The sequence below is a fragment of the Asterias rubens genome, chromosome 11, assembly GCF_902459465.1.
Source record: "Asterias rubens chromosome 11, eAstRub1.3, whole genome shotgun sequence".
Lineage (NCBI taxonomy): Eukaryota > Metazoa > Echinodermata > Asteroidea > Forcipulatida > Asteriidae > Asterias > Asterias rubens.
In genome coordinates this window covers 7,727,668-7,858,695 of record NC_047072.1, presented here as the reverse complement: position 1 = coordinate 7,858,695, position 131,028 = coordinate 7,727,668, and the positions used below count along the sequence as shown (strand labels likewise).

Genomic DNA, 131,028 nt, shown 5'->3' with positions numbered 1-131,028 from the left:
ATTGCGTTAAAAGGCAATTAGAAAGTAAAGTCATTACTCTTGCCTATTCCCTTGCATAAATGCCCTTTTTGGTAAAAGCATAATAATGTTGAACATATGAAAACTATCTGTAATTCATCAATTCCTGTCTCTTCCACTGGCTCTCTTTCGTGAAAGGCTACGCACAAATTAGCGCCAGTATATAGCTTGCACGCCATGTGTGATTAAACACTCCACACCATGTCATATCACACATTTTAACATCGCCATGTGATCTCCTCTCGACCAATCAGAATAGACAAACTGTCTCAGGTAATGGTAATTATTAATATTAATTTTTTTTAAACTTTCCAATATCTCTTTAAATTGTTCTGATAGCCGTGAATTGACAAATGTGTTTTGACAGAAATGATACCAATGCAGATTCCCTTTATTGTAAATTCCCTGTTGATTATTTTCAACTATACAGCAAATTTGTAACTCTAATGTCACCCGGCGTGCAAAATATTGACACACATCGACATTAAGTATGCATGTGACCTTTAAACAAGTATAAAAGCCTTTAAATATAAATGTGAGTGATGAGTTAAATCATATCTGAAAATCTATTCCAGTAAGGCTCTGGAAGCATGCACCACAGCAATGTGTGCATCACCAGGCGCCGATTCCCTTAAGGCATGCCATTGTGGTTCTGCTGTCTCTCGTTCCAATCACTCAAATGAAGCCAAGCCAATTAGCACATTGGCCATTCCCTACGAGAAGGCTGAGTGCCTTACTGTCATTTGACGAGTCGGCCATCTATTCCAGCATCCTCTACTGTTCTTTACTGACGGAGATAACTCTCCAGTCACGATCTTCTCCTCTACTTCTTGGTTCGTCTCACCACCCCCCTTCAAACATGTCGTCTCATTGTCGTCTTGTGAGTAATTTTGTTATTCTACGTTTACCCAGAGAGGTCAGGTCGCTATGCTGATCTGGAGCCAGACCCCGCAAGAAGACTCATTTTTGAAATTAAACAGATTTGTCTTCATTAGTGAATCCATGGAAACCGGCATATTCCCGTAACCAGTTGCTCTGCCAATGTGACATAAGACTGTTTGTCTGATGCTTGGCATATGTGATAATTCTTGAAATATATTACGGAGTTGTGCCTCTTATGCTACATTAACTGTTGTGCAAGGCCTCTTGCTGATCAAGCTACACGCTCCATCCATTTTGTGTGATACTCACTATGGATTGCCATACATAAATCTTTCAGCAGACTGTCCATGATGTTATTTTTTACACAACATGCTCAGTGTAACATGTACTTTACATGATTTCAACCCATTGCAGATTCATCAGGGGAGTGCCCCAGGATGACAACCCATAAAAATTCATCAAGGAGAAAGGGAAAAGGGTCCTTGGGTAAATAATTTTACTCAATTTTACCTTGGGGGTAATTGTTAAATGGATGCTAAACAATGCTAAATAATTGGGTCTCAGAATTCATCACTTCAATAACCTATCATTCTGAAAGTTTGTAAATACTCAGCGCCTTGAGTACATTGTTTGGTAGATACGTGCGCTATATTATTATTATTATTATTATTATTATTATTATTATTATTATTATTATTATTATTATTATTATTATTATTATTATTATTATTATTATTATTATCATTGGGTCTCAGAATTCATCACTTCAATAACCTATCATTCTGAAAGTTTGTAAATACTCAGCGCCTTGAGTACATTGTTTGGTAGATACGTGCGCTATATTATTATTATTATTATTATTATTATTATTATTATCATTGGGTCTCAGAATTCATCACTTCAATAACCTATCATTCTGAAAGTTTGTAAATACTCAGCGCCTTGAGTACATTGTTTGGTAGATACGTGCGCTATATTATTATTATTATTATTATTATTATTATTATTATCATTGTGTCTCAGAATTCATCACTTCAATAACCTATCATTCTGAAAGTTTGTAAATACTCAGCGCCTTGAGTACATTGTTTGGTAGATACGTGCGCTATATTATTATTATTATTATTATTAATTATTATATACAAGACTGATTTATTTCAATCTGATTGCCCACTGATAAAGTTCACTAGTATAAAAGGCTCATGTTTTACACTGGACTGTAGGCCTGAGGCCAGGGATTTTAGTGTTGGGCCAGTGAACTTAATATCAGTATGTTTTCTATCCCGTTTTTGTTTCTTAATGTTATCCTTGTTGTATTTTAATGTAACTGTGTTTACTGTATGTTGCCTGATACGTAACATATCTATAATAGAAAACTGTAGTCTCTACAGGAAGGGTTATTACATTAGATTTTTAAATTACCTAGTTTTCTTTCAATGATTTGAATGAAAGTGACAACACATAAGAAGTGGTTGGTTAAGACTAAGACAACCATTTGCATTTTGGTAAAGTAACAGTGTGTAACTCTGAGGGTGGGGGTGGAAGATAGGGGGCGAGGGGGTGATTAGAGAGTGCTCATCCCCAACCTCGTCCCCAGGGTGTGTCGAGCGGTTAGAAGGTTGACCACTCTCTCACCCTAGTATTGGATCATTTGCATCTATGCAAAACATTGTTGGTTGCCGGCGACTGGCTGTACTATTGTAAAGTCGTTGTCCAATCAGGGTCCAAGTAAGGAGTTTCCATCCCTGGGTTTACTATTGTAAACATGGTTGAAAATGAGTAAACCATGGGGACGAGGTTGGCTCATCCCCTCACTCAGAGCCCTTGACCCATGAGATTAAAATAAAGCAATAATAGTTATAGATAAATAAATAAGTAATATATTACCTTTCGTTCCCCCTCCCCAAATGAAAATGTTATGCTTGTTTTGCCAGTTTTATGAAACAAACAGAGCTCATATTCTAGTTTTTAAAACTGAAAAAGTGACATTATAACAAGCCTTTGTCTCAGGAATACCCCCCCCCCCTCCAATGAAAGACACTGTGATGAAGTCACATGTTTTCACAACCATACTTTTCTTCTGTGGTCATGACCACCACTCTCGCAGTAAGCCATGTTGACGAAGATGCAGCTTGACTTAATGGTACAGGTGATAGCAATAGTGTACCATGCCTGTACAAGCAAGCGTGCAGCACCGGTACCTGTACCTGTAGATATTTTCTTACACCATATATAATTTCCTCACAATATATCCAGCCCAGAATTATTTTCCTAAGCTTGCTGCAGGCATTTGGTTTCAATCGGACCGTGATGAACGTAAGGTTACGACTTGGTGAGCAGCCAGATTGGATCGATAAATGCCATGCATATACCCAGCTTTGAACCTTGTGTAAAGATGAAACATAATGTTGATGATGAGAGGAAATGGGTATGTATGGTGCAGCCGCTGTCATACTTGGAACCTATTACCAGGGTTATTGCAAAATCATAAACTGGCTTTGCATCCATTGAAGGAACTATAGATTTTCATAATGACTGTGGAAGACTTGAGTGACTTATATTGAAACCAAACATAGCATAATACTGGGTAATCAAAATAATTTTACGTATCAAATATTCAGGTGACACTTGTTGGGTGGGTTCCTAAATGGCTTTTGTGTCTTACGTTTTCTCAAGCCACATGTATTCCATCACCTAGGCCACGACTAGTTATCAGTGAAATATTTCCCTTAAATAATTTAACAAAATGCTCATTAAATATATCAGTTGCTACTCAAAACTCAACATCAGCGACTATTAGCACCTTCAGTGTTGACAAAATATTTCAGTCAAAATATTCTATTTTGCAAGGCAAAATCACAACCTTATGCCTGACCTGGGGACAACTGAGTTTACAAAGCTGTTAAAGGCAGTGGACACTATTGGTAATTACTCAAAATAATTATTAGCATAAAACCTTACTTGGTGACAAGGAATGGGGAGAGGTTGATGGTATAAAACATTGTGAGAAACGGCTCCCTCTGAAGTGATGTAGTTTTCGAGAAAGAAGTAATTTTCCACAAATTTGATTTTTAGACCTCAGATTTAGAACTTGAGGTCTCAAAACCAACCATCTAAACGCACACAACTTTGTGTGACAATGGTGTTTTTTTCTTTCATTATTATCTCGCAACTTCGATGACCGATTGAGCTCAAATTTTCACAGGTTTGTTATTTTATGCATGTGTTAAGATACACCAACTGTGAAGGCTAGTCTTTGACAATAACCAATAGTGTCCACCCCCTTTAATGCTAATCAGATAATATTGCTTAGAACAAAAACAACACTCAGCAGCAACAAACCAGTCTCAACCACTGTATATTTCTCTTTTTATTTAAATTTGTTTGGGCTGATTTCTGCAAAAACACTACTTGTCTTTGTTTAGACTCGAGCCTTTTTATGTATTTCAAATAATAATCTTGTTCTTGTCTTTTTGAAGTAAAAAGACAAGCAAAATAAACAGGCTGAAATCTCCTCCATCTTTATAGGCTCAATTTTTTTCCAGAGGACTATTATACCCATTTAATATTTTGTCTGGTTTTGTAATGTTCTCCTGAATAAGTGGTTATTGTTGCCTAGTATCTGCTCCTACCTGTTGTATTCATCCTAAATTGCAGGCCCTACAATACTTCTTTTAGAATTTTAGTACCTCTGTTCTTTATCCCTTTTTGGGGTCCCCAGAAGTCCTTCTGAACCAGTGATTATCCTTTGTTCAAAATTGTTTTTCTCCCCCAGTCACACACTGTTGGCAAGGTATTTAACCATTCTAGTGCTTTGAGGTGACTCTAAAGAGTTCCAGCCTGCTCAGCTTGAGCGAGGTTAATGATGCAGAAAGTGTCAGTCTCAACTAAAAAGTTCCCAATTGAGCTATCCATATCCCCATCGATGTATTATAACCCTCAAGCAAGGTGTTATACCCTCTAATCGGGGTAGTAAGTTTCAAATGACAACCACCCCCCCCCCCCATGCGCGTAAATGAAGCATAAACTGAGCAGCAGTGTGTGATGAGATATTACATTGTAGACACTTTGACATCCAGTGGGAAATAAAATAGTCGCTGGGCCAATACAGATTGCTTAAGCTGTAAACAACAACACCCCTATTTGGTTCACTTTTCAGAACTTTCACACTCGAAAATCCTGACGGAACTACAAGGTGTCTGTTTAAAATAGATTTTAAAGTGGAAAATCTGCTTTGAAACACAACCTTTGGTATTGTGCACTTTCACTTGCTACCTCCATGCTTAGAACAAGTGGTTGAATCTGATTTTATTCAGACTGTGAAGACCACGGTTGGGGGTTGGTCCACACACATGCACAACCAAGTCTTCCCTGGCTAACCCACTTCCAGCCCGCCCTTGAAAAAATGAGCCTCTGACAACCAGTATTAAAAACCAATGGTGAAAACTAGGGTAACATGTTAGGGTGGGGGGCTTCAACAAGTTATAGGGGTGTACTTCTGGTCATTCTTTAGTTTCTGTTTACATTTTTCTGAAACCTTGTTTTAATAAAAGTTGTCAACTAAACAGAACAGAAGGTCTTGCATGCCATAAAGTACTGGGGTCCACCGTGGTGCAGAACAAAGTCTAGGATCAACATATGCCCCTTGAAGAGTCAGGTCTGCATTCCTGTCAGTCTTGACTGATGCAGGATAAACAACTGACAGCAATTAGCATTTAACTGTCTCTAAATAATGGACCACAAGCCTCTGCCCTGGGGAAAGAATAACTGAGTTAACAGTTCTATTAAGTAAAGAGTAGCAGGTGGCAGGTTGCTATAAACATCTCAACACTGAAGACCTGTGTCCTCATACAGGTCATTCCCCTGACAATCTGGGTTCCTTTGATCATGTCTTGATGGTCCTTTCTCTATGATTTGATGTTCTTGTTTTCCCCTATATCACTAGTGGGCCAAATGAAGAACAACAATGAGTGTCTGTGAGTAACCCCAATAATTAAGGGTTATTCATACATTTTTTTCCCCAAAGTATAATTCAGCTTTGTGATTCACTCGTTTTCTTTTTGAAAGTGAAAGTAAGGTTACCAATGTTTGTTTGTTTGTTTGTTTGTTTTATTTCCATATGTACAACAACAAAATTACAGGAATACTGGTTACAAGTAAATAAATAAAGTTAAATAAAAACTAAGTAAGTACAAATGGGGATTGCAATTATTGTAGCTGGTCCCATGTCAAGTTTTGCAAAATATTATGATTATATTCAAATTTCTGCTGTATGGTCCCATATTATTTAAAATTTGGCAGCTTTGGATGATTTTGGATTCTGTGAAAAAGTTATACCAGCAGGGACACACGTGTCCCTGCTGGTATAACTTTTTCACAGCATCCAAAATCATCCAAAGCTGCCGTGTCCCTGCTGGTATAACTTTTTCACAGCATCCAAAATCATCCAAAGCTGCCAAATTTTAAATAATATGGGACCATACAGCAGAAAGATGAGGTTGGTGACTTGTAATTTTCCCCCACTTGCTTGAGGTCTCCTCAACCATTGGAAAATAACTGCCTCACAAGACGGAATTTGACCTTGAAGCACCTTGCAATTATATTAAAGGTTTGAATCACTTCTTACAAAACGTTCTCTGTCTTTCTTTTTCCTTTCTAAGTTCAGACATTTCAGCCAAGTTGTCTTTCAAATGTGGTGACAAAAATCTTGTCCCAAAATGTATTTTTGAAAATACATGCTTAACAAATTTTGTCTTACCCTGACACAAACTTTATCCTATTTAGAGAAGCCTGATCATTATGATTTCATCAAAGATGTTATTTTTTTATTTCTCAAATGAATCATCTTTAAAATGTACAACCCACTGCAAATTCAGTAAAAGCAATTGCAATAGGTCCGTGTCTAACTCTCTGAACATGTCCATTAGTTTGGTTTCGGAAATGTGCATGTAGGACAAGTCACTCAGTATGTGATTCACAGTTTTAAAAGCTTTTTTGTTTGTTAGTCCTATCAAAGTCTGAATACAATTATGATCATTGAAACATTTAAAACTCCCAGGAATCACTGTCAAGGAAAAAATAAGCAGAGTTCTGGAGAATATGCATAATGTATATAGCGTTAGCCTTTTCTGAGGAAAATCTTAGTGTTGGTTTAAATTGGACGAACACCAATCTTTGGGCTCTTCAAGTCTTAGGGGCATTCAAACTGGGACCTGATAAAGTGTGCAAGTTTGTTTTCTTCACGCGTTGAAGCAGTGCACGTGGGACTAAAGTGGTCTCAAAACGTTCAAATACGTGCAAGACTTGCACTGTCTATATTTGTCAGACACACACTCACTCTAACTCTCTCTCAACATAATGCAGATGGTTTTCATTGAAGGCATTTCTGATTGGTTGCAGGACCTTACAGGTTGAAATATATGAGGTTTGGGATCAGGTTGGCTCAGTGGTTTCTTTCCCTGCCTATCACCTCTATGGACCCCGGTTCGAATCCCACTTCGGACTGGAGCCTGTGAATTGGGGTTTCCCCATTTTGTGGTTTTGCTCCCACACATCTAAAACTGAATATAAAAATATCTGTACAACTTAGCAGTAATCTGAAACAAAATTGTATCAAATTACAAAACTTGTAATTACCATGTTATTGAATTGTTTGAAAAAGTTGTTTAAAGGGGAGGTACACATTTGGTAATTACTCAAAACAAATATTAACTTAGAAACTGACTTGGTAACGAGCATTGGAGAGCTGTTGATAGTATAAAACATTGTGAGAAACGGCTCCTTCTGAAGTAACGTAGTTTTTGAGAAAGAGGTAATTTCTCACTAAAATATTAAAAGACTTCTAGCTAGAAGTCTTTTATTCCTTTCTGAAAGCACACAAAATCGTCCAACAAGGGTGTTTTTTTCTTTCAACATTTTCTCGCAACTTCGATGACCAATTGAGCCCAAATTTTCACAGGCTTGTTATTTTATGCTTATGATGGGATACACCTGGTCTTTGACAATTACAATACATGTACAGTGCCTTTAAACAGAGATTGCCTTCAGACATCTTGATAATTTGTTTTAGTGTAAACTGAGAACAGTATTGCTGTAAAAAGAAGAAGAAAATTAATTAAGGTTCCCTGCCGAGTGCCCGATGCTTCATTTTGAAAGGGCAAGGTCACTAATACGTTTTCTCCTGTGGTAAATTGTACTTCCATCGGGAAGTTTCTGTTGGAACATTGAAGGGGCACCAAGGCAATGACCTGGGGCAGAAGATGCAAATACATTTGTTGGTTTTATTATAGATAAAGAGATTCCATGAAATTCACATATTTTGGAGATGTGCAACTTACAAAATAATTATTTCCTTTAATACTAAATCCAAACATTCTAATCACATTAAATTCTTCATTGGATCATTTATAAGAGACAATTACTGATTTTAGATGAAGAAACAATATGGCAATATTTAAACAATATAGGGTTAAACTATTTCCAAATCCCCTTAATAATTTACAAACAGTAGTGTGCCATTTTCCCATATGACTAACAAGTACTCAATATATTTGTTAAATCTCCAGTTTTTTTTTTTTCCCATCTTTTTTCGGGGATCCAATTGTCCACTCATGGGAACATACGATACACACCCAACCTCCTTCAGTAAATATCTCAAGCAGGCAAGGCATGTATAGGATGGCTTTTTTCACCAACCTTAGGCCAAGTAAAAAAGGAAACATGATTAGCGTCCCCGCCCGCTTTCTCTTTTTTAGAGGCCGCCTCCTTCTTAAGTTTTTGTTTTTTGTTTAAAGGATTTTTTGTAAACAAAAAAAAGGGATATACTGTACCGATATTAGCAACAACAAAAAAGTTTTGAAAAAAAGCCAAGCAGTTGGTCTTAAAAAATGTGTCGGGCAGCCATTTAAAAAAAAAGGGGGGGGGGAAGGAGAAGTAAAAAGGCCCTCATGTTTCATTCAGGTATTGTGTGTTTGAAGAGTAGAAAGAAACAATGGATATTTGAAATTTTAAAAAGAATGGCGGCCATCTTGAAAATAGAAATAAAATGTATAAAAGACCCCTCCTTATTACTTTTTTTTAGAAACCCAGACGCCAAACATGTTTCTTTTTTCACCAACCTAATCAATAATTCAAGGCCATCTGAGAAGAGAACGCGCAAGGAGGCGGGAAACCTAAGATGATAGTTGTCTGATAAATATTCTGGTCTCTGCTTATGGACCCCTTGAGCTATGGTTATGTGGGTGTTGGGTGTTTAAATTAAGCGCAGTAGACAACAGCCGAAGCTAATTGTCATAATTTACGGAGAAATTAAATTAGTGTGGTGTTACTTATCTTGTTAATTGGTTATGTTGAGCCGAGTTTGTTCAATTGAGATGAAGTGGAATGTCTGATGTAAAAGAGACTGAATTTGGATGGAATGAGATTTTTTTGGACATACTGATACTTTTTGTTATACTGTTTATAAATAAAAGTAAATAAAGGCTAAAATCTGAAGTTTGTCAATATAATATTACATAAAGCAGGTTATGGTATGTTGTTAGTTAGGCTCATTTGGTTTAAAATGGATCAAATCAGTGAGCATAGGTGCATTGCACATGCAATCATTGATGAAAAAGAATGATAGCCTTGCACACGTTCACATTTCATCAAGGATGGCACAGTTATTTCAGGCTCTAAATATATCTACGGTTTGACTCATTTTTGTGTTTGTGAATGTCTTCCTATATTTTATCTTTTTTTTCAGTATTATTCTTCTCTGTGAAGATTCTTCACAGAGAAGTATAATATTGATGACAATTCACAGTTTTAGGCTTAACAAAAAACAGTTTATGGTTTACATATTAATTTTTCCCAATACCTGTTAATGTGGTTTTTCTATCTTCTGGTAATGAAAAACTTAATGGACTTTCCATTTGATGCAAGGTTTTTGGTTACAGCAAAGACGTATTAAAGAAACAAAATTACTTTCTTCTTTAAAGTGACTTCCTGACAGATTGGATTCTAAGTATGTCTGTTGTAAACACTGAGCTATATGCCAGGCCAGCTAGAAGAGCCGGCTGCATCGAAATATCCAACCCAACAAATCATAGGCCAAGTTGATTTTTCGCTCTCAATCAAGTGTTTTGACAGTCAGAGAATCTTTCGTTTATTTTGCTTTGCCTCGGACAGCAAAATGCCGAAGCTATTTTTGGAATCGGGCATTATCTAAGGAGTTGAAAATGTGCAGTAGGGAGTTTCTGTTTAAAATTGCTGCCATTTCTTGAAAAATCATTTGTCGCTTTTTGTATTCCCAGTGAGACGTGTCAAGGGACTCGCAATGAGAATAGAGAGATTTTGTCGTCTCTCTACTACGTTTTTTTAATCACTCATCTAGCGACCAGCTCTAGTGCTCCACAGTAACGAGATTGAGTTTCAGCAAGGCGTGAGAAGCTCACGGATCTTAATTTGGGCGACATGGGAAAAAACATTTGTCCAATGATCCAGACTGACATGGGACTTCACTGAATTGAGCAGAATGCAATCTTAAATTTGCATTTGCAATTTTCACCAGCTGTATTTTATGTGACCTTGTCAGTGCCAGCTCCCTCATCTCATACAGTCAGCATCCTGTTGAAATTTCGCAAAAGAGGAGGATTCTGTTGGTTTGGATATTATATTGTTTGCTTTCTCGGGATTCATGATGGCGAGTTCGTCCGCTCGCACGTTTTCACGTCGACAGATCGGGGTGTCACGTCTAGCACCTGCTAATAGGATTATATCTGTTGAAGCGGGGTTGCGTTTTGCGCGAAGAGGATCGGACGATGAGTGCACCTTGTCAATTGGTAAGAAGGATGGGGAGGATCGGGGGGGGGGGGGGGATACCGTATACGCAACAGGAGTGATTGGCGATCAGTCTACACTCCACTTCTTTTTAGTACATGACCACGGATTTTCTTTAGTACCTTCTGCATTAGCATCTTCTGGTCGATGCTGTGCATGCAGTAGATTGGGGCAAGAACATCAACATATTGCAGACTTTGTTATTTTTTAGTTATTCTGCAAGGGGAGGTTAAAGCACTCAATTAAAGTAATGTTGTGTACTTGTGCTTTGGCATTATTTGTAGCAATTAGCTGTTATTGTAAACAATTCTTTTTGTAGCATAATAAGGCTTAACAGCGCCTCAAAGCATCGAAGACAGGTTTTTTTAAGTTTTGAAATGGCGGCCATGTATGTCACACCTTATAAAGATTTACAAGGTGTTTCGGCACATTCAGCAAATAATGTGTGTCTTAAAGGCAAACAATGTGTGTCTTAATGTGTGTAGCATAAGGCCTAACAGCGCCTTTTATGGGCGCCTCAAAGCATGTGTGAATGTTAAGATTATTTTTTTGAAGACAGGTTTTTTAAACTTTTGAAATGGCGGCCATGTATGTCACACCTTATAAAGATTTACAAGGTGTTTCGGCACATTCAGCAAATAATGTGTGTCTTAAAGGCAAATAATGTGTGTCTTAATGTGTGTAGCATAAGGCCTAACATGTGTGTCTTAAAGGCAGTAGACACTATTGGTAATTACTTAAAATAATTATTAGCATACAATCTTTCTTGATTACGAGTAATGTGGAGAGGTTGATGGTATAAAACATTGTGAGAAACGGTTCCCTCTGAAGTGCCAATTTGAGAAAGAAGTAATTTTCCACGAATTTGATTTCGAGACCTCAGATTTAGAACTTAAGGTCTTGAAATCAACCATTTAAACGCACACAACTTCGTGTGACAAGGGTGTTTTTTTCTTTCATTATTATCTCGCAAGTTCGATGACCGATTGAGCTCAAAATTTCAGAGGTATGTTATTTTATGCATATGTTGAGATACACCAACTGTGAAGGCTAGTCTTTGACAATTACCAATAGTGTCCACTGTCTTGAAAAACCCAGGACTTGATCCCACACTCAGATCAGAAACACCAGAGCTTGAGTCTGGTGCGCTAATTGTCTGTCAGTTATGAGAAAGAAAAACAAAAAAACTATTTTAAATTTCTTTTAAAACTATAAAAATCTATACAAATTAATTATGCCCTTATTTACAAACTTGTAGACTCATCTTGTAATTTTTTTACTTTGCAAAAACCCCATATTTTCTGACTTTTTTTAAATGTCAAAAAAGTACATTAAATTAAATTAAATTAAATTAAATGTTATTTATTTCATCGCCATTTACAAGTAAAAAGTTAAATTTATTTATTTAGCAAAATAACCCAAAATATTTTCTGACTTTTTTTAAAATGTAAGTAATGGGCATTAAATTAAATTAAATGTTATTTATTTCATCGCAATTTACAAGTTAAAAGTTAAATTTATTTTAAAAGTCTCAAATTAAATTAAATCAAATTAAATTTTAATTATTTCACCACAATTTACAAGTAAAAAGTTAAATTTATTTTCCAGGTGTGTGTACTAAAACATCATGTCCAATACTGACTAAAGGACAATTCAAAAACTTACAATAACTTACACCATTTTTATATTAAAACACTTAAAAAGTTCAACCAAAACCAAAAAATCTTTCCATTACTGATCAAACTGCGCAAAAAAACAGATTACCACATAAACAGGGATTTCAAAAGATGAATAGCACTGCAGTAAAAAGATAGTAGGAACCGATTTGTACAAAATCACATTTATGAGGAAAATTGTTGGATGTATAGGGCCTAAATGAGAGCAATAGATAAAAAATAAAAGTAAAAAATAGGGCTTTACAGTAAAAGGAAAGGATTTTGTAATGTAGTTACTAATTCACAGAAAAACCTCCATCTTTATTCACTTTAGTTTCATTTGTAACATGACAAACAAAATCATTATGTTCACAATTAACACCATCATCAATATATACACAATAAATTGATGATACAAACAAATGAAGTGTTCACTGCAGGCCCCCTTATGCTCTCCACAAACTAATAAACGCAAAGTTAAACCTTGACTTATTCTCAAGAATGTGCTCTTCCAAAATTCTTGCTTGCGTGTTAATTGTAATAAAGTAAATAATAATACCGTAATCACTTAAAATTCTCCACAAAACAATTGTATTGTAATATCACTTGAATGATTTTGCATAAAATTATTAATTTAAACAGTATTTTGTTTTGAAATTAATGACATAAAATTTGTAATTGACAAACACAACTTTTTTTAAAGGTTAAATGTTATGAACAGAGTTTTACAAATGGTGAAATCACAAAGTGATATTCCAAATAAGGGACCTTTAAATTAATTTACAATAATGATCATGAAACCCTTTGAACTTGTTATTTTTTGTTATGTCTCATTTTGAGATAATAATAACCAAACTAGGAAACAAAAGTTCTTAAATAGTATATAGTCATTGTAAGTTTCTTATATCATGATAATAAATGGTTGGAATAATAATAATAATAATAATAATGATAATAATAATAATAATAATAATAATAATAATATGTTTTTCCTTTGTTAACAACAAGTGTAGGAAAACTTTCCCAGGTTGATTTATAAAAAAATAAGTTGTTGGTTGGTTACATTTAAGCTCTTGAGGGCGCTATTTCAACACCCTAAAAATGATTGAGGTATGCATCCACAATATTGATCCCCCACACGTCGATCGCACACACACATGCAAGAAGCCATGGCCAGTAATAAATAACAGTGAGACAGGTTGATCAGTGTATGTTATCTAGAATTAGGGAGGCACTGGGCGTGAAGTGGTGTGATCATAAAGGAATTTAGAGGTATTTCTAGCGGAATTTGTACATCCAATATTACCAGGTAGTGGAGTTTTTTAGGAGGTAGCATTTTATTAGGTAAGTGTTGCTTATGACTTATGTACGATGAGTTTTTTTCCTTCTCAATTGCCGTAATGGTTTGATGATGGTTTGTTCCTTCCTCCATTGGTTTTGGGGACATGATCAGAGAGGACCGAGTTAGTTATCAAGTCAGTCAAACCATGGTCAAAGCCGAGACTGGATGAGTCAGGCTTGTGTTAGTCATAAGTCAATCAGCTCTCATTGTTCTGTGGTGAAACCAATAGGTTGTTCTGTCTGTGATGACTTAAAGAATAGAAGAAGTTGCAGTCATTGACAAATGAATTAAAACACCTGACTGCTCTGCTTGTGGAACCATGTAAAATGGAGAAGGTTTTAGAAAGATTGTCGTATCTGATTGCCAGTTTTTTACTCATTGTACCAAATAAATCTCACTTTAATATAATAATAATATAAATCAGATACTATTTTATTTGGATAACTTTCCCTATGGCGCCACCACTTTTTCACTCATTTTTACACACAGAAAGGGATATCTCATTGAGGTAAATTAGGTACTATATTATTTCATGTCGAATGAAAAAGTGGTGGCGCCATACGAACACGTTTCCTTTTATTTCACAATGAATGAAAAAGTGGCAGTTGGATACGGAAATTTTTCAGATTTGTTTGGTCGTCAGATTGGGACATTGACACAACAATTGAATTCTGTTGCCATTTTCTCCATTTATATTCTTTTAAATGAAAATACAACCATTAATTTGATAATATCGGAACTACATGATGTTGCGATAATATAAACCTCAGCTGCCGACGGCAGGAGGGTTACTACATAGCAACTATTGTTACCCTACACCAGTCCCTGCGTGTTAATATTTTTGAATGATCTGTAATCTATCGATCGAGATGCACTTTATATTTCATGGATGTTTTGTTTAATTGTGAAAAATCTGACAAATTTTGACCACAGTGGTGGAAATTTCAATGTGCGTACAGAAGGATTCTGTACCAGTAGGGTTTTTGTCATTGCACCAGAGATACCAACATACACGATTTGGGCGTAGCAAATACGATTTCGAGCCGTGACTACGACGCTATGATAATACTCAATAAAACACGCTAAACAAGCCTTCCAATATAATTTTATTAAATCCTACAATACATGCAAACAACGAATGAACTATTAAGTGGAAATAAAAATTAAGAAAAAAAATCACAATAATTGTAACAGAAGAGAAAAAACACTTTTAATTTTAGAACGCAGTGTTGAATAATAGCGGCGAATTCACTCGAACAATGTAAGTGTCTCGACGTAATGATTGATGCGTGCCCTCTCCCCCGCTGGCTGGCCGGATGAGTATTTTTACGCTAGTGCATTGCTGCAAGATCGTACCCATTGATCTCTGTTACACCATTGGGAATAGTGCACACATGCGTGGGGAATGAGGTTGTGTGTGAGCTAACGTGTCACATTAACCTCATTCCTCATGTATCCACTATTATTGTGCCCACGCTGTCTGTACATGTACTTCATCGAAGCTTGGCACAAAAAGTAAGAAATAATGGCGGCAAAAAAGGAGACCTTCTGAACAAAAATACCTTCAACTGAGTGGCCTGTGAGATCTAAGCTAGACAGTTTCCATGCTTTCTTACTAGTAATTGTAGCGCCGATGTCCAGACAATGCCTTTGTATTCATTTTAGCTTGTCATTTAATATTGAGTTTATATAGCGCTTTTTCACTCCCGAATGGGTGTCTCAAAGCGCTTCAAATTATTACTCTTGGTCACAGGGCCTTAATTCACTCCTTAAACCATCTCAGCTCCCTGGGGAGTATACAGCCTCGTGCAACAAATGCGCTACTCGGCTAAATCAATCACAAGAACCATCTCTGCCCTCACAGGTCCCCATTTACCCCTGGGTGGAGAGAAGCAATAATAGTTAAGTGTCTTGCTCAGGGACACAAGTGTCACGGCCGGGATTCGAACCCACACACTGCTGAACAGAATCAGCAGAGCTTGAATTCGGTGCTCTTAACCGCTCGGCCATGACACCCCATTTCACTAGTCCATCAGCTTTTCACTAGTTCGTATAATAAATAGGGATGCACTTTAGTCAGCCTGACCTCTTGGAGTGAGACACCCCATTTCACTAGTCCATCAGCTTTTCACTAGTTCGTATAATAAATAGGGATGCACTTTAGTCAGCCTGACCACTTGGAGTGAGTTGCGACTGGTGTTCTGGTGTTTTAACTGGCATTTGGCCAGCAGACCACTGTTTAGGGAGAATGCTGCATTATGACTCAATTTTGTTACATTGTTTTGTCAAATTTTCAAAAACGACTATTATTTAGTGTTACTTTCTGCTGTCATTAATGTCTGACATCACTGCTTTCAAAATCTGTCTGTCCCCTGATCTCCTCTTTGCCCCTTGACTTGTTGGACTAGTATTCATACACTCCCCAAAGTATTGTTGTAGACAGGTTTCAGACTGACTGTAAACATACAGGTTTTAGGCCTAAGGCAGTGCCCCCTTTCAATTTTGATCTTTATACATCGGGCAGGCACTTGTTTATTGAATGCTAATGGATATTTCATGTTTTAAAGTAAGAACAGGTCTAACGCAGTCTATCATTTAGTTTTGTGTCAACGGTGTACACTGGATACAATGTTGGCCAACATACACCAAATTTTTTTTTCAAGATGATTACTTTACAGTAAACTTCCATCGAACTAAGATTGTGATAATTACGATTTCCCGCGGAAAGCAGAGCAAAAAGCTACACAAAATGTCTCGGTTGCTACTCAAAAACCATAATTTGCTACAACGCATTAGCATTCAGTGTGTACAAAGTATGAATAGTCTAAATATTATTGCCACAATACAAAATTGCCTGATGAAATAACTCCTTGTAGTCTTTTAGGCAACAACTTTGCTGAGTCCCACCATGGTCCCACTGAGACAGGTCTCTTTAAGAGCAAGCCTTCTGTATTCCAATGAAAGAACCTTGTTGTACTTTCAATATCACAGTGGTAACATAATCTCCCTCAAGGCTCTCCCTTCTATTGTACCATCTTCTGGGTTGTCAACCTGTCTCACAATCACCCCCATTGTGAGGGTTACTCCTTAGGGATGAGCAAAATGGAACTTGTAGCTCAAAGGAGAGCGAGAGAGAGTGAGGAAAAAGATCTAACATTTCCTGGCATTTTTGTATTTTTTTTATTCCATGTGGACCGATTTGAGTTCATGTTTGTTGTCGTGGAGGTATATGAATCAGTCATTGTGTTTTCGTGGCCCTCTGACTGTGTTGAAAAAAGACGCAGTGTGATGACCTTTGTAATGTTTGCAATTTTGTGCCTGTGGGAAAGTGTTTGTTTGCTCTGGTTGATTTAATCTCTTAAACAAACAATGAAAGTTTCAACTGAATAGTTTGCACATACTAAATGAAATTAAGCAACAGCAAAAAGATACATTGTTTACTTATGATTGAAAATTCCAGAGTTTGTTTTCTTTAAGCTTGTAATTTCGCACTTCAGATATTGTAGAGTTGAACAAACCAAACAAAAAATCCATCTCAAGTAAGTTCTTGTGTATGACCAGTTGCTACTCCTATCTGTTTGGAGTTGATTTTGGAATTTGAGTGCTCAGTAAACATGGATTAAATTTTCCATTAAGTTTTAAAGGAACGTTAAAGAATTGGTAAGAAACAAAAATCGCGAAGATCACAGATTTACATAAAACTTACACGGTCTAATGATGATGATAGTAGAACACATCCCTTGAAATATTTCTGTCTAAAATGTCATATTTGATGAGGAATAAATAATATAATTTCGCATTCGGAGTTTATCGCTCAGTGAGCGTTTTATTCATTTTTGTTTTGGCATGGATGCAATGCAAAATGTTTTATCGGTTGTTCACTATTTTCTCGTGACCCAGATGGTCGATCGATCTCAAACTTCTACAGGTTTGTCAATTTATGTATATGGTGGATTACATAAAGTGCTTACACTGCCAGCAACTGTTTTGTTAGCAAAACCAATTCTGTAATATTCCTTTAAGTGTGTAAGTTAATGTAAGCCTACAGGTTGTACCTAATGTAACTTATTTAAAAAAACTAGGCCTACAGGTGATGTGAAAGTTTGTAGTACTTGGAATACATTTCTGTATGGTTCCAACTAACTTGTCAGTCCTTGCTCTCACACTTTTTGGGGAAAACTGTGTAAGCTTCTGAGAAAACAAACAACAATTTTTTCAAAATATGCATTGACGTCATCCAGCGGCGATCTTAGTGGAAAAACGGTGACGAAACAATCGAAACACACAGATTTGTACGTGCGCCGCACAGGATTGGCCATTGAACAACCCCCCTTTGACCTCTAGGTGAGGGCGCCCTACTGAAATGACGTCATGTGCATAAGTTCTATTGTTTTTCTCAAAAATAGTTGTACACCTTTACGTGTTTTACCAGTTTTGTGTTTCCAAGAACTAGGCGACTTAATAATTTATTAGTAGTGATCGGTGTACATTAAATCATGCTATAGGACTAATGCACAGCGTGTGTCACTGTAAGTACATTGATGGGTCTCACTATAATTGTGATGAAGATGTCAGTCACAGTTTTTGTCATATGCCATATGATATGGAGAACATTATTTCTTGAAGATGACTGTAATGTGTGCCTGATAGCAGATCAGAAACATGTACAGTAGGTTTCAAGACCACTCTCGACTTTCACAAAACAGATTCATTTGTTAAGATGAGTTGTCAATATTGCTATGGTGATCTGTATTGTGACATCACACTTTGCTAAGCGACTAAGAGAGTGTAAGATCAATCATTGTGACATTGATCCCTGGTGTAACATCATGGCAATTTTTTCCGTGGTGGTAAAAAGGCTTCTTTGTTGTGGAAACTTGATAATTTCTGTCTTTCTTCAGTTCTGTTTGTTCAGCCTGTTTGTCTAGGTATGTTCTTGTTCCTGTTCATGTTCTGTTTGTCTGTCCATCATTCAGGCATCTCATCAGAAGCCCAATCATCTAGAAGATACCTCCATAATTATTTTGGGTTCTGTCCTGTATATCGAAATAATGGTTAGGCCTACATCATGTACTTCGTACGAGTCATTGATGTGTTTGTAAAATCTACGTTTAGAAATTTTCATGAAGTAGGCCTAATAAACAGTTGTGAGTCTTCAACTGAGTTGAGATGAATTTAAATTGAACGTTTTAAGGGGAACATGTACTATGACCAAAGTATCGGGCTTGCTTTCTAAACCAATGTTTTTCATGTTTTGTGCTACCTATCTCCACTGTACATCCTGATAAGAAGAGCAAGTAATCTTGCTTCACGATCCTGCCAAGATCCCAATGATTGGCATTGGGATGGACCATGGGGGTAAGGTTGCCGTTGTGCCTTTTTGATTACTCTTTGACATTTCTGGAATAAAGTCTGAGATGTTTCATTAATTAACGGAGTGTGGCACTGATTCAATTTGATATGCGCACAGTGGGCTGTCCATAAAAAACAAGTATCAAGTGAATGGAATCTTCCCTTGGATGTCTTCTCTGCAGAAGGTCTGTGATTAACAGGCCAGTCTGTTGTGAGGCTCAATTGTCTCAGCCACCCTGGACTCAATAAAGCTTTTCAAAGGTCATTGGTCATCCAAGATGTTTTAATTTTGGTTATACTGTCAAAATATTATCTAAACCCCCCTTTTGTATAATAGAATGACATATACCCATATTACTGATGTGTTCCGGAGCTCTGTGAAAAAAATCACAGGCATATTACTCGGATGGGATTCAAGCCCACAACCTTTGCAATTCTAGAGCATTGTCTTACCAACCAGACCACGGAGATTGCGCAGTTAGAGGCAGTTAGATGTTTTAGTTCTTCAGAAGACTGTGTGTATGATTTGCAAAGTAATTTTGCGTCTTATTCCAATTTTCTGCATCCGAACGTCTCCTGTCACTTACATTAGTACACAGTAGCTTTGATTTACCCAGTTAGTTTCTCTTGTGTTCGCAGAGTAATTTTGTGTCTTATTCCAAATTTCTGCATCCGTAGTGTCTTGACACTTAAACTAGTACACAGTACATGTACATATGTAGCTTCGATTTACCCAGTCAGTTTCTCCTTTTTTTTTTTTTTAACAATCAATTCCATTCTTTAGATCCTAGACATTACTAAGTATTGTAACCTTGTAACAAACTCCACGCAAGGCCAGTAGTATTGTGCCAGCAAACTCACAATTGGGACCAGGCCTGAGATGCAGGTCTTGTCACAAGACCTGCATCTCAGGCATGCCCAATTGTGAGTTTGTGTTTTTCATTTGGAAAAAAAAAATCCTCATTGTGTGATATGTGAAAAAAATGTTGACAGTGAAATCTGATTAGTATCTTTCAAGAGAATCGAAGTACACTTACACAAATGAATTAGATCTTCTCTTGTGCTTGTCCAACTCATTTTGATTCTGGTCTTACAAATAAAAGTCTGGTCCATTAAAATATTTGGCCTACAATCCCTGCAGTCTTGTAGGCTTTCCCTGAATCCTGCCTTCTATAAGGAGCTATGTGTTGCAGAAAAAAACGTCATCTTGAATCAACCATGGTCGTCATACATTTGTGAAAATAGACCGATCCAGTAGGCTCCGCCCACGACGCACAGGTGAGCAAGAACACGTGAGGCTCTCCAATGCCTTTCTGCGCCGAGATACGCGCACGCATGTCGGACCTTAGTGTCGGACCTTCGTTGCGTTGTGATTGGCTAATACGCAATGGGGCGGAGCTTAATGGATCGGTCTACTATATTAATGCTACATAGTATCAAGCATTGTGATTGTTGACAGACAGAGTGTTTGTCCAACTCATTTTGATTCTAGTCTTGTAAAATAAATTCTGGTCCATTAAAAATGTCGACATTCTTGTAGGCTTTTCCCTGATTCCTGCCTCCTTTTAGGAGCTTCTGTTGCAGAAAAGGGGCTTCCTGAATCAACCATGTAGAATTGTGAAATTATAATAATGCGTCAAGCATTGCATTGTTGACAGAGCTATGGCTTGCCTTTATGGTCTTGCTAGGATTTCTAGCATAGATTCCCGGGGTCACTGTGGACCAATTTCTCCTGCCCTGCTGGGTAGGGAAATGCATCTTGGGCTTGTGGCACGGGAAATGCACGTACTTTGTCACAGTCGGTAGGAGTGGGGTATGGCCTTATGAGCTATGCAAGGAATCCCTACAATGTGAAGGAAATCTTACTTCAGATTTAAGTTAGTGAATGGAAACAAATTTTGGGTTATTTTATAGTAGGAATGTTTCATTAATGGAATGTATGAATTATCATGTCTGAAACAACCTGTACAATTAGGAATCATTTTACTCGACATAATGAGTATGCAAATTTAGGTGATGTTTTTCTTACTAAAAGTAATGTTGCAGTGAAGGGGAACTTGACATTGCAAAGCCCAATAAACAAAACAAAATTTATGTGAGGCCAAGAAAAGAGTGTGAGAAATTTAACACTCATGTATGTCATCGTCATAACCTATGGTGCTACTGTGCTTGTAATGCATAAACATAGTAAAATAAACACTGGGTATCACTTTACTAGGCACCCAATGCACTGCCCCCTATGACAAATGTCTTGCGTGTTTAGGAGACAAATTTTAGGTGGAAACCTTTTTTAAAAGTCGGTTTGACTTTTCCATAATTACTATTAGAATGCTTTGCCGATTTGCCAACTACAAGTCAGATTCAGATAAATTATTAACATAAAATATGCGATCATAGCTTACTCTACCTGTCACAAAGCTCTGTAAATTTCTTTTGTTCTGCACACGCTCCAGTCACAAAACTTTTCAATTTCAGAAGTAAAAATGCTACACACTGTTAGTGTTTTGCGTCATAATATAATGTGGTATATGCTCTGGTCATTGATTTGTATTATAATAAGAATTGTATTATAATAAGAATTTATTACAGCATCTATGACATTACATTGACCAATGTGTGGTTGAAAGCTAAGTGCAAATTTCTTGAAACTTTAATTAGTTTAAAAGTCAGAGCCATTTACAAACAAATTGATATGAAACTCATAAAAAGGCATTACCATTGAAGGGTTCGATACATCACTGGTTTCATCCATGGAGTACGCCGACAGTATTTAATGGTAATTGAGCCAAGTTTAATCACAAATTTGTGAGACATCGTATTTGGCCTAATGTGACAGTTGATAGCACGAGTGTCGCCCACAGGAAAAGCATAAGGAAGTAATATTCAGCAATACTACCTTGTACAGGATATTTGAATTTGCTAGGAAGGATGTAGTAAGGTTACATGTTCCTTGGTGTCAGTGAACACATTACTATTCCCTGTAGGTTGTACTGGTTTGTCTAGGTGTTTTATGGCAGAGTTTGAACTGGTGGCTATGGCTACGGCTGATGTTAAGGGTGTTGCTATCTTTCCTACGCATCAATGCATGTTTGATCAAGCCACAGCCATTATTTTGGTCACAGCCCATAACTAGCAAATCTTAAGAAGTGTTTGTTTGAAAAAGACACAGCTGGACTTGTTTGGTAATTGGCAAGAATACTAGCAATTATGTTTTTCCTACTTTTGTGTGATTTCCTGTTTTTCTTCACTTGGGGAAACAAAAATCAGAATTTGTTTTATTTTAAATTTAAATAAGGCCTGAAGAGTCATAGAGCCCACACTATGTGTCTATGTTTTTGTGTGTAATTGTAGGTCAGCCCTTGTACCTGATAAAATGTTCCTACTTTTGTCCAAGGCCCAAATAACTTGCCTGTTGATTCTGATCAGCAGAGTGTGGGTTCGAATCCCCAGCCGTGACACTTGTGTCCTTAAGCAAGACACTTAACCATTGTTTCGTCCTTCGGATGAGACGTAAAGCCTTTGGTCCCATGTGTTGTGTAACGCATGTAAAAGAACCCATTGCACTATGAAGGGGTTCGCCCCGGTGTTCCTGGCTGTGGCTGCTGTATGCGCCGTAGCACCTTGTAAACCCTTACAAGGTGCTAAATAATTGGGTCTCAGAATTCATCACTGCAATAACCTATCTTTCTGAAAGTTATATACTCGGCGCCTTGAGTACCTTGTTTGGTAGATACGTGCGCTATATAAGACTTCGATATTATTATTATTAGTATCAGCCTTATCTACAGAGGGTTGTTGCTTTTAAGCTAGAACTACATGTAGTCTCACAGACAGTTGAAAAATGAAGCAAATTTAATAAACTGAAATAAAATTGTACTCAAATGAATAATTCGAGAGAGATTAGGAACAGTAAAAATAAATTTCTGATTAAAATTGATTCATGGCACGAGCATTACGATAGAATTTAGTAATCTGTTCTAAATCATTGATGAAACTAAAATGTAGTTCTGTTTAGATTACATTGTGATTGAAGACTCGTCTAAGACTAGTCTTTCCTTGTCCCCAATCTTTGCATGACCATTGTTGCAAAAAGAAATGTCATTGGAGAGTCTCCTAAGCATCAATACCAATCACCCACAGCTAATCCCTAGCAATCAAAAGAAAGCAGCAGCAGCCATTTCAACATGTGCAAGGACATGTCGTTTGTATTAATGAAATTGTCCATCTTCACTCGTACCACACTGAAGAATGTAGGGACCGCAGAGTGTTCACGTCTTAATGAATTTTCAGTGCAATTTCTTGTATGGTGATTTATGTTGTACAAGACTGTATGCTTCCTTTTTGAAAGGACAAGGGCACCAATGCATTTTCTTCTTGGTAAAGGGCACCCTATGAAGAATTTGTAAATTTCTACTGTGGCATTTCAAGGGCACCAAGGCAAGGACCAGGGGCATGGTGGCAATCGCCCTTCGTTGCCTCCGTGAAGTATCAGGCCCGACAAGATGCTTGAAAACTGCACTATTTATCTTGGATTTATTAATGCTATCATTTAACTACGAGGGAAACTGACTGCATAAGTTTGACACAATTTTTGGTTGAACAAGAGCAAATTTACTAGAGCAGGACTAGAACCTGTGACCTCTGGATTTATCCGTGTTATTCTGGAGGTCGCAGGTCGCAGGTTCAAGCTCTAGTCCAGGCAGTAATAATAAGTAGGTTTTGGAAGCAATGAACTAGGTAGTTTTGAACAGCATTTTGAAGGTCTTCTGAAGTTATAACAGGTACATTTCCAGCGGACTACTGGATGTAGGGGGTGGGGTTGTTGTTGCAGGATCTCTTAGCAAATTTACTGGTTTTAGTTTTTCTTAGAATGCCCGGTGTATACACTCAAGCAAACAGCCCATAAATTTTCCTGGCGCTCACTATTTGTGAAAGATACATTTGATTGTCATTCTGCAGACTCGAGTGTGTTTACATTCACCCTAAGAGCTGGGGCCAATCCCAGTTTCTTTAAACAGAGTTGTGTACATACATGTTGCCTACATGGTACACATGCTTTAGGTACATGTAGGAGGCCCACAAATAAACATTGTGTACCAATGGCTTGTTAAGTACATAAAACTCATCAATGGAAACCAGTGGGTGCATGTGATGACGGTTTATTGAATTGTCACAAGTCCGAGACCAGGAATGGAACGAGGGAGAAAAAATTCATTATGAGCAAAAGCAGATCAATAAGGGGAGCTTTATCTAATTAATAAACTGATGCCTGCAAATCAGCATTGAGAACCCTTGCTGTGTTGGTTTCCGTCATTGTTGTGAATCTAGAATGTTAATGAGAAATGGTTGTCTTTTGTTATCCGTCCTACCTGAGAATGTTCACCTCGCATGCAATAGCAAGACTCAGGGCTTGTGGCTCAACATTTTGGATAGGCCTAGTGTTTTTTATTCCTGCATTGAGAACCCTTGCTGCGTCGGTTTCCGTCGTTGTTGTGAATCTAGAATGTTAATGGGAAATAGTGGTCTTTTTGTTACACTGTCTACATATTGCAGTTGTTACCGAGTTGTACTTAAGAATGTATTGCATACATTAGAAGCACTTGGATTTGGGAGGAAAATTCACAAGGCCCCGAGGGCTTGTGGCTCAACATCATGTGATAGTAGGCGTTCAGTTTTCAGTCCTGCAAAGCATTTGTAAAAACAAATGTAGGAGAATTACTGTGTACTTCAAACTGGTACTTGATTCAGCTATTCGTACAAGTTATGCAGAGCTAAATTGCCACTTGTGTACTAGTACATGCAGTACTAGTACATTACTGCAAGTACATGTTTAGGTTGTTGTATCATACTTGTACATATATAAAAAATGAAAGTTTAGGTTTCTAAGGCCACACAGCAATCCCAAATTGACACACTTGATGCACAGTATGCATCTTGTGTTCAAATACTCTATTTTATTTTGGAACATTATGTCCTAGCTACGTGCATCATTGTATGTAAACGGCTAGTTCCAGGTTCTGGACAGGTGTTAGACTGGCAATCCATCAAACCGAAGAGCAATCAATGTAGTGTACATCCCAGTGTACTCAAAATATATTGGAAATAAGACAGGTGTGAAACCTGACCTGCTGCCAACCAGACTCATTCACTATATTCCCCCCTCAGTCAGGACAGACGGGTGTGAATATTATGGTTGGGTACTCCACATGAGTCATGACCAATAGTTCACTCACCCACTCCTTGGTTATAACCCTGCAAATCATTGGTGGCTGTTGTTTACCAACGAGGAACCACCACCGTGGAAAAGAAAAGGAAAACAAAGTATGGATTTAGGCCCTACAAGAAATTATTTTAACAATTTTTTAAAAAGAAAATCGGTAAACAAACTAATAAAATTGGAACGAACTCAGTCAGGACAGAAGTAGCATTGGTGTAGCATTGGTGTGAATATTACCAGTATGGAGGGGTACTCGGCATGAGTCATGACCAATAGTTCACTCAACCACTCCATGGGTAATCCTGCAAGTCATTGGGGGCTGTGGTTGTTCACTGTGGACCAGGGACTCTAGTTATTGGACCCTTAAAGGCAGTGGACACTATTGGTAATTACCGGTACTCAAAATAATTATTAGCATAAAACCTTTCTTGGTGACAAGTAATGGGAAGAGGTTGATGGTGTAAAATATTGTGAGAAACGGCACCCTCTGAAGTGCCATAGTTTTCGAGAAAGAAGTAATTTTCCACGAATTTGATTTCGAGACCTCAGATTTAGAACCTGAGGTCTCGAAATCAACCATCTAAAAGCACACAACTTCGTGTGACTAGGGTGTTTTCTTATTTCATTATTATCTTGCAACTTTGATGACCAATTGAGCTCAAATTTTCACAGGTTAGTTATTTTATGCATATGTTGAGATACACCAACTGTGAAGGCTAGACTTTGACAATTACCAATAGTGTTCACTGCCTTTAAGTGTCAGTGGCGGAGGAACAGTGACTTCAATTCAAACCACTGCTGGTGTGTTTTGGGAGCCATTGACTTGCCGTTGAGGAATTCCCACATGCAGGGGGTGATTCACTCCGTTGAAGGGCTTCTTGGAATTTATGAAACTCATTTCTGATGTCTGATTAATTTTCATGCTGACATCTACTGTTATTAATTATGACATATTATACAGCGTAAATGAAAAAATGTACTGCGAGCACTTCTTTTAAAGAGTTAAGTTGTTTCATGTTAAAGTGAGTGGCATTCACTTTTGCGATTTGTATTGAAATAAGAAACTTGAGTTTATGATAAATTTCTTTGATTTTACGTTGATGGTTCTATAAAATCCGAATCGCCTCAATGGGATGCATGCTGCAGGAACAACCAGGTAACAATTTCCTTAGTATGGTATACCAAATGCTACACAAAATGTAATAGTCGCTATTATATAACACCCAAGCAGATCCTTGCCATTTGATTGGAGGATTGTCCGTCACGTGATAGCAAATAAAAGTACCATTGCACGCTGAGTCACTCACTGTGCTTTTTTGTTCCATCCGAAAAGTACCATTGCACGCTGGCAGCGTGCAATGGTACTTTTCGGATGGAACGAAAAAGCTGAGTAAAAACATCACTGCGTGCGCGTGTCTTTGGTAACGCAGCAGGTGTTACTGCAAGAAGGCATAGTAAAATTACTAGCATTCAGCTTCTACAGTTGAAATTGTTTGTTTTGAAAGTTGTATCTTTCAATCAAAATGACAAAGATCTACTTGGATGTTATATAAAACAAATAATGAATGTTTTTCATTCGTGCAATGGTGCGAATATGTTCATTCGTTGAAAGCTGGAATGTTCCATTCAACTCGGCTCCGCCTCGTTGAATAGAACATTCCATCTTTCAACTCATGAACATATTCGCACCATTGCACTCATAAACATTCATTATGTGTATACTAAAATTTTTTTTATCATTGCTACTCGATAATGAGCATTTAGTGTTCTCAAAACTTGTGATATATGCGAAGATTGTTAGGGGAAATCATTCTGTGGCAACCTTTCCACACACGCTAAACTCAAACCATGCTCAATAATGATACTCACACATGAATCAATGCAATTTCTGATAATAACACTTCAACCAAAGCGAACTTTTAATGTTTTGGAGGAATGAAACATTCTTGCAGTTGTGTAAAATGTTGCACACTCTATCATAAGTGTCTAAACATGGTCTAAACTACTTGGACATTATGTTAGATAATCCAATCAAACGGCCACAATAACTGCACCCAAGCAAAGAGATGATAAAGAGTCCTATATAATCCCACAGAGAATGTCCAGGCAAAGGTCATGTGATTAGGCCAAAGGTCACTCAAAGCCCACCATTCAATTGGTCTATGTTTCAGTGGATACTTGGCACCTGTACTTAGTACATTACCTGTGAGAGTAAACATCCGAATTGGCCAAAGGTCATCCCACCCTGGCTTTTTTATTTCCAACCAGGGTGCTCAGGATAAAAGAAATACCAACTATTGTTCCACTGTGTTTACTTAAACTAGGATATCCCCTTGTTGAGATTATTGATTTCTATTGTCAAGTTGATCCAATGGAGTGTGCAAACGTTGATTTATTGAAAAAGAAAAAATGCAAGTTAAGTGTGTAGACTGCATAGACACAGTGTGTAAAATCATTGAGGGTATAATCGTAAAGAAAGGACCACGGATTCTCTATGGTATAATAAACTGGGCATAGTGTCTGTACATTCACAGGTAGGGCCTGCACTGTAGGATGATGTAACATGTAACCATCTATCAACTAGTTTGGGTTGTTGGACACCATTTCAAGGCCATGATGTTTGTGTGAAGGGAGAGATATTTACTTACCTCTACCTGTCCTGTGAGGACTTGGGTTGGGAGTTGCACTCTTTATTATGGGAAAATAATAACGTTCTGGAACAATAATTTCAACACCACCAACCTCATAAGTAAAACTCTATGCACTGTTTTTATTGTGGAATGCACAGACCTTACTGCACTAAAACAAATTATTAAGTTGTAATAAATTGGAATTATGTGATAGCCAACATTTGTAAATGTGACGATCGCATCTATCTATTACCCCTGGACCATCTGCTAAAAAAAGATTGCTCTTTGTAAAATCTTCGATTAAAAAACTTTTTATTATAAGGGAAACAAAATAGTGTTCTGAAATTTAAAAGCTCCTAAGGTAAAACTTTAAACAAAATTTTAAATAGGGAATCAATCTACAGATATAGATAGGCCTATCAATGAATTGAAATTCGAGCTTGGGACATAACTGGCACAACCTAAAAAAACGCTATCATCTTTGGAAATTAACTTTTCACAAGTTTTCAAACTGTTCCAAAAACCAAAGGTATACTTTGCCTTTTAGCACCTGAGCTACATAAACGCATACAACTACATGAAGTACATGTAGGGGAACCAATTTTTATCTGATGTGTTCAAAACAGTATGTTAAAATGAAAGTCCCCAAGTGTCTATTTGGGAAAAGGAGTCTACATGGAGCTAGCTTTCTATGAAGCTGCATACCTGCTCGTACAGGTGAATCGACATCTGACCCTCTGTTCACATTCACCTTTTCAACCATTTTGGAAAGTAACTTCGTCACAAGAATTTCATTTAGCAACAACTGTGCAGATTTTATTGAAGATCTATAAATCATAAGGTTAACCTACTAAATACCCTGTAAACCTTTTGTGCATTGGAGCAAAGACTTACATTTGTTGTCTACTTTTTAGTGTTGTCTTGCAGGCCGGTTTGCTTCGTTTTTGAAAGGGCAAGGACACCAAGGCATTTACTCCTTGGTACAGGGCACCCTATGAGGAAACTTTAAAATTCTACTTGAGAATTTAAAGGGCATCAAGGCAGTACAAGGCACTCTAAGAGGAAACTTAAAAATTTTACTTGAGAATTTAAAGGGCATCAAGGCAGTCTACAAGGCACCCTATGAGGAAACTTTAAAATTCTACTTGAGAATTTAAAGGGCATCAACGCAGTACAAGGCACTCTATGAGGAAACTTTAAAATTAAACTTGAGAATTTAAAGGGCATCAAGGCAGTGACCAGGGGGCATGGAGGCAGGAGTCGCCTTTGAACACCCAGCAGGGTGGATATGTGCGCATTACAAGTCTTATTATTATTATTATTATTATTTGATGCCTCCGTTAAGTATCAGGCCTGCTTTGTGACAGATTGTCTGATAGATCTTGAGCCTGAGTCAAGATTTTGTAAGGGGCCCCTGGTTCATTCTGCACTCACTGCAACCCTAGTGCACGTATTGACTGATTGTCTGTGGGACAGACCATTTGCCTCATCAGTAGTCAAGAGTACGAGGTTGAGCTGTAATATTCATGGAATGGCTTCCTGAACCAGGTGTAAACATGCTTTAAAAGCTTTATATTGCAACTCTAGTTGTCTAAATTGACAAGTTAGTATTAATTTGCATTGTGTAGAGTATATAATAAGAAATTAGCATTTGGAAGGATGACATCCTTATCTTTTTGAAGTAGTGGTAATGAGGAGAAGAGTGTCTCTAAAAGTAATAGAGAGAGTTGAATTATGTCTGGTTTAATGACTTGCTTAGTCAAATTCCTCAAGCTAATGAGACATTATTTGCTACACGTATGTCCCATAATTAGGGCATCTATTGCATTGAAGAGACGGCAATTACCTAAACTAATTTTCAATGAGAGTGTACGGTAAAATAAATGCCAAAGATCTTGAGGTTGTTATCCTCCTTGAAGTTTCATAAAAGATTTACTTGAAATAGTTATATTTTGTCTTATTTTCTTCATCTGTACCAAGATCTCTACATCTCTTCAAATGTACCAAGATGTTTCCAAATTATGATGTTTCTCAAATTCACCAGAAATCACTGATATGTGCACGGTACACTACTAAATGTACTAAGCCGTGTTTTGCTTGCTGCGCTGTGTTTGCAACCCACTTCACAACCCACGAACGCTAACAATACATCGACTACAAGATGTACAAAGATACAAGGAATCAAGCTATGGGGGGAGTCTCAAGATGTTTTTGTTGCGGGCTGAGAAAGTGTTAAGGGAATTGTTGACTCTCTAAGCCTTCTGATTGTATAGGGAATTTCCTTAGTGCTATCTTCCCCCAAAGGGGGATCCCTGGAAGATGATTCTAAAACAGCACATAAAAAAAAGATGAAGGGAAAAAAAGTATGTGTTTCTTGCTCCGGGGTATGATTTAGAATTCAAAGTTGGAGAGGATGAGAGCCAGCGTGAAGTAGGCTGTTTAATAATCCAAACAACAAGAAGGCTGACTCTCGTTAAGGTTAATTTGTGTGTCTATAGAAATATCACACCTTGAGACTATTTTTAGAACTTGGATGTCTCCTGTGAAGTTTCCCCCCTTCCACTCTCCTTGCGAAACACATGCAAAAAGGAAACTATACTCTCTTAACCGGTCATATAAAACAAATCTTACGGAGATGACTTGTACATAATCACTTTGTTAGATTTCGAATTGGTTTTAAAAGATTTTGTTATTACTTTTATTAGATGTAAAAACACCGTATCCAACCTACACCCTACTTGTGTTCGCCATGAAATATACAAGTAGTGACAAATGCACCGTAGATAAAGTATTCAAAATTTATGATATCATTCTTCAGGCAGTATATCAACAAAGATTTATCATCCATAAATAATCTGGCTTATTTCAGCAGCCAAACAAATTGCACACAAGTCATGAATAAAACTGGGGTTTAAGAATAAACAATCAGATATCATTCTAGTTTTCCAATGTATATAATCCCCCAATTTCTTGCTTGTCGTTTCTGCAGATCAGCGAGAAGACATACAGAAGAAGACATTTACAAAGTGGGTCAACTCACAATTATCAAAGGTAAGTCTGTCACAGTGTGTAATGGAAGGTACACGATGATGGTACAGTGTATCAATCAATGATCAAATCATAGGAAAGCAGGCCTGTATGCTTTGTTTTTTGAAAGGGCAAGGGCACCAAGGCATTTTCTCTTTGGAAAAGGGCACCCAATGAGGAATGTAAATTTCTACTGAAGTATTATTAAGGGCACCGAGGCAATGATCAGGGGGCATGGAGGCAATCGCCTCCACTGCCTCAATGGAGTATCAGGTCTAGGAAACATATTATTTATTGACCAGCCGTCGATTTCACCAAACTCATCGTACCTTGGGATTAATATTAGGACTTAGGACGACTTAAGTTCCGTATCCTTATATGTTAGGACACAATGTGCCCGTCCTAAGTTAAGACGGGTTACCCGTCCTAACTCGAGATAGGATTAATCCTAGCGTTTCGTGAAATTGGCTGCAGGGTTCTCTAGGGTATCGGACTGCCAAAACAAGCAAACTTTCTGCCAATACACCCCAAAAAAACACTCTCAAAACAACCTTGTTTCCACTCAGTGAAGTGGATTTTTCTACACTTGTACATCTAGGGGCCTCCTTAGGATGTTTCAAAACGGGGGTCATTTGGACTCAAATTTTAGTTTGGCTGAAGTACGCTAATGCGAAAGAGGTTGCAGAATGTGTTAAAAAAATTAAAATTAACTCCCTCATTTGCATTGACTGTATTGAATGTGTGAGTGGACAATATGAACTTTGTCAATAAATTACAAGCTTGCATATATCGCGGACTCAGCTTCTTCACTATATAGTATAAAATATAATATAAAACAAATCTTTGTAATGTTTCAATAAATTTAGAATGGGGATGATGACCAAAATCCTAAAGACTTGTTTGAGCGAATACCGAATTCAGGTCACTCAAAAAAGAAAAAAAAAAAGAAAAAAAAAACACCTTTCAAACAAGGGTCTTGAATTCTAACTTGATCTAGTGCTTACTCAATTCCATTCAAACTGACATTAGCTGTTCCCTTCAATTATTTACCTGTTTGTTGGACGACCTATTTCTCCCTTTATAATTAGAGCATGAGCTTGGGATAGTGAAAGGTTTACCCGTACGGAATGACACGAAGCTGTGATTCATGATAAGATGCAATCTGGATGAGGTAAAGGCAACAGCTCCTTTCATTGAGTCTTCGTCTTGCTCACGAAAATTGAGGCTGTAATGTTCACAGCCCCCCCCCCCTCTGTAGCTACATTGTTACACTCACCTCAGTGAAAATGAAAAGGGTCCAATTTCATAGAGCTGCTTATAATGGACACAAAGTAGCTAAGCACAATACAAAAAGTGCTTACCCTGGAGTAAGTTTACCTGACAAAGTGCTATGCCATGTGTACTATATGTGACTGGTATCCTGCCTTTTTTTGTTAAGTGGAAAACTGTTAGAAATGTCTCCTCTGGGAGGTTCTGGAACCCAGACCAGGAAGCCGTTTTCAGGAATGTTTTACATTCATCAGATTTAATTCCTGGTGCAGGTAAATAAAAAAAGGGGATTGTGCATCTTTTCATGAAATTCACCATTGGACATTTGAAAGCAAGGTTGACCCTGCAAACAGTCGAAAATAGTCAGGTGAACAGAATTTCGCTCTTGCAAAGCCTGTGATCTCAGGAAGGCGTGAAATGTGATGTTTGAGTGTACAGTTTATGTACTTTCAATGCACTCTGCACTTTCAAAATTAAACTGGTCTGGTGGTTAAAGGTAGGGTCATACATTGTTAAAGATTACACAAATTTATGAGCAGTTGCATTTTCCTATGTTCCACATCCTTATACCATCCTGTCAATGATCATCATTTTTCAGTGCCAGAAAAATGTGGAACACCACTGCACTGAAAATAAATATAACTATGGTTCATACGTACTTTATGTGAACACAAAATGACATTAAATTCCTTTTTCATGTCAACCCTACGAGAAGCGACTAATCCAGTCATCTATAAAAAGATGTCAGCTGTTACGAACATTTGTTGCATGTAAATGTTGTTATCCTGATTTATAAAAAATCTGACAAAATCCAACCGTAAGATCATTTGAATTACCTTGTAGGCAGCGGTAATTCCAGCGTGTCTCAGAAGGGATTATATTGTGGGCGGTTAAGTGCTTCCTACTTCAGGGTTTGATAGTGTCACAACAGAGTCCGTCTTACATGCATGTAGTTGACCTGTTTTAGAGAGCAGTGACATTACAAGGGAGGAACGTTTTTGGACTTATCTTTTTTATTGACTAAGCGGCAGGATAAGTTAGCTTGTCATGTCATGTGTCTGTCAGCTTTTACACTGGTTCTTTTGCTAAATGTTTTCTGGTGGCCTTTTTGTTTAGTGTGGGACATGAACTCAAAACGATATTAAACATATTAATATGTGATTGACACATCGTTTTTGGAAACACTTTTCAGGCCTGATGCTTCATTTTTGGAAGGGCACCAAGGCATTTTCTTCTTTAAAGGGCACCTCTAGGCTCTATGAGGACCTTGATAACTTCTATTGGAACCATTTAAAGGGGCGCCAAGGAAATGACCAGTGGCAACAGAGGCAATTACCTCTGAATTGATCAGGCCTGCTTGCACTGCAGCCGCAGCCAGACGGACCACTTTGACCTTTGAGGTTTTCCCCCCAAGTGCCAGTTAAACACCTAAGAACCAGTCAAAAATGAAGAATGCTCCTAATTAATTTGAAATATGGACTAATAAGTGACAAATCTGACCCTGTTGGCTTTTTACTAGGAAAAGTTAAGGACAAACTCTGCATGTACATGCTCTTTTTTTAAAACAAGTTTAAAAACACTTTTTGACACATTTTCAAATGATTACAGCACCTCAAATTGAAACACCTGCTTTGAGATATTGATTAAACGAATATACATCGGATGTTTTTTGTTGTAATAATGGATTTAAAGATTATAATCCAATGATAACTGCCACTATTTTAAAGGTATTTTATTTTGGCCCCTTTTAAAAATGTTTTTATAACTCATGTATTGCACCATTTGAAAGACACTACTCATTTTCACTACCACTATTTTAAAGGCTCTTTTAGAAATTGTTTTATAACGATGAGTCGCATCATCTGAAAAACACTACTAATTTTCATATCACTGGCACTATTTTAAAGGCTTTTTCTTTTAGTCTCTTTAAAACATTTTTGAAATATAATTTATGAGTCGCATCATCTGAAAAACACTACTCATTTTCATATCACTGCCACTATTTTAAAGGCTTTTTATTTTAGTCTCTTTTAAAAACTATTTTATAATTTATGAATTGCGTCATCTGAAAAACACTACACATTTTCATAAGTATTGACTAAGCAATGGGTGTGGTGGGTTAAATTTGTGTTTCCACTCTTTGAATATTTCTAGTCCACCCTCAGCATTTGGTGGTAGCATACCTTTGGTAGTTACTCCAAAAATTAATCACTATTAAAACTTACTTGATTTAGAGCACTGGAGAGTTGTTGATAATAATAAAACATTGTTAGAAATCACCCCCTTCTAAGTAATTTTTCGCGAAAGAGGCAATTTTTCACCCTAAGATTTGATTGACTCTGAGAAAGTTTTCAGCCATGAAGCCTTTCTTAAGCATCTGTATTCAGTGCAACAGGGCGTTGTTTTTTCTTTAATATTTTCTTGCAACCAATTGAGCCCAAATTTTCACAGGTTAATTATTGTATGCAAGTGGCAATTACCAAATGTATACCCTGCCTTTAACTGATATGTTTTGTCACCGTGCTGAACAGTACATGCAATGTATGACATGTCTACCTGGTGCCTACCTACACAATGCTGGGAGTTCCTACATGTGTGTACATATCCTTGACACGCTTGCTGCTCAGATTAACAGGATTATTCACACTAAATAAGCTCCCCAATTGCTGATTGCTAAATAATAAAAAGTGAAATAAAAAAAATATTGAAAGGTCTTTCAGCCTCTTGAAAAGATACCAAATATATTTTCCTACCACTTAATTGGAGTGGACACTATTGGTAATTACTCAAAATAATTACCAGCATGAAACCTGACTTGATAACAAGTAATGGGGAGAGGTTGATAGTATAAAACATTGTGAGAAACGGCTCCCTCTGAAGTAGTGTAGCTTTCGAGAAAGAAGTCATTTTCCACGAATTTGATTTTGAGACCTCAGATTTAGAATTTGAGGTCTCGAAATCAACCATCTAAACGCACACAACTTCGTGTGACAAGGGTGTTTTTTCCTGTCATTATCATCTCGCAATTTCGATGACCGATTGAGCTCAAATTTTCACAGCTTTGTTATTTTATGCATATATAGAGATACTCCAACTGTGAAGAGTAGTCTTTGACAACTACCAATAGTGTCCACTGTCTTTAAACTTCAACCTTTTTGCTTTTGAGCTAGGCGCATAAAAACAAAATACCTCTGAATGCCCTGACTGGCAAGACTCCATCTTGGAAAAATAACCCTTCACCTTTGAGGATTATTCTTCGTGTGTGGACGTATTCGCTCAATATTTTTAGCGATATACATGTACCTGACACAGATGATAGTTTTATTGTGTACATCTACATTTATATAGGATTAAAAAAATCAGAACAATTAAAAAAAACAAACTTTGGGTATACTTTTCCATTCATGCCTATACAGTAAACCTATCGTACATTGCTTAACAGTGGGAGTGGCCAGTCTTTGAAGCGCTGAACTGGCACACGTACCACGTTTGAATTCAGCGGAACGATGCGATTAGCGTTCGCGATGCCCCGACAGACAAATCAATACTGAGAGACCTGGTCCGGAGGTATTCAGAGGGTGATAAGCAGTGATTGATGAACTTTTATTCTGTTGACAAGGTGGCGTGATGTGTGAAGGAATGCCAGAGGAGAAGATGCAGTCCTCTTCATCCTCGTCCATGTTCTCTCTCTGGTTGCCATGGTGATTAAAGGAACATGTTGCCTTGGATCGGTCGAGTTGGTCTTTGAAAAGCATTATAAACCGTTTGTTATAAGATGCATGTAATTAGAAAGATATTTTAAAAGTAGAATACAATGATCCACACAAGTATCGATCGAAATTGCGTGGTTTTCCTTTTAGCTCGTCGACTAACGCGGTCGGCCATTTATGGGAGACAAATTTTTGACTCCCTTAAATGGCCAACCATGTTTGTTTGCAAAGTAAAAGGAAAACACGCAATTTCGAGGAAATTTGTGTGGATCATTGTATTTTACTTTTACAACATCTTTCTAACCATATATGCATTTTGTAACAAAAGTTTACAAACGCTTTCCAAAGACCAACTCGACCGATCCAAGGCAACGTGTTCCTTTAAGAATACCTTTAAGAATACCTGTTTTTAGTTGGTGAACTTTGTTCACGGGATGAGAGGCAATGTTTTTAGGAGCTTCCTTGATATAGATTTTGTTTGCTGGAAATATTTCACATGTAACCGACTGCTTCAAGGAAGATCAGGGGTACAGAAATATTTGGAGTTAGTAAGAACTTTCAAAACTACAAATGTTCTGTCTTGTTGTGTAGGAAAAGAGGAATCAATTCCCCTGATCGTCGCATCGGTGCAAAAATATATTTTATCTTAATTTTGCAAGAAGGTTGTTTCTTGCATGAAAATGCTCAGTGCAAAAATGAGTCGCTGTACTTAAAGGAAAGGTAGGGCCTATATGTTTGGTAACCACTCTTCAATAGCAACAACTTTTGGTTAGAGGCCTACAACAGCTTTCAATAGTGTAAGGCACTTTGAGAAGCCTTTCACTTTGAAGTATTGTGGTTATAAATGCAGACCTACCAAGTCTCACGCATAAGGCGTGAGACTCACGCATTAGGGGTCTGTCTCACGCTCTCACACGCCGCAACCATGTTCTCACGCATTGGGGCCAGAGACCGGAGGAAAAAAAAAAAAAAAAATAACGACAATGCATTGCCATATTGCGCACGTGTGTACAAAAAAACAAAGTTTGCACAATCTTCAGATTGCACGCAGTTTATCAGAATCACCAACTTGAGCTGCCGTACAAACATAGCGCAAATTTGCAGATTGCACACGCTTTTGCTCTCCCAGCAGATTCAGATCGCCAAACGCATATTGCGCACAAGTTTGTCCCGATTCGTTTAGCAAATTCGTTCATTGTGCTCAATGAGCACAGACTCTTCAACAACAGGCAGAAGTAGTGAGCGGAGGATTTTAGTAGGGGGGTAGGCTTCGAAAAATCTCATGCATAAATGGCCTCTGAACTTGGCATTTCTGTAAAATTTGAATTTAAGAAGCATTACTGAGTAAAATTCACAAATTGTGTTTTCCTTATTTTCCTGCATGGACTGAGCGGACATTTTCTCATAAACCTGGCGATCTTTTGAAATGAAATTCATTGTAAACGTCTATATTTACAAAGGATTAAAACAATCAAATGGTTCCAAAAACCAAATGTATACTTTGCCTTTAAAGACACTGGACACTATTGGTAATTGTCTCCACATATGCATAAATTAACAAACCTGTGAAAAATTTGAGCTCAATTGGTCGTCGAAGTTGCGAGGTATAAATGAAAGAAAAAACACCCTTGTCACAAGAAATGGTGTGCTTTCAGATGCTTGATTTCGAGACCTCAAATTCTAAATCTTAGGTCTCGAAATCAAATTCGTGGAAAATTACTTCTTTCTCGAAAACTACTTCACTTCAGAGGGAGCTGTTTCTCACAATGTTTTATACTAACAACCTCTCCCCGTTACTTGTTACCAAGTAAGGTTTCATGCTAATAATTATTTTGAGTAATAACCAATAGTGTCCACTGCCTTTAAAGATTGGGCTTTTTGGTTCTGGTGGTGACAAACCAAGGACATCTTCCTTGCAACCTCTCAACTGAAGCAGAATGAATGGAAACAAACTTAGACATCCTTGAGTTTCATCTGTTATGTCAAATCCTCAGTAATTCATTCGGGAATTTATTGGAATGTTCTGATAATGTGCCTGGGCAGTATACAAAGGGATCTGCTCAAAAAAGTCTTGAAGAGGCAAATGTATTTATAGCAGTTATAAGCACAATTAAAGATACAACACTGGGATTATTAAGGGATGCATATAAACCAAATATCACTATGTGAACTTGTATAAATCTGTAATGGAAATAATGTTATCAATATAAACAACAAGGGAAACTGACAAAGATATTGACAAAATAGGGACACTGCCAACTTAGGGCTAGATAGCTCAGTTGGTAGAGCGCGGCACGTTAATCTGGAGGTCGTTGGTTCGAATCCCACTCTTGCCAATTCTTTGTTCAACCCCCTGGAAATAATGTTTGAAAAAAGGGAAAATATGAAAGTTTGATTCTGAGAAAGAGTACACATTCTGCCTGAACAATTTTTATACTTGCTTGTACATACATGTAGGTTGCAAACAAATAGTATGCAAGAAACCTTTTTGTAGTATTAAGCATTATTTGTGTGTGTACTACAAAGTTTATTAATCAATTGCATTCGCTTACACATAATATCACCCGGACTTGAGCTGTTGTTTGTTGTTTTTTTTTAAAAAACTTTTACTGGACCAATTCTTTTTTACAATCAGAATTAAAACTATGGACCAGAACAAAAATTATTGAGTTTGGCTGTTTTGCCATTGAAGGGCCGCTGTCCGGTCATGAGTTAACTGAACCTGATGCTAAAATCACTTGCCTCGGTTCCAGTGTAAATTTCAACCTTGGTACTGGTAGAGAAAGTCCTGTGGCCACTGCATCTCTTTAAACTTTGGGAAAGTTGAAGTCTAAGATGTTATGAATTCTTTCCTCCAGGAATTGATAACAGATCCTTTAGGATCTAGGGTTGGAATATTTAAGTCACCGTCATACCGTGCCAGAAGGTGTCATAAATTGTATGTCCATGGATGTACACATGTTCTTATAAACATTTCGCAGTCCATTTAGAATGTATTTATGCCATGTCATGTATTTGGGAATTGAGGCATTGCATGTTGAGGTATCAATGTATAATCGGTTTGTGGTAGCACCGTGTATACATGTCTACTTTGCTGTGTAGATATGTATTCTATGGGAACTTGTCTTGCTATTTATTCTACTGCCGCGGAGTAGATTCCAGAAGTTGGGAGACTACTAAGTTAAAAAAAACAAAAAAACTGTCCTGCTTATTATTCTGTGCACGCCTCTTAGCCAATGATAGGTCTTTATTGACTTCAATGAGGGCAGGGCTGGAATTACATGCAGGCCTCGGAGGACATACATACGACAAAGCATTTGTAAAGCGCCTCTTCAACAAGATCAAAGCGCTGAAAAAAGCAAACCAATGGAACTTAACTACAATATTAAATCTCAGTGAACGATTTCCCTCGAATAGCGCTACACAAATTGTATCAGTTGCTACTAAAAATCATCATTTGCTACTCAACATTACCTTTCTGTGTGCACAAAGTCTGTTCTGTCAAAATATTTTGCTAAGCAAAATTGCTGGATGAAATCATTCCCTACAAATAAAGTTTTGAGAGATTTTTTTTAAAAATGGCCTCCGTTGCCCCTGGGTCTTGGCCTTGGTGCCCTTCAAAAGTTTCCCATGAAGTGCCCTTTGCAAAATGAAAATTGCCTTGCCCTTTCAACACTTTCAAAGATGAAATTCTAGGCCTGTGTGGGCACTGTTGTACAATGTACATAGACCTTATCGCAAATACCAATGCGCAAGCGCAGACTGTTGAATGAGGTGCATTGTGGGATATATATGGATCAAATTTTGATACCAGCAAGACCACAATGCACCTAATTCCAAGCTTTACGCGCGTGCCCCGGTATTTGCGATAAGGTCTATTGTAAGCCTGTGACATCATATGCAAGTGGTCTTTTAATTATCTGCCTGTTATTTTTGTTCCTAAAAGGTTTTAAATGCCCAGCTTTTTGAGGTACACTTTTGAATACATAAAATGATCATACATGTACAGTATTGGCACTTGAGGAATACAACAAATAAATCGTACACACACGACCTTGGCACAGAAAGAGTGAATGCTAAAAGTTTTCCCAAAGCATTATTGTACTGTAACTGGTCAAAACTTTCAGCTCATATTTTTTAAAAGCAGCTGCCAGAGTTGCACTTGTCAGCAGGTTATTTTATAGGTTTTGCCCACCCAAGGACAAATGATAAAAATGTGTACATGCCCCAAGCAGGCTCGCAGACGAGTGTTAAAGACCAGCCATGTTGATGTTATTATTATGGTTTATTGAATCTGAGTCAATATGGCCAAAAGGTTCCTCTTGGGTCTTTACCATCTTTAAATTCACAGAGGTGTTTATTAAGAGAAGATATACAGGCATGATATTCTTCCTACTTAAGTCTGTTTTCTGATTTTTTGGACCTTGGAAAATTCAGAAAAATTGTTCTGCATTGTGTTTACACTTGATCCGGATAATCTCACATCCTTAAAGTGTGTTTGACATCGAGGATATTGATGTCAAAATAGTATCATGAGTAATATTGATATATTGACGGATTTTAGTGTTTTGGAACTCGCCCACATCCCCTAGTCTGTTCGATCATAGAGATGGTTCGATGAGTCTGGAAGTTGGTGCGTCAAATTGATGTGTCTGATCCTGCGTTTGTGATCCACCTGGCAAGATCTTATCCTCCTTTGATCTCGCAATTAAGGAGGATCAAATAAGAGAATCAGATCCTGATCACTCTTGCATTTACATTAGTTGTTGATTGCCCTTGATCACCCGTGCAGGATCTGATCCTCCTTTGATCGCCCCTACCGGACCAAGTGTAAACGCAATAAAAATGTTCTACTTTTTTTTCCAAGGACCAAATATCATGCCTGGATATATAGGAATGTTCAGGCCTGATATACCACTTAGTAAATGGAGCCATTGGAGGTAATCCCCTCCATGCCAGTGTTGATTGCCTCTGATATCGGATAATGGTATCAAACAACTCAAAAACAAACACCAGGGCCCAATTTCATAGAGCTGTTTTCAAGGCACAAAAGTTAGCCACATGGAAGCACAACAACGATATGCTTGAGTAGAATTAAAATTTTGCATAACAACATGTGAATATATCTTTTTGCTCTTTTTGAGTAGTGTTGGCTCTGAAATGTTATGCTCATTAGAAAAAGGTTACCAGCTAAACTACTGTGTCATTTCACATGCATCATTTACACCGTATTCCGCTCATTTCTGCTTAGCAATAATAAAGAAATATTTTCTCCTCGACCTCGGTCAGCTCTATGAAATTGGGCCAAGCCAGCCTGACATTTTTCCTTTATCTACTGCACCTTTGCCATCAAACTTTGCTGGAAAATCAAAAACCTACCAAAATGGCTCTTACTGCGTCAACATCTCTAGTTCTACATTAACTGTGGAACAAAGAGAAAGAAAGACAGGTTTTGAAGTTTTTTAATTGTGAGGCCATCTTATGCAAGGGTTTACTAGGTGTTGCAGCACACTCAGCAGCCACTGCCCCTTCTGTTAGCAATACGTGTAAATTTACAGGACATACAGATTCCCATCCCGTCTGAAGGGCGGAGCTTGGGAAACCTTTGAAGGGGCAGCTAGGCCAAGACCAGGGCAACAGAGGCAATTGCTGCCTCCTTGTAGTTACATGACTGTTTTTGATGTTTTTTTTTCAATTCACAAATTTTGCAATTTCATCATTTGTATTCACTCTTTAGGCCTACTGAATTGGCAAAATGTCAACTTAGCAGTGAAGCTTTGTGCGTGTTGATTACACATTTGGTGGTTACCTGGGTTCCTTGCAGTGCACAAACAAATTCAACTTCATTTTTCTGGAAGGTACTGTACACTACTGTTAGACAGCATATCATGATGAATTTACACACAACTATTTCTTTACTTTCTGTTTTATTTTTCTATTTAGGACAAACAAAGCAGCAGCCTGGTGAACGATCTTTTCCTAGACCTGAGGGACGGCAACCATCTACTCTCCCTTCTAGAAGTCCTCGGTGGACAAAAACTAGTAAGTACCCACCCTAAGATAACATCCACAGAATAAATATCTTCAAGGCTTTTCTGTGCCATTAAGAAAGTTTCTTTAGCGCACTTGAGTGTGAATTTTTTGTATTGAGGATTAAAGTGAAGTTGCCTGTGCAGCATGTCTGGAATTTCATTTGAGAGGGCAAGGCCGTTTTCTTTTTGCAAAGGGTGCTTGCATTGGACAACTTGAAAGTCTGTAGGAATATTGTGAAGGGGGCAACAAGGCCAAAGACTTGGCAACAGAGGTCATGTATAATGAGGATGTAAGTGAAGGTACTAGTAGAGCATGTCTGGAATTTCATTCGAGAGGGCAAGGCCGTTTTCTTTTTGCAAAGGGTACTTGCGTTGGACAACTTGAAAGTCTGTAGGAATATTGTGAAGGGGGCGTCAAGGCCAAAGACTTGGCAACAGAGGTCATGTATAATGAGGATGTAAGTGAAGGTACTAGTAGAGCATGTCTGGAATTTCATTTGAGAGGGCAAGGCCGTTTTCTTTTTGCAAAGGGTACTTGCATTGGACAACTTGAAAGTCTGTAGGAATATTGTGAAGGGGGCATCAAGGCCAAAGACTTGGCAACAGAGGCCATGTACATGTACCAGTATATGAGGATTTAAGTGCATATTATTACCAAGTAGACTGAAAGATAACAATTCTCACCCAAGATGTTTGTATTACTTGCAGAAACGAGAGAAGGGTCATATGCGATTGCATCACTTGAACAACGTCAACAGAGCTCTGCAAATATTAAGCCAATATCAGGTAATAAACTCCCCCTGGAAACAATTAAACTGCTTGTTACACCCAGGGACCAATTTCATAGAGATGTTTAGCGGCCGATTGTTTTATTACTGCCGAGTTTCGAATCCATAGTGCTGCTACATGTACATAATTGTAAGCACATGAAAAGGGCTTCCTGTAGTGTATGAAAACGCCGTAACGGTGCATATTCATGGTGAATGCACTTTGAAGCTGGCTGCCCAAATATCCTTGGTAACCTTTGAAATAGCTTTCTGCCATAGTTAGCATGAAAAGTTTGATAAAATAACCGTTACACACCTATGAAATTATGCCCAGGTGTAGTGTAGATTTGTTTTGAACCTTGATAACTTGATTAGGGACCCAATGTATACTGTGGTCCTCAAGGATGTTTGATATGAAGCATTCATACATTTTTCTTTGTATCTTTCCAATCTGTTGGATCAATTTGTGAATTTAACGCAATTTGTTTGCCTTTCTAAATTTGAATTGTTGATTTAGTAAGGTTTGCGGGAACATCATGTAATAATCTCTCCATGGCTAATGAGTTGTGGTGGGTAAAAAAAAAACCAGTGGTGTATTAACTTGAAGTTTCGATCAGTTTGCTTAGACTGTCTTCAGGAAAATGCTGGGCTCGATTTCACAAAGAAGTAAGGTTGATCTTAACAGGGAATCACTCTTATTTGCTAAGCTAACTTTGATGTCACGCTACAAACCACTATGGTAATACTGACAACACATCCTAAAATGAATCTTAGTGCTTTGTGAAATCAGCCCCTAGCCTCTATGACAATGTGATCATTGGACAAATATTTTGAACAAATGAGTGCAAGTTTTCTGCATGAAAAAGGTGTTGTCAAGATTTGTATTGGTTTGTTTGATGTTGAAGACTCTTTAAAGCATTCGCACAACAACGGTAAACAGTATTGTCCAAAGGCCCACACTTTGTGTATCACAACTTTTATACAAACCTGTGAAAATTTAGGCTCAATCGGTCATCGGAGTCTGGAGAAAATAACGGGAAAACCCACCCTTGTTTCTGTACGTTTCGCCGTGTCATGACATGTGTTTAAAATAAATCCGTTATTCTCGATATCGAGAATTGATAATTGTTTTAATGTTTTCTCAAAAAGTAAAGCATTTTATGGAATAATATTTCAAGGGAAGTCTTTCACCATTTAATACTATAAACCCTGTAAGTCATTTGTAAATCTGTGAACTTTTAATTTTTGTTCTGTTCAGAAAGTGTCCAATGGCTTTAAAGACTAAAAATTGAAGATTACTGACTTCTTTTGCAAAACAAATCTGCTATATGATAACCATTTTTTGGGGGAAAACTGTCTTCTCACCCCTACTGCTTTCAATTACAAAGTTATTAGAGAATAGCTGTACTTCATATATGAATATAAACACGATATCTGACGCCAATCACCAGACTGGAAGGATTCAATTAGAGGGTCAATTCTGGGATCTCTAGGGGGCAGATGGGTCTGTATGGATCGTGCCATCATGACCATGACCACACATACTGACCACTGGCTAGCGGGTATGGCCTACCTCAATGGTATCACTATCAGAAGTGGCACCTGTCTTGGTTCAAGTTCCTTTAAGGTGGTATGGTAATGGTCAGTATGGTATTCTTGTAGGTCAGTCAATTCCCTTGTGGTATTGGTAATAGGGGGGGGGGGGTAGGGGCGCAAATGCTGTCTATCTTAAATACTGCCAAATTATCGACTTCAACTTTGTTATAAATTAATGATGTTTGTTTGTTAACATTGTTGGCATCTCATTGGAAAATGCTAATTGGCTTTCGGGGTTGCCTTACTCAATGGTGTCACAATTAGAAGTGGCAGCTGTCTTGGTTCAAGTTGCTATAAGGTGGTGTGGTAATGGTCGGTGTGGGTCAGTTGATATCCTTGTGGTGTTGGTTATAAATAAGCTGTGGCAAAAAATGCTGTTGGACTCTTTTATACTGCCCAATTACAAACTTTTGCCAACGCAATTTGTCAACGCAATGATGTTATTTTGGCTTTTGCTGTCATCATGGGAAATGTCACAGAGAAGGTGCTCCTTGAAGTGGGATACATTTTTGTGTAAATATTACAGGGTTCTCCCTCGGATCGCACCGATACGCACAAATTGCAGGCTGCTACGTGAACATTGCGGCTGATGTCGAGGAAAAATAAAAAGTCGGTTTCCTTTTTTCTTTGACTTCAGAAAAAAATTCACTAAAAAACCTTTCATCTTAATGGACAGGGTTCAAACCCTGTTTTGTATTGTGGAGCCTTGCATTCAGATTGGGTATCCCTACCCCATTGCATGGGTTTACCCAAGTTGTGATGAACATCTGAAGTGAGCCAAATGAGATCTGTGTTTAACATTTCGGTAAATAACTTAAACACGACTCAAAAGAATAATGATAAAGTTGTTCAAATTACAGACAGGGTGTTCAACAGACACCCAGGTACCATTCTGGCTAACACTGTACTGGGATCTGTATTTAGAGACCAGGTGAACTGAACATCTTCTTGCTTTATTCAATAGAAAACAAATTTGTAAACTAAAACCGTCCAAGACATACTTCACATTCTACATGCGGATGCTAGGTATCTGTGCTGTAAATTATCAGATCTCTGTTGGCAATTGACATAGATGATATGACGGCCCTATCTTATCTTCAACATTTTTGGGTAACCACGGTACAGCATATAGTGCACTCACCTATTGTAACACTAACAGTTGATCCTGCCAATGTGACTGTCTTGCAAATGGACTCTGCAAATGGACTCTTGAGTCCAAAACATGAACGCTAATGCATGTTACAACCTCAATTACCTCAAATTTACCACATGAGAATCCCTTTCAATCATGCTTCATTTGATGTATCAACATTGTACATGGATCAATTCCCTCAAGGAATGGACTGTTCCGGCTTTCCACTAAGCTCCGCCCACCGCGCACGTGAGCAAGACACATGTACGAACACTCCCAATGACAATCTGACGATTCTGTTGCGCGTGCCAAATATATGCGCACGCATGACCAAGTTTGTCCGACCACAATCATTGCTGTGATTGGTCAAATGGGTGAACGCGCACAGTTTGATTGATAGGCCGGATCGGTCCATTGTTTCAGAGGAGAAATTGCTGTCATACAAGGTTTCTTGAAGAAGGATACCCCCCAAACAAAACCAAAAACAAGGAAGCAATGAGAGGAACTCCGGACTGTCTATCATCTAGGAATGGTTTGTGAGTAAAAATTGCTGTCATACAAGGTTTCTTGAAGAAGAAAAAAAACCCAAACAAAACCAAAAACAAGGAAGCAATGAGAGGAACTCGCAACTGTCTATCATCTACATGTAGGAATGGTTTGTGAGTAAAAATTGCTGTCATACAGGGTTTAGCAGTTTTGAGGCATGCAGGACTGTCTATCATCTTCCCTTGTTGATGATTGTTTTGATGCCATGGTTTGCCCTTAACTTTTTCAGCAGCAGGACCAGTGAGCTTGTCATTTCACTGGTCCATCGAAGGCCTGATACTTCATGGAGGCAAAAGAGGCCATTGACTCTGTGCACCCTGGTCAATGCCTTGGTGCCTTTGAAATGCTCTGGTAGAAGCGACACTTTCCTCATAGGGAGCTCCTTTACCATGGTGCCCTTGCCGGTTCAAAAACGAAGGCCTGCCATCAGCTTGTTATTATTCAATAGACCGTATTGAATAACCCCTTTTTTGCTACGAATATCGCCATCTTGTAGGTCAAACCGTATGCGCGTCCAAATGCATACACCAATAAAGCAGGCAGAACGTAGCACTCCCGGTTTGATATCTACGGCACATGCACGCACACACCCACGCACACACCCACGCACACGCGCACAGACGCCATCTTGTAGGGCAGATATTTGAACGGTGACGTCATATTCAATAGGGTCTATAGGGATGCTTTTCAACACTGAACTAGCCAGCTGGGTGACTTTAAGAGTGAACTTTGACTGGTCCTTTGGTGATGTAAACCTAACTGGCATTTTGCCAGCGGACCACTGTTGAGGCATATTTCAATCTGTTGAAATCGCATTCACAAGTATGTATTTTAAAGGGTCGATGTAACTTTTGTAGGACAAAAAACACAATGTCCACAGATTTACACTAAACTTACACAGTTTGAAGATAATGATAGTAGAAAGCTTCCCTGAAAATATTACGTGCTGAGGTGCTGTAGTTTTTGGGAAATGAGTAAAACAATGTCATAAATTTGTTTTTCGTCTCATGAGACAAATTTTAAAAAAATCTTTTACAAACAGATTTTCATGACATTGTTTTACTCATTTCTCAAAAACTACAGAACCTCAGTAAGTAATATTTGAAGTGAAGCTTTCCACTATCATTATCTTCAAACCCTGTAAGTTTAATGTAAGTCTATGGACATTTTGAAAAAGTACCCAAATCCTTTCAGGGAAGCTTTTCCGCCATGACCGTCTATAATAACGTACAATGTGAACTTGTACAATTAAATCTGCTGTGCAATATTTGTATTTTCCTCCTTACCAATGTTGTGCACACCCCACCTTTCAATACATAAAATGTGCCAATTGAATTTGTTTAACATAACATAATTACGAATGCTATTACCGAACATTGTTTGGAAGTCATGTCCTCTTTGTTTGGAAGCCTAATAATTAGTGAGTGTACATGTAGTACGGCCACGGTTGACGTAGGGGACATAATTGGCATGGGATACACGTTTGCGCATGTAGGTGTGTAGAATAGCGTCCGATAATCAGTGTTGTACATGTAGTGTATACAAAAGCATGCTTGCTTGAAAGGACTGAAAATCTTGTATCCATGCCAGGTGAGTGGTTGTAATCAAATTGCTGTGTGTAATGCCAAGTGACAATTGTATTAGGCAGGGTCATTGTATGGCCGAGGTATAATTGATTGAGAATAAGTCTTTAAAGGTATTGGCCCGGCATTGGCCATGGTGGAAAGACCACTCTAGCGACATACTGTATTGTGTGCCTATGTTCCGGTGTCATTTATGTTTGTGTATATGACTGTAAAACAATGAACATGTTATTGTGGCTTTTAATCAGGATTGGTGGCAGGGTCAACACTCTGACTTACATGCTGATTCTCCAGATCTCTCTCTGGCATCTTGGCCCATTTTCTAAAGCTGTTTTAAGCAGAAAATACTGCTTGACAGATTTATTTGATGTTTTAAATAAACCGTTAAAGGTTCAGTGTTATTACTTGTTAATGGTTTTGTGGAAGGTTTTGTTGAGGACTTGGTGAATATTTGTCACACCACTTAATGGTTTTGTTGGAGTCAGCCAGAGGGATGGAACTAAACAATTGTATTAGGGGCCTATACCTGGCTGAACTGTACCAAGTGGTTCAATAGACCCCTTGCACTGGCCGCCATCTTTTATGTCAAACCATGGAAACATGCATGCTTGTACCACTGCGTATATCTCTCAACCAATGGGCCATATTTTTGACCATGTTAGGGCGCTCTTAATCACTTCCGGGGGTATGATCATTCATACCCAAAACAGTTATTAAATACTGGAACACATTACCACCCCAGACATCTAATCTGTCACGGACAATAAGACTTTTAGAGAAGCCGTTTTAATCCACCTCTAAAGCAACTTCAAACTACGGCGCAACAAAAATGACAGAACGCCTATTAAAACTGTGCAGGACTAATCGCGTTTACCCCCCGGAAGTGATAAAAATACTATTGAGAGCGCCCTCACGCGGTCCAAAATTTAGCGCATTGGTAGCTCTATATCAACCACAGTGAGGGGACTGTTCGGGGCTTGTGATGTAATATGCAAGGAGGGGTCTATTGTTGCAGTAACTTAATGTGAAGTGATGACAATGACACCAAATGACATCACTTTGTGACAATGACATCTAGACCAATAATGACATGTCATTTTGTTGACACGCCCATTGTCAATGCTACCCACACACACCCTTTAAGTTGGCTTCACAAGTCTTGTGCAGGACTGTTTTGATAACATTTTGTTGATAGTGTGAATATTTCTCCCTGTAGGTTCGTCTTGTCAACATCAGTAACAATGACATCGTCGACGGTAACCCAAAACTGACGCTCGGACTTGTCTGGAGTATCATATCACATTGGCAGGTATGTGCACTATTTCGTTGATATGTAACTTTTTTTCAGCCTTTATTCATCGACTGCGTCATCACGTGAAATGCTTAAATTTCATGGAGTTTGTGAGCTGAAATCATTGCTTAGCAACATCAGGGTCAAATTTCATAGAATCGCTGAAGTGGAAAATATTGCTTTTGTCAGCTAAGCAGATATTAGCAGCATACCACTCAAAAATTGTACATGTGGCATGGTAACTTGGCTGGGCACCTTATTCTGGTAAGCATCTGTTTGTTGTGCATAGCTAGTGACACTTGTGTCCTTAAGCAAGACACTTAACCATTGCTTCGTCCTTCGGATGGGACGTAAAGCCGTTGGTCCCATGTGTTGTGTAACGCATGTAAAAGAACCCAGTGCACTTTTCGAAAAAAGAAGGGGTTCGCCCCGGTGTTCGGTTGCTGTATGCGCCGTAGCACCTTGTAAACCCTTATAAGGCGCTAAATAATTGGGTCTCAAAATTCATCACTGCAATTACCTATCTTTCTTTTCGGGTACCAACCACATTTAAGGCCGCGTACAGACACCAACCCTCAGAAAGCTGAGTTACGATTCATGCATGAATCTTCGGTCAGATTCAATTGTTTAGGGGTGACAATTTTTTCAAACCATCCTACTTCAAAAGGGATTCTTTCTCAAAATATTTTATACTTTTTCACCAGCTGCAGTGCTTAACCAAACAAGTTTTTATGGTCATTTATTTGCTGTCGTATCTCTACCTTTAAAGAAGCAACTGATTAGTAGATCCCAGCTACCCCGCAATTTCATATTCACACCCCTCTCTTACTGAAGCCTGTGTCAAAGGTCACACTCCCAAGGAGTCAATCCATCCCCCTCACTCCTCTCCTTTCTTGATGCAAATCTCACCCTGCAGTAGTTGATTCCTTCCCACTATAATGAGTGTACTCTGTTGACACAAATGTGATGGATACAATCTCAGCCGAGGTTAAAAGGTCAAATAACTTGAGCTTCAAATGTGTAATAATATCCGTGGTGCGATAAAATATCTTTAGTTATAAAAGCTGCAGACTGGGAAAGGAACCTGTGAAATTGATGACATGGGCACAGACAAATAATATGCAGAGAGCTCCATCATGCATTTCATAGAGGAGCCGACTCGTTAAAGATGGGTTATGTTATAATGCGTGCCCTCAGCATCGCAGATGGGGGTAATTGTTGTGCAGTGCATAGTCTTGGTTCCAAGACCATCGGTGTTGCGCGGTCACACACAACCAACATTCCGATTATGCACTGCAAAAACTACACGCTTGTAATGAACGAACGCTAGCGGGCGCTCTGTTTCTCTGTTAGATCTCACCATGTCTAGAGTCTGTGCTCACCATGGTGAGATCTAAATCAGAGAAACAGAGCGCCCGCTAGCGTTCGTTCATTACAAGCGTGTACAGTTTTTGCCGTGCATAATCGGAACGTTGGTTGTGTGTGACCGCGCAACACCAATGGTCTTGGAACCAAGACTATGCAGTGCATGGTTAGTGCACAAATCACATGTACTTCTACTGTGCATGAACTTTACTTAAGAGGGTAACACGATTTGTGCAATTTTATTACCTGCGGTAGGGGAACAATAAGCTGTGCAAATCTTGCGCATATATGCGAACACTTTTAGGAAATTGTCGGCTAACATTTCTTCAACTTGCGAGGGAAACAAAATCATGAACTTGAAGTGTCACAAAGTTCAAATATGAAGAGACTTGGATGGTCTGTTGAGATGGAAGGGGGGAGAAAGAAAAAGAAAAGATGAACCAAACTGCGTATGGACCCCTCAATATATTTTTTGATAAAATATTTGACTCTAAACAACAAACCAGACCATATTACATTTAAACAACTAATAAAAGTCATACCAATTTAAAGGTGTAAAGATGACCTAAATTTCTTGAGGATTAATTTTAAAATGATGTGTCCGCAGATCTATAGCCCAAGTAACCCTAATAACATTTGAATTTGAGAAACGTTACTGTCAAATATGTTTCTCAGATTGTTTATTCCAATTATTGACTACTCTTCCTATATCTCAAAAACGCCACCACTTTTTGAAATGAAGTTTTCATACCTTTGTTTTATTGATACAAATATCTACATTTGTATCGGATTAGAACAATTAAACGGTTCCAAAAACCAAAGGTACATACTATTTCCCTTTAATGATGCCTAGTTTGGGGAGAATTTCATTCAAGCCTCATCAGGAAGCAATGCTTTAGTTACTCGTTGGGCCAGGGGGCTCTCTATTCTTATGCATTTTTTCCTTCAGATCAGATCGTGACTGATATCTGATAACACACTATATATATGCGCATGGAAAACAATATTCAATCAATATGCATGAGTCTTAATGGCATGCCTGATCGTCCGCCGCATTGAGTTACATTTGGCGATCTCGCTTATTTTATTTGCGCCCAGGCCCCCCATATTTATTTTTTTATGTGCCAAGAAATGATTAATTACTTTGAGGTATCTCGACACAGTACTTGTTGTCTCGATGTATGTTGATTACAAGTTTCAGACATAGAGTTTTATTTTCCGGCTTCAGATTTTTTGTCAGGCTGAGCATGTACTGTGCGGAGATAAAGATGTTTATAGAGGGAGTATATTAAACATTCCCTGTCTTGGCAAATAATTGGTGACCTATTTTTTAGCTACTCTTAAAGGGGGACTTCTTTGCCTTGATTATTTGTGAGATTTTTCCAAGGACGTTTGACTTGTAGGTTTTTGCTATCAATGTATCAATGTACAAGCACAGAACTTTGTGCAATCAAGGTTGTTTTTCTTTCATTTATTTTCATGCAGCTTTGAATTGATGACCAATTGAGCCAAAATGTTCACAGATTTGTTATTGTATGCTTATGTTGGGTTACACCTAGTGAGAATTGAATTAGAATATTAATTTCCTTTTCGATATGCGGCGCCTTCCCTTATAACACGATGATCTGGGCAAATTCCAACCTTTGAGCTAAGAGAAACTGAAAACTGATGATATCTTGAGACTGCAGCGTCAGTGAGCGTGCTTGACCTATCCTCCTTTTCTTATGTTGCACTTGAAGACATAGCCGAGAGGAATCAATTAGTTTTTCATTTGAGTTTGCCTGTAAGGAGACGGGGTACTAGGTTAGTAAAGGTGGTTATATGAGCTTGCTGTCAGCCGATACTTTCTAGATTTGTGGCAGTCTTAGAATCTTGATAAATTACTTGAGATGCAGTGTATCCTCTCTGTAAAAAAAGAAAACTTTTTAATGTCTTGGATTTGGGTGAATTATTTTGGAAGTGGATTATAAATTCATCCGATGATCCTGTTTAGATTCCGCCAAACTGTGGAGTAGGGGAGGTGATGGGATTGGTGTCAGGCAATACTTGCTAGATTTGTTGCAGTCTGAAAATTTTGATTAATGACTATGATATTGTACCCTCTCTGTAAAAGAACACTTTTCAATGTGTTGGATTCCGGCAAATGATTTTTGGACGTGGATATCATCCAAATGATGATCCTGTTCAGAATTGAGCAAACAGTTTAGTAGAACGATAGGGTAATGTACAACTATAGGTGATGTGTTTGTGCCTTTGATGATACAAACGTAGAATTCAGCACACCGCCATGAGAAAATATTTGGCTTTAGGGCCATTGCAGGTCCTTTGAAATAAACAGGTCGGATTAAAAAGGAACTGCCCAGCAACTTTGACAGTATTTGGAAGATTGCCTTTTATTCTACCTGTATTTTTTCTATTGACAAATCTGCGATGGCCCTAATTTCCAATGACATCTTCAGACTGCATGCTGAATTCTATGCCTTTGTCACCACAGGCGCAACTCCCCCAAATATTTCCCTTGTCTGCCCCAGCACTCGACAGACCTTTCTTGTAAACTTTCTTTACAATTTTTTTTGAATGGTATAACAAAATCTCTGCAAATCTCAATAGTGCGTGCCCTCTTCCAAGTTTGACAATCAATTAGTCCACTATTGCCCCTGACCTACTAAAACAACAACAACAACAACACATGACCACAGATGATTTCCTTTTCTCAACGTCAGTTTACAATTTTCCCTGTCATCTTGGTATTTTCACTTCACATCGTGGTATTTTTCACTCCACGCCATAACCTCAGTTACATCTGCATCTGTGGGTCAGGGCATCTCCTCTTACATTCCAGTCATTCCTTAGAATATGGCCAGCGGAAATGTAAGAGCCCTCACTTCCACTCTGATCTCTAGCAGAGAAAGTATTACTCCTTCTTTCTTCACTCCTTTATCTCCTTGCAGCATTTTTTTCTTGTGTTTTCATCTTAAAGGGATGACACACAAACAATGTCGGTCATATTAGCCTTTGAGAAAGATTCTGCTAGGTCAAAACGTCAGGCCATGAAAGGCAGTGGACACACTGACACTATTGGTAATTACTCACAATAATTATTAGCGTAAAACCTTTCTTGGTGACGAGTAATGGGGAGAGGTTGATGGTATAAAACATTGTGAGAAATGGCTCCCTCTGAAGTGCCATAGTTTTCGAGAAAGAAGTAATTTTCCACGAATTTGATTTCGAGACCTCAAGTTTAGAACTTGAGGTCTCGAAATCAACTATCTAAACGCACACAACTTCGTGTGACAAGGGTATTTTTTCTTTCATTATTATCTCGCAAGTTCGATGACCGATTGAGCTCAAATTTTCACAGGTTTGTTATTTTATGCATATGTTGAGATACAACAACTGTGAAGGCTAGTCTTTGACAATTGCCAATAGTGTCCACTGCCTTTAACTTTTTTTTTTGCATTTAATTAGAAAGCAAGCATTTCATCTTGAGTTGAAACGATCAGTAGAGTGCCACCTACATGTATCGGTAGGCAGCCCTGTACGCTTTGTTTTTGAATGGGCAAGGGCACCAAGACATTTTTCCCTTGGTAAAGGGCACCCTATGAGGAAATTGTAAATTTCTACTGGGGCATTTCAAGGGCACCAAGGCAATGACCAGGGGGCACGGCGGCAATAGCCTTAATTGCCTCCTTGAAGTATCAGGCATGTACAATTGAATGGGCAAGATCTTTATCCTGACATTAGTTAAAAATGATGAGTGGTTTGCACTATTTGTTCACTGAGTAGAACTAGGATTATTCTACATCTATTTTAGTTTATCTCTCCCTAAATTTACGGCATTTCATGACAAATCCACATTGATACTTTTATCGATTTATTAAGTTTTTGTAATCGTATGCTCATGTATAGATCCCCACTTTAACATGAAAGCATTTACTGACATGTTACCTCTGAAGGCCCTGGTCTAGTGACATGATAATTGTAGCAGTGAATGTTGCCACTCAGTCACTATAGGGATACCATGTCTTATGTTGTTTTGCTACAGTACAGCCTGACTTGACTTCCAATGGTATTTTCACCTGGCGTAATCCATTTTGTGTTGGCATGGTGATAAATACCCTGTCATCCTTCCTACATTTTGACTGGATCTGATAGCACATATAACAGAAAAACAGAAGAAAGAAAAGCACATACCCAGTGCAGGCCGCAAACTAACCAACAACAATTGCCGTGGTGCCCTGTGCTTTTGCTGTGGTGCACTTTGAAAGTTCCAATACAAATTGACATTTTCCTCATAGGGGTGCCCCTAAAATTGCTGCGCCCCTTCAAGAGAGAAGTTCAAGGCCTATCAATAATTCAAGAAAAAATTTGTTGCAATCCTAAAGTTAGCATTAAAGGGAAGGTACACGTTTGGTAATTGTCAACGACCAGTCTTCTCACTTGGTGTATCCCAACATAAGCATAAAATAGCAAGCCTGTGAAATTTCAGCTAAATTGGTCATTGAAGTTGCGAGAAAATGATGAGAGAGAAAACACCCTTGTTGGACGAATTTGTGTGCTTTCAGATAGGAATAAAAGACTTCTGGCTAGAAGTGTTTTGTTATTTTAATGAGAAATTACCTCTTTCTCAAAATCTATGCTACTTCAGAGGGAGCCGTTTCTCACAATGTTTTATACTATCAACAGCTCTGCAATGCTCATTACCAAGTCAGTTTTTAGGTTAATATTTGTTTTGAGTAATTACCTTCCCTTTAAGTAATGATGCAATGCCCTAGCCCGATTCACTGTACCCATGTGTCTCCAAATTGAAAGTTCAGGACTTGTTCTGTTGTGATGATCATTGGCTCAATGCTAAAATTGTTGGCCAGTGGTCAAACATTATTTTGATGTGTTTAATTTTTTTTTTTTTTAACACTGAGCTGAAACAATTTAAAGCACGGATATATATGGTGTGTCTTGCCTCTTTTCCAAAAACTTTCTCTCAGCTAAAAATATAAAAATGGGAAGCTGGTAGTATAAATATTCATGGGTTTGAAAAAAATAAATAAAAAGGAAACAATGAATTCCCAGATGCCATCCCTTTAATGCTTTGTATTCTCCTTTGCTGACGGCGTGCGGACTGACCCTCCTCGGTTTTAATCCATGGATGGGCCAGTCGTCGATTTCACCAAACTCTTCCTAACTTACACATGTAGGGTTAATATTAGGACTTACATGTGTAGGGCGAGTTACGTTCCGTAATCACAGAGGCTAGGATGCATTTAATCGTCCTAACTCGAGATAGGATTAATCCTAGCATTTCGTGAAATCGGCTGCTGAGTGTATTCTTACAGGCAATGTTCAAGTGGGTTTGTGTCTTGCCTCCAAGATGTCCCACTAGTGTTTATTGCCGTAAGTGCTCTCAGGTTGAGCTGTGCCTCAGACATCTTGACTGATAAATTAGCGGTCAGACACCCTGGGTTTTATCAGCTGGGCATGGAGTGTAGGCCGAAGTGGCTTGGGAACAAGACCTTATGAATAGTAATTGTCAAACACGTCTGATGTTTTGGCCATCATTATTGCTTTGTGCGTAGACTACTAAAGCCGTTTTGCATGATGGGGGAAAAGCAAACATTACGTGGCAAATATTCTGCTGTTTGAGAAAGAAAAAAAGTGTAAATACATCATATGTCTTCAGGGGCTTCCTCACCAGATGAGAATAATGTTATGAAATGTTCAGTTTTTTTCATTTGCTTGCAACCTCACCCACGCCCTTTCTTTTTTTAAAACATACTTTCGGACTTTGTTTTCTTCAAAAGTTAAGGAAATGTAGATAGTTTCTGCAAACTACTTATCAGGTTGAGAATATCAACCAAAAGGACCTATGGTATAAATGGACAAAATATTGAATGGAATGACGCTCTGACGCTTTCCAGTCTTTCTTGGTGTTTTGACCCTAACAGAGTCTTTCACAAAGACTTTGCTAGCGTCGAAACGTCAGTCAATTCACTATTTGTTCCTTTAAAAGTTGAGACCATCATAACATTTCCTTTGACTTGGGTCAGTGATACATGTACGTCGGTCCAAAGTCAGAATATCTTGGTTGCCTTTAAAATCTTTACTTTCCTTGTACTCTGGACTTCAACTGAATCTCACCAATATTTCATCTCGTTTGTTTTTTCCACTCCTTTTTCTGTAGAAACCACTTAACATCCAAATCTAAATGCATGTTTTGCATTTAGAAATAGCCGCATAAATGCAATGAGGACAATCACGTACTACAACCCATGCCTGATTATACAATATTTTATGCGCGATTGTAAATACATTTGGAACACAGTTATAGTCAGTGGTGGGTTGATTATCAGGTTTTGTTACGTACTTAATGCTCAATGAATGCATTAAAGGGTTTTGATACCTTTTGTAGATCAAGTTTTTGGCCATGACATGAATCCCTACTCACTGTGAATGAAGCTGTATGTAATATAACTTACTATACCTTTATAAGTTTCAGCTACATGAGTTGTCAAGTTTTTGAGAAAAAAAGTGAAAATTACAGAGCAACGTTTTCAGGAGAGCCGTGTAAACCCATTGTACATGCGAAAATAATTTTCGTCTCACTTTTCGATAAAGCTTATTTTAATTTAAAGCTCATTTCAAAAAAAAGAAACCAGCACCACGGCGCAAGTTACATTTTTAGGGCTGCAAAATTATCTTTAAACCTTGTACATGTTAGTTAATGTAAATCTGTGGCTGTTTGTGTTTTGTGTCGTACAAAAAGTACCCAAACCCTTTACGAGCACATTTTAATGCGGTGCTCTTATACATTGTATAATTACAATGTATGAATGCAAGTGGAACACTGGTTCTCATGCATGACTATGAACATGTACGTGTATATCCGATCCGTATTGTTACACCTGGCTATTGAAATCTTATTAAGACGTTTATTATGTATAAATTCAAGGAGACATTGAAACGGTGTGTCGGTAAAGATTAACTGGAAGCACGGTTTCCATACCTGGACAACAGAATGGAAAAACAACTTCTTTGCACTGTCTAGTTGACCCTGCTTTTAGAATTTTATCTTTATCAGGGATATGGCCATGTCTGAATTAGTGGCTACAGTTACGGCTAGACTTTCACGTCTTCATGCATTGAGGTATAGACGAATCCGACGGAGCAAAATTGGTAGCGCCCTCTATTGAAAATTACCAACTGCGGTGTCTTTTTGTGCTCAATCTAGGCATTGAAGACACCGCAGCAAATGGCGCACGGTGCTTAACACTTGCGCGCCCGGTGCGCATCGGATTGGTCTATAGGACGTCCTTAGAAATACCCTTAGCAACAGCAGTAGCTGTATCCATCAATATCGGATACGGCCATGCTCTTGAAAATTGTGACAGCTTGAAATCCTCCATAATTTGTTGCGTGGTTTTTCTTGATTTTGATTGATTTGTAACTGAATTATGAATCACCCGCTCAATCATATTTGTTGTTTACAGTGCTGGTTTTAATATCACACATACACCCCCACCAATTAGAGTGCATAAACTCTCTGTGGTATTTATTAATGAACTTTTATGATGAATCTTTTCAATCATTTTTTTCCAATCATTTTTTTCAGTCAATAGTGGATCACCAGGGCCCAATTTCATAGAGCTGCTTAAACACTAAAAACAGCTAAGCACAACAAATTTATGCTTACCAGAATAAGGTTACCAGTCAAACTACCATGGTACATGTACAACTTGTGACTGGTATCGTGCTGTTTTCTGCTTAGCAGAAGTGTGACTAGCACTAATTTCTGCTTTAGCAGCTCTATGAAATTGGGACCATGTACCATGAATGATGTCATTTCTCTGTTTATATTATTACCGTCCCCAGAAATCCCAGACAAACCAAGATTGATATTAACTTGTTTGATGTTATCCTTCTCTAGGCACAAGAGCTGTCCAATTCCAAGATGACTGATAGCCGGGAGCTCAGCACAGAGAAGACGGTGCTCAATTGGTGTCGTGAGACAACTCAGGGGTAAGGCTGAGCTAATCAAAAGCCAGTACCTCAATGACTGTCTGGGGTTTTACAAAGCATTTTCAATCACCCCCCCCCCCCCCCCCCCCGAAAAAATATATAGACCTTATTCATTGATGTCATCCAGCGGCCATCTTAGAGGTAAAACGATGACGAAACAATCAAAATTCACATATCCTTTGCGTAATGATATGCCTGTTTAATCTTTTAGAGACCAATAGTGGCCACAAATGGCTTGAACCAAATGCTCAACAGCCGCAAGGTTTGACCTACTTCCATTCACTTAAAGAGGTCAAAGTAAAGGTCATGTCCGGAAATATGAAATTTTCCAATGTATGTGAATATAGTATTTCAGTTTTTAGACACAAAACTAAATTTTCTGTTGCATGTTAATTTTTGTTTAGAGCAATGTCTAGGCGTTTTGTGATGATTGTACACGAATGGTCTCTAAATGAGTAGGCAGGTCACTGGTGAGCAAAGAATATCAGCCTGTGCAATTACGTGCATAATATAAGTTATCACACTAGCGCAAGTGGAATATGGAAAAATATAGCGCTTCTGTGTCCCATATCCAACGACGCTAAAGGCTTAATTGGATATGGGACACAGACGGGCTATATTTTTTCGTATTCCACGAGAGCGGGTGTTATAACGAGTTTATCTTCCAGTCTCACGTGCAACGCGCAAAGTTTAAAGTTTCACAAAGTTTAGAATGTAATTTTTGCACTGTCCGTATACAGAGCGTGATGCATTGACACTCACAATACGAACAGAGGAAGTAGTATATAAAACAGAGGAAGTAGTATATGTTTTTATCCCCCCTCCAGTTCGAGCATCTGATTGGTGGATTAGCACGTACTGGAAGATAATTTTTTGTAACACCTTGGTTCAAAAGCTAACACAGAATTTCATTGTTAACCTTGTAATACAAAAATTGTGCATAAAATGGCCCATTAACGCAGCCGCGTAGACATTGAGACCATCATGAAAATTGCTGTAATACATTCTATTAGGCAGCTCAAGGTATAGCTTATCGAGCCGATGGCCATCGTACATAGCCTACTAACACAGCTGAACCAAATGTAATGTCATTAGAGCTTGACATTTCAGCCTATTACATGCCAATATTTTGTTGGTAAAAGTATCTTTGCTGTAGGCAATTGGGTAAATGCAAAGCATACATGTACGTGTTATAAAATGAATAATTACAGCTTTGTTGAAATTAGTGGTGTGAGAAAACTGTGAGGCGTATTGCTAATTAAAATAATCTTTAAAGCTGAACTCACACAACAGGCCTATTCAGCTGGTTTGCTGTTTTATTTTATTTTATTTTATTTTAAACTCATAAATATCCCAGTCAATCTATCCAGTCTGATTGGTCGAGAGGAGATCATGTGGCCAATTGAAACGTGTAGTAGAAGACACGGTAAAACATGTTGAAACACTTTGCGAGTTGGGTGGTAGCTTTTATGTAGCCACTAATTTAAGCGTAACACAATCATTACAATCTGGTACTGAATGTAAAATATACTAGGAGGTGCGGGAATGCACCACTGTTGAGCGCCACATGCAATTTGACACTGTAGTCTATAAGGATATGTTGCTGGCAGTTTTTGTTAGCAGTTGAGGGGCGCAACATACAAACTTCATTATGATTGCACAAACGCGCTATCAAATTCGCTTACCGGTAAGCTATTTTATGAAAGTTGTCCCTGATCATAAAATAATTGAAGTTGGTGTCGTGAGACAACTCTGAGTTACTGCTGCTCAAACAATCCACAGTCTCCCCTAGATATAATGTTTGCCGACCTCAACCAACCGTGTCATTACAGTTTAATATTTAAAGGGTTTGTGTATATCATTGAAAAGAAAGTAATTGCTTGGGATGGGTTAGTTTTCCACAGTGATTTTAGACTTTTTGACAAGTCGCTCAATTTTTTGCTTGGTGATAGTTGAGTCACAGTGATAGTGTTAATAACACTCAGGTCTTCGTGATTGAAGACTGCTCTTGTGCGAGGATGCTGGCTCCCTATTACTCCTCATCACGAAAGAAGTAGTCTCGTGGGGACCAGCAGTCAAAGCCAGCAACTGTGTATGCGCATGTGTGTAAAAGCATATCTTTTGAAAAGCTGTTTTTGTTCTATCCTTGACAATTCCCTGGATTCAAAATTTTTGGGGATTTTTGTCTGTATTTTAGTTGTTCATTGTATTTGTCCAGTTGGTGTTTTTTAAAGAATTCTGTGGAAACTTTCAAATAAAAAAAACCCACCCCAAAGAAACACCCCGAAACACTGGGACAGGTCTAAAATGGATTGGTCCCTTGCTCTATGATTGGTCTATGTACTTTATGCCTTACACAATCCTATTCTGCAGGGTCTGCCACTGTTGGCCTGTGCATCCTCCATGGATGTGACAATACCATTAAGTTATATATAAGAACTAGAGGGCGCACTGGCCTATATACGCGCCTGGGCATGCGCGCAGGTGGCCATTTTCTAAGTTGAACAAACAGCATCGCGTGAGCGTTCAATAAAAAAAAAAACTCAAACGTGTATTTCATATTCAATGCGCGTACAGAATGGCGCGCTTGTCATCTTTCGGTCCCGTCGCGTTTGTGCAAGCAGCATCACCAGTGCGCCCGCTAGTTCTTATATATACTCTATGGACAATACTTGTCTACATCAACTAAAAATGACAAATAAACACATTTATAGTTTATAGGATTTGAGGCATTGCATTGTGAGGTATCAATATGTACTTGGTTTGCGGTAACACCCTGTTTGTTCTTAGAGAACTGTCTTTCTTAAGTCTACTACTGCGGAGAGTAGATTGTTCGGGTGTTCGGGAGACTTCTCAGTTCTGAAAAGAACTGTCCTGCTTATTAACTATTACCTGGGCGGATGGTAAAGAATAGGCTGGGACTACTACTTTAGCTTATAGAATCGTAATTAACTGTAATACCACGGAGTCAGTTCTTGGGTTGGTCTCAACGTTGCGACTAGCTTGCTCTAGTCATCGTCGTCAGGAGATATTTATAGTTGAAACCAATCTCATTGTTTAAACAAACTTGTCATACCTTTGTTTTTTGTTCACAGATATAGAAATGTAGACATCCGCAATTTCACTACGAGTTGGAGAGACGGCCTTGCCTTCAATGCCTTGTTACATAAATTCAGGTTAGTTGAAACTTAATATGTCCTTTATGCTAGGAATGTGATAATCGAATGATATCACGTTACTTGATGCTTTCTAGTGGATGTTACTAGTGAGAGAAGTCAAGGAAAGAGAGTTCTGCTCCGAAATGTTTCACATCTGGAAAGAAAGGATGAATAGTGTGCGTTTTAAACTAAGTTCAATTGAATATTAGGTTTGTTATCCCACCCGAGTAATATTCCTGTGATATTTGTTCACAGGACTCAGGAAGGTAGTGTACAGTGCTAACACACATTGGTGTATGGGTAAAAACCAAAATTAATATTCTTTATCCCCGATGCAAACTTAACATTTATTATAGGTTTGTTATTAATTACACAAAGTTCCACACAATATTCCAAAGGTGCTGGTACCTTATGGAGACCAAGGACAAAATACAAATGTGAAAACAAAAGTACTCCATAGGGAAATTTTGAAGACGTGGGTGTCCAATAAGGACATTTGTGTACAAAGTCTATGGGAAAAAAGCTTAGGCTTGGCCTTGATCCTGGGCTTGTGCTCTGTTATATGTATGTGTGCTCTGTTTAGAAAACATGTGCCATGAGGTTTCAAAGAGCTCCAAGCTGGAGCCCTAGCCTGAGCCAAGATTCCAAAAACTGCCCATGATTGAGTCCTCCTTTCTTAACCTGCTTTCCTTTCCCTAGCTGGAGCCCTAGCCTGAGCCAAGATTCCAAAAACTGCCCACGATTGAGTCCTCCTTTCTTAACCTGCTTTCCTTTCCCCAGCTGGAGCCCACGCCGGAGCCCTAGCCTGAGCCAGGATTTAAAAAATGGCCCACGATTGATTTCTCCTTTCTCATTCTGCTTTCTTTTTATTAATTGCAGACCCAACCTCTTTGACTACGATGCACTTCTGAAGTTAGACCCAGAAGCTCGTCTGGATCATGCCTTCCGTGTTGCTCATGAGGAGTTCAGGGTCCACAAATACCTGGAGCCTGAAGGTACTTGATTCTTGTATTAGTATCAGGCTGATGCTACCACAAGATTATTTGTCTAATATTGTTAAGTTATGAAATTATTAGACCTTTCCTGTGAAATATATTAATTGCACTTTGCCTACATGTTTCCCCCCTCCCCTAAGAAAATGTAAATATAAAAATACAAACAAAGAAACAACGATAAGACTTAAAGCTATGCATGGTGGAAAAATACTTAGTACATGTAAGTAGGGTTTGCGGTGATACCATGTAAACTCTCTGTGTGAGTAGTGGTGACCCTATTTTCTGGACCCTGGCTGCGCCCACAAAACCGTCACCGAAACAAACAAAAAGAAAGAAAGAAACAAACAAACAAACAAACAAACAAAATACTGCTGGTTAAACATTTTACTCAGTTGTATATATAGACGATGTGACCTATGTTTACATTCAAACCGCCCTCTGTTGACAACGTCATGTTTCGCCTGGCAAAAAGACGTGTAGTCATGGTAAGATTGCATACACTTTCTAGCTGGCTGCCAAAACACAAAGGTTTTGCCCGACGGTATGCGTGCGAATCATGTTATGGTTTTCGAGTGACGTCAGGGTTCACATCGTCTATACGCTACAGGCAGTGGACACTTTTGGTAATTACTCAAAATAATTATTAGCATTAAACCTCACTTGGTCAAGAGTAATGGGGATAGTTGGCAGTATAAAACATTGTGAGAAACGGCTCCCTCTGAAGTGGAGTAGTTTTCGAGATAGAAGTAATTTTCCACGAATTTGATTTTGAGACCTCAAGTTTAGAACTTGAGGTCTCGAAATCAACCATCTAAACGCACACAACTTCGTGTGACAAGGGTATTTTCTTCTTTCACTATTATCTTGCAACTTTGATGACCGATTGAGCTCAAATTTTCACAGGTTAGTTATTTTATGCATATGTTGAGATACACCAACTGTGAAGGCTAGTCTTTGACAATTACCAATAGTGTCCACTGTCTTTAAGTCAACAATGAATAATGTAAAGCGTTTCAGCCCAAAACCCATTATCCAACCACTAGTTGCTCCACTGTGCCACACATAATCAGTACATTACATCTAGTGCTCCCTGTGGGTTTGTGGCAATTGTATGGGTTACTTCTTATGATCAAACTGGAGCAATATGATACCCCACTCGGGCGGAAATAGCATCTCCACATTACTTTGGTTACTCCAGACAATAAAACTACAGAAAAACGGATTCTCCGAAAGAAAATCTGTTTGGATTAGGGGTTGATTTGAGGAGGAGTTAGGGGTTGATTTGAGAGGAGGCAGCCTGCTTATCAGATGCTCTGTTGTCAAGGTGTAAAGGTTGGGCTCTGTAATAGTATGGAATGGGAGACTTTTGGGACGCTTGGTGGCAGCAGACTTACCAGGTAAAATCCATTGTTCTCAGTCATGTGCGCACGCTCAGAACAACGTAAACAATTAACATTTACCTGGTAAGTCTGCTGCCACCTAGCGTCCCAAAGTCTCCCATTGCTAAGACATTTTTTTTATAGCTCAGTAGCATGTACATATAGGGTCCAATTAATGCATTTTGCATTATGGAAATGAATGTCGATTTGATTAGATTAGAGCTGCTTAAATACAAGCTAACCACAACAGAAATGTGCTTACCATAAAAAGGTTACCAGCCTAGGTACTATTTTACCATTTGTGCGTCTGCCTAGTGCACACCTTTATGGGGTTTGCCCACCAATAGTGTCTGTACGCATGCGAAAATGTACTTTATTTTATTGGAAAGGCTCATTGCCAAGAGCTGTACATGGGACTATAAAACTGCAATTACTTCAATCTTGTTTCCTGGGGGAATTACAGTTTCAACGAGATCGGTAAGAAAATCTGGATCCAACATGGTATGCCGATGGGAAAGGCAACATGTGGAATGACCCACGCCATATACATATATACAAGGCAGGAAACTTGAGATCCATAAATTCTTCACTTCTCCTTAAAGGGTCTATGTTCTGTTCAAGCTCACTCTGAATAATTGCCAAGACTAATTGCCAAGACATTGTGATAAGAGCACTGGCTGTAGTGTAGTCCCCTTTGGGAATTATACAAGAAGACTGGAGTGGTACAATTAAGGAGGAGAGGCTTGACAAGTGACCCAGGTCAAGTACAAGCTGGGGCACAATTAAGAACTTGAAGCAGTCAGGGCAGATCAGAGAAAGGGTTCTTGCATAGTTGTGACAAATTGGCCAGGCTATGATTGATTAGTCGTTCCTCTACCCCAGACAGGGTCCAGGATTGGGTGTCTTACTGTAATCTCCCTGTATTACATCAGTGTCTCCTGTTCTAAGTCTTAGAGAGTCCACGAACCTGTCCTGAAGCTTGGGAGTGATTTCTTCTCTGGGGTCACTCGCTCTCTTTATTTTAAAGGAGAGGTGTATGACAGAAAATATCTTGTTTCCAAATTATTGTGGAGTGAGTAAAACCACCAGTCACCTTCAAATTTAAAATAATAAAAATAATAGTACACATTTCTTATATACTATAGCGCCTTATCACACTATCACCCGAGGCCAAGCGCAAGGTATGTGCAGCTATGTTCAAAGTATAAGACCAATTTGTTTACATTGAATCCCGTATTAGTGGTTTGGTATGCTTGAAGGTGTTTCATTTTTAAAAGTATTCAATTTACATTTTTTTGTTAGTTTTTAGAATTGGCCATCTTGAAACCAAGTCTTACGTAGCCAAGAACTCAGTTTCGGTTTGGTCGGAAGAGCTGCTTCAACACGACTGAATTTTAGGGTAGTTATAGAATTAGCCATCTTTAAAACCTACCTACATGTAGCCTAGCCAACAACTCGGTTACCGTTTGGTTGAAATAGCTGCATCACTGTGACTGAACCAAATGCACGAAAATCGCTTAACCAAATGAGCAAAGCCCAAACATGTTTCTGATCGGGCTGAAGAAAAAAAACGCCCTCTAGGACACTGTTGAATGATTTCTTATTTGTCCATGTTGGTTTTCACACTTATTTTTTTCCCCCATCTTTCCACTCAGACATAAATGTTGAGCTTCCAGACAAGAAGTCTATCATGATCTACGTGATTGACATGTACAAAGTCCTATCTCAGCAGACAGAGGTCATATCCAGTAGGTCAGGTCAGGCCAGGTCAGGGGTCGGCAAAACCTCATCAGACCACACGCCTGTGACTCCATCATCAGAAGCTGTGAGTATAAAATAGAATTGATCTGTATGGAAGTTTATTTCATATTGGAGTCTGTCTCACACATTGAATGCAGGACTCTGTCGGAATTGGCGGCTAAATTGTGCATTGGAATAAACAACATGCCTGGAATTACACACCGGCTATGGAGGCCATGGCCTCCGTTGCCCCTGGTTTTGGCCTTGGTGCGCCTTCAAAAGTTTCCCATTGACTTTAAGATTTTCCAATGGAACGGAGGCATGGCCTCTGTTGCCCCTGGTTTTGGCCTTGGTGCGCCTTCAAAAGTTTCCCATTGACTTTAAGATTTTCAAATGGAACGGAGGCCATGGCCTCTGTTGCCCCTGGTTTTGGCCTTGGTGCGCCTTCAAAAGTTTCCCATTGACTTTAAGATTTTCCAATGGAACGGAGGCCATGGCCTCCATTGCCCCTGGTTTTGGCCTTGGTGCGCCTTCAAAAGTTTCCCATTGACTTTAAGATTTTCCAATGGAACGGAGGCCATGGCCTCCGTTGCCCCTGGTTTTGGCCTTGGTGCGCCTTCAAAAGTTTCCCATTGACTTTAAGATTTTCCAATGGAAGTGTCAAATTTGCAAAATGAAAATAGCCTTGTCCTTTTTAAGATGAAATTCAAGTCCTAATATGACACACATCATTACCAACACTCTAACAAGCAGTTGTAGCTGTAGCCGCCAATAGACCAATCCATTAAGCTCCGACCCATTGCGTGTTGACCAATCACAACCCATTGCACAACCAAAAGTCAGACACTATAAAGTCCGAAATGCGTGAGCGTATGCTTGGCACGCGCATCAGAGTTGTGCAGAATGGCATTGGATAGGCTCACGTGTTCTTGCTCACACTTGCGCCTTGGGCCGAGCCTAATGGATCGGTGTATTCGAATATGACATCCCAAATGTCATATTTACACTTCTATTTCAAACAGAACTGAAAGCCATGCTCTTTACACAGGCATACTCTGTCTATTCTTAGCGATGTGTAGTGTACTTTATTATTGTTATTATTATTACTAATGGTTTACTATCGTTATTTCTCTGTAGTCTTTTTCGGACATGAGTGAGGTTGATTTGGAGAGTTATCAGGGTAACATGGAGACTGTCCTGGCCTGGCTACTGGAGGCCGAGGACCACCTCAGCCATCAGAATCCAATCTCAGATAACGTGGACGAAGTCAAAGAACAATTCCACACTCATGAGGTAAGAGATTGCAAACTTGGTTTATTTCCTAATTCTGTCATAAAAACAAGAATTTCATGCTATTTGAATTGTTTTTGAGGAGCATCAATTGTTTATCAAAGATTTTTGTATAATCAATTCATATCGGAAAGAAAGTATTAATGAGAAACATTTAAAGAAAGCCTCTTATTGATGTGCCTTTTTACAAAATGAAAACGGGCCAAGATATTTACTGGACCAGAATTTGTTTTTACAAAACCAGGGTCAAAATGAGTTAAAGAGAAGATCTACAGTAGATAGATATCATTTGGCTTAAATCCATAGAGCTATATATATTGACTAGAGCGCTAAACTCCCCGTTATACACGCACTAAGATTTTGAAGCCGTGATGCCTCAAATCCTATATTATTATTACTATTATTAGGAGTTTATGATGGAGTTAACATCCCACCAGAACAGCGTCGGTAATGCACTACAGGAAGGTAACTATCTGATCCTAGAGAACAAGGTATCTGAAGATGAAGAGAATGAGATTAGAGAGCAGATGAGTCTCCTCAATAGTAGATGGGAAAACCTCAGGATAGCTGCCATGGAAAGACAGACCAAGTAAGTCTAGGGCTCAATATCATAAAGCTGCTTAAAGGCACTGTACATGTTTGGTAATTGTCAAAGACGAGTGTTCTCACTTGGTGTAACCCATCGTAAGTATAAAATAACAAACCTGTGAAAATTTGGGCTCAATTGGTCATCAAAGTTGCAAGAAAATTATGAAAGAAAAAGCACCCTTGTTTTACGAATTTGTGTGCTTTCAGATAGGAATAAAAGACTTCTAGCTAGAAGTCTTTTATTATTTTGGTGAGAAAATACCTCATTCTCAAAAACTACGTTACTTCAGAGGGAGTCGTTTCCCACAATGTTTTATACTATCAACAGCTCCCCAATGCTCGTTACCAAGTCAGTTTTTAAGTTAATATTTCTTTTGAGTAATTACCAAACGTGTACCTTCCCTTTAAGAAAAGAATATCAACTTGAAAATGCAGGATAGCATTCACAAATTGTACAAGTGGCATGGTAGCTTGGCTGTAACCTTATTCTGGTAAGCATAAATTTTGTTGTGCTTAGCTACTTTTTGTGCTTGAGCAGTGTTTTTGAATTGGGCCCAGGGCCTAATTTCTTAGAGCTGTTAAGCTGTTAAGCGGAAAATATTGTCTCGCTTCACAAGGGAAGGTTGGTGTTTGTGAGGGTAAAAGGTTGGGTCATCGATTAGTAATGGCCCAAAATTTGTTTTGTATAATTTCTCATTAACTTGGGAATCAATAGTTAAAGGAACATTACAGAATTGGTTTTTGCTAACAAAACAGTTGCTGGCAGTGTAAGCACTTTATGTAATCCACCATATTATGTATATGGTGGATTACATAAAGTAATTACTGACAAAACTGTAGAAGTTTGAGATCGATCGGCCATCTGGGTCACGAGAGAATAGTGAAAAAATGATTACAAACTTTGCATTGCATCGATGCCCCCCCCCCAAAAAAAAAATAATAAAACGATCACTGAGCGATAAACTCCAAACGCGAAGTTAGATTATTTATTTCTCATCACATATGACATTTCAGACAGAAATATTTCAAGGGATGTTTTCAACTATCATCATCATTTGACCGTGTAAGTTTTATGTAAATCTGTGATCTTCACGATCTTTGTTTCTTACCAATTCTGTAACGTTCCTTTAAAGGTGTAGATGCTGCGTTGCCAAAAATTCGCACTACACTGTATAACACACAGTGACAGTAAATCCCAAAATGATGCTGCCAAGATTATTGCGATTATGACGTCGGTTGAGTTTGGTCGATGCATAAAATATTTCAAAACCTTTTTTTTATTGCCCATGTGAACGGAAAACAGAATTCTGTGAATGTTTTGATTGAACTGGAAATTTAATTCCTTATTGATTTTTTGTTATTATGACCACAGACTTCATGAAGTGTTAATGGAGCTACAACAAAAGCAGCTGGATGACCTAGCCGCCTGGCTGGACCAGACAGAAGAGGTTATCGGTAGGCAAGAAGGTCTTGGTAACCATCTGGACCAGGTCAGACAACAGGCGGAAGATCACAGGGTAAGATCATGTACATTACTAAGTATTTGGGAAAACACTTCACTATACAGAATGAGGCGATGCCGACCAGCACCTCCCTGCTAACTATTGAAAGTAAGTGAAACGTGCAAATTTGTGTTGCTCTGTTTTCTCCTGAGAAACATTCATTAGAAAAAGAAGAAAAAAATACAGACACTGTTCTCAGGATGCTTTGTTTTTTTGTTTTCGGCAGAAGCTGCAAGAATCCTTAGAAGAGCAACAAACTCAAGTCAACTCACTGACACACATGGTGGTCGTAGTGGATGAGAGTAGTCCAGAAAATGGTATGTTCACTGACTTCATCTATTTTTTAGGGAATTTGATAAAACTCCTGCATTTGGAACTCAGTTCTTATGCACTTGACACATTGTTTTTCGTCATAATTTTTCATTGGTTTTAAAGATGACTGAGTTGCGAAATGTCAAATGCCTATTGATTGCAATCCTTTAAAAAGAATTGATGCGTCGTGGCCGAGTGGTTTAGAGCACTATACTCTAAACCAGAAGTACATAATAATTATTTGTTAAAAAAAAACTCTCTGATCCAACAGCCACAGCCCTGCTGGAAGAGCAGCTGACCAGCCTAGGAGAGCGCTGGGCTAGGGTCTGCCAATGGACTGAGCAGCGCTGGGCCCTCCTCCAAGAAGTTTCTGCTCACTGGCAACGCTTCGCAGAGGAGCAGAGACAATTCAGCGACTGGCTGAGCGAGAAAGAGTCTGTCCTGGCCCATATGAGACTAGCTGATATACACACCACCAAGGAAGCCATTGAAAGAGTTAAGATACTCAAGGTGAGAGGATCACAACGACTAGTTATGGAAGACATTTGAGAATTTCAGAGCACACTGATCAAAACGTTGAGTCGTTAACCACCGGTTGTTTTCAGAACCAACATTACTCAAAAAGAGGCATTCACATTGTGTTACCGCAAACCTCTCTTAGTTAAATAAATTTGTGCCCAATTTTTTTATTTTAAATATCATCATTATTTGTAAGTTCACTTCTTTTTGTGGTCATTACCAAATTGTGACACTACCTTTAACTCAATGTGGACCCAAGCTCTTCACTATTTATCACTCTATAAAACATAGTCCTCAATCAAGCTTGAAACTGATGTCAGATTTATTGTCTTGTGTCCAATCCGTCTTGGTCTCTCCTTGGCTAATCCTTCTTGGCAATCTCCTTCAGCAGATCCTAGAGCAAGAGTTAGAAATCCAACGAAATGAATTTGACAAATTGAATCGCAGCGCAGAGAACATCGTGGAGCATCTGGAGGAGAACAACAAAGCAGTTGAGGACATCCAGCTTGTCTTAGATGAGTTCTCACAGCGCTGGGACAGCGTGGTACAACAGATGGAGATGCACTCTAAATGGGTATGTCTTAGCTTGGGACCGACATGTTGATCCTCCAGATCTCTGTATGGCATCTGGACCCAATTGCATAAGCTGTTAAGCAGAAATACTACTTGACAAGTTTCTTTGCTAAGCAAAAATTTACTGGGGCACCAGTTACAACAATGTAAACTTAAAGTAATTTTGGCTGGTAAACTGTATCTGTGTTTGTGCTTAGCCAATCTTTGTGCTTAACAGGCTTTATGAAATTGGGCCATATGCAAGTTAGACTTGAATAATGCCTGGTGTAGTGACATAAATTTGAATTCCTCAGACTATAGCAACCTTCAGATAGAGGCAAAGCCTGGTATTATTGTTCCATACACATTCATACAGAATTTTACATGGGTGTTCACCATCTCGTACGTAACTGCGGAAAAGCTTGCCCCAAATCATGTGAGATACCAACTTTCTGTAAACTCCAGGGAATTCAAAGAAGTTGCAAACTGAATGCACTTTTTGTTAAGAATAAGTTCCTTGGCTCAAGAGATTTCATTTGCTGACCCCAAACACCTTATTTTTATTGGAATGGAACTGTTTTGCCAGCATTTTTAAAAAATACATTTCAAGCAATATCTTAAAGCTGAGCAGTAGCTCCTTTTTATCTTGTCTTTTGACAACTTGCAATCCGATTTTGCCGATCCATCAACAGATTGCAGAGAGTGGCATCAATCTGGATGCCATCCCCATCACAGACGCCATCAACACCACAACCACTACCAAGACATACCGAGACGGAGGCAGCAAGGTCACCGAGACCAATGTCACTAAGACCATCTCTCAGACAGTCCGTGTTGCACCGGCAGCCGAGGCCCAGAAACGCCCCCATGAGGACACCCAACTCAAGAGGCAGTTTGACGGGGAGCTTGGGAGCTTGGTGTCGTGGATGGAGGATACGGAGCACAAGTTGATGTCGTCGGGGGAACCGTCTCCTGAAGACCACAACCTGGATGAACAAATGAAGTTTTACAGTGTAAGTAATGTCTCAAATTGAGTGCCTCATGCTTTCTGAAATAGGTTTAGTTGATGTAGGTCTCTTTATGGTTTGCCCTTAAATTTTCTGTGACTAGCAAGCAGGACCAGTTATCTAGCCTCTTCACTAATCTGCCATGTTTTTTTTCAACTACATGTAGGCCATTGTATTTCATGTTCATATGAAATAGTGATGCATGCCACACTTAACTAGCCAGCCGGAGTGAATATTGACTGGTCCTGGGGTGTTTTAACTGGCATTTAGCCAGCGGACCACTTGTTAATTTATCAAGATGTTTACATCTACATGTATTGCATTCAATTCCTTAAGATACAATGCCTCTTTTCCTCCTATGCAGACTTTGGAGAGAGACATTGACGAGAGACAAGCGAGGGTGAAGAATGTATCTGAGCTTGGCAACAAGCTGATCACTCAAACCCGTATTGGTAAGTTCCGCTTATGAGTGTTTTAGATAGCTCTATTCTATAGGTTACATACCAGATTCACCGGACACCCTGCATACATTGCTTTTAACCCTTTAGAGACCATAGCGACTCAACCTCGTTCCCAGGGGTGATCGATCTCACCGCGCCATTTTTTCCCAGCATGCCTTGCTCGATCATAACCCCTGAAATTGGCAAATTTAAATGTGCTATATAATGCTAGCACATTTAAATGAGCCATAAATGAGCGTATATATTCAATCTTTACGCGCGCACGCATGTCTTTCGTCTTAAAGAATGTTTTTGTTTTTGTTTTTAAAAAACGTGTTTGTGTCATAAAAAACGCGGGCGTGATCAACATGCAAGTATCTTAAAACTACGTAAGTACGCACTTGACATCTAATGCATAACAATTTTCCTAAGCCAATCAGCGTTGTTTCCCAGTACATCCCTCCCAGGGGTTAGTGACGAGAGGTATCGATACGGCGCGCTGCCCATGGTAGCGAGGCTGGTAGCGACTGCAAGTGGCTGGTACTGAAATTCCAATCTCTTAGTTCATTTTCACTGTACCTTGGTTACATGTTTAAACTGTTTTTAATCTGTCGCCTTGTATAGTTTAGGAATTTTTTTTAATTCCCTGTATGCATTCACAATGTGGCATGTTTGCATTTTTAATGTGCCGCGGCTTAGGCTCAATCTGTGATCTTGAAAGCATCCACTCCTGGTACAGGGTTTCAAGCAGCCGGACATAGCGTAAGGCAGAGCCAAAGCCAAAGCCAGGGTTTGGAAAAAAAGTGCCCAAGTATAATAAAAGGAGGAAGTGATCGAAGGGCTGAAAATCATATCTAATGAACCTGTTTTTCATTTTCTCGTTGTTAATCAGAGGGCACATCAACAGAGCCAATCAGACACTCCTTGGAGAACCTTCGAGAGCGATGGGAGGACGTCCGCGTCATGGTGGATGGCAGGAAATGTAACCTGAACCAAAGCTCCATGAGGAAACAGTTCTCTGATGAACTGAAGAGACTGCAGGAGACGGTACAGTCAGTGCAGGTGTGGTTGGAGGAGGAAGCTACAGTCGCTGGCAGTGTACGGGGAATTCAGACACAGCTTGACCAATGCAGGGTGAGTCCACAAGCAAATAGATCAAACAACCCCAAACAGCGTCCTCACTGAAGTCAAAAGAAGACCTAAGACTAGTGTGAAGCGCATACATGCCTGCATGTTTCCAATGCAAGGGGTCTATTCAATACACTATGCCCGAAATGTGAATGTTTCCCTCTTTCCCTAAATATTCCTATACTTTAATGCACTCTTTTCCTCTTGTACAGAAGTACCCCCCTCCCCCTAAAATCTTGAACTCACTTCCTGAGATTACTAGAAGATAATGAAGACACAATTGGAGGGGGCACCATGCCACATATCGAGGCCAGTTACCACAAAAATATTGTCAGAAAAGAGCAAGGCCCTAAAGTATTCCCTTTTGCATTTCTCGTCCAGGCAAAGCAGAAGGAGATGACCATTAACAGCCATCGCATCGAGCGCGTCACAGGCCTCGGCAAGGACCTAACAGGCGACGCTACCATCTCACGCTCGGCTCAGCGCGACATCAAGGCATTCCGCCTCTCCTGGGAAAACACCTCGGCTGCGATCAAGGAGAAGGAGAAGATCCTGGCCAAGGCGCTGGAGTGCGCCCCTCCCCAGAGGTACATCGAGGCAATGAGGGCACTCACACAGTGGCTGCAGAGTGTCGAGGCGGTGCTGAGATCAGAGGAGTTCTTTGTGACCGAGGTTGATGATCTTGAAGATCAATTGCAGAAATACAAGGTATGATAAAATAGTGCTACTTGAGTGCTAAAAAGTGGGGGATGTTTTAGGCGCGAAGGAACGTTCAGTGTCTTTGTGTGTTGTACAGAGTGTAGTGCACATTTTAGATGGCATAAGCTTTTACACATATTTACACACGGGACATGGCATTGACACACTTACCATAATATATGTGTGCAATTTGACTCCCAAAAATGTGGAGCATGGCATAGAGTGGCCATGTTTGATTCTAATGCAAGGGGTCAGTACCATCCATTGGGGGTTGTTGTTTTCCATTTTGTAGTCAAATCTATCTTGTTTGTTTGTTGACTCTGGATTGACAGTAGAAACTGTTCTTGTTAACAGGAACTTCAAACCACCATCCAGCAGCAGCAACAGAACTACGACTTTGTCAACAAGACTGGCAAGGGTCTAGTGTCTGGTGCCCCGTCACCCACACAGGCTGAGAACCTTCAACGTGACCTGAGTAAAATGAACCAGGGATGGAGTGAGGTGACCTGTCTAGTCGAGGAGAGACAAAATCAACTGGAGAGGGCGCTGAGTGAGCTCAAACTGTGGCAGGTAAGTTTTGTTACTGGTCTTTAGAGAGGTGTGCTTATGGGTTTTAGTCGTTTTAGCCTGGATATCTGATGTCACACTTCAAGGCTCATGAGTTACTGCCTTTTGGCCCATGTCCATAATCACCTTTGACCTCCCGTTCATTTCGTATGGCTCTCATTGTCTTGGAGATTCACAGTCAAATCCAAAATACATGCGTGTACATGTGTTCCCCGTATATCATAAAGGCATATGAAACCAAACCTGAAGGGAAACATTCTGGAGGAAAATAGTTTGTTGTCCTTAATATTTTAACACATGAAAAATTTACAAGAGTCAGAGTTGAATCTGCGACCTCTGGATTAATGAGCAGGGCCCAATTTCATAGAGCTGCTAAGCACAAAAATTTGCTTAGCATGAAATTCTTCCTTGATAAAATTAGGATTACCAACCAAATTTCCACTTTTTGCATATTGTTTGTTACTGGTATTCGGCTGTTGTTTGCTTATCCTGAAAATCATGTGGAAATTTGGTTGGTAATCCTGTTTTTATCAAGGAAGAAATTTCATGCTAAGCAAATTTTTGTGCTTAGCATCTCTATCAAATTGGGCCCAGGTGCTCTACCAACTGAGTGTATTACAAGTGTATTTTATAGATAAGGTTAGTATTTTATCCCAATTCTCGATGCTTCTAGCTTGGTGCATAAGACATCTCTGCCCTATGCAAATGCTGTCTTTGTAATGTCACTCTACAATATTTTGGTTGACATTGTGTATAGGATGAAGTCAGTGGCCTGAAGAGTTGGATGGCTGAAGTAGACACGTTCCTTTCAGCCGAGGAGGTAGCCCTGGGAGACATTGATGTACTACAGGCTCAGTTAGAGCAAGGCCAGGTAAGGTGGTTGATGTGAACTACATGTACAACAAGGTCACTTAGATCCTCTTCACAGCTTCTCCTACAAGTTCCCCCATACAGAACAAAAACGTACGGTAAAAGAACCTTTGCTTTCAGCGCACCCACATTTTGGAACTCTCTTCCTGCTACTCTCCCTTCCCAGATAAATCCGGACCTCTTCAAATCCCATCTCAAAACTCACTTATTCACTAAATCTTTTTTGTAATATTGTATTGTTTAGTTAAATTGTTGCTTTCCCTTGTATAAATTTGTTTATTTGTTTTGTAAAGCGCATTGAGAGTACTTGCAGTACTGAATTGCGCTATATAAGCATTTCTTATTATTATTATTATTCTTTAATTTCCTCATTCATTACCTTGATGTCTTGATGAATTTGTTTGTTTGAATGATCTTCCCATCAAGGGAACTCGGCAAACTCCCACAAGGGATATAAACACCAAGCTGGCAACAGCCAATCGCTCTCACAAATATTGGTTTAACGTCTATGATTATGAATTACACAAATCAAGAAATTGTGATTCATTAACTAGACGACAATATTCATTCTAGTCACTGTGAAATCAGCGGTTAGCTGGGGAATTCGAACCCACAACCTTGTGATTGCAAGTCCTGCAGTCTAACCACTTGACCACGGTGACTTGTGCCCATCTGTCTCTATCAAACATATATTAGAGAGACGGACCGCTTAGTCTATTGTCAGCCTCGATTGATGATTTCAAGGTCATGTTGGAATTGTCCTTTGTCACACTGCCACAAACAAAATTTAAAGGAGATTTGATCTCGTCTAACTTTAAGAGTTTCAATTTTGAGCTTATTGCAAATAAACCAGGCCCAATTTCTTAGCGCTGCTCAGCAAAAAAATTTGCTTAGCATGAAATTTCTCCCTTGACAAAAATAGGATTACCAACCAATTTTCACGTGATATTTAGGATAAGCAAACAACAGATGAAGACCAGTCACAAGCAACATGAAACAAATGGAAATTTTGTTGGTAATCCCGTTTTTATCAAGGATGAAATTTCATGCTAACCAAATTTGTGTGCTTAGCAGCTCTATGAAATTGGGCCCCGGTAAGAAGTATTGCTGCTAAGCTCAATGGAAAGAATGGTTCTGAGTACTTTCTTTTTCAATTGGTAAACCCTGAGTGCCAGACACGGCTGGCATACTCCACAGATGGCCTGACATATTGCACTTGAACCCTCACTTTGCATTGCTTTGTAAATCTTGTATGTAAACTGAGGTCTGTTTTTATCAAACACTAATGTTATCGCCTTACTCTTTGGTGATCTCAGGCGCTGACTGATGACATTCAGACGCTGCAGCAGAACATGGACAACATTAACGAGACTGGACAGAAGCTGGCTAAAGAGGGCGACCCACAGTTTACGACTCGCATCACCACCGAGCTGAAGGAGCTGCAGACCAAGTGGACCAGAGTTACCAAACTGGCCAGAGAACAAAGACAGGTCAGAAAGAAAAGAAAATAATCAGATTTCTAGTTAGCCAAACTCTGTAGATGGTTAAACTGGCGAGTTTGTATCCGGTGCCCGGCCGTGACACGCAATAATATGACAGGAAACCTGTCACAAGCAGTGCAGTCAATATTAAATAGTGTTTTGACTGGTAACTCATTTGTGCTAACCAACATTTATTTGCTTAGCATCTTTTGTTTTGCTTTGCTTAAAATGTTTATAGAATTAGGCCCTGATGACTCCTTCTTTTGCCTATGAGCCTTTTTAAAGGCAGTGGACACTATTGGTAATTACGCAAAATATTTATTTGCATAAAAAACCTTACTTGGTAACCAGTAATGGGGAGAGGTTGGTAGTATAAAATATTGTGAGAAACGGCTCCCTCTGAAGTGGAGTAGTTTTCGAGAAAGAAGTAATTTTCCACGAATTTGATTTTGAGACCTCGGATTTAGAATTTGAGGTCTCAAAATCAAGCATCTAAAAGCACACAACTTCGTGTGACAAGGGTGTTTTTTTCTTTCATTATTATCTCGCAACTTTGATGACTGATTGAGCTCAAATTTTCACAGGTTTGTTATTTTATGCATATGTTGAGATACACCAACTGTGAAGGCTAGTCTTTGATAATTACCAATAGTGTCCAGTGTCTTTAAAGAGCTAACAGCTATATTTTTTAGGGGAAGCTAATTGTTTTTTCCTGTGCACATTTACCTGACGTTCACAGAGTCTTGAGCAAGCACACGGTGTATGCAAGAAGCTGAAAGACGACATGGTGACAATGATTGACTGGCTTGATGCCAATGAGGCTGATTACATCAGCAAAGAAGCTTCCATCCAAGACCCTGCTGACATCCAGACCAAGCTTAAGAAAGTCAAGGTGAGACAACAATCAAATACTTCCTACTTCTTAGATGCCCAATGCATCCATACTTGACAAGAATCGATGAGCTACAGTACTTTAAAAGATGTTAAATTTGCATCGGGGATAAAGAATATTCATTTTGGTTTTTACCCATATACACTGATGTATGCCTGTGAATTTTTTTCACAGAACTCGGGGAAAGTACTGAGTACACAGTGCTAACTCACATTGTGTATATGGGTAAAATGAATAATGAGCTACTTACCGTAATTTTTCGACTATAAGAGGGTCCAAAAAATCTCAGACATGTCTAGAGGTTGGTGTATGAGCCACCTGAAACATAAGCTGCGGAGAAAGCACCAGATTTTCATAGCATCTGTCCAGAAACAGGGTTTGAAACATCAGCGGATGATTCCATACCCTTCCTCTTGACAAATATTTGTAGTCATAGGGTGGGTAGCTACTCTTTACTTGTTCAGTCACAAGCTGAGTATAACAAATAGCTTCACAGTGCGGCAGGCCTAAGTAAAGTGTGGTCACCTTTTTGTAGAACGTGTTTGCTATGTTCAAATGAGTAAGAAATCAGATCACTTTGTTGAGCATGTAGTTTTTGTAAAAAAATTGTTGCATTAGCACTGTACACATCGACTTCTTGTTTTTTCCCCTGATTATGTAAAAATGTTCGTAAATATATTGAAGTTAGTTGGAGAACTTTGCCTTGCTAATTTTAGTCCAATTCCCGAAGCTTACTCTACGAGCCTTGAATATAAGCAAGGGGACACTTTGAAGGCCTATAAGATAAGTAAGATAAGTTGCTGTAATTTCTTTATCCCGTTGTTCTCAATATCAGAAAGCTATTGATGAAACGAAAGAGAAAGAACCCACCATTACCTCGGCGACCAAGAGCCATACCTCGATGTACGCCAACACCCCACAAGACACCACCGACCCTTTGTCCGCCGAGTACAAAGCCCTCTACGCCCGCTGGCTGACCCACCAAGAGAAGCTAACCGCCGCGCACAAGATCCTCGCCGAATCGGCTGATAACTGGCGACAGCTGAAGCTACTCCTTGAGGAGGAGACTATGTGGATTGAAGGATTTGAGAAGAAACTGAAGAACCCATCGCTGAGTTTGGATGCAGAGGAAATCTCGGAGGAGATAGATGTAAGTGAGAAAATAGAATCGGCTGTTTCAAACTGCTCACCAATCAAAATCAAAATCAAAAGAGAGATCGATTTAAGGTTCAAGGACTGTTTCTTGAAAGGCTAAAAGAATAATTATTGATAATAATTGTAAAGAAATTGCGTGAGCTCTATGCTTTGCAGGAAAATGAATTGAAATGCCCTAAAAATAATAGAACAAATGAGAAAATAGAATTGGCTGTTTCAGACTGCTTACCAAATTAATAGTAATAATAATAATGATAAGACTTGTAATGCCCAAACATCCACCCTATGGTACAAATGCAGACATTGCAAACGGTCAGACATTTTGACCCTATCAGAGTCTTTCTCAAATGCTAAAAGAGAGTTTGATGTAAGGTTCAAAGGCTGTTTCTTTATCACTTTAGAGGATTGTTAAGAAATTGCGTGAGCTCTATGCCTTGCAGCAAAATGAATTGAAATGCCCTTCAATAGTACTACAATTAATAACATTAAGCCTTTGACGAAGACTCTGCTAGTCCCTGTTGCAAATTCGACATCTATTAAATTCTCTCGTGTTGTTGTTCACCCAGGTGTTGGAGTTGGCTGTCCAGAAGCATGCTACTGACAACTGTAAGAAAATCAATGAGTTGAGCCAGAGGCTGTTGGCTAATGACATCATGGTGTCTGCCGTGGAACGCGAGACTAAGATTTACAACCAGAAGGCTAAGGATATCAAGAGTCAGGTGAGTCTTTAAGGAACACGTTGCCTTGGATCGGCCGAGTTGGTCTTTGAAAAGCGTTTGTAACCGTTGTTTTATAAAATGCATATGGGTAGAAAGATGTTGTAAAAGTAGAATATAATGATCCACACAAACATGCCTCGAAATTGCACGGTTTTCCTTTTACCTCATCGACTAACACGGTCGGCCATTTATGGGAGCCGTTTATTTGTGACTCCCATAAATGGCCGACCTTGTTGTTTCGCAGAGTAAAAGGAAAACCATGCAATTTCGAGGCAAACTTGTGTGGATCATTGTATTCTACTTTTAAAACATCTTTCCAACCATATGTATTTTATAAAAAACGGTCACAAACGCTTTTTATAGACCAACTCGTCCGATCCAAGGCAACATGTTCCTTTAATGGTTCTTCAAATTCCTAGACCTTTTTCACTGATGCCACACATTGCTACGCACAAAAAGTGGCTAAGCTTAACAACATTAGGCTTACCAGATTAAAGTTATTAGCCAAACTACCATATCATAAGTACAATTTATTTAAAAAGATAAAAGGTTGAAAGACAAATTCCATGAAACCTTTATAATTTCAGACAATAATATTAACAAAATATTCCTGTGAAACTATTTTGTATAGAGAATATAAATTTTGGTTTTACCCATATACACCGATGTGTGTTAGCAATGTATTCTTTCCCGAGCTCGTTTGGTTCGAATCCCATTGAGTAATATGCCTGTGATTTTGTTCACAGAGCTCCGAAAGAGTATACAGTGCTGACACACATTGGTGAATACGGGTTAAAACAAAAAATATTTTGTGTAGCTTTTCGGGGGAAAACTGTGAAATACATTATGATATTTGTGACCCGCTACGTGAGAATGAGTCAGATGTCGCCCAATGCATTATTAAGTAATGGACAGTTTAATATGGAAAAAAACCCAGAAAAAAAACAAACAAACAAACAGTTTTTTTACTTTTTAAGATCTGTATTTGCATGGTTAACCTTTAGAACCCTTACTTTTAAGCAATAAAGCCATACATGTAAATACACCATTTTGTGATCATACTGATGTCTAGTTTGTGTGTATTTGCATTTGGTAGTTTAAAACATCACTTTACTTGTAATTTGTTTTTCAGAAAAAATTATGTATTGGTTAATTTCAAACAGAAGTAACTCAGCAACGCAATACACCCCAAAGCTAAGACATATACCAAATTACTGCTGTTGATGTGTTCTTTCCAGCCATGCATATAACTCAATTCTTGAAATTGTCAACATCTGACTCATTTTCACGTAGCGGGTCACATTTGTTTTATTTGACAGGCAAAGGAGTGTCAGCTGAGGCTTGAGAACAATGTCCAACTATTGCAGCAATTGGAGAAGGATATGCTGGTGCTACAGAGCTGGATCACCGTGGTGGATAGAACCCTTAATGGCAGACTAGCTTCCAGGGTCTCAGCGCTGGATGTACCCAGCGAATTTGAGGTGAGATACGATGAGAAATTTCAGAAGGCTTTGTTAGATAAGGTATGCAGAAGCGCTATATTTTTCAGTATTCCATTTGCGCTTGTGTGATAAATATTTTTTGGGGGGGTTAATTTCTAGATTTTTAACTTTGTAAATTTGAATGCTGTCAGCCTTTTGGATGTATTTTTATTTCAATGAATAAACTATTAATAAGAATAAAAGAACGAAGCACCAGAGCTTGAGTCCAGCTCTCTAAACCGCTCGGCTAAGACGCCCTACAGTGTTGATTTTACCTTACACTGTGCCTTTGTCAATATTCCTGCAGCAACTGAAGTCTGAGTTTGAAGCCCATGAGACGGTCCTATCCAACATTGACGGTAGAGCCAGGGCTCTGATGGACCAGACGAGCAGCACTGCCAATCAGAGACTACATCAACAAGTAGAGATATTAAGGGTGAGTGCTAGATTACATGTTATGAAGTTACTGTAAAAGAGCGGCCAGATAATTTGATCAGCGCTGGGCCGGTTTCACAAAGCACTAAGATTTATCTTAAAGCCATTGGACACTTTCGGTACAGAAACAAAAAATAAGTTCACAGATTTGCAAATAATTTACAGGGTTTACAGAAGGTAATGGTGAAAGACTTCTCTGAAATATTATTCCATGAAATGCTTTACTTTTTGAGAAAACATTAAAACAGTACCAATTCTTGATACGGAGTATTACGGATTTATTTTAAATGCATGTCCTGACACTGCGAAACGTGCGGAAACAAGGGTGGGTTTTCCCATTATTTTCTCCTGACTCCGATGACCGATTGAGCCTAAATTTTCACAGGTTTGTTATTTTATATATAAGTTGTGATACATGAAGTGTGGGCCTTGGACAATACTGTTTTCCGAAAGTGTCCAATGGCTTTAATTGCAAATCAATCGTAGCTGCTAAGTAAAGTGTTTGTCCTGATACAGATCACTATGGTAGTTAGTCTTAAGTCTTTAAGTGCGAAGGTCGTACATGTACAATCTTTTCTCTCTACCCAAAAAGTGTCACCAATCATACACAGTTTACATGTAATCACAATAGACGATATCACTCAGGAAATTCTATTGACTTTGGGATGTACCAAGGCAACATGAAAAAGCAAGATACATTTTGTTTGGAGAGAAAGACTTATTTTTATTGTTATTTTTTTTCCCCAATACAGACTGTTGAAAAACCTCAAAAAGCTTTGTATTTTAGGTTAAAAAAGCAAAGGAAAGTTGGCACTACAAGAGTTAAAGGAACATTACAGAATTGGTTTTTGGGGTTGAACAAAGAATTGACTAGAGTGGGATTCGAACCAACGACCTCCGGATTAACGTGCCGGCGCTCTACCAACTGAGCTATCTAGCCCTATATTGGCGGTGTCCCTATTTTGTCAACATCTTTGTTCGGGGGTGCCAGTCAGAAGCCATACAACCGTTAACTGCCGTGTAGCCAGGGATCACACCCAAATTACGATACAACCTGGGAAGCGGCAGCTAGGGGATCACCTTAAGGGGATGCGACTTTTTGTTTCAGATATCAATATAAACCACAAGGGAAACTGACTGGGTAAATTTGTAAATGATTTTTGGGGTTGAACAAAGAATTGGTTTTTGCTAACAAAACGGTTGCTGGCAGTGTAAGCACTTTATGTAATCCACCATATACATAAACTGCCAAACCTGTTGAAGTTTGAGATTGATCGGCCATCTGGGTCACTAGAGAATAGTGAAAAACCGATTAAAATTGTTTGCATTGCATCGATGGCAAAATGAATAACACGCTCACTGAGCGATTAACTCAAAACGCGAAGTTAGATTATTTATTTCTCATCAAATATGACATTTCAGACAGAAATATTTAAATGGATGTTTTCTACTCTCATCATCATTAGACCGTGTAAGTTTAATGTACATGTAAATCTGTGATCTTCACGATTTTTGTTTCTTACCAATTCTGTAACATTTCCTTAATAAAGAACCACTTTGATAAATCATCAAGGACAAGGCCCCATTGAAGTTGTGCAACAAGAAGATTCTGCAATAATTAATAAATTTGTTATACATTTTGTTTGATGCAGAAAAACATTGACGAACTCCAGCACAAGTTCCGCAAGTTTCAGAAGCCATCTGATTTTGAACCCAAGATGGCCCATGTGAAGGGCATTATGGACAATGTACAAGAAGGACTTGGTGTCTTAGTGGTGAAGAACAGAGAGCCAGAAGTCATTAAGACACAACAGGATGCCTGCATGGTGAGGTGGATTGGATCTAGTAAAAGCTTGATATAAATTTATTATTCGTTTTGATTTACCCTTACACGGATGTGTATTCCTGAGTCCTGTGAACAAATATCACTGGCAAGTCACTCGGGTGGGATTTGAACCCACAACCTTTGCATTTCTAGAGTCTTTCTCAAAAGGCTAACTGACAACATAACACAGGTGTCTTATCACTTAACCACCAAGCTTACCTGGTTGCTAGAGGCAGTTTGAGTACTATATGTTAGCCGGGGCATCGCAACGATTTAATAGATGTTATTTTTGCATAGGGTATACAGAATATATTTTGAATACATAAGTGAGTTAGGGAGTGTCTCAAGAGCCTAAACAGCTATGGAACCAAAATGTATTGTTAATTTTTGGTTGTAATTTTTATTGTTGTAAAGTATTGAGATTCCTTTTCTTTGTAAGAACGCCATATAAATGCTGGTATTATTAATAATATATTATTATTTTGTTTCACCCTCAGGGTTTCTATAAGACGCTAAGTGAAATCAAACACGAAGTGGAATATGTCATCAAGACAGGGCGGAGTATCGTAGAGCGGCGCCAACTAGACAATCCGGCAGAGCTCACCGAACGCCTCAACAGCCTTAAGTTGCTGTACAACCAACTTGGCAAGAGGGTGACAGAAGGTCGGGACGAGTTGGAGAAGGCCCTGTCGCTGAGTCGTAAGGTCAAGAAGGAGCTAATAGCTCAGGGTGACTGGGTTCAGACGACGGAGGGGGAGTTGAACAAGAGATGCGAGGACGACAAGGAGGCCACTCCACAGAGCTTGAATCAGGAGATAGAATGGTGTAAAGTAAGTCAAGATGACTGATATTTTATATTGTAGAGCCACGGCACGTTACTCCAAAGGGTGACAGTTCAAATCCTGCTCTAGTCAATTTGTCTTTATTTAACCCCAAATCAGGTTAATAGTTTGACATGAGTAGAGCATAATGCATACTGTTAGAGGTCGCTTTTGTAATTTGTAACCGACTTGAACCTTTATTTGCATACAATTTCATCCCTTCACTTTTGCTTCACTTTCATCATCACAGAAACTTGAGCATGACGTCAAGAAACGCAAGAACTCCTTAGGGGACTGCAAGAAGCTGGCAGACAAGTTGATCAATCTGGCTGAAGAAGGAAGCTTAGTGTCTGTCAAGGATGACTGTGAGGCATTGGAGAGGAGGCTTACTGCCCTCTCTAGTCCGATTCAAGAGAGGCAGGGTGTACTGAAGGTAAGGGGACGTAAACATTGGTTAATTGATTAAGTTTGTAAATTAAGACTAGTCAAAAGAGTTCATTAAGAGACACTCGTAAATACCTTGGATTCATTCTGATTGTTCAGAAGGAGAATTTGTGGCCATGTTTAACATGTGATATAAACATGGTGAGGAGTGTTTAAACATAGCCTGTGGAGATTGAGTTTAAAAAAAAACTGCGCATAGTGCACACATTTCTCAGCCCAAATTGAGTTGGTATAGGTAGCATAGTTGGCTTGCGTTAGTTTGAAAGCTCTAAACTTGCGCGAGGAGCTACATGTACTTAGCGCTCAACATGGTTAGAAATTCAACAACTTGACTGCCAGATTGGTTCTCAAATTTTAAGGATTAAAAAATTTTTTTTTCCCAGAAAGGTGTTTATGAATGGGAATAAAGGAGTGTGACCCTGTCTGAAACGGTCTTTTAAAACCTTGCAGGGTCATGGCAGTGAGATAATGGACCTTGTCTTGTACAATGTACAAGCTGAAATTGTAATAGTTCAAAAAGTAGGACAGTTCTTTTCAGAACTGAGAAGTCACCCGAACCCCCGATCATCTACTCCGCGTCAGTAGAATAAAGCAAGACAGTTCTCTAAGAACAAACTCTACCTGGCAAGTAGATACACACATGGTTTTACCACAAACCAAATATATATCTTAAATTGTTAGTGCCCATAGATTAATACCCAAATCGTACATAAACAAATTGGGAGTCAGTTTCACTGTGTGTTACACTGCAAGGTGTTAAACTGCTCATCATATTTCAGGCCTGTATGCTTCGTTTTTGAAAGGGCTAGAGCACCAAGGCATTTTCTCCTTTGTAAAGGGCACTCTATAAGGAAATTGTAAATTTCTACTGGAGCATTTCAAGGGCACCAAGGCAATGACCAGAGGGCATGGGGGCAATCGCCTTCGTTACCCCTGTGAAGTATCAGGCTTGATATTTGTCCATGCAAATTGATTCCATGTGACGTCTTTGCAAGTGCTCAGTAGGTAGTACATGAACAAGAATAGGAAGTATAAAAGTCTTTATTTGAATTTTCAGAAATACCTTGATCAGATTGCTGAGTTTCAACGCAGCCTGAATGAAGTGAAGCCATGGCTGAGTGAGGCAGAGCGGATACTTGATGCCTCGGACAAAATACCAAGGGATGAACGAATCGGTGAAGAGGAAGTGGCTAAATGCATGGTGGGTACAAACATTAAAATATTTACTAGTTCTTTCATTTTACAATTTTACAATAACACATCAATACACTTTACATTATAGTGTCTATGGCTCCGTTTCATAAGCCTTTTTAAGGTATAGCAGACGTGATAGGAGTGTACTGTTTTGTTTGGGCGTATACACACAAATTTACCCAAACCTTATAGTGTTGTAGCGATGTGTCCCCCATATCTCAAAAAGGCTTATTGAGGTGCTTAACTGTCAATTTTGTGCTTACCGTGTGATTTCCATTTCATAGTGCTGCTAACCGTAAGCAAACTTAAAGGCATGCTTGACAGACTTTAGGGTCACAGGGTTTAAGTACTCTTTTGTTAATCCTGGCCAGCTTGAAATGGGTTGTCTCTGTCCCTAGTTCCCTGCTCTTCCCTCTCTCACCCTGTTTCCCGTCCTTTCCCAATATATCCTTCTCTCTCATCTATTCTTCACATGTTTCTTGTTGTATCCAAACTTTATGTCAGTCATCATCATTCAGGATCAGTGCTTTAGTTGCCATTAATTAGCATGTGCCTGTACATATATGCCTTTATGTAGTTCTGTTCCACATATTTTTTAATTTTGTTTTTCATATTACTATAATCTTATTTGCAATTACATGTATTGTTATTGTTCTTTATGAAATGGCCGAATAAATAATAGTAAATAATAATGCTAACCTTCCGGTGCTTACTGTACGAAAATGAATGATGTAACAATACAAATCAATGATGACCGCATAAGATGGCTGCCTGTTTTTTCTTCTTAACCTGTAAATCAGCTTATGCTTAAAGGGTTTGGGTACTTTTTGTACGACACAAAACACAAGGTCCACAGACTTACATTAAACTTACACGGTTTGAAGATAATGAGGGTGGAAAGCTTTCCTTAAAATATTACCTGCTGTAGTTTCCAAGAAATGTGTACAACAATGTCACCAGGAACACCAGGGCGAACCCCCCTTTTCTTTTCGATAAGCAAACTGGGTTCTTTTTACACAACTTTGTCAACAAAAAATGAATAAATCTTAGACGCAATAATTCCAACCATTAACATAAATAAATCTTGATTATCAAATCATGTCATCTTGCAGAAATTACAGGAAGAAGCGGAGGACCTGGCCACTCGGGTTGAAGAGATTCGTGATCAGGCATTGGAGTTGCTTCGCCTTGGTGGTGATTGTCGCCGCTCCACAGAGCCTGATCTAATCAACCTCAACCAACGATGGGAGAATGTTTGCCAAAGAGCTAAGGTAAGACATGCGGTTTCTGTCTCATTACTTTCTGCTAACTCCGATTCCATATTTTAACAAATGTTTACGGCTATCTTTATTTGTGAGAATTTTGTAAAATATAAATTCTAAAAAAGATTTGATTTTATAGACAAATGTTGCCATGCTCATTACTGTAGATGTCTAACCAAAAACATATATGGAAAACATCTTTGGAAAATTCATGTTAATGTTTAAATAACACTTGGTTAGTCGATATCAACTTGTTAATTTGCATAAGGGAGATATTATTAGGGATTATTATTTGTTTTTTGCCTGAACATGATAGGATTTGAACTCCCTTTAGCCACAGAGCTAGCTCTGTGGTGTTTTTGGTTAGACATCTACAGTAATAATGAGCATCGCAAAAATCGTCTATAAATTCAAATCTTTTTTGGAATTCTATTTTTTAATTCTTTAAAATAAAGATACCTGTAAACATTTGTTATAAATACAATTCACACTTTCATATGGTAAAAATCATTTGTAAAAATTAGCCTTGAAACAAAATGAAAATGAGGATGCTTGTTTCTTAGAAACCCCATTTGCCAACCATGTCCAAATATGTGCTACCATTATTGCAAAGTTTAAAGACACTGGACACTATTGGTAGGTGTCAAAGACCAGTCTTCTCACTTGGTGTATCTCAACATATGCATAAAATAACAAACTTGTGAAAATTTGAGCTCACTTGGTCAATGAAGTTGCGAGATAACTATGAAAGAAAAAAAAAAAACTCTTGTTACACGAAGTTGTGTGCTTTCAGATGCTCGATTTCGAGACCTCAAATTCTAAATCTGAGGTCTCAAAATCAAAGTGTGGAAAAATACTTCTTTCTCGAAAACTACTTCACTTCAGAGTGAGCTGTTTCTCACAATGTTTTATACTATCAACCTCTCCCCACTTCTCGTTACCAAGTAAGGTTTTATGCTAAAAATTATTTTGAGTAATTACCAATAGTGTCCACTGCCTTTAATAATAACATGAGCATCAGTTGGCCAATTTAAAAGAAATTGTTTACCAGTAACCAGAAAGAGAGGTCAAGTTTTATTTCTTTGTTGATTTGTCAAATTTATTTCAATTTCGTATAATTTATGGCTTAGTTTTACTTTCACAACATTATTATATAATCTTTTAAAGCCATAAAAACTGCGTTAAACTACACATTAGAAACAGAATCGCGCCCAAGTGAAACTCAATACGGTTGGGACCATCTTGGATGCGGAAATTATAATACTTGCGAGACTTGTACACTCTACTTCCAAAAAGACTGTTCGTGATAAGAAGTCGAAGTATATAATTTAAAGAACTCATCATTGAAAAAAAAAATTTGTTAGCATAAAACTTACTTGGTAACAAGCAATGCGGAGCTGTTGGTAGTATAAAATATTGTGAGAAACAGCTCCCCCTGAAGTAAAGTAGTTTTCGAGAAAGAAGTAATTTTCACAGGTTTGTTATTTTGTGCATATGTTGAGATACTTCAAGTGAGAAGACTGGTCTTTGACAATAAACAAAGGTGTCCTGGGGTGGATTTCACAAAGAGTTAAGACTAGTCTTATCTCGAGTTAGGACGAGTTACTCGTCCTAGCTTAGGACTAGCCACACGTTTTGTATATCTCCTAGGACTAGTCCTAACTCTTTGTGAAATCGACCCCAGTGTCCTTAACCAAAATGTACACCGATGTGTGTTAGCGCTGTATACTTAGTACTTTCCCGAGCTCTGTGGAAACAAAATGATTGAAGACATTGCACATCTGTTTGCTAAATATTGATATTCAATACACCAAACTATAAATATTATCTTAATTTTCTGAGAATTGCGATGGATGAGTACAAAATATTGGCAGTAGGTTATCATTAACATTAGGCCAACCCATGTAGAATTCATTCCCAGTCAAAAAGAAATGGAATGTTGTTTTTGTAAAGCAGGGCTTGATATCATAAGCATTATTTTACCACTAGAAGGCAGAAAAATTGTCACGTCAAGGATAAATGCTTTAAAGGTCCCAACTTTTTGTTTCAATTCAGAATTGTATTCATCTAACAGCCAAACCCATTTTTGAAGGGAAAAACCGTATTACAACATACACTCATAATTCAGTGTTATAGTCTTTGCTTACTTTTTTGTAAAATTTGATCTCAGGAGGTGCTCACTTTCAGTGCGAAAACTGTAGTGGTTTTGGTTTTTTGAGCGAAAAAAGTGAATTACAATGACATCTTTGCAGAGAATGACATGAATTAACACTCAACTTTGTTATGCATTTGAAGTTTTGCAATAAGGGCGTTTTTTCTTTCATCATTCTCTTGGAACTTCAAATTTTCATGTTTTGTTATTTTATACATATGGGAGACACCAAGTGAGAATACTGGTCTTTGACAATTACCAAAGGTATCCAGTGCCTTTAAACCAGATGCCTTGTTGAGAAACCAGATGTTGTATGTAGCGGAATCTAAACATGTCATATCTCATGTCAGATTCTAGCCCTGCTCTGGGATGATAAACTGTCTCCACGGGCAGACGTGAATGAATGGTTATCGTAACCAAGGCATGCTGTAAATACTCGCCAGACAAAATCTTGTTTCTTCTGAGGACGGCAAGGACATTGATTATCTTCTGTTTGTTTTGTTGTTGTTGTTGTTGGTGTTGTGTGATGTTGTATAGTTTCAAAGATGGGATGTGTTTGTTAAATTTGTTTTTGCTGTTTCCGTTGTTGTACGCAGTTCGGTTACTTTGGAATTTTGAACACACTCCAAATGCATGATGAGTAAACAATGTACTTTGGGAAAATGCTAATGCCCTTTCTTGTTAGGACGTTGTTTACTAACAAATGAAAAGTTGTTTACTTTCCTATAATGCACCTTGACCTCAGGAGTTCAAGTACCTTAAGATGTTCGTCTTCATTCCACACTTGTTGAACATTTTTGGTAATTAAAAAGATTTTAGATTTTGTTTCCAGAAACATGTCTAAAATATGTGTGGCCACAAAAAAAATCTCAAAGAAAGTAAATAATTTGAGGGTCTTGAAAGATAAGGTAAAAATGAACCAATCAGAGGGTTTGATGACTAAAAGGGGAAAGGTTATTGACATTCCACCAATTCCTTTCTTGATCACCAAAGGAAAAGCAGCTGGAACAGAAGAGGATAGTTGCTGAGATGGAGGAGGCAAGGCAACAGGCCGAGGAGGAAGCATTAGCAAGAAGACAGGCAGAGGAGGAAGACAAAATTGCGAGAATACAGGCAGAGGAAGAAGTCGTATTGGCAAGGATACGGGCAGAGGAAGAAGCAGTATTAGCAACAAGACGGGCAGAGGAAGAGGAAATATTGGCAAGAAAACGGGCTCAGGAAGAAGAAGAATTGGCGAGAATACGGGCAGAAGAAGAGGAAGAATTGGCAAGAAAACAAGCAGAGGAGCAAGAAGAATTGACAAGAAAACTGGCAGAGGAAGAAGTATTGGCAACACGGCGGGCAGAGGAACAAGAAGAACTGGCGAGAAGACAAGCTGAGGAAGAAGAAGAATTGGCAAGAAGACAGGCTGAAGAAGAGGAGAGATTGAAGATAGAGAAACAGATGGAGGAGAAAAGGTTGAAGAAAGAAGAGCTAATAAAGGAGGAGAAACGCCGGGAGGAGAAACGCCAAGAAGAAGAACGACTAAAGGCAGAAGATAGAGCAAGGGAAGAAGCGGAAAGAGAAAGGGAAGAGGCAGAGTGTCTGCAAAGAGAGGAGGAGGAGCGTCAAGCTGCCGCTGCTGCCACTGTAGCTGCAGCTGTTGCTGCTGCCCAAGAGATCACAATGGGAGAAGAGGAACAGATTGTCACCATGGAGACCGAAGACACAGTCGAGTCCTGCCCTGATCAGTATGACGGCCCTGAGGACATGATAGAAACATCTGCCCAAATCTCGGATGAGTTGATAGATGATACGGTGCAATATGATTCCGGTGATGAGTTAGAGTCGCAGACAGACATGTCCTCCTTACAGTGGGTAACGCCGACAGCTATGGTAGAGGAGGAGAGCAAGCCGGAAGAGAAGCCAGAAGAACAACAAGAGAATGGGGTTCATGAGTCAAACACAGACGATGCCAATGTCAGCGAACATTGTGAGATGAAAATAGTGGTGACCGAGGATGCAGAGGTGAATCTGGATGCGATGTTCGCCAAGATGGATGACGAGACAGAAGAGGCGGAGCAAGACGAAGGGGAGGAAGAAGAGCGAAGACGTGTTGCCGAGTTCCATATCATCTTGGATCAGACGTATCAAGCGATCGACCTTTGTGACCACAGACTGGTTGATGGAATGAATTTGCGGCCTGAAGACTTTGAGCAGGATGTTGAGGAAAGCGTACAGGTGAGATTCTCAAGTTGTTTAATTTGAAAACAGACAAAACCCTTTCCAACCCCTTCTCCCAGCCATGTTGTTGCCCAAAGAATTCAAAACAGATACAGACAGAACTTCTAAAGCAAAGTTTGTGATTTATCGCAGTTTGCAAAAGCGAAGCAAATTTTCTTGCGTCACAATTAACAATTGTATAAATAATAAAACCAAGCATTTCAATACGCTCTGCTTTGTAAACAACATCACAGCGCTGTAACAAGTGAATCAGAGTAAAAAACACAGACTCGGCCTGGTGAAGAAAGTCAGACCTTATATTTTCCACACATGACAGTTCTTGCCCTTTGATCTACTTCACTGGTGCTGATGATACTGTTCCTAAAACCTTTGTTAAAATTCTAAATCCCAGGTGTTACCAAAAAATTTAGGCTGTGGATCCTAGTTTCATTTTTTCCCCTCAGCAATGACTCTCATTGTTGAATGAATACACACTGTTTGAATCGGGCATGATGTCGTCCTATTTTAGTCTGATTTCCTTAATAAGGTCTCAAAAGTATAAAAGAGCCTTCAAAATGCGTAAATGTACATCAGCCCTTGTACTTGACAAAATGTTTATACTTTTTTTTCCAATGACAAAATATCATGCCTGTAGAGTGCACTTATTAACATTTCTCATTGTGTTTGTTACAGGACACCGATGAAGCAATCGTTTCGCTGCAGCCCGACGTAGAGCACCTCATCTCTCAAGGCGAGGCTCTCGTCAACGAGACCAAGGAGCTCAACCCCAAGCAGTCCCGACAGCTCCAGATGAAGCTAGGGATGCTCCGCAACCGCTGGAATACTCTGGAGGGTGATGCGAGCAAGCGCAAAGACACATTGAAGGAGGCGGTGCCGAGATGGAGGGAGTATGACAAGGATGCAGGAGAGATGGAGATGTGGATGGATGAGATGGAGAGGAGGATAGAAGAGAGCAAGGAAGATGAAGATGCACTCAAGGTAAGAATCACACAAAATTACATGACTTTATTAAATATTTTATATTTTTGTCGTTTAAATCTTACTTCACTTACAGTAGTCAGTTACCTTGAGTAGTCATTCCTATTGTTAGGAATTGAAAAATGTCTTCCGAAAATGCAAACTTACATAAAAAAAATTCAGAAATTCATGGATTTCAAAACTCAAGAGTCTTATAAATCAAACTAAACCATCTGAGAAGTTGTTCCTATTGTTATGAACTTAAAAATTACCACTGAAAATGCAACACAGACTAAAATTACACAAACTTAGGAATCTTGTTAAACCTTGCTAGAGTTGCTATCTACCCCAAGCAAATCATTTGTCAGTGTTCGCTATTTGAAAATGGTCATTGAAAATGTGAAATTACAAAACAAAATTACATCATTCTTTTGAATACGTTGCTGGAACCTTCTCTTCAAGTACAGTTGCCATTTCCCATGAGGAGTTGTTTGTATTGTTAGGAATTGAAGAAAATATCCATCAAAATGCAAACTTACAGAACAAAATAGTGACAATTTAGGAAATACAACAGAATCTTGCTATCATTTGCTATTGCTATTTGATAATGCCCACTGAAAATACAAAATTACACAAATTTATGAAGTGCGTATAAACCAGAATCTTCTCAATTAAAACCTTGCTTCAAGTACAACTGCCAGCAACCCTGAACACTCATTCCTGTTAGCTATTGGGAAGCGTCCACTGAAAATGCAATACTCCGGCATTGTCTTATAATTAGATCGCTAAAGAGATTGACTGATTCAGTTACTGATAATGGTTAATTACTTAAAGCTATAATGAACGACTTATTACAAATGATGAGTTTAGCCTTCAGCAGCGATTGTGTGATTACATTCATTGATGTATCTTAAAGCCATTGGACCCTTTCGGTAAACAGTGTTGTCCAAGGCCCACACTTTGTGTACCACAACTTCTATATCAAATAACAAACCTGTGAAAATTTAGGCTCAATCGGTCATCGGAGTCGGGAGAAAACATTGGAAAATCCCACCCTTGTTTCCACACGTTTCACCGTGTCATGACATGTGTTTAAAATAAATCCGTAATTCTCGTTAACGAGAATTTATATTGTTTTGCTGTTTTCTCAAAAAGTAAAGCATTTCATGGAATAATATTTCAAGAGAAGTCTTTCACCATTGCCTTCTGTAAACCCTGTAAGTTATTTGTAAATCTGTGAACTTTTTTTTTTTTTTCTGAACCGAAAGGGTCCAATGGCTTTAAAGGCACTGGCCACACTTGTTAATTGTCAAAGACCAGTATATTTACTTGGTGTATCCCAACATATGCATAAATTAACAAATCTGTGAAAATTTGGCTCATTTGGTAACGAAGATGCAAAATAAGATGACAGAAACACATCCTTAGTGCACAATTGCGTGTACATGTACTTTCAGATGACTGAGAAAGGCTTAAGGCTTAAAGTCTTTCTCGGATTCAAATGCTTGAGTGAGAAGTTACCTCTTTCTCAAAAGCTATGGTCTTTCAGAGTGCTCAGTTTCTCACAATGTTTTATACTATCAACAGCTCTCCGTTGTTTGTTACCAAGTGAGTTCTTATGTTTTAAACTATTCCTGTGACGTCACTCTACTGTTGAAAGTGTAGATTATTTTTTACGAATCTACACTTAACCGTGGATTCGTTACGAATCTACACTTAAGTGTAGATTCGTAACATAATCTACAGTTGAGCGTATTTTCATTACAATAGTTCAACTTATTAACTACTGTCTTTCCAAACTGAAACATAGGATGAAGTGCAACAAAACATTGGATAGCTGAATATATGTTATCTGTCAATTTACAAAAACCTATTCCAGAAAAAATCACTTTAATTTTAAACACAATTTATTGTTAGCTGAGTAAACTGACAATGTACCCGATAATGTTGCAAGCACTAAAGAATGCCTCTATATGAAGTAAAATATTTATAAAATGTGACCGACCGTCATTTGTTAACGTATACAAATAACTAGTAACTAGTGACAAGTAACTAGTAACTAAATAACTAGTAACAAGTAACTAGTGTTGTTACTATTGAGAAACCCAATCAATTGAACCTATTATATATCCAACGGGGGAAATAGTTTAAGTCAGAGTATAGACTCTAAAGTGTAGATTTGTGAATACAATGTACTCGCCTTCAGCTCGTACATTCTATTCACGAATCTACACTTTATCGTCCATTCTCCTTAACAAAATATATATTGAGTGATTACCATATGTGTCCAGTGCCTTAAAGGGAAGGTACCAGTTTGGTAATTACTCAAAACAAGTATTAACTTAAAAACTGACTTGGTAACGAGCATAGGAGAGCTGTTGATAGTATGAAACATTGTGGAAAACGACTCCCTCTGAAGTAACGTAGTTTTTGAGAGAGAGGTAATTTCTCACTAAAATAATAAAAGACTTCTAGCTAGAGGTCTTTTATTCCTATCTGAAAGCACACAAATTTGTCCCACGAGGGTGTTTTTTCTTTCATAATTTTCTCGCAACTTCCAATTGAGCCAAAATTTTCACAGGCTTTTTTATTTTATGCTTATGATGGGATACACCAAGTGAGAACACTGGTCTTTGACAATTACCAAGCGTGTAACGTGCCTTAAAAAAAAAAAAAAAAAAAAAAAAAAAAAAAAAAGGCCGAGAAGCCCCCCTGACGTTTTGCAAGGCTGTTTTGATAGACCAACCGCAGTGTAAACACAGTGCGGATGTTTTGATAGTAAATACACTGCTGGTGTAACAGGCAGGTCAAATAGGTTATTAAAACACAACCATCTTCAGAAATCATTTACAATCTCTTCACTGTTAATGCTTAATGACTAGGAGGAATTTGTATCTACTTGGTGTTGATGGCCATGACCAGGAACCAATTTCATAGAGCTGCTTAAGCAAAAAAATTGCTTAAGCACGAAAATAGCTCGCTTAATTTACACATGTTACTGGCCAAAATTTCATGCCATATACATTGCTTGTGACTGGTATTTAGCTGTTGTTTACTTAGCATAACAATGGACCCTTCCCATGAAATATGCTAATTACATTTACGCATGCGTACAGACCCTATTGGTTGGCAAACGCCATAGAGTTGTGCACTAAGCAGACGCACAATTGCGTCTGCGCCACGCAGCCATTAGCCGTGTACAAAACAGCGAGATGTTCCCTCATTTTGCCAACCAAAATGTTTGTGCGCATGCGCTATGTGCAATTAACATATTTCATGGGAAGGGTCTATAGAGTGGAGTCTTGGCCGGTAATCTGATTTTACTTAAGCAAAATTTTTTGCTTAAGGAGCTCTATGAAATTGGGCCGAGGGACCAATTTCATAGCGCTGCTTGACGGTAAGCAAATTTTCTTGCTTACTGCAGCACAAAATTTGCTACGGTGCAAGCGTATTTCACAAAAAAAGCAAAACATTAATATGTAGGCATTCACCTTGGATTTATATTGTGACGTCATTTATTTTTCGTGCAGGAAGCACCGAAAAGTCAGCATGCCTTTTCGAGTGCTTAACTGTCAGCAGCCCTATGAAATGGAAATCGCACAGTAAGCACAAAATCGGCCGCTGAGCAGAACTGTGAAAATGGGCCCTGGGGTCGATTTCACAAAGAGTTAGGACTAGTCCTAACTTAGGACTAGTCCTAGGAGATATACAACCTGCATTGATAGTCCTAAGTTAGGACGAGTAACTGGTCCTAACTCGAGATAAGACTAGTCCTAACTCTTTGTGAAATCCACCACTGGTCCCAATTTTATAAAGCTCTTAAGCAGAAAATACTGCTTAGCAAATTTCTCTTTCAGAAGCTACTTAGAATTTTAGCTACAGGGGCTACTAAAAGGTGTAAATGGTTTTTTATTTAACATACCTCCTAAAATTTTGATCCAACATTTTTTTCAGCAATGACTCTTGCCCCTGAATTTACAAAGTTGCATGTGTTTCATATCTTGTGAATAACCTTTGCCACAGACTGCACAAGGTAGATTTTTTTCCCCAATTTGTAGTGGAAATATATACATGTATTTTTTTCAAAACACTTTAAAACAAACTTAACAAATAACATCTACAAGCTGAAAAATGATGCCCAAAAAGGAGTTAAATTAGTTATTATAATTTTCTCCTTGAACTTTCCTACTCACTGTGCACTTACATGTAAACACATTGTGCCAATAAATATTCTGATGAAATGTAATTGTATCGCCACAAATTGAAATAATCAAACTGTTTACTGAGCAGTAAAAGCTTCACATTTCAACAGCACTTGAATTGTCATTAATTGTTGGAGGAAAGGTGTACAAGCCTTGTGGTATTATGGATCCCACTCCCCCCCCCCCAAAAAAAAAAAAAAAATAAATAAATAAATAAATCCAAGACCTGTATCGTTCAAAGCTTGCACTATCCCTGTGTAGGTAGGTGTGTAGTGTAGGGAGAAATCACCCATTGGGTTGAAGGCCCTTGTATGGACTACGTAGCCACTGCTCTATGGCATAACAAACCTGACATTGAAACGTAGAACAATATCCCCAGGCACATGGCGTTTATTGGGTTAGCATTCCAGTCTCTTCTTTCCAGCTCCAATTGAAGTGAAATTTACACATTGCAAATTAAACATTAAAAATCCATGCAAGAAACATCAATACCCTGTGTGTGGCTGGATATGAATCCATGTTTTAAATGTCCACACACCAGGCATGATGTTCGTTTTAAAGGGCCATCAGCCGATGTCACCAAACTCTTCCTAAGTTAGGATTAATCTTAGGACTTAGGACGATTTAAGTTCCAAATCTATAGACGCTTGGATGCATTGAACCCATCCTAAGTTAGGATGGGTTTTCCGTCCTAACTTTTCGGGTTTATCCTAGCGTTTCGGGAAATCGACTGCAGGGGCACCTATGCATTTATTTTTCTTTGTACAGGGCAACTCTATGAGGAAAATTGTTTATAAATGGTCTCCTTGCTTAAACAAACAATGCTGATTTATCTCCAAATATATTAAGTGATGGTGTTTGATCTTCAACTGTAATGCTGATAATACTCTCACCAGAAGCTACTTGGAATTTATGACTCCAGCCGTCGATTTCACAAAGAGTTAGGACTCATCTTATCTCGAGGATTAACCTTAAAGTCTGCATGCTACAGTGCAGGGTTGGGACTCGTCCTAAGTCCTAAAGATTAGTCGTAAGTTAGGAAGAGTTTTGTGAAATCGACGGCAGGACTTATCAAAAGTTGGAAATGCCATCATTTCAATGTACCTCCTAAGATCTGGATCCCAGTTTCACACTTTTTGTTTTGTCAGCAGTGACTCTCACCCCTGGTATTTTTATTATGCCACAGTTGACTGTATGAAAGATGTGTACAAAAAACATTTAAATTTTGTTAACGTAGCAACACACCACAAAATAATAAACTTATCCTTCAAGACAAGCCTGAAATTTCATCTTTGGGAGGGCAAGTTTTTTTTACTTCGAAGAAAGTACTTCCATTGGAAAATAATGAGTTTATGCGAAATTTTTGAAGAGGGCACCAAGGGCCTCTCTGTGGCCTCAAAGTATTCTAGGCTTGCAGACAATTTGAAAGAATTTGTTCGCGTATGTCACTGTAAAATGTGCCATGTTAACAATTAATCAATAACTTCGGTGGGGTACATATACGTGGACATGAACATGTGTAAGACTCATGACATGTGACAGTTCTCCTTTTCTCTAATGAATTGCATATTAACTAACTGTAAATTAGTTCAGTCAACAAAATTGGAGGTTATCATGGCCGGCATGCCTGTGTTAAATCATGTGTAAACAGATGTATGGACACATTGACTTATTTTACCTTGCTCTAATCACAAAGCAACTCTAATTGTGTACGTCCTACACAAAAACAAGTATCTTGGGGGTAAATAAGGTGAGAACATTCAACTAATATTTCTCAGAGAGTGCTCAGAAAACTAAAAGTTTTGTTTAAAAAAAGTTTGATTCATTTTTCATCTGTGTCCAGTAACCCATGCATGTCCCAAATTGCACAAATGATTCTGAGTGAATTCCGAGTCCAAGCACTAACAAACAACTATCATGGTGCGCTGATTTTGAAGCAGTGCTATACATGACTATAAACCCACCCCAGTACCCGATTTTCCAAAATGCATTGCGGTATATTTTTTGGGACAAGGACGTCAAAATGTGCTAAGTTGAAAATTATTCACATCTGTGTGGTCATACTGATCACTTTCGTTCCGCCGTTAAGTATAGATCCATTCATATCTGAAGGTTGCGCAGGCTTTTAGCATTGACACTGTAGCCATCCCAAATATGTGACAGGTCTAATACAGACTAAGATTAGCACATGAGTAAATGGCCTTACTTAGATCCATCATTGATTGATTGAGGCATCTTCAAGTGCAAAGAGAGATGCATCAAAGAATAGAACAAGCTGGCAACTTTAAGATTCAATGCATGTTGACATTGAGTCCTCCAGTAACTTCCGATTCAATTAAAGTACGATGTACCTGACATCTTGAGGCAAGTGGAATTCACAGGGTTGTGTTTTCTTGCTCTCCTGGGTGAAGTTTGTCTGAGAAAATCTTAATTCTGACTTGGAATAGGTGTGCAAGAGATAAGTGTCTGTTTTTCTTTTGTGACCCCTGAAATAATTGTAACATTCAAAAATAATTGTTAGTCTAGCTTGTAGGGTATATGGTTAGAGTCGGCCACAAAAAATACTTGATTTCAGAGGCAGCTGTTTCTCACAATGTTTTATACTATCAACAGCTCTCCTTTGCTCGTTACCCAAAAAGTTTTTATGCCAATAATTATTTTGAGTAATTCCAATAGTGTCCAGTGCCTTAAAAACTCAATAGCACCATTGAAGTCGGCCACGAAAAGCCCCTTTTGATGTGCAGCAGGTTTAGGCCCTAATGAACTCTCACTGTGCGGTGATTTTTTGTTTTTTGACCGCCGGGATGAAAAAATCAGGATATGAGATACCAGAGCTATGTACATCCCTCTGGCATGCTGCAAGGGAATTGCAGATGAAGGGACACGACTAGGGGACAGGATGCGCCAGCAATGATGCAAAAGAGATTCATGTGGAAGGAGGCAACGCTGCGGAACAGGAGGTGGTGATGTTGTGAGGGTAGGAGGAAGAACGGATGATGCCGTCAGAGAAAAATCTGAAGGATGGATAAGTCGCCATAGTAACTGAGTTTTGTGGATGAGGATGAACAACTGTGGTAAGCGTTACCATGACAACATCGCCTGAGGATGAAAACATTGATTTTGCTGTTTTTTTTTCTTCGAGACATAAAGAGACTCACCTACATCTGTATCTGGACTTTAAAAACGTCTCTTAGTTTGCATTAGAGCAATTAAAGTTTTGCCCTGACTCTAAGTGATGGGATTAGGCCTACTTACAAACTGACCTGAACACAAAGTTCAGTCACAGGGGTATGGAGAATCCCCTATTTGAAGTTCAAATAAATTGTGTGTGGACCCAACTTGCTTGACTCTGTGCTTCCGTCACAAAGACTACGCAGGCGACTTTCCTATATAAAGATAGCTATGACATACTCATAGTCTTTTTACGTACGTAGACATGATGTATTGCAACGCACAGCAGACACCAGTTGCCTATAAAGGATACACCAATTAAACCTACATGCAGCAACCACGTGGCTATGTATCATGTAAGAGACAGAGTGTGACGTGTTTCAATCATGACACAGTTCCTCTCAGCTGAACAACTTCTGTTGATGGCCAGAAATGTATGTTATTAGATGTGCGCAATATGAAACCTGTGTCAAATATCTTCGAATGATATGCCTAATGGAGTATTTTTGTTGGAAAAGAGAAGCATGCAACCAACATACTTAGAACATCGTTGTTTTGTGTGTGAAAAAGGATTTGATTATCAACGCTACTGCGTAGTGAGTGCTTTTGAGGTTTCTGTGTCAAATATCTTTGTGTGATAATGGAATATTTTTAAGCAGAAAAGAGAAGCATGCAACCGACATACATTGAACATCGTTGTTTTCTGTGTATAAACTTCGCAGTGAAGGATTTTATCATCAACACGACTATGTGGAGAGTGCTCTTGAGGTTTACAGGATAATCGTACCCCCCCCCCCCCCAAAAAAACAAACAAACATGGTGAACTCCGAAGGGATTCCAAATCCGAGTCTCCATTGGATATGAGCGAGTATCTTATCCACTTGACTAGCAAGGTTTCTTGTTAATGGCCGTCTTGAGTTCTACATTTTGTTTCAGTGCAAGCAGCTTGTCTCTGCAGAAGTGTTTACATCTCGGCCAACATTTGATATTTCAAAGAAGCAGATTTTGTGGTTGTGGAGACTTCTCAAGAAGATCAGACTATGTTGACCTCGCTCTTTGCGAAGTGTGCAGCGTGGGTGTTGTATGGTACTTCAACAAATGTAAAACAGTGCAATATCCTTTGATGTGCCTATGTCAGTACAAAATGTATGTCGGATTCAACAAGCGCAATCTGGATGTGGATTTTTCTTCTGTTGGGAAAAGTTGAGAGGGAAGAAATAACAAACTGTAGTCAGTCAACTGTTTTTCATTGCTTTCTTGACCAGTTGTCCATGTCTCATTTGAATGAGTGTCAGTCAGACAACAGCGATATTGCTCTGGGAATACACTTATGTCGTCCGAACCGAGGATGCAAGAGAAACTTTCCTCGTCCGTGTTTGCCCAGGTGGACTGCTTTAGACATCTCTGTATTCATCTCGTGCCTGCAACCACTAGCGTTTCCTTCCTCCGTTTACGCTTGACTTAAGAGTGAAGTCAGTCCATACGCATTCGGTTAACAATCCTTCTGCCTTTGGTTTTTAAATGAAAGGAGCAACTTTACACCATGTTTGTCAGCGGCCACGATAGTCTTGTGTAACAGCATTTAAGTGTGGTGTTCACATGAAACAATTTGTGCAACTTCAAATGAAAACGCTCCGCAGAAACTGTCAATATATTATTCATATATCTAGTTTGCACTTCAACCAATGTGAGAGTAAACTCCAGAGGAGGTTTCTGTACAGTATAGGAAGAAGATGATGATGAGTGGAAAATGCCATAATTTTTGTTGTAATTGAAAGGTTCAACTCTACTTGTGATAGCATGTTTGGATACTACTGTTAAGGCTTGATAGCTATTTGTAGCACCAGCGTTTTGTAGCACCGGCTATTTGTAATCACAAGGATTCGGATATGTTACTAACTCTTGGATATCTTCTTGCTTGGTGCACGCTCGTAGTCGCGGTGTGGATCAATCGTAGCTTCTCCTCGCATCCACCAGTAAGGCCCTTTTCATACATTCATTCAAATTAATTTCACTGTGCTTTTATGTTTTTTTTATTTTTTTTTTTTTATTTTTTTTTATGATCTTTGATTGTTGGTGTTTTTTTTATTGATGATCAACAGTGTATGAAAAGTTTGTGATTTAGGAGTACACATTCTCCTGATGACGAGCAGAGTACAGTCAGTTATCATTATAACAAGATCACTGGGACTGGCCAAATTAACTCTTTCTGACAGGAACGTTGTTCCAAGAGGGCAGCAAAACAAAGAAACACAAAGCAGAAATGAGATTTGGGACTTCCAGAATACACTTTTTATAAGCAGCAGGTTGTAGCTGCAGGTTTACCAGTACTAATTATTTTGTCCATCAAAACTTTATAAATTTCTTTTGCTTATAAATAATATGACTTTGCATATCACCCAAAAAGAGGAAGACAAATCCCAGGTTTATTTTAGTGATTATTTTGTATTATCAATAAAAATCATCTTTGTGTTAGACTACTCACTCAGACTTTAGTCATGGGGGAGGGGGGGGGGTTGAAAGAGGAGCTGAACTCCTCCTTCGGTCAGTTGCCTCTTGAAAAACCTTCACCAGGGCTTATCGTTACATTGCCAACTTAATTCTTAATCTCTGTTCCTTTCATTTATCTGATACAATCTCTGAATATTTCAATCTAAGAGACTTGCTACAGTAATCATACCACCTCAGAAAAACGGTATAATCTTTCTCTGTTCATATCTTCAAAGCATAAAATGGTCGTTTTCCTTTTGATTATGCAGTGTTTTGTAGTGTAGTTCGTGAGGTGGGGGGGGGGGTCACAAATAATTTATTTTGGTACTTATTTGTCCCCAAAAATTGGGTTGGGATCAAGAACCCCTGACTCTGGCACATCTTACAAATTGTAGGTGTGTGAATTTTAAAATGGAATGCAACAGCTAGCAATTCTTTGGTTTTTGGTAGCTGAACTTTGCCTCTTCAGCAGAGCTTTTCTAGGCAATTTATAGAGAGATGCTCCAAAAATATTTGACATTTGATGAGCTATTTCCTGAGGCGAACTCAAAGGAAGTAGTTTGTCAGCTTCCTATCCACTAGTACATTAATTGTAGTTTCATGAACCCAGCCTTGTTGTGAGTTGCCTTGATTGTAAAACTTGTGTTGCTCCATGGTAGGACAGTGTGAATCAAGCTGTCAGTTATAACAGCTTGACATGGGACCAATTCTGCACCATGAAATTTTCTCATTTTTTAATGTTTATTCTTTATCCATGATGCAAATTTAACATCTTTTAAATCGCTGTGGTATCCCCTGATAACACATAGGATTCCAACTGCCTCTAGCAACCGGGCTAGCTCAGTGTTCTAGTGTTAAGACATCTGCTCTAGCGTTTCAAAGGTCGTGGGTTCGAATCCCACGCGAGTGATTTGCCTGTGTTTTTTTCTATAGCACCCCGAGTATTGTATAGGTGTAAAAGTAAAAACGAATTTGTTAAGTACTTCTTGTGGTGCAACTTGTTTTCAGTGGTTTACTACTAACCTTTACTTATTAAATACCATTTGTTTTAGCATCATGTCGTACATCTTCAGAGTGAAATTTATTCAAATCACAGCACAAATCAGATTCAATGTAAGACATGCCTAAAGGGGAGAATCTTTTGAAAACAGCTGTGTGGTCCAAACATTAAAACTACATGTAGGAAGTGCCCTAGAGGGACTCTAAGGTCAAATTTAGTATGTGACTCAACCCATTTTCCAATAGACAAAGTCCTTATGAAAGGGGTGGGGGAAGTGACAAGTCTCTAACCTTACGTTAAAATGGTGTTAAATGCCACTGTGTTAAATACCCTCCAAGTGCACATTTTTGTCTAAATCCCAAAATGTCTGTGGTGTCACCTTTTAAATGTGTTCTGTACATTTTTCTACAACGAATTGTTGGTTTATTCCTGAACTTTGGCGATACTAAATAAAAATAGGATAGGATTGAATTTTACACTTTTCACTGGTGTGCAAAATTCGTCTTTTGAATGAACCAACTCATTTTTTATTTTTTTCTGACTGATGATGTCATGTTTCAAATTTTGCTCTGAAAGACTATCTAGTTAAAATATCACACAAAATACTACAGAAACTACTCTGCTAATTTATATAGGGTAGTACTCCCTGCTTAGCAGCTGTTCATAGTTGATCCCTGGTTTGGTATCGAATTGACCAGCAGAGAAAAATAAATAAACCTACACAAATCCCTCTCTGACTATCTGTAATTCCTGACCGTAAACCGGCGCGTACGTTCAGCGGATATTGCCCTCGTTATCATATGACAGTGATATGTGAAATATTCCTCTTGCTACTACTGCCTACTGTCTTTATAATGGGTCGAGTAACACCTGTCTTGAGTTGTTTTCAATTTGCAGTTGATATATGGAATGGTGCGTAGGCTGAGCAGATCACAGCTAGCACTGTGAAATTGTAGAGATTTATTTTTGTTGTCTTCTTCAGGTATAGTCCATCATCCGCTGTTGATGTGCACAAAACTGTGCTTTCAGATGTGGCGTACTCAATTGCCAGTTGTCCTGAATTGTTTACCAAATAGTTTGTCTGGTTAAAGACGGAGCCTAATTTCATAAAGTTGTTAAGCAGAAAATACTGCTTAGCATATTTCTTTGCTTAGCAAAAACAAGTGAGTGGGGCACCAGTTGCAACAGCGAAAGTTTATGGATTTTTTGCTGGGAACCAGTTTCTGATAAGCAAGATTTGTCTGCGCTTAGCAATATTTCATACAGGTTTTATGAACTTGAACCCTGGTTTTACTACAGCTGATAAGGATCAAATATAGTAGCAGATGAATATATGCAGGGCACGAATTTTTGAGAGAAATCAACACGAACTCTGAAGAAAAACCAACACAATTGCAAGGCTTGTAGCTCAAAATGTTTACTTATGTATTTTTTTAGTTTAAATGTTTTATTTGAATAGTAACTGTATTAAGATATAAAACACCAGATATATGTCATGGGGGTATTAAGTTTATACTTCATTACTCAACAGAATTTGAACATTGAAAGGATTTTTTCAGACTCAAAGTCAACATTGTCAATAGTTTACTGGCCCGACACTAAAAATAGTAACTGAACTATACCTGTATTAAATGTCTTTGCCCTGAACCCAATTATTAATCAATAGCCTTGTAAGAACATTTGTTACATCAGGTCTGGAGTTACAGGGAGGCCATGCCCCTTGTTATTTTGGTCTTGGTGCCCCTTCAAAAGTTCCCACATAGACTTTAAGACTTTCCTATTGGAAATGCCCTTTACAAAATGAAAATGGCCTTGCCCTCTCAAAGATACTAATGAAGTATCTGATGAAATAGTTTGTGCCCCTTCAAAAGTTCCCCTATAGACTTTAAGATTTTCTTATTGAAAATGCCCTTTGCAAAAGAAGTATCTGATGAAATAGTTTGTGCCCCTTCAAAAAAAAAGCCCTTTGCAAAATGAAAATGGCCTTGCCCTCTCAAAGATACTAATGAAGTATCTGATGAAATAGCTGTTGCTAAAAAAGCTTGAATGCAGTTGATGTAGTAAGTTATTCTTTAAGTGCTACCACTACCTTCCTTGTTTCCTCTCAAAGATGAAAATTTCAGTCCTGTCGCCTAAAAAAATTAATAAATTGTGCTGGTTTTCATTTCAGGCTCTGCAGGGAGAGTTAGAAAAGAAGCGTGGAGACCTCCAACATCTCACTAAAGAAGGTGACGACCTCACCAACAAGGGAGCCAAAACCGTCGTCCTACCCATGCAGTTGAAGCTCAGCTCAAAATGGCGGGATATCGAGTCTCAATTCCAGCAGTATCGCCGCCCCGTCGAGGAGGCAGTGATCATCGAGCGAACCGTCACCACGATCCAGTCCACTTACCAGCTGGACGAGGCCCTGGTGCCCCGACTCAAGGAGGAGGTGGCCCGCGTTGAGGCAGCGGATTTCTTCAAGGAGGAAGAGGAAGGGATGGTGGTGCCCACGGCGGTGGTAGAGTTCCTGGAGGATGTGGAGAGGGTGTGGATCAGAGTTCAAGAGGTCATGAAGGAGCTGGAGTCTAGGGAGCTGAACGGAGGAGCCTTTGATAGTTTCTCAGAACAGGAGGATCGGCTCAAGGTAGGTTGATATGACAGTAAATTTGCCTGTGGGGGATTCCGTGGGTGTTATTGAACTGGCCCCATTGACTGTGTGGCTGTCCAGACTTTATAAGTCTACCCAGCTAGTTAAGATGAGTGAGTCTTGATACCACTGAATTACTGTACTACTGGGAGAACCCCACAAATGGACCCCATTGCACCAACGTAACTAGCAGGTGATGTTTGCCATGCTCGCCATATTAGGAGTTAGATTGTTAGTAAAATATAAGGAGTGTTACAATGTTACGTCGCTAGGACATTTACTCCTAAAATGGCAAAGTCAGGTCAAATTGACTCCTTGCACGTGCGTCAAAGGCGACTGATGTCACGCTCACCATGTTGGTGGGCAGTGGTCGTCAGTGGTCGCCTAAAATGCCACTTCGCTGCATAATGCACGGCATAGAGTTATATTTAAAAACGCACAGTGAAATTGCACACCAGTATGGCGCATTCAAGATTTTTCTGATGAAGACGTCAGGTGAAATGGGTCAATAGGGTCAATATGGACCATTTTCTTGGAAGTTCCATACTCAACAGCAATGACTGCTTATTGAACATAATGTATGATGACTATTGTTTATGTAAATATGTAGTCAACCATTACCACACCTCAACCTCAACTTTTATGTAAAACCCAAAGGACAGACTACTGGTGTTACAAGCCAGTGTGTTTGCTGCCCTCTGTTGGTCATTTACATCACATCAGATTAAATTTCTCGTTATTGCACAGAAAAAAGATGTTCACATCTTGGAATACATTGAAATTGTTTACAATGGCCCAGTAAAGTGTGAACACTTCTTTAAAAGAAAATGAATTATTTATTGTTTTCTGTTAAAATGAAATCAGTACAGCTGTGAATGGTCTTCACTGAGTGGGAAAAGAGCTGGGAGTGAATCTTCAAGTTTATATATTGTATTTAAATATATTTAGTTATTTTTATTTTTGGAGTTTGTTTTCTGGGGGAATAGTTTGTATTCAAATCCCTACTTCCTGTAGCAAACTTCTTATCAATATCCATGTCATATCTCACTTGGAGTATTCACCAGCGAAAACACAAAATATTCTGTCTTCGTCCCGTCTTAAAAGAAAGAAGAGGGATCAAAACCCACTTGAAGGTCATTCATGTCATTTTCCCCTCATTTGTCTGCGAGTAAGAAAAGATGATCACATTATGAACAAGCTGATATCATTACTAACATAACGCTGAGGAGCTTGACTGATGATGTCCTCATAAATGAATCCTTTTCTGAGACGAGACTGTTGAGACGAGGAGACTCTGGAAGACCTCAGGAGGACATTGATTTTAGCGTCTGGAGGTCAGAGATGATGTCTTCATTGGGATTTCTTGGCCCGCCGTCTCATCGTGTTGTTTCTTGGAATCATGTTCTTAGTGTAATAGGAAGGTTCTTAGTAGTTTTATTGTTTGTTTGTTTAGATGATCTTCCCGTCAAGGGAACTCGGCAATCTCCCACAAGGAGATATAAACTGGCAACAGCCAAATCTCTTATACATACATTGGTTTAACGTCTATGATTATGCACAAATCAAGACATTGAGATTTAACAACTACACGACAATATTTGATTTATGTTAAATTTGAATAAAGAATATTAATTTTGGTTTTACCCTTTTACTGATGTGTGTTTGCACTGTATACTGAGTACTTTTTCGAGTACTGTGAACAAAATCACAGGCATGTTACTCGGGTGGGATTATAAAACTGGTAAACTGTTTTGAAACCGGCTACAAATACCTTACCTGTGCTCATACATAGTGTGGAATTGCTCAACTCTCCACTGCACTACTAAAGTGAGCCCTCTAGTGGTCAAAGACACAATCCAGAGCTTTTTTTCTTGTTTCCTAAACTATTTTCATGAAAGTGTGAATCTAATTCCTCTCCTTGCCTTGGGGTGGGGGGGGGGGGTTGTGTTGATCTTACTTGCATTTCTAGTCCCAACCCTAGGGTTTTAATTTTCACAGTATTTCTGTCAGGTGTCGTGATCATCAGGAGATGTGTATGGAAGACGAAACCAGAGCGCTGCTCGCTACAGCCACCGAAGCTTGTTGATTTATTAGGTTGATAGAGTAATGCTAGCCTAGTAATTAGAGCTCATTAATCTAGGGCTGGTGTCGTACTCGCTTCGTGGAGCCAAGTTGATAACGGCTCGTTGTTTGTACGTGGTGGCTTGATGAGTCGGGTCTGGTCATGGTTTGTTGTATGAGAAAACACAACTGCTTTTTTTATTTTATTTATAAAGATGAACGATGTTTCAAGGCTGCTTCTTGGAAGCTCAAAGAAAATGAAGTTGTTTTTGAAGTTGTTTTTCAATCTGTTTTTGAAATACTACGGAACTAGATCTATGCGGTCGTTGCAACATATTTGTTTGATATATTTGTGTGATCCCAATCAAGTGCACCCAAATGTCATAATCATAGTCAGGGCAAGGCTATTTTCATTTTGCAAAGGGCACTTCTATTATTGAAAATTCTTATTTTCTATGGGACACTTTTGAATGGGCACCAAGGCCAGTGCAACGGAGGCCATGGCCTTCATGTGTAATTCTAGGCCCAAGTTCACCATTATCCATTCCCTTGTTTTGCTTGATTTTTATGGATTCAGCAATGTAATAGACACACAACCTTGCTTGACATTGGGTGTGGTGCATAAATCCACAAGGCCAACAGTTTGATCAGTGTCGGTTTACTGTATGAAATTATATCTGGGGAGATCCATGCTAAAGGAATGAGCTGAAAAATTGTGCCACCAGTATTTTATACTGTGAAGTATTATGGCCCAATTTCATTAAGCACAAAGATTTGCTTCAAAAACACTTTTGTTTAGCATAAAAACGGTAACCTGCCAGAATACCGTACAGTACCATTGCTGCGTATGGTACCCCGGTAATTTTTTCCTTAGCCGAGAAATTTGCTAAGCAGTATTTTCTGCTTATTGAAATTCGGCCCTGATCTTTGCACAACATCGTCTGTTTTGGGGGCAAGTACATGTATGACTTGAAACCCCCATACCAGAGGGTTTGTTTATACAGATGGTCATTGTATTACAGGTAATGTCTCCTCTGTTTAGTTATTCTTTCTGAACTGATGTGCGCGATATGTAATCAATGTGAGGTAACTCAACACGGTGGGGATGTGTCAGTGAGACCTGCCTGCGAGTGGCTGTCTGCTAAGTACACAACGCTAGGGCATTGTTTACAATATTGAAAGGATGAATTTCACATTCAATTTGATTCAGCATTGATTTTGCATAATGAATAAATACACTTCATCATCAGCATTTAGATTTAGATATTTTTTAAGGATGTGTTGACACCTTGCAGTGGCCCCCATCGCTGAGGTCAAACATTGGGATATGTGCATAAGTGTATGCACCTTGTACAACTTTCAGCTAATGACAGGTCTTCATTGACATCAGTGAGGGCACTTAAATGTAGTGTGGGCTGGTGACATCATTCATACGGAAGGGGGTCTGTACAAAAGATATGAGAAACAGACCTCATTAGATGTAAATTAGACCTAAAAACAAAACTGTGACGTTACTAATCATTGCCAGGCATGCTTTTTGCAGACCCAACTGCTAAAATGAGACTGACTGATTGTCACTGGGTGCTCTCAGTGGTCTAGTGGTTTAAGACATCTGCTCTACAAGGATGGGTCATGGGTTCACATTCCAGCCTAGTAGCCTACGGGTGTCCCTGCCCTCCCCTAACCCCACCTGGAGAGCATAGAGTTATAAAATACCGGGAGTAATACAAGCAAATATCTTTCTCGTGATACACTCTAACTGTCGCCAAACTTTAATGGCACAATTGCCCCAACTATTTCCCTCGATTTGTGCTCAACTGCCCATCACAAATCAGCTAACAATCTCAAACTTCAAAAGATTCTAGCAGAAATTTAACAAGCTCCACCTTGAAAAACCTTGTCAGCCGTACTGAATCCAGATTTAATGTGAATATCTCATGTTCGATACATAATGCAGTCTTGACTCTCAACATGGGAGACGGTAATTTTATAGGGTGCAGAAAGTGTTTGGTGGGTGTGCGTTACATATTTTTGTATCATCTCAAGTTGTTGGGAGAGATGAACGGGGTAGGCCATTGTGTTCAGTGGTGTGTTGTATTACAGTAGTCTGAAGGGTGGATGCACACAGAGTATAGCCACTTGGAGGGTTACGTTACAGTGGAACGCCCTGTTTATTTGGGGGAAATGCCTCCCATCAGGAAGTATCCAGTGTCTCAAAGATGTGTCTGGTTTCATCCACTGACCAGGGCCAATTTCGCAGAGCTGCTCAAGCAGAAAAAGACTAATTTAAAGGCAGTGGACACTATTGGTAACTACTCAAAATAATTATTAGCATAAAACCTTTCTTGGTGACTAGTAATGGGGAGAGGTTGATGGTATAAAACATTGTGAGAAACGGCTCCCTCTGAAGTGCCATAGTTTTTGAGAAAAAAGTAATTTTCCACGAATTTGATTTTGAGACCTCAGAGTTAGAACTTGAGGTCTCGAAATCAACCATCTAAACGCACACAACTTCGTGTGACAAGGGTGTTTTTTTCTTTTATTCGTTTGAGCTCAAATTTTCACAGGTTTGTTATTTTATGCTTATGTTGAGATTCACCAACTGTGAAGGCTAGTCTTTCACAACTACCAATAGTGTTCACTGCCTTTAAGCACATTACAATTTTGCTCACCAGAATAAGGTTACCAGTCAAAATGAAATGGCACATGTACCATTTTTTAGTGATGTCCTGCTCAGATTTGCTTAGCAGAAATTTTCTAAGCAAAGCAATATTCTCTGATACAGTGAAAAATCCTGACACTTGTTTTTAAGTCTCTTCACAATAAGGCTCTGCAATACCTCACCGAGTTATTCCACATCCACTATTCTGCCCACTGTCTACACTAGTCATTCTGGACTACCCTGGATTTTCCAATGGCTGGAGACCATTCTTTCTCAGTCACTGCTCCTACACTCTGGAACTCGATACCTCCTTCATTAGCTAATGTGACCTCCAATTCCCCGTTCAAAAAGCATCTCAAAACTCCCTTGTTTGTTTAATATGTTTCTTCTGTGGTTTTCATTTGTTTTCTTGAAGCACTATGCAACCGCTTGAAAAGGAGCTTTAGAATGCTGTTACTATTCTTCTTATTATTATTATTTTATTTAATCCTGCTGAACAAAAGGTGTAGTTCAGTGCTCATCAGCATAAATTTACCTAGACTTTTGGTCCAAGGGGCCATGTTTGAGCCAATGTTTAATGTGACATACATACATGCAGAAGTTTTTCTTTGTGAATAAATATTCTGAGCAGTATAGGATGTCCAGACAAGGTGCTACGTGACATTTATTTCTTGTGAGGACTTCCCGTAATAAGTTTCTCTCCACAACAAAACATTTTAAAAACAACTATTTCGTATTTGCGCAGCAGCTCTTTGAAATTTTGACCTGAGATGGTTCAATGTTTGATCGAGTTTCAAGAGATGTTGACAGCAAACGGGGGATAGTGTAACACCCTCAGAACATGACAAAAGGAGACCAACAATACCCACACGGATGTATCGAAGACAAAAAAAATTGCATGGCTAAGATTTTGTGTGGCACTACCCCCGCCACAGCAAACTTAAAAATGGCCCCTGGCTAAAATACAGCTTCGTACAATTTTTAGTATGTAACCGAATGATGCTGTTGGCAGTGCACAAGTATTAACTTTATGTCATGAGGAGTTTTCCACACCGATAACTGGAGATACTTTCTCTCTGAATATTTCCGTCTCCATAAAGAAATGCCGTGATTTTAGTTACACGCTCCACAGGAGATTAACCTGTACATGTTAAAGGCACTGGACACATTTGGTAATTATTCAAAATAATTGGAAGCATAAAACTTACTTGGTAACGAGTAATGGAGAGAGGTTGACAGTATAAAACATTGTGAGAAACGGCTCCCTCTGAAGTAACGTAGTTTTTGAGAAAGAGGTAATTTCTCACTCAAGTAATAAAAGACTTCAGCTAAAGCCTATTATTATGCATCTGAAAGCACACAAAGTTGTGCAACTAGGGTGTTTTTTCTTTCGTTATTCTCTTGCAAATTTGATGACCAATTGAGCCCAAATTTTTACTGGTTATGCATATGTTGGGGAAGTTGGGATACACCAAGTGAGAATACTCGTATTTGGCAAATTACCAAACGTGTCCTGCAGCCGATTTCACGAAACGCTAGGATTAATCTTATCTCGAGTAACCCGTCCTAACTTAGGATGGGTTCAATGCGTCCTCACGTCTTCAAGAACGGAACTTAACTCGCCCTAAGTCCTAAGATTAATCCTAAGTTAGGAAGAGTTTGGTGAAAGTGGCGGCAATACCTTTAAGTGATCTGACTTTCGTAGCTTCTCATGAGTAATTAAGATGTGTCAGCTATTGTAATCTAATCTAGGTGTTGCCACAAGTCTCTGTAACATGCATAGTAGGATCAGCAGATGCCATCCATTTTTTATAAGTAATTTAAGTACATGTAGAATGCACATAGTAAAGGAAGGAGTTTTTTGTTTGGGTAGGGGAGTTAATAGCTACCTTGATATGCCTGTACTTTCTGAACATTTCCTGACTCTGTTTGAAGTGTCATATGGTGGCCGAGCGGTCAAGCACACGGGACTGCATGGTCTTGTGTTTCTGACCAGCAGAGTGTAGGTTGGAGTCCAGGGCCCAATTTCATGGCTCTGCTTACTGCCGAATTCTGCGCTGACGATCACCATTCTCCGCTTACATGCAAGCGATGAATCTCTGCGTGGTAAGCATAGATTGCCTAGTAGTGCACAAGCCAAACCTCCCCGATAACCTGTGAAATATGCTTGACATAAGCCCAGAATTCCCTGCTTCCGCAAGTGGCGATTTTTTTACGGTAAGCAGAGCCATGAAATTTTGCCCTGGTAAGTAAACTTCTTAGGTTCAGTAAAGTTGTCCTGGCAAGATAAAGTAAAAAGACAATTCAGCTCACTCCATAAACTTAGTGGAGTTTGCGAGATACTTTAACTCATTAGCTCAGGCTAAGTGGGCGACCCTCCAGGAACTCTGTCAATGTTGCATCAGCGTGCAGAGCTCTATTACCAGAACTCATGAACATTCTCTTAATGATGAACACAAGTTGATTGTGTCTCCGTCTCCGGTAAAATTTGATGCACGACCCATAATAACCATTTCTCATCGGCCTATGTTGTTTGATTGTAACTCTTCAACAACGGTGCAATTCTGACCCGTTTTTTTTCTTCTTCTCCTTTTTCTCTTTTCATCATGCCATCCATTTCAGTTGGGATTAATTACGTTGTTGTTTTGGTCGTAAAATAAAAGAGCTGTCAGACTCGGGAGTCCTTTTGGTGGAGCACTTACAATGATCAAGTGGTTTGCTTGAAATTAGCGAAAAGGGCACATGTCTGTTTAGTCAAATAGTCGAGTCTGAAAATGGTAGCTCTAGTGTAATTAGCTGCCAAAGGGCTCTCGTATGTTTTAAGTGCAGCTGGTTTTCCCCCTCTGTAATGTTTTCCCCGCAAATGTTCTCATGCTAGTGTAATATTGCACAACAGCGTAGATATTTAGGATAAGAAACTTTGCATGGTGGGGGTTTATAATTAGGTGAGGTTTGCAGTAGCACCGTGTTTTAAATCTCATTTGGGTAGTGTTGTTTCTGAGAAGAACCGGTGGGTGGTTGACAACTCGACGTTTCGATCAGTTTGCTTTGATTGTCTTCAGTGTAGACACATGTATGGTTTGGTGCGCGTTTCTTACTCTCATTCAAATCACTGTCACCAGGTGTAACTAAACTTAAGTTTGAAGAGGGAGAAAAGGCTGGTGCCTTTTTATGTGATGAGAGTCGGTTATCAATTGCGTATTGGGCACTGGGAACTAGACAACATGGCGGAAAAGTATACGCGCCTTTTAAACATGACGGAAATCACGCTCGCAGTTTGTACGCTCATCAGCAGATTGTGCGCTCACATTTGCTGCATTTTTTGGTTCGATGACACATAGAAAAGAACAAACGCACTATCATGCAAATAGCCGTACAGTTGCCGTACAAATTATCAAGCTTTTGTATTGGTTTGTACATAAACATGGATGCGCCCACACGGCTTCAAAACCTTAGTGCGTGTATAACGGGGTGTTAGCGCTCTAGTCAATATATATAGCTCTATGGGTTTGAAGGAGAAAAAAAGGCTGGTTCACTTTGGTGTGATAATAATCAGTTATTATTGATGTATAGCTCACTGGGAACTAGACAGCAGTCTATACAGGCCTAGCATTACTACATGAACAAAATTCCCTTGGATATTTTGATATTTTCAGTGCCCTTTACACAGGAGGAAGTTGCCTTGCCCAAGAGAAACTAAACCTCTGAGGTCTTGTTTATTTGAAAGCAACCTTTTTAATAGAGCACACGAAACGCTGTCATACACCATCTTCATCATCTCCGATCAAGTCAATATCTCGTGGCGTAAACTACCTCTTAACAAATATGGAGCTTGTCACAATCACTGAATCAGTCATTTCTTTGATATATTAACTGCCGAAGTGTGAAGAGAAAATTACACAAACTTGTACTGTCAAGTGGGAGAGAGCAGGCTGATTGATACTCACGGCGCAGGCTTTTGACAAGAGTTTGCCGACGCACAAGACATTTGGCAATGAGTATGGGAGAGTGGTAGCAGATATTCTTCACTCTTCTTCTCATGGACAGATGTAGTAAAAGTGCAGTGGCGTAACCAGATGAGGAGGGCAGGGCGGGGGAGCCCATCGCGGGAGTCCCCCGCGGGAGTCCCTCGCTCAGAACCCGTATCCCCCCATCTTTTGCTCTCCAAGCAGAGATTGTAAAAAAATTCAGAAATGAGAAGTGTGACACCTTAAAGGCAGTGGACACTATTGATAATTGTCAAAGACAAGTCTTCTCACTTGGTGTATCTCAACATATGCATAAAATTAACAAACCTGTGAAAATTTGAGCTCAATTGGTCATCGAAGTTGCGAGATAATAATGAAGAAAAAAAAACGCCCTTGTCACACGGAGTTGTGTGCTTTCAGATACTTGATTTCAAGACCTCAAACTCTAAACTTGAGGTCTCGAAATCAACTTCGTTTAAAATTACTTCTTTCTCAAAAAATGCGTCACTTAAGAGGGAGCCGTTTTTCGCAATGTTTTATACTATCAACCTCTCCCCATTACTCATTACCAAGTAAGGTTTTATGCTAATAATTATTTTGAGTAATTACCAATAGTGTCCACTGCCTTTAAATAGCCCCAAAGTCATGTACTTGCCACCTTCTTGCTCCCCTGAATAAAAATTTATGAGTGCAGTTTATTGTAAGTGCTTGACTGAGTTTTGAGAGCACTATAGGCAGGGAATGGGACAATTTGATACTTTTTTCTTTTTAGGGCAATGCAGTTTTTCCTTAGTGAAGGGCACCACTATGAGGGTAATTTGCTCTGGAGCATTTCAAAGGGCACCAAGGACCAAAGACAATTACAAGAGACATTGAGGCTATTGCCCCCTGCTGCCTCTGTGAAGTATCAGGCGTCTGACCAAGGCTTGATGGTACATGTACCATGTGCAGAGTATCTGCTCGAAGATAAAACCACACCCCTGTTTTTTGTGTGTACTATAAATACTTTGATACTATAAATATGAGGTATGAGAGCTTGCACAGATTTACCACAGACCAGAGGGGACTGGGGATAGTACTAGTCGATCTAACACACTCCCTCAAGCTGAAAATGCAATTCATCGCCATTAGTTTGAAGTCACCAAATAAAGCCTTCAAAAAACAAAATGCAAAAAAACCCTAAATGGTTTACACTCCCCCACAGGCCTCTTCCTGTATCGTGCCAAAAACAACCCTAAAAATGCTGTTCTGGCGTCTGATTACAATGAGGCACCACTTACCCACATTTTGATTTCACTTTGCGTCCCGCAAATGTACCGCTGACGCGTGTGTGAGTGTTAGATTTTGAGTTTTTGCCTGGAAGGAGTCAGTCATGTCAATTTAGCGGAGTGTTATCGCGCCGGATTATTTTCGCGTGACCGACCAAAGTTGAGTCATATTGCAATTAGGGTTGATTCACTCATAAAGCTACTTATTAGAAAAAAGATGAAAAGTTGCTTTGCGGTGATGTATGGTCGGGGAAAGATTGGCAGTGTTTCTGATTGGAACTTTCCCTGGTCGATGCCTGAAAACTGACAAAGAAGGAAGCTTCACAAAATTGTGTAACGATTCCGTCTTCGTACCTGGAATTACACAGAGGCGACGGAGGCAACGGCCTTTGTTGCCCTGGTCTTGGCCTTGGTGCTCCTTCAAAAGTCTCCCTGGTCTTGGCCTTGGTGCTCCTTCAAAAGTCTCCCATAGACTTAAAGATTTGCTAATTGAAATGCCTTTTGCAAAATGAAATTAGCACTGCTCTGTCAAAGATGAAATTCCAGGAGCGTATCTACACATCCAAATTGTGCGTTCTTAAAATAAAACATAGCCTCGTGTGTTAGGAAATGTGCTTGGTTAAAAAAATAGTTTTCAACTTCATCTTCACAACTCATTAAATAAAATGCCCTTTGCAAAATGAAATTGGCATTGCCCTCTCAAAGATGAAATTCCAGGAGCGCATCCACACATCCAAATTGTGCTTTCGTGAAATAAAAAAAAGCCTCGTGTGTTACGAAATGTTCTTGGTTGAAAAATAATGTTCAACTTCATCTTCACAACCCATTAAATTAAAATATGACTGCATTATTTGTGGGTTTCCAAAGGTGTAACGACATCTAATTACAAGTTATTTAATAGACTGCGAATTATGGGTGATGGATTACAATTTCAGATTTCAAGGCAGTGTTTTTTGTTCAATGACTCTACCCACTTTTGAAAATGGAATCTACGGTGGAAATGAATCCTCGGGACATCTCCAGTGGAAATACAGTGTGTAGCTGTAGCTGTCAGATATTTAATTTAGGATTGCTCAAAACTTAGATGCTAGTTTTTAATTAACCAGCTTTCGCATTGTACACGTACATAGATTGTCACTTTACGTGTGAACTCTTATTATTTTTCTAACACCTTTTTTCTATTGCTGAGGTCTCCCTCCCCCATTCATGTATTCCCCACCCCCCAACACACATGAACTAGAATGAACTCTCCCGATGCTGCAAATGAAATGCTCTCCTCTTGGGATTCCTCCATTGATCCACGAGGGGGGGGGGGGGAGAGACATGGGAGGAAATCGATGGGCAATGAGCTGGAATAAATAGCGCTGGGTGAATATTGAGACTAGGGAAGTAGGCAACACTCACACAGTGTCTAGTCAGCAATAGTAGTAGTGTGTTGGTGTGTGGTCTGAGAGTCGGTACCGTGCAGTGCATGCACATGTGATTCTAACTAAGTGGGGAACGGGACGGACATTTAATTTGACGATCACTGAGATTACGAAACAGTCGGCATCCCCAGGAACATGAATGTGAAATACCGGAGGTGAGTTACCATGGCAACAATCCATTTGATAATTGCAAATTTTTCGACGACCCTGTTTTTTTTTTCATTCACTAAACCCTCCGCAAGGCGGTCCATGCTGAGCAATCAGTTGTACGTGTAATCGTCTTCATTTATGATTTGAAAATTGTCTTACCGTCAAGCGTAGCATTATAACTTCACCATTTGATGTTTACTTAAGGACAGCTGTGTGTTACGCCATATGGTTTAGCGCCCCGTCTCTAGGATAAGTAACACTTTAAAACGGCTTCATAACGTACCCACGAGCAGCATCCGACATATGTTTCCTAATTTGTTTCGTCGCGATTCTAGCCGATTTAGATTTCATACCATAGGCCTGTATGAGATTTCATATTGACGTCCTTGAATAAATTAGGTTGTTATTGGGCTTGAATTAATCAAAATATGAATATTATATATATATATGTAGGATTACTAGAGGGAAGGCTCCGCAAGTTGAGCTGTTAATATTAATTTCAGGGGGGGGGGGGTTGAAGTTAGAAATTATTTGATATTGATTGCAAATTTTACATAAGGTAACCCAGATTATTTTTTCATGAGATACCACTATTGGCTTTAAAGGCAGTGGACACTATTGGTAATTACTCAAAATAATTATTAGCATAAAACCTTACTGGGTGACGAGTAATGGGGAGAGGTTGATGGTATAAAACATTGTGAGAAACGGCTCCCTCTGAAGTGAAGTAGTTTTTGAGAAAGAAGTAATTTTCCACGAACTTGATTTTGTGACCTCAAGTTTAGAATTTGAGGTCTCGAAATCAAGCATCTGAAAGCACACAACTTCGTGTGACAGTGGTGTTCTTTCTTTCATTAATATCTCGCAACTTCGATGACCAATTGAGCTCAAATTCTCACAGGTTTGTTATTTTATGCATATGTTGAGATACACCAAGTGAGAAGACTGGTCTTTGACAATTACCAATAGTGTCCACTGTCTTTAAGCTACTTGTACTGTACCAGTGTAAGTGAATTTAGCATTATGTAATTAAGTACCAGTGGAAAACACACTGTAAGATTTATGTGCACATATCTGTATTTTCGCTGGTACGTTACACCAACAAATAATAATATTGGGCACCCCCATTTATAAAGTGTCATCTTAGAGATGTTCATTGCGAAGCGACACACAAGCAAAGAGGAATGTTTATGCAGAGTCCATGACTCTTGTGAATGAAGCCATTGATGGAGAAAGTACAATTGATAGGCACATAGAAATATCTTCAAACATTCAAACTTGAAGTGACTCAAGTGAGGGAAGAGTTGTTCAATCTTTGGTTTGTCTCAGAATCACCAAAAAGTAACTAAGCACAACAAAATTATGCTTATCAGAATACGGTTACCAGCCATTAAATCAAACAGATAATCTGTGACTGATATCGTGTCCTTTTTTTGCTAAGCAGATAAGCAGTTTATGAAAGTTTTCCCCAATTTGGAGTTTTTCCCCTCAAAATTTAGTTTGAATAGTGTAAGCATATGAGGCATTTAGTTTGACTAGTACCATGAACATGTTCATTACCCTGGAGGAAGTATCAATCAATTTTACAAGAAGGCTTTCTTAAGTTACACAATATAGACCTATTATTTATCGAGAGCGCTAAATTGCCATGCGTTTTGAAGCCGAGTGGCGCATCCATGTTTGTGCACAATCTATGTAAAAGCTTGAAATTGTATATGGTTGTTGTTGGATTATTTGCATATCAGTGTGTGTTATTCTTTACCAGTGCGCTATTAGAATCAATGTGACAAGGAATTGGATACTTTAAATTTAAGTTTACAGTTAATGTGTGTAGTTTAACTGAGCTTGTAACCAGAGCTGTTAAAACGTATGCGCATCAGTTTTAATACACGTACTCAAAATATGAAGAACACTTGCAGATAAAATGATCTTGCACGTGCCACAAAGTTGATCGTGTCCTGGTACCTGCAACAAAGTTTTGTGTCTCAAATAGACGGTAATAATGTTATGCCACCATTTGACTGGAAATTTCCCTGGAAATACACCAATCTTTCCATTTTCCGATGAACAAATTTGAAAATCTTCCCTTCACTATTTCTAAATTGGCATGTCATGGCCTAGCAGTTAAGGCCACTTAACTCAACCTCTGGTGTTTCTGATCAGCAGAGTGTGGGTTCGAGTCCAGGTCTTGACACTTGTGTTGTTTATAAAAGCAAGTTACTTTACCAATATTGCTTAGTCCTTCACATGTATTGTAAACAAAAATGCATATAAAATACCTAATGGCTAAGACTGTAAGGGCAGGGGATGGGGCTTGCTTTTTTTAAGCATCCAATGTGCTTATAAAATGCCACATCTAGAAGCTTAGAACAAGCTTTGATCAGAATCATTGTATGAATATAAATAATAATAATAATTTATAAACTACTGCATTTATAAGGCGCACTTTACTGAAAAAGAGGAAAATTCAAAGGCGCCGGTCAAGTTTTGTCAAGATGTTGGAAAGCAAGCAAGAACAAGTGTGTTTTGAGTTTCTGCTGGAAGAGAGTGATGTTGTGTATTTGTCTGAGGTATTCCGGAAGTGAGTTCCAGAGTCTAGGTGCTACATGTATGTTGGAGTAAGCCCTGTCCCCGTAACTGGCGAGGTGAGTTCGAGGAACATGGGGAAAGTATCTCCCTGATTCGTGTACAAAAGCTGTAACTTTCAGCAATAACAAAAACATATGCAAATATTCAATATGAGCCTTGTGCACATGCCCAGATATTTCGTCTGGTACTAATAAAAATAATCACCCAAATCTGTGGTGTTAAAGGAAGATTCAACTTATATCCCCACTGTTCATGCATAGTGGGTTCTTTCTCGTCAGTCACACACGTATTCCACGGTTACTTTGCATTCCCGTCATGTATCAGTGTGGATGTATGCATACGCTCATAGAGTGCTCTATGCCATGCAGTTTGTACACCATTAGTGGTAATAGCCTCATTAGCTTCAAGCTGAGTGTCTATGCACAGCTTGGGATAATTGCTCAACGGACCTTGTCTCAAGACGAGTCCCCTCTACTCCAGATTCTGTCTCGCAGCGACATCCCCCCCCCCCCCCCCCCCCGAAACATCTCTCTTTACAGATTGCTGGGGTTTTGCCCTCATTATACAGTTAATGCCGATTGATCAACTGGGTTTAGTGTGAACGTGCATACTTGATTTGATTTTATGAAATGAGGAGGTGAAATCATAGATCTATGGTATAAAGCACGGGTTTGGGGAGGTTTCAGGTTGTTTGGGTGAGACAAACAAGATTTGGGCGAAGACGGAATGACGAGGTGTCCATAGACTGAGATTAGACTTATACATAGGTCGCAAGTGGACACTATTGGTAGTTACTCAAAATAATTATTAGCGTACAACCTTCCTTGGTAAAGAGTAACGGGGAGAGGTTGATAGTATAAAACATTGTGAGAAACAGCTCCCTCTGAAGTAATGTAGTTTCCGAGAAAGAATTAATTTTCAATGGATTTGATTTCCAGACCTCAGATTTAGAATTTGAGGTCTCGAAATCACGCATCTGAAAGCACACAACTTCGTGTGACCAGGGTGTTTTTTCTTTCATTATTATTTCGCAACTTCAACGACCGATTGAGCTCAAATTTTCACAGGTTTGTTATGCATATGTTGAGATACACCAACTGTGAAGGCTAGTCTTTGACAATTGCCAATAGTGTCTAGTTTAAGGCTGTGGATGGTTGAAAAATACTAAGTAAGTAAGGCTTTCAGTAACAAAAATCTCTTTTGTGAATAGTGGTTGTTCTGAGAAGAGCTGGTTTTTTGATCGATGTTACAATCAGTGTGCTCACTAGGGGTCGGTCAGAGCACACTGATCGAAACGTCAAGCAGAAACCGGCTCTTCTCACACCACATATTTTACACGGTGTTATTGCAAACCTTAATTTAATTAAGAGACTTGACAGACTGTTAGCCCGTTTTCTGTATGGAAACTAAGCACAAAATCAAACTTGTTCAGGAAAATGATTTCTGCAGCATACAACAACCTCTCTATCTGAAGCATTGCTAATGAGAACTGCAAACCATGCAATTCCCATTTCCCTAGTTTCTCACTTTTCGCCTAATTTCCCTCCCTCGGTGTAAAGCGAAACTGTTTTTATTGTTAATGCACAGAGCAACGTGCAAAACCGCTCCCGTTGCAAATTGCATACAAGATCATCCTGTTCACACACACATACACTGTTCTTTTTTTGTCTGATATGAGATCAATATGAAAAGTTTCCATGACAACATAAAAGTGATAGTACGTTAATAAGACTCTTGTGAGGTGTTGGTCACAATAGAAGAGCTGACCGCTCCATATTCTGCTCCTCATATACTTACTAATTTATGCGGTTTCTTGTGGACTTTGAACCCTAAAAATGGCTGTACTGACATTATGGCTGTGTGTGTAACGAAAATTTTGCAGAATATTTTATATTGCCTTTTGAACCTTTGTGGTGGTCTTTTGGGTAAAGAATTTCTTGTCGGTGTTCAATATGAAGTTGATTATTAGTCGGAAGTTAATATTGAAATGGAAAAAATAGAAGCTGGTTTTAGTTGGAGTATGTTTATTGATGTGTGCTAATTTGACACTAGTAATCACTACTGCATGTATTATTTTATTAATTATTTACATTGTTGGGGAGGTTTAAACCTTGGTAATAAGTTATCTTTTGACAAATATACAAATAATGTGGAATGGTGCAAAATATAAGGTGAAATCTGGACTATTCCATTTCACGAGACAAAGCTGAATGTGTTTTTCCTGAAGCACGTCCTCCCCACACTCTGAAAACAGCTTTCAAAATACTGCTGGATGAAGAAAACAACCTCGAGCAGGAACGATTAACTTGGGAACAATAAATAGATCAAATATAAACAGTGATTTCTTATATAGCCCTCATAATTGTCATTTGGTGATTATGGACAGTGTTTCCCTGTTATGTTGAAGGTAATTTTAAATATCTCCCTGATTGTTGTACAAAATCTCCCTGATTGCAAGATGAAAATGTTGGCAGCTCTGGTAAATACGTGCTTCTTCATGAAACCGCCAAAGTGAGATTTGACCTACTTATACGCCCAACTGAATAATGTACTTTACATAGGAAAGGGGTGCGCATGTCACGTGATCATTCCTACATTTACAAGGCCATACCTGGCTCTGTGTTAAACCTGAAAAACGATTTGACCTACATCTACGCTCTTCTCTTGCACCGTATAACAGGTATCTTTGGGGATGTGTGGCTGTTCATGAAAACGCAAGATGCAATTAATGAGATAAACACCCCTTCCCGTTTTAATCAATAATTTGTCATTTTAAGACAAGCGTCTCTTCGTGAAAACGGTGATGGAATACCCAGGCCCGGTCTTCATACTAAAATAGAAGTGTTGATTGCCTCTCATGATTTCTCATAACTCATCTTCACCTTGGTTGTTCCCACGGTGGTCGTTATGACTTGTGTTAGTACATGTCAGATTTCTCTTAATGAGCAGGATCAGTTGATGAGCTTACAGCCCTGGAGGTAGCTTAGCTCTTGGTGAAATCAAGGATTGATCATTGAGAATTTGCTTGCAGTTTCCAGGGTTTGTTCTTAAAGACACTGGACACTATTGGTAATTGTCAAAGACCGGTCTTCTCACTTAGCGTATCTCAACATATGCATAAAATAACAAACCCGTGAAAATTTGAGCTCAATTGGTCGTCGAAGTTGCGAGATAGTAAAGAAAGAAAAACACCCTTGTCAGACGAAGTTGTGTGCTTTCAGATGCTTGATTTCGAGACCTCAAAATCTAATTCTGTGTCTTTAAACACTGGTTTCTGTATCTGTGAATGTGTCTTTAGCAAACAGAAGAATCCATGCCCATTTTGTATGGTGGTTTATTTCAAGTTCTAAATCCAATCCTAAGCATCACTAAGAAGTTTTCTGCTAACTTAAAAGAAGTAGGATACCATTCATAAATGGTACATGTGGAATGCTGTTATAGTGGTAACCTTATTCTCCTAAGCATAATGTTACTATGCTTAGCTACTTTTTGTACTAAAGTAGCTCTATGGGCTCCTGATTATCAACCAATCAGTCACCAGACTGCATAATGAAGTAGCTTTTGAAGTCCTCAGCCAATTATCCTTACAGGTTTTTCCCCTCCTTCAACCATCGCAGTAGTGTACATGGCACGAGTTGTTCATCAAAGCATCATTACATTGTAGTCCAAAAGGCTATGAAAACAAGACCAAATGACTCATCCAGTGTTAATATAATTACCATGCGGATTTGGAGAGGTGATTCCGCAATTTGCTCTCCCATGATGTCCCGTCGATTATTTTGGCAAAACAGATTAGTGGCCAGCTGAAGAGCCTCCTCGTTGTCTTTGCAGATTTCTTTCAAGAGGATGTGGGATCTTGAGTTCTGCGAGCATTTTTCTGATGCAGGAAAGTCTTTGTAGTAAAGCTCCCTTTTTTTGTTGAAGGAATTATAGCACTTTTGTAAAGGAGGGTCTCATTTTATTTTTAACCGGGCTGCGGTTGCCAGGGTAATGAAAAGAGGAGATGATGACGAGTAACAGGATTAAGTGAATACAAGATCAAAGAAAACATCGCTTGAGGGGAGACTATGTGATGCATCTCGGAGCGTTGCATTCATTTTTATTTATAACACCATTTGAATTGATTCTTTGATCTTACGAAGTGGCGTACGTAGAAGCCAGTGGAAGCGGTTATGTATGGAGGGCATGCTGCTTTAGCTTGAGAGATGCAGAGTAGTGGATGGGAAAGATGGGCATGTGCCATTAGGAAAACCTTAGTTGTGAAGCCTGTTGCAATATCTGAGCTCATAAAAACATCAGCCAATCGATAAGGCAGACAAATCCAATGCTCACTTTGATCTTTGCAGAGAGTTGCTTTGGGTGGTGCAGAGGGAGGGTGAACCTTTGCGCTGTTATTTTGACATTGCAGGGTTGAAAGGGTGTAGGGTTTGGGGGGGGGGGGGGGTAAAATAATGTCGGCTTGGACCAGGATGGGAGTCTTTGGAAACGCGAGTGCATTCATTGTGACCTCTTTGAATTGTTCTGGTAGAGTCGGTTCCAGGGGACTTTGAAAAAACTAACTTGGGGACACAGGTGAATTTCTTCCAGCAAATGAATTAAAGAGGCGATTACAAATCTTGTAATGCATGATCTTCCTAGCGTTTTACAAGAGTCCAAGAGGTGGGGGCTCGGGGTAAGATGGTAGTGGCTAGAAGGAACAGGTGAGAAGGGGCCATTGATCTCAGATATTTTATTGACTGGATAGTGCATAATAAACCACATTGTACACATCAAGATTGTTGTACACATCAATGGTGCGGCATTCAGTGTAGTCATATTAGAGGGTATTACAAGTGTAAATACGCATGCGCAAGGGACTTGCTGACCTGTACATTTCAGCCTAAAACAAAAGTTTCCTTCTGATAAAGTTTGAGTAACGTCTGATGATCGCTTCCTTTACAATGAAGGAGTTTGCCTGATACAATACACATGCAGAGGAATATATTCCAATGAAGATATCGGTATGCGATCGGCATGCGATATAAATCAATTGTAAACGAAATACAATAATGCATGAGTACATGCTGTACAAATGTATATTTCACAAGTTGGAAGGGGTGTATGGCCTCTCTTTATCATGTGTGTGAATTTACTCTGTGTAATCATCTGCCGTCTGTGTTTGAGGGAGCCCTTTGTCAACCACAAGAAATATACGAATAGTTGGAAGGATAATATTTATCTTTGCAAAAATAATATGATCTCATGTTATCGTCTTTCCACTCATCCCTCAAATCAGTCTGTTAGATAGAAACTCAGTCTCACATTCCATCATTCTTTTCCTGCACATGTTTTTTCCGGCCTTTGCAGAAGTCCAGCTCATTGCTTTGATATTATTGGTTTGTTGGAAACGACCTCCCTAAGCCCCACGGTGTTTAAAAACATCATATTTGATAACGGCATCCCTAATTAAATCATGCAATGTAGCGCAGCCTAACATGAATATTTATGTTGACTGATGGACTAAATATTCCGGTGGGACGAAGTGACCCAGATTTTTTTAAATTGTTTAATTTGTAAATTATTTGTCATGACGAACATGAGACCTAGATTTCATGTAACTGCACCTGGAGCCCCAAACACTAGTCATAGTCCCCTCCCAAACTTTGACTGCAGTCCCAACTTTATGCCACAGCACCTTGTTAACCGTTACAAGGTGCTACATGTATAATTAACATCTAAAATGGGTCTTAAATTGCATACCTGTAGATACAAGCTATTGGTATAACTACTGTACCTTTGGGTGTGATACATTGCTATAAGCACAAAAAGCAGCTAAGCACAACACAATTATGCTTACCAGAATAAGAATACCGGCTAAAATAAATACCCTTTCAATATGTACAAAATGTGATTGGTATTCTGCATAGTTTTGCTGAGCAGAAAGCTGTTAATCATAGTTCGCTTCTAAAGCTGCTCTATAAAATTGTATGCAGTAGTTCACAGTGAGGTCATTTCTTACTTTAAAATCATTAAATTCCCAAGAAATCATTTTTAAGACATGTGCATTTTTTCCCCTGACAGTTGTAGTTGTCTTTAGCCGTATAAAGTAGAAGGGTAATAAGATGCTGTTTCTTATCAGGACCCTACTTAATAACTCCCACTGGAGGATAGCAGCTCAAAATCCTACTCTGCGATGGCCAGCTCCCAAACTCATCGCTCTACAATAGCCAGCTCCCAACTCTCACTCCGCCAATCCCACGCAGTGATAAAGAGATTACCAACACGGTCTTTTTCGCGACACATTCAAAGAGGAAAAGTCCTGAATGAAGAATGCTCCTCTTCAAATCATAAACAATTCTTGAAAATTGAACAATTGGTTGGGTTGGCGTAGTTGTATCTTTCCTCGCCTTCCACCTCTAGGACTCCAGTTCGAATCACGCCGGGGGGCACTATATGTAGATTACTTTTCAGTCCCTACCTGACTGCGTGGGTTTCCCTGGAATAATTCTCAGGGGGGTTTCCTCCCACATCTAAAACTGAAACTTCCTTCCTTGTCTTTTCTTGTCTTTGTTTAGTGACTAAGTTTGCTTTTCTGTTAGCCCTTGGCTTCACAACCAGAATAAATCAAATTAAATGAAACAAAAGCAAAATATCATGTTCTGAAAAATTGCCACAAAAACAGCATATTTAAACTCTTCTGTGCTCATGAAGGAAGGGTCTTTTATCTACAATCCCGGCCCAAATGCCACTTGGCAATACTTACCCTCCCCCATCCCTCGCTCAACATTATTGTCATTTTAGATTTATTTGTTCAGGATTCCGTTCCCATACCAAGATTAGATTAAAAGGCTTTCAAGTCACAACTAAAAGTTCTCGCCAACCAAACCACGCACAAAAGACCAGTCCAAAATCTCCGTCAACCAACAACCAAACTTTTTTTACACTGTCACAAATCACACCGTTTACAGAAACCCAATCTCGAATACTACCACTGTCAACAGGCAACAATAATGGCGCTGATGTCGATCCTTACATCCCACCCATCATCTTGCTCCCACGTCTTTTTTCTTCTATCTCCCGCCATCCCGTCCACCCCCCCCCCCCTCAAGGAGACAACATTCATCTAAAAGTTCTTCCCAATCAAGCCACAAAGACCATGTCACCAACAACCAAACTTTTTTACACACGTCACCAATCAAACCGTTTACAGAAACACAATCTCAAATTCCACCACTGTTAACGGGCAACAATAACGACGCAGATGTCTCCTAACATCTTGCACCCACATCTTCATCGTTTTCCTTTCCTGTTTTCTCCCCCGCCATCCCTTCTACCCCCCCCCCCCCCCCAACAAGTCGGGAGACAACATTCAGTGTTTGCTCTGTGTGTGTTTGTATTTGCTCGGCCGGGATCAATGAATCGAGGGAAACGTGAGGATGTGTTTGAGGGGTGGGGACGGGACTCTGCGGCTAGTTGGAGCGGCAATAAGAAACGGAGGGAAACTAGGTCAGGGATAGGTTTTCTGAACAAGATAAAGAAAACCAATCCCTTGTTAACAGTCAATTAAAGGAAGGTGTGCATTCTAAATACTGTGTTTAATTTTCACTGTACACATGTATACAACATCAAAGGGGAAAAGTTATTGTATTCTAACAAACATTTCCTGTAACTTACCTAGAAATCGGTTAATGCAGGTTGATATTCTTCCTACTTTAGTCTGTTATCTGATTGGGTTACCTTAAGAAAACCTGAAAATTGTGATTTAATAGCTTTAATAGTCTTAAGCCCCTGTGTTCATTAAATTGTCCTACTTTTTAGGGACCAAGTATCATGCCTGATTAACTTCTCTTGTCATACATGATAATTCATTGTACTGAAGACTGTGTGTGTATGAAACAAGTTTGAATAATGTGACTTTAAAGAGACAATCATTGCTTAGGGTCATTTTGAAGAAATTTTGAAACATTTCCTCTTGAAAGCTGAGTGTACTTCAAATCAGCCTCACAAAATTCAAATCTTTGCATTGATCTCACATAATTAAGCTTGTACAGTAGGGAATCTCCATAATGTCAAGATAAAGATCCTCTTGTCACCTCCTTCACTAATCCTCCCTCGCTAATCCTTGGTCTCCTTAATCTCGCCCCTGGATGCTTGGAAGATCATCAAGATGCTTCCTAGACGTACATAATCTCTGTCCCTCATCTCTCTTTTTTTCCAGTATCTTAATAATTTTCTTTTAAGCGAAAATGAGCAGGACACCAGTCACAGACAGTACATAAGACATGTTATTCCGGCCGATAACCTTATTCTGCTATTAAGCATAGCTTTGTTTGTGCTTAGCAAATGTTTGTTCCTAAGTATCTTTTTGAAATTGGGCCCTGATCAGGCAGTTTAAAGGCAGTGGACACTATTGGTAATTACTCAAAATAATTATTAGTGTAAAACCTTTCTTGGTGACGAGTAATGGGGAGAGGTTGATGGTATAAAACATTGTGAGAAATGGCCACCTCTGAAGTGCCATAGTTTTTGAGAAAGAAGTTATTTTCCACGAATTTGATTTCGAGACCTCAAGTTTAAAACTTGAGGTCTCGAAATCAACTATCTAATCGCACACAACTTCGTGTGACAAGGGTATTTTTTCTTTCATTATTATCTCACAAGTTCGATGACCGATTGAGCTCAAATTTTCACAGGTTTGTTATTTTATACATATGTTGAGATACACCAACTGTGAAGGCTAGTCTTTGACAATTACCAATAGTGTCCACTGTCTTTAAGCTGGGCTAAAATTCTTTGCTCGGCTTATCGCCCAATTCTGTGCTTATGATCACCACATGATCACACTTACTGTGCAAGTGCCAAATTTCAGCATTAGCTGTCTCAGCAGAGAATGCCTAGTAACATGTGAGTATGGCGCACAAGCAAAAGTTACCCTCTTAAGAAATACGCTTGATGTAAGCCTGGAAACCCTACATGTAAATTCCTTAAGCCCCCCCCCCCCATATCTTTGCTTCGGGTAAGCAGAGCAAAGAAATTCGTCCTGATCTGCAGTCAGTTCTCATCATGGTTTAAAGTTCTCATCATAGTTTAAAGTTCTCATCATGGTTTGAAGTTCTCATCATGGTGTTACAAATGTAAGTGGGTTCTGTTCATTGTCAATGGATATCCGGTCTGGTTACCTGACTCGTGCTCAGATGTCACAATTAACATAAATTAGCATAAGTTGACATATATTTGCATACATTTCTGAGGGAAATATTACACATTCAGCCATACTAGGTGGTAATACTTGTTACTTTCTGACAGACTCTTGAAGTGGATGATCTAACGTAATGAGTGTGAGTTCTTCTTGAAAACAAGGAATAGCCCATATAAGCAAGGGCCATGTTTAAGATACACTGCACCTTGGAAACAGAGAACATTTCAAAAATAAATCAAGCAACCAAGATGGCTGGCCAGGTTTTAAAGGTGTGTACCGTATTGCTTCAAAATCACCGCCAAATTACCTCTATATAACAGGAACATTACTTATAAATGGTATTCGGGGACTACAGAATGTACTTTTCAAAAGCAGAACCTCTTTATAGTGAGAGATGGCTGAATATTTACTGAAGCCACTCTTGAAATCAATCGAGTAAGCAACCCAATATAGAATAAGAAGCTACAGAAATCAAGAGGTCCGTCAACATTAAAATCAAAGCAGGGTACCCTCACTCATCACATCCATTGTGAACAAAATTCCATCACACTGCAAAGAAGAGTAAAGCCCCTTTCACCCAGATCGGATTGTTAATCTTAGGCTGTAATTGCTTCTCAAGAATACTACTATTACACGGCAGCGAAGAAAGAGAGAAAGCAAGTTCCAAATGGATGCCTTAAAGTTCAGCTCTCCTTTACAATCCCAACGGCTTCTTCTGAATTGCTCGCCTCCCCCGTGCTCCGTTTCAACATTTATCAGGCGTAACGTCGTTTAATGTCATCCCCTGAAGAGAGCGGGACTTATTTTCAAAGCCGAACCTTTGACGTAATTCAAGAAATCTCCCGTTCTCTTGTGTTTCCTGTCGTTAAGTTAGTGGAGCTGTACAGGAATGTCCTGAAAGACTTGTGGCGGGGGTATGGTCGTCTGAGACTCGAGGGGAGGAGTGGCGCTGTTATTTTATAAGGGAAGAGTTCTCTCGACTCGCGCTGTCGTTTTAACCGAATAAATCTTAACGTGGTTCTAGGGGAAGTCGCCTAAAAGGGGTTGGGAGGCCCTTCATGATGCAGGAGAAAGGATATTTTGTTGGAGATGGGTTTATAAACAAGATATGGGAATCAAGACGATAAAGGCCTCAATGAACGGATTGTATGTCTAAGGTGATATCTTTAAATCAATTTGTTAAAGATGAATCTTGGAGAAACATAAAGAGTCTCTAAAAAACGAGATCAGCATTTGAGGTTGGGAACAGTTGCTTAGTGATATTACATCCATTGAAATTTGAGTACATTTTAAAAATGGCACTTAAATCAGATCCCTAAAAGATGGACATCGATGACAAACTTTGGAATGCTAGGTTTCAGCAGACATGCCAATACATTTCTTTTGTCGTTGAGCATTTGATAAAATACTTCTACTATTTTTGTCAATCATAAAGCAGGTTGTTTTAGTCTCAAGCTTGCAAGAGACAATTTTTAATTTCATTTTGGAAACAAGGGGCTTTAAGCGGAGCAAAAAATACCTTTTGCCCTTTCACAAATGAAAACAAATCTTTGATGGGATCATGAATTCCTACGCACAGAATGAGCTCATTTCCAGAGAAGAAAATCTACAGTAGACCTGTTTCACCAATAGAAACCTAATTTAAAAGGGATCGTGAATTTCTACGCACAGAATTAGCTGATAAACAGTTTGGGTACTTTTTGTAGGACATAAAACCCAATTTCAATGTATAATTTAAGTTAAACTTACATGGCTTGAAAATAATGATGGTGGAAAGTTTCCCTTAAAATATTACTTGCTGAGGTGTTGTAGTTTTTAAGAAATGAGTAAAACAATGTCACAAAAAAACAAAAAACTTTTGTCTCAGGAGGCGAAAATTATTTTAGCATGTTCAACATATTTTTGCGACTCTCCTGAAAACATTGCTCTGTGGTTTTCCCTTTTTTCTCAAAAACTAATGAAGTTAAAACTTCTACAGGTAAATTATACTACATATTGTACATCTTCATTCACAGTGAGTAAGGGATTCATGTAATGGGCAAAAACTTGATCTAGAAAAGGTATCAATACCCTTTGAAGAAAATCTGTACAGACTATTTCTAGGGGGAGCTCCTGCTATTTTGAGTAAGGGGGACACTATCTTGATCTGAAGTACAAATCATTGCCCGGGGGCACAACTCTCATTCAACCAGTTACTATT

The 131,028-nt window shown here is 39.0% G+C and overlaps 1 protein-coding gene across 1 annotated transcript; it reads left to right on the top strand.

Moving 5' to 3' along the window:
* Positions 1–13,475: 13,475 nt before the first annotated feature.
* Positions 13,476–105,531, top strand: LOC117296665 (dystrophin-like). The gene is made up of 36 exons (XM_033779694.1): positions 13,476–13,484; positions 13,688–13,718; positions 30,905–30,966; positions 41,865–41,963; positions 42,662–42,739; positions 48,794–48,886; positions 58,155–58,246; positions 61,342–61,422; positions 62,284–62,399; positions 65,434–65,603; positions 66,656–66,811; positions 67,216–67,397; positions 68,769–68,913; positions 69,125–69,215; positions 69,482–69,720; positions 70,118–70,303; positions 70,974–71,294; positions 71,653–71,740; positions 72,621–72,862; positions 73,238–73,564; positions 73,910–74,125; positions 74,880–74,993; positions 76,309–76,482; positions 77,213–77,365; positions 78,201–78,515; positions 79,087–79,239; positions 80,559–80,720; positions 81,028–81,156; positions 82,808–82,981; positions 83,478–83,810; positions 84,052–84,234; positions 85,303–85,446; positions 86,552–86,710; positions 89,847–91,073; positions 91,749–92,054; positions 105,067–105,531. Exons 1-36 carry the CDS (start codon positions 13,476–13,478, stop codon positions 105,529–105,531), a joined length of 7,215 nt encoding a protein of 2,404 aa, XP_033635585.1.
* Positions 105,532–131,028: the final 25,497 nt, after the last annotated feature.

Excerpts from the sequence above, each read along its gene's own strand:
- LOC117296665 (XM_033779694.1), top strand. Across the intron at positions 78,516-79,086 it reads AAATCTCGGAGGAGATAGAT|GTGTTGGAGTTGGCTGTCCA; the intron begins GTAAGTGAGAAA and ends TTGTTCACCCAG. Across the intron at positions 79,240-80,558 it reads CTAAGGATATCAAGAGTCAG|GCAAAGGAGTGTCAGCTGAG; the intron begins GTGAGTCTTTAA and ends TTTATTTGACAG.